Below are 141,590 nucleotides of genomic sequence, written 5' to 3'. Positions count from 1 at the left end.
CCAACCCCAGCCCTTCCCAGGGGAAAAGCAGCAGGTTCAAAGATGAAAGGAGGCAAAGTCAACCTGAAGCAAAAGAAACCCCGTGCTCCTGTGTCTGATACACCCTGAGGAACACTTTTGTGTCTATTCCTTGATGACATTTGAGTTTTGAAATGCTCAGCAAGATGCTCCAGTGCCAGCAATCCAGGGATCATGGCTGCCACGTCTTGCACCCCAGGCACACCTCTCCTTCCTCCCAAACCTGCCAGGTTTCATTAGCAGTTTCTCTTTCCCATCTTGGGAAACCTGAAGCCTGGCACTAAGCATGCCTGGCAAATGGCTGCCTATTTTACAGAGATGGCTCACACCAGCCTTAAAACTCTAATTATAGAAGAATAACAAGGCTCTAAAGCTCAGAAGCACTTAGATATTATTTCAAGCCAGCCAACGAGGAAGTTACAGCTGCTGTAATTAAACATGACACGGAGAAGTCAAGCATTAAACGCAGGTTCATTAAGAAAGCGCAGGGACTCGGTGATCCATAAAGGCAGGACCTTGTAGTTGTGGGCCAGCTGGGGAGAAATTCAGAGAGGGGAAGTCTCACTCATCTACCTCGAAAAGGCAGCAGCAGCAGAGCTGCTAATAGTGTTTGCATGATGATAACGAGCCGCTGGCAGGACTTTGTGGAGGACAGCTCAGTGGCTGGCTGTGGTTGGGTTGCCAGGCCACCAGCCCGTGCTGGGACATCAGCCAGGCACTGGGCAGGGTCAGCCCCGTCCCCACAGCACCCAGAGCTTTCCTCACACCTCTGTCAGTGAGCTCTTACATGGGAAGAGTGGGGAAGGTGGGATGCTGCCTTCTCCTTCCTGGTTCCCTCCCAGCTTCCATGCTCCAGGTACCCAGCCCAGAGCCCCCAGTCTGTCTCAGGAGCCTGCAAATGAACATGCACTAATTAAGCAGCTCTCTGGGCTGGTTCCTCAAGTCCTGCAGAAACTAAAGCGAAGCATCCCAGGCAGGGACCATCCTGGGGAGCTTCAGAGGAGCAGAGATGGGAAATTCTGTGATTCCAACTGCAGGATGCCACATCTGGTAGTTTTCAGTTTGCAGATCCAGCAGCCATCTGTGTTTATTACACAAAAATATCCTAAACCCAAGAAAATGCCCTCATTATTTAGGTGCTGCTCCACCTGCAGATTCCTCGTGCTCCCCAAGCTGCTCTCACTGGGTGCAGGGCAGGATGGGGCTGAGCCAGGTGGTCTGTAGGTGATGGCACGGGGCTGTTCACTCCAAATTTAGCTAAACCCAAAGCTCTTTCCACATGGGAATGGCAGTGGGATAGGGGAGCAGCCAGACACACTGGGACCCCACAACTCCCTCTGCAGCATCCTCGGGACAGGAGCCACAACCACTGAAACAGAACCATAACCCACCACCCCACTGAGACCCCCGAGGGGAGAAAAACCCACTGTGGGGGGGGGGGGTGAAAACATACCACAAAAAACAGACACTAATCCTCAACCACCCCCAGATGTGGGGGAAAAAAAAATTAAAATAAACCCCATCAAGATGCAGAAGAGGGGAGGAAGAATAGAAGAAAGGAGGATGAACAGCGCGACCCCCCCTGACCCGGAGCGTGCAGCCCCGGCTTTGTGCGAGCCCCTTCCCCCCTGCAATCAGGGCAGCTGCCTGGAACGGGGCCGGCTGCCGTGGAGGAGAGGGCAAGGGGGCAGAGAGTAATTTATTTACTCCTCACAATGTGCTGTTTGAACAGACTCCCAAAGAAAACCGAGGAGGAAGCAACACTCTGCCAGGCGGGAGGAGGAGGGGGATGTGGGGCTGGGGGAGATGGTCCTAAATGGATTAAAAATTTACCCTGCAACTGTGGGGCTTTAATTGATACAGGGGGAGGGGGGGGAGCGGTAAAATTTCCCTCTAATTGTATTAAAGATACACTAATTAGGTTGATTAAAAACAGAGAGGCTGTTTCTTTCTTTCCCCAGAAGGCCTAAGGGATGGTGATGGGGAGGGGGGAGAAGTGCAAACAGATTGGAGTTTAAAAAAAAGAATACAAGAGAGAGAAAAGTGCTCAGCCCCTGTGAGAGGTGCAGACCCATCAGCTGCCCGGGGCACCACGAGAGCAGGAGCAATCTCCCAGGAATGGTGGGATGGCCAAAGCTTCACCTCTCCCCAGAAAGGAGGTGCCAGGGTGGCAGAGTCACTCTCAGCAGCTCCAGTACCCCAAAATCCAGGGTTTGGTTCAGCTGCAATGCCCTAAAATTGGGGTTTGCGTTAATTTTGGCCCTGTTTTGTGAACTTTGGATCATCCTTATCTACATCCTTATCTACACAAATATCTATAAATCCTGTGGGTAAATAGAAATGCATGTACATAAACTTTAAAATACAAGCTGTACTTTTGCCCCGAAAAATAATGAGCCCAATGCAGTGGTTTAACTGCTTAGTCCCTACCTAGGGGATCCCAACCATTAGAGAACGAGCACACAGAAAGGGAGAGAGGATGGGCAGGTCCACTAAACCCTCCCACTGCGGGTGCTTTCCTCCTCTTTGCACTTTCTGATCTCATTTCTCACTCACCCTCAGCCCAGAGACCACTGAGCAGGGTGTTACAGCCCCTCTGAAACCCTCTGTGAACTTCTTACCTGGGAATTCCCGGTTTAAGGAGCCACCTGACCTTTCCTCTTTCTTAAGAAGGACAGAAAAGTACTTTTCAGCCTGGGGAAAAGTTTCCCTCTGAAAGGTTTTATTGCTCCTGTACAAGGCAGTTGCTAATTGATCTGTCAAGTGGCCAAGCTGTAAAACGGGAATGGCAAATAAAGAGCTGTGACTTTAAGGGAGATAAACAATATTGTGTTGGGCTTTTTTTTTCCTTCCTTCCTCTTCCAAATGACCATTTTATCCTTAGTCTGAAACCACGGGATGAAGGGCAAACTCAAATTGAGGAAGGAAGCTTGATGATTTCTGATGCTTCCATTACTGCATAATCAAGGACTAAAACTGCAATCAACAGAACCGCCTTTGCAACCCAGCAGCTTTCAAAAAACTCAAGTGAAAGGGAGATAATTTTCTTTGTGGGACTTTATGTTCCTGAACCACCACCTCCCTTCCGCCTTATTTTCTTAATGTTTGTTCAGGAAAGAGAAGTGGAGGGCTCCAAGGAGACAGGCGGGCTTGGATGAGCACAGTAAAGCGTGGTTGAGGTTGGAAGGGACCTTTGAAGGTCATTTCTGCAGAGGTCGAGTGCACAGCGATGCAGGACAAAGGCATTGCAGCCCTGAGAAGGCAACTAGTCACCAAAGAAATGCTGGAATGGTTTGGCTCGGGAGGAACCTTAAAGATGATCTCGATCCAAGCCCCCGCCAGGAGCAGGGACACTTTGCACCAGACCGGTGCAAAGCAAAAGTGACAAATTCCATCACCCCCACCTAGAACTTGGTGTGAGCCTCTCCTGTGGCAGGAGCTGGTGGTGGGACTCTGGTTTGGCTGCCAGCAGGTTCCTGACAAGAGGATCAGGGGTGAACCAGCTCAATTTCCCCTCAAGCAGCGACACCAGCCAAGGCAGCAGCGCTACCCTGAGCCTGTGCTGGCTGTGCCCCCAGCTCCTGGAGCTTTGAACCCACATGTAAAACCTTCACATTTTCTTCCATTTTCCCCTTTAATTTAGGCAGTGTTGAGGCTCTGGCAGGGAAAGGGTGTGCAATTGCTGGGGCTGCAGCAACAAGCAATGCAGCAGAGCTGGATCCTTTCATCTCCGAGTGAGATGTGCTCTCCTCTTGAAAGCATCTCTTGGCTTCAGAGGCTTCCCCAGCCACTTTGACAAACACCTCAAGCCTTTGTAGGTGACTATCACACTCTGCCACAAGTGACACGTCCTGCCAGCTCTTCCCTCCCCTGCACAAAAAGCATCACTTGAAAGGCAGCTTTTGATGGCGTTTGACTCGGCCCGTTTGTGAGCAGCCTCGGAGCAGCAGAGGTTGGCTCTGGCTGGAGGGGCCCTGTGCATGCCCAGGGTGTGCCAGGGGGTTGGAAGGGTGGTGGTGGCTGCTGTCAGGTGGGAAACACCCAGAAACAGCCCATCCTGTTGTGTTGCAGGGCTGTTTGCCCCCCCTCCACCTCCACACCTTCCCCTGGAAGAAGCACCAGGACAATTCCCTGCAGTCACTTCGGTGTTCCAAGGCTGCCACTGCTTGAACCAGTGGTGCCACAGGGGAGAAGGAGGAAGGGAAAGGGACATCAGCATCAACACCCAGCTCCCAACCTGCTCCAGCTCCTCTCCCCACCTTTAACATGTCAGGTATTCCTACCAGTCTGGCTCTCAAGGAATCAAAAGGGAATAAAGCTCTCACTGCACAATCCCATGATTACACAATCCTTGACAGCCCAGGTTGAAGACACTGGCAACCTCAGCTTGGCTGCCCAAGTTGCCCACTGCTCACAGCTTTCAGCATACACAAAGCTGCAATTCATTTTTTCAGTGCTACTATGTTTGCTGGGAAATTAAGTTTTACAAGGACTAAAAATATTAACAAATTTAGGCTGAGAAAATGGGAGGAGGAGGAGAGTGAATTTTAAAAATGTCAAAACACTCAGATGCAGCATTTTTAATGAAATGTTTCACTTCAGAAATGCCAAAACATTTTGTTTTGACATTTTCAAAGTGAAACTTAATGATTTTTTTTCTCCTTAGTAACATCATGGATTGCTTTGCAATAACCTGAGTTAAAGAAAAAGGAAGGAGGAGAAAACTTTTCACCATCCTTCCAGCAACACATTGACATAGAAAGAGCATTTTCTTCCCTCTTCCTGTCATTTTGCCAACAAATTTAGGCATTTTCTGTTTCACTTCACATTGCACTAATGAGTTTCCCTCCTTTCCTGCACTGAAAACAGGAAAGGATTTGGAGGATCTCCTTCCCACTGCTGCTCTTCTGGCCCAAAGAGGTTTCAGCACCAGCAGCTTCCTTGCAAGATGAGCTTCCTCCTCTGCTGTTCATGTGCTGAGCACCCTGCAGAATGAAACCTGTCTCTGTGCTATCCCCCAAGCCAGAAATCACCTTTTTACTTTGGCCCCAGCCACGCTTTGGATCTTCCTGGATCCCAGGCTGGAGGAACTGGTGCATGATCCAAATGATTCCATGACTTTACCTGAAGTGCCCAGGGAAGCCCCAGCATAAGGATGTGAACCTGTTGGAGTCCAGGCGAGGGCACGAAGATGCTACAGGAGCTGGAGCTGCTCTGCTCTGAGCTGGGAGAGCTGGGGGTGCTTGGCCTGGAAAAGGGAAGAATCTGGGGAGACCTTAGAGCCCCTTCCAGTGCCTAAGCAGGCTCCAAGAGAGATCAAGAGGGGCTTTGGACAAGGGCATGGCCAGGAGAAGAACGAATGGCTTCACATTGACAGAGATCAACATTAGATTGGATATTAGGAAGAAATTCTTCCCTGTGAGGATGGTGAGGCTCTGGCACAAACTGCCCAGAGAACCTGTGGCTGCCCCATCCCTGGAGGTGTTCAAGGCCAGGTTGGATGGGGCTTGGAGAAACCTGGAATAGTGGAAAGTGTCCCTGCCCATGGCAGGGGGATGGAATGAGGCGGAATTTTAAGGTCCCTTCCAACCCAAACAGTTCTGGGATTCGTGATTTGGTATCCCACCCAAACCCCTTGCAGGACAGAGAGGAGAGGGTTGGTCCACAGCCAGCAGCATCCTGAGCCCTCCTCCTCTGCACACACAGCGATAAAATGGACCATGAAAGTTTATCAGCCATGAACCAAATGGCTGTTTACATGTGTTTATTATGCACTTATTTGTGGTCTGCAACCCTCCTCCTAAAGCCTTGCTCACAACAGTCACTGTGCTGAGACCCTGCAGTGCAACACTGACCAGTGCAGGTCTGGGGATTGGGAAGGTGATTCTGGAATCAGCCTGCAGGGAAAGGACATAAAGAAGCAGCTCAGTTACACTGGAGCCCATGGCACCATGAAGTACCAGGCATCCCCCATTTGTTTTGAGGCATTGGGTGAGGACTCTTCAGCCTGGCAGGAGGAGCCCATCACATGGCATAAATCCAGGCCAAAGGGCCCCTCTGGATAAAAATAACCCTTGGAAAAGGGGAAACATAAACAGAAGAAGTTGCAAGCTGTGAGAAGAGTAAATAGAATCTCAAATCACCAAAATGAAGGGAATTGGGTACCTTTGCAGCCCCCTTGGGTGAGGTCCCAGCCCAGGGATGAGCGGCTGCAGCTGGGGAGCAGAGCTGGAGCAGTTTTGGCTCCTAGGAAAGGAGGATGGATGTTTCCTCCCCATAGGTAAAGAGAGGATTCCTTGCAGAGTATGGAAAGGGCTGATGTAGTTTTGGGCAAATAAGTAAATCCAAAATATGTCAAAAAGGAGTAAACCCATATGAGGAAACAAAGGCAGACTTTTGTCACTTCTTGCTGGAAAACACACACCCAAAGAGGCAGCTAGGACAGCTGGTGGCATCACTCCCTGGGAAGCCAAACCCAGCAAACCCTGGCAAATTGTCACTGGGGGAAGGAGTTAGACCCAGATAACCCTGGCCTGCTGCTGACCTGTGCTGGGCCAGGCTGGATCCGGGTCAAAGCTCAGGAGAAGGAGATCCAAGCCCTGAGCAGCCTTTTCTTTTCCAGGCTCAGACACATGTTCCACTGTGGGACACTGCTCAGTGCAGAAGAGATCAAAAATAATGAACTGCTTGCACACTCCCTGCATATGCAGATCAGTATTTACATATGGAAATCAAATCCTTGGGTAGGCAAAGCCAAGCACAGCCAGTGGATTTACACCAGGCTCCTTCCTGAGGCTTGCTTGGAAGTGTCCCCACAGTGCCAAGGCTCATGAGCTGAGCTCCAGTGTGTCCTCGAGTGGCTGATGGCAGGGGACAGGGAAGAGTTTGAGGATGCTCTTGACCACAGTGGCACTGTGGTTATCCCTGCAGCAAGGCCAGCTCCGTGCTCCTCAGAGTGGGGGTTGGACCCAAACCCCTCCATTTGCTAACGAGACTTCTGATTCCTGTTTAAAGAACAGCGCTGCCTATTAAGCAATTTACTCATTTCTAATTAAAATTATTCAGTATAGCAGGTTTTGCTCTTGCAGCTGAGTGCTCACAACTGGCCACAGGCTCAGCAGGAGGAAAAGAGCTTCAAACACCCATCCTCTGCAAGGAAAGGTGTTTTGTGGCAGTAAAAAACTACAGGGAGAAAGCGACAGACCCCAAAATGTGAACTGTCCCTTTAATTTCTGTCAAGGCTAAAACCCACAGACTACAAAAACAACATTTTAATTTAAATTCCGATTCCACATTCATTCATGGGAGCTGGCTCCGAGCGGGGATTTCATTAAAGGCTTTAATAGATTTTATAGGACTTGTCAGATCCGGAAAGGTTATGGAGCAAATGCATTTTCTCTGCTTCCAGAATTTCAACAACGGCTCGGTAAACAAATTTACCATGAAAATGCAAAGAGTCCAACCTTGTACAGACAAGGAGAAATGAACTTCATCTGAGTGACTTAAAGGCATCAAGATTCACTCTCTGTCCCTTCCCAACTCGCTTCCCTCCACTCTTTTCCCTTGGCATGCTGTGCAGGGCAGAACATGTTTCTTTCTTTTTTGGTGAAAAACCAGAAAAGGAGAAACATCTTTTTCCATGGATCACACTTGGATTCAGAGCCATTAATAAATAATGGCAGGTTTAGCAGCAGTGCAGGGATGATGGGCTTAGAGGGGCTGTTGAGAGAGCTCTCAGCTCAGACCTTGAACAACTGATTGACTCAGGACAGGGGGTTATGCCATGAGATACTGTTTTTCCAGAAATCCCAGGGTGTTGGAGTTCAGGTGTGCTTCAGGGGGTGAAGGTGGTGTGGCTGGGAGAGTGAGCAGACAGGAGAGTTTACAACAGCCACACATTTGCTCCTGGCCCATCAAGGGCTTCATGAGCCCTGCCTTGGGGTCTTCTCGACCAGCCCTTCCATCCAGCCAGAGAATTAAGCTGATTTTGGCTGAGCAGCCATAAATGCACAAGTTCTGACAAAATATTTTTCCAGAGTCTTTTCCACCTGCATTTTAGCCCTTGACAAATCAGGCTTGAAGGTCCTGATGTCAGGCCAAGGAAAGAGCCCCCAAGGGCAGATGTCCCACCTTGGGGACACGGCTGCAGGGTCTGTGCTGGGTGGCTGCACTCACCAGTCAGTGATGGAAGTGTGGGGCATCGCTGGTGAGAGCCAAACTGCAGGAATCAAAGGCTGATGCCTTGGCAACCGAGTCGTGGCAATGCTGAATAAAGTGAAGAAAAGGCCTCTTGTTTTTGGATGAGCTCTGTAAACAGAGATGAATGTCAGAGGAGATTTCGCCTGAGCATCGTTTAGAGGCTGTATAGTGGCATCACAGAGAGAAATCAGCTCAGAGAAAATTATAGCTAATGCAAACCTCCAACCAAAACCTTTTTTCTGTTAGAGGGTAAGACAAGTTGATGACTTTATTATTATTATTATTACGATGATTATTTTCCCTCCTTATGACTTTGCAATTTGAGATTGACAGGTCCTAACACAGCTGCTCTGGATGCTTTCCCAGCTCCACAAAGAGAGAGGCAGAGTGAAAAGCAGCCGGGCGGTTCAAGAGCGGGAGTGGGACCCAGCAGCTCCAGCACAGAGACCCCATCGATGTGGGACCCTGTGCCAGAGGTGTGGAACATCTGGGAGTCCCTTTCACTGGGAACAGGCACTGCAGGTGGCTGGGACGTGGCTGGTAGCTATGCTGTAATTAGAGGAAGCTGGGGAGAGAAGCAGATTTAAATCAAATGACTACTGAGTTAAAGCAGGAGAATTCCTGTGTAATTTATGGTGCATTAAATAGCCTAAATATTCTCTCCTCATGAGTTACTCTAATAGCTAATAGCTCTCATTTCAAAGCAGCGTTTTCTGTGATTCACCTTAATCTAGATTTTTCTTCCTAGCTGGCAAGTGTCACAGTGAAATTTCCTCCTCCAATGAGTGGTATTTTCTTCAAATGATCCAAATTCCTTAGGACATCAGCTTGCTAAACTCCAGTTGCATTGATCAAGAGTGAAACTTTAAAAAAATTCACCAAATAAAGTCTCAAAAGCAGCTCAGGAAGGTTTATGGCTGTACCTGGGAGACTGGATGGATGGAGGATGGATGGATGGATGGATGGATGGATGGATGGATGGATGGATGGATGGATGGATGGATGGATGGATGGATGGATGGATGGATGGATGTGGCCTCAGGGTCCTGCAGACACACCTGGGACACACTGACTGTTATTTGTGACGTGTCAAACAGCCTGGATGGAGTTTCTGAAGCCTCATCTATCCCAGCTCAAGAAGGGATCACAGATGATGCAGTCACATACAAGGCACTGAAAACCATGTTACATCAGCCCAGCTGAGTGTGATCAGCACAACGGGTCAGAAAGTCTGAGAGGAGACTGACAAGAAAACCTCTGGATACCCCTGATCCAACCTCCTTTCTGACCAGGGTTAGAAATTAACTCAGGGTCTTGGAGCCTTGCCCAGTCAGCCTTTGAAAACCTCCAAGGATGGAAATGGCAAAATCTGTCTGCCTGCACAACTCTTGTTTAAACCCTGTCTCTTTTACCAGGAGCCTCTTTGCCCTCTTGGCTGTGAGGCACCAGTTTGTACCACAATTTTTGGACTGCTCTGATGTGTGGTTTGCTGGGAGCTTCCCCCTTCACCTGCAGGAGTTTCCCATGCAGACTGCTGGAAGCAGGAGCATGCACAGAAAATTCTTTCAACCCATTCATCGAAGCCTTCAAAGTGACCTAAGTCCAGCCAGGGCTCTGAGCTGACCCAAAAACCCAGAGCCAGCAGGCTCCAAGAGCCAGCAGCAGGAAAATACTACCCAGAAGTCACAAAGAAATAGGAAAATGTTTTTCCTGCTGCCATCTACAGTTTGGAGTGCGGCAGGAGGCTGGGCTGAGAGCCAGGGGAAGGCAGGGAAGGGAAAGGCTGAACTCCAGAGTCTATCACAGCTCTTCCCAGCCAAGGCTCCTCCACCAGCTCCCGGGAAGCTGCTGCCATCTACTGATGTGAGGGTGGCCAGCACAGGCAGCAACAGGCAGGATGGAAATAACTCCATGGCACACGAGTGACACACAACCCAGAGACTGGAACGGGAGATTGAGTCCCCACTCGAAAAATCTTCTCCCTCAGAAGAGATCCAAAGCCAGCCTCAAGCTTGATGTGCTGCACAGCGTGTCCTGCTCAGGTGTTCCTCCCTGACTGAAGTGAGAGGACAAAGGCTGGAACTCCCTTAGGCAACTCCCTGGGGCTTCTTTGAGCTGGGTTTTCCAGCACTAATTTGTCACTGAAAAAAGCTCTTCCCTGCTGTGAGGAGCACCCTGAACCCCAGTGACCCTGATCCCCATCACTGCACTGTGCCACTCCAATGTGATTTTAGTGTCCCCAGGGATTTTCTCCAAAGTCCTGGTGGAATAGAGCTCTGCCATGCTAAAGCACTGGGAACAAGACATGCACATCCAGGGCTGCGTGTCCAGGAAGATGCCTGCCCTTCCCTTTCCTCCCAAAAACTCACCCAGAACCAAAAGCTCTTGCAGGTGTTTTTGAAGCAGGTTGGTCTTCACCTCCCTGCCCTGGTCTCCTGGTCAGATGTGATGCCATGAGGGAACAAGGTCCTCTCAGCGCCATCCCCTTCAACTCTGAAAACTGCTCTGCAATCTCCAGATGGGATCTCAGTCCTGTTCCTCCTCCAGGGGCACCGACATTTTTAGTCTCCTGCATATCTTCTTCCAGAAGCAGCTGATGGCAAATGGAAGCATCCCTATATCTGTGTCTCCCTGGGTGCCACGCAGAGCCTTTGCAGGAGGAAAGGAGAGAGGAGCAGAATGGCTGAGCAACTTCCTGGCTTAGAGTCAAAAAAATCCCGTTCTGTATCATCTTGGGCTTCCTCTGCATGATTAAGCTGCACATTCATCCTCTCCAGGCAGCTCTTGGATCTGCTGTTTTTCCTTCCCTGTGCAACCTGGGTGGTGGGTTGGATGGAGGGGGTCCCTTCTCAATTCAAGAGAGGGGAGAGAGGAAGGCAAACCACATCAAAAGGCCAGGACAGAGCTGTTCCAGCCAAGGAGCAATGACAAGGGGACACACAACCCTCAGGTGACCAAGGATTTGCAGCAGGAGCCAGAGCAAGCAGTGCCTTCCCAAAGGAGCTGCCACCCAGGCCAGAGCTGTCATAAAACTGGCAACAGCTCAAAGGGATCCAATCTAATGCAAGGGGGTTTGAAAAGAACAGTAATAAATGACTCTGGAGTTAGTTTTGTGGCGGTCTGGAAAGAGAGCAGGACAGGGCCCACCCAGGAAAGATGTGTGGGGATCTTGTTCAGATAAACAGGGGAGTGACAGAGCTTGTGGATTAATAAAGCAGGGGGGATGCACAGGGGTCTGTGCTCCAGGGGAAATGAGGTCAGGCTCTGTCAATGCATCCCTCAGCAAGCAAAGACAATTCCAAAGTGGCTCAGACTCACTCAGGAAGGTTTCCAAGGACTAAAAGGACCCTCTCAGTTCATCCCCCTCCTTCAATGCAGGCTTTGTAGTGCTCCCACTTCCAGGACAGGCAATATTCCTTCCTGCTCTGCCTTCCTCCAGCCTCAGGGCTGCAACAGAGCCAGGTTTGTTGGATGGCACAAAGGGACCACAGAGCATCTCCCCCAGGTGCTGGGCCAAGCACATCCCTCCTCCAGCTGCCCCCTCCTACAATCCTGTTCTGCCACACTCAGCATAAAACACCAATTTCACAGCCCCAGCCTAAACATCAGCTCAGTTTAGCCTGGCAGCCAGATCTGTGCTCTGCCCACACTGCTCTGAGCCCGCCCTGGAGCATGCCCTGTGCTGCACAGGGACTCTGCCACCCCAGTGTCACACTGCTGCTCCCACCACGGGACAGCACAGGGAGTGAGGCAGCAGAGGGGTGTGGACACTCATTTCCAGCAGTGCCAGAGGGATTTTGCAGAGTGAAATCACTTCCCTCCATGAAACAGCTGAGAAGGCACCAGGGCAGCATGGCTTTCCCAAGGAGTAAAAATTCAAAAAGCCACATTTTGAGAGGAAACTCAGTGTGGTGCAGAGCCTCAGCAGGCTTTCCCAGCACCATCCCAGCAGCAAACTAAATTATCATGTCTGACATTTCCCCTGCCCCCCAAAGGCCAAAATAATTCCTTTGCTCTGGATACAGATCAGTTGGCAAACAAGCTTTCAGACACAATTATTTTGCCCTGAGAGGATTCTGCAGCTGCTCCTCTTTTTCTTGAGATCAATACCTAAAGGATAATCCTGCAGATTATCCTACAGTTTGGTGCTGTTAGCTCAAGCTCCCTTGTTTGCTTTATTTCCTTTAAGAATTACAACTTCTTCTGGCTGGGGGAGGGAAGTGTTTTTATATTCTGCATTTCCACAAATGAGACCTGACATCATAAATTGTCTATAGTTGCTTGGAGATGAATTTTGTTGACTTTTGAGTTAAATTGAAACCTTTTCTGAGCACATACTGATTTCAGGTGGTGAGTCATTCCTTCCCAAAAGAGCAGAGCAAACAATAGCAACCGCTTAAACAAAAACAGAGCAGATTTACTTCCAAATCTAGCACCTATATTCTTTTAAAGCAAATCCAATCTGTGGGAGTTTATTCCCCTGCAAAGTCCCACAGGCCTCAGGCAGCAGAGATCAGAAATTTGTTCTGCACTTTGGAGGGTTATTTTTATTTGTTTTGAACAGTTCTGAACATCCAGAATAGCAACTCTTGACTATTTGTGGCTGAAAAGTTCCTCAGGTGTAAACTTGAAGAGATGGGAGAATTTCTCTGCTACTCCTAGGACAGATAGGATGTTCCTAAAATAAAGTTTTACCTGAGAATAACTGCTTTAGAGTGTTTGTTTTCTATCCAATAGATGAGATTCACAAAGCTCCACAGTATATCATCAAAACATCCCATCTGTGGGGTGAAGGAATCTTCAAAACCTGAGGGACTTCTGAGGGATTGCTGGAGCTCCCATAATGATGGGACAAGGGGCAACAGCTTCAAACTGAGTGAGAGTAGATTTAAATTAGATGTTAGGAAGAAATTCTTCCCTGTGAGGGTGGTGAGACCCTGGCACAAACTGCCCAGAGAAGCTGTGGCTGCCCCATCCTGGAAGGCCAGGCTGGACAGGGCTTGGAGCAACCTGGGACAGTGGAAGGTGTCCCTGCCCATGGCAGGGGATGGAACAAGATGAGTTTAAGGTCCCTTCCAACCCAAACCATTCCATGATTGAATCAATTTGAGGATTTCAAAAATCCCCCAGTGGCTGGGGTGGACACAGGGAGCTCCAGGTCCCTCTCCTGATCAGCCTCCCGAGGCAGAGGAAGGTGACATTCAGTATGTGAGCACAGGTCAGCCCCCAGTACCCCCGGGATGGCACAGCCCCACATCACTGGGGGGTTCAGCTGGCAGCAGGCACCTCCCAGAACCAGCAAACACCCTGAGGTGCCACTTACCCTCTGGTCCTGATCTGCAGAGCTCACCCTGCTCCTTCCACACCGAGATCCTGCCCAGAAACACCAGGAGCACCAAACCCCCACCAGGGCAGGGCACTGGAATGCAGTATTTGCAGGGGCCCCCATGGCAGGGAGAAATGATGAGGAGGACTCCACTGATATCAGAAGGCTAATTAATTACTTTATTATACTCTATTATTCTATAGTATATTACATTATATTATATTACATCTCAACTGAATCTGCCAAGCACTCAACCCTGCTCACAACTGCACTCATCTTGGGACTGCCAGCCAGCAGTCCCAACTCACACACACACACTTGGCCCTGATAGGGCAAGGAAACAAAACATCATCACTTTGGGTAAACAATCTCCATGTTGCATTCTACTTTCGCACAAACACAGGCACAGCAAATGAGATAAGAATTGTTTTTCCTCTCTCTGAGGTTCTGAGAATGTGAAACCCAGAAATATTCTTGGGAAGAATTGTGCCTTGCTCTTCTCTGTGAAATGTGGTGACACTGGAGTCAATGCAAACGTCACATTTCTCCCAAGATGTTGCACTGAAACCTCAACTTCAGCATCAGGTTTGACCCTTGAGACACCGAGGATTTCCAGCCACGTTCTCCAACGCCTCGCAAATTGGTTTTTGGAGCTCTCTGTAAGGCATAAATAAATAAAAGGGATCTCTGGGTATGAAACCCGCCAGGTAGATGAGGCGACAGCCCCACAAGGTGGCAGAGCTCCATCGCTCATTTGGAGGCACCAAACGCTGCCGGCTCCGGGATGCTCCAGCCGGGGGGACCCCGCGACACCGCTGATGATGAGCCTTCCCCAGCCTCCCCAAAACAGAATTAAATCAGGAAGAAATCTGCTCGGAAAACAGGAGCAACAGTTCTCGGGGGGGTGGGCACAGGTGTACAGAACACAAAAAGCTCAATTTTTTTTTTTCTTTTCTTTTTTTTTTTTTTTTTTGTCTGCACTGAGGTTTCTAAGTTTTGCTGGGTGCTATTAGGAAGTTCTTAACCTGCTCGAGGGAATTGTAAACTGGGAAAGAAAAAGCAAAGTCTCAAGCAGGGAAATGTTGTTTTTGTAAATTGTAACAGTGCTCTAGAAGTGAATGGGGGGGATAATTGGCATTTCAGGTTTTCAGATTTCATTCTAAGCTGTTCAGAAATGGGAAATTTCTTCCTGTCTTCTCTGTACTCACCCCACTCCATCTCAGTTAAACAACTGGCAATAAATTGGTCATAAATACATTTCAGCAGGAGACAAACACTAAGTTTCTAAGCTTCAGAACAATTATATTTTTAAAAAAGAAGAAAGAAAGGGGAAAGAACCAACAAGAAAAAAAAAATCAGCATTATCTTGTCATAGCTCTTGATCAGTTGAGGAAAAAGGATAAAATTACAACACAAAATACAACTTTCAGCCCTGCTGCCACCATCATTCCAGGCTGGGCAGAGGCAAATTTGGCTGAGTTTGGGTGGAGCAGAACCTTCCTGTGCTTTCCAGTGATGTCCTGGGGCTCAGAGCAGACTCGTGACTTTCCTCCCTGCAATCCACTTATTTTCCTTGGGGCTTGAGCCTCCGTCCCCACAGCTCAGCTTGGAGCTGACTCTGGTTCTAAATTACCAGCAGGACACAAACCCTGAGAGTGCTCTGCAGAGGAGAGAGGTGAGCCCCAGCCAGTCCAGCAAAGGGACAAATGGAAGGTTTCGTGCTCCGAGTGGAAATCAGAGAGATGTGATCTTTAAAGTGAATGCTCTCTGAAGTGAGGGCAAGCTTCAGGAGGGATTTTTCACCAGAGGAAATCGCTCTCAAAGAAAAGGGATAATTTGCTAAAGCAAAATGAAACCTTCTGTCACTCAAACACCCAAATCAGCAGCCTGACAAAACAGTTACTGTAGAAACAGGTGGGAAAAAATGCCACAGAAAACTCAGATATTCCCCTACCCCCCCATTAAAATGAGGAAAAACAGTTTTTAATTGCACTGAGCATCACACAGATGTGCAGTGGTTCAGCCACTGCGGGCTGGGGTTTGTGCTGGGATGCTGCAGAGCCAGGGCAGAGCTCAGTTTGTTACTGCAAACCCTTCCTCTTCATCAGCTTGAGAAATCTGGGAAGCCCTGGCTCATTTGTAAAGAACTTTCTTTTCCTGCTTTCTAGGAGGAGGAGGAAGCCCTCAAGGAAGCTGCAGTGTGAGTTCGCTGGGAAAGGGAAGGAAAAGTTTCCAAAAAATCAAATTTATAATAGACAGATTTGGCCCATGGGGCCAAAGAAGTCCAAGTGCATTTGCCCCCAGCCTCAGTGCAGTGCGTTTCCAAAGAGTTTTCCAAAAAATGGTGTTTCCAGCAGGATTGATGAGACCTTGAGCTGTGCACTCAGGTGCAAAGCAGCCAAAATCAAATGTGCTCCAGGAGCCATGAACAAAAATAACCTCAGCTTCCCTGGGCTGCCAGTGCCCCAGGGCTCCTCTCAGATCAGCCCACCAGCTACATGGTGAGAGAGCAGACACAAAACCCCCAAGTTTTACAACCACAGTGGTCCCTGCAATTCAGCTGAGTCCTGCCTTTCCTTTAATCACTTCTTCAGTTATTTGCAATAATTGTATTTATGTGGAGAAGAACCACCAGGCTGGGGGTATCTCGTGCCTGAGGGGGCTGTTGCTGTCAGGACAAGCACGAGGGGCTTTGCAGACCCCAAACGCTGCAGGTGCCCCCCAGCACCACAAGGACTTTGCCCCTGCACCTCTGTACCCTGCCCATCATCCTGAGCATCACCCCTCACTCTGGAGCTCCAAATCCCAAAAGATTCCAGCTGCAATAAGGGCATGTTTGCTGCTGGCCAGTGAAACTAAAACACAACAACCTCTGCAAACATCACACCTCCCCACAGAGACCCCAAACAAACCAAACTGAGCTCTGCCTTTTCAGAAAAGCAGCCTTTGAGTGGTCAGGAGGCAATTACTGCTTCCACAGATGCCTCTGTCCCCCCATTTGTGGGTATTTTTATCTTGCCAAGGAGCCAGAACTTTCCTGTGAGCCCCATTCTGTGCTGTCTGCTCTGGAGGGCTCATCCATCCCTCATTTGCCTTGTTTCATATATTGCTTTTATGCCTTTTCCTTAACAAAGCAGCTTTTAATTCTGATTCTGGTGCTTCCAGTTCTCAGTAACAGCACAAAAAGGACATTACAGTCCCCTCAGGTTTATTTAAACATGTTCTTTTTATTAACCTTCATCATGACTGTCTGAGCTGAAATGCTAACATTTGGCAAAAAAAAACCAGTAGAAATGGTTTGGGCAGCTCTCTTAGGCAGGGCAGTAGTAAGGCACTTAATTAAGGGAATAGTTGGCTGAAAATATCCTCTTTGGGGATTTGTTTTGTTCTTCCAGGTCTTTCTGCTTGCTCCAGCAATCCCCCTATAATCCTATGGACTGGCAAAGCCCCACCAGCCCCCATTAAATAGTGTTTCACTTCTGCCCTTCTCTGCACCACTTTATGGAATCATAAAAAAATTTTAAAAACCTCCCACCAAAAAAAAGATTTGGTTTTCTCTTTTTTCCAAAACTGTCACTTCCAGCCTGTGATTCTGGCTAATTTATAAAACCGCACTGCAAAACAACACTGAATTATAAAGAAAGACCATGGGAAGTTTTGCCACCATCAGTGTTTGGAGGAATTAATGGGAGCAGACTGTTAAATATGATTATTTTCCTCTGTCTTTCCTTAGGGTGCCGATCACTAGAGCACAAGTACCACGTGCATTAATTAATTGAAACAACACATTTACATGATTAGGGATTAACTCCTGTGCTTCTCCATTGACTAATTAGTGTATCTATAGATCTATTTAGAAAGAAAATACCTTGGGGAAGGCAGGAGCCTTCAGAGTTTATTCCATATAAACTGGCTGTCAAATTCGGGGATTAGAAAAATGTTCGCTTCTCCCTTCCCTCCCCTGGCACCTCATATTTGCTTCTTTCATTTCTCTTATTCTCATGTGGCATCTGCCACAAGTTTTACCAAGAAAACACTACTGAGGTTTTCTTCCCTCATTTTGGTCCCAAGTTTCCTGTTGGTTGTCATCCTCGGGCTGCTCACGGGCTCCAACTGTCAACACACTCTGGTGGAAAGGAATATTCAACACTGGGGATTTCAGCCTGATGGATTAATTAACTTTCCCTTCTCCTTCAGCTCTCTGTGCTCAGGGACGTTCACATTTCCCCCACCTCACATTTCATCACTGGATGGCCAGTCCCCATTCAATCTTCTTTTTGCTGTTGTAGGACACAAGAAAAGAAGAGGTAAAGGTGCCCAACTCAGGAAGCCGCACAGGCTTTGCAAGAGTCTGTAGCTACAGCTTCTAAAATGCTCCATCCCTGGCAGGAAACTGCACAGAATATTGACTTTTAACACTAACTAATCCTGATTGCACAATAACTTCCCACCACTGCTCAGAGAAGAGGCTTTGCTTTCCCTGTTCTCCCAGAGAGGCTTTTAGGGACCTTCCTGAATGCTCAAAGGCAGCACTTCAAGGTACAAGAAGGTGTAAAAAAAAAAAAAGTAACACCTTTCTGTCCCTACAGCCTCACTTGTATTCATTTAAGTGAATCTTGGCCAAAATCTTGACAAAATAACCATTTTCACCATCACCTCAACCCAGAAGCAGCTCTGCTCCTTCCCAGGGCTGCCTGGGCAGGAGGCTGAGGAGGGGCAGGGAGAGCAGAGTGAATTCATTAATTTCCTGTACCTGACCAGAGCTTATTTCTTTCCCCAGCTCCAACAGTGGAGCTCTCTCTGCCCAGGGCAGGCTGAGGAAGAGGAGAATGAGTTCCCTCCTCCTGCTGAGCTGTCCTGTGCCTGAACACAGCAAACTTTAGGAATAAATCTCCTCTCCTTTACCACTTTATGGGGCTTTTGGTTTGAAGTAGAGGGAAATCCTTGCTGGGGTTTTTCTGTGGCATAAATATACAATATATTCATGTTATCCCTGCAGATCTTCTCCATATCCTCATTAACACACTCACAAAAATAACACTGCATCCACACACTTTATTTACACTGCATTGCCATAAATCCAGTTTTAATATGCAGATGCAGATTTTACACCTTTGCTGCTCAGATGCAGAAAGGACCAGGACTGGTTTTCTGTATCTGATCCCAGGATCCCACCCCAGCTGGTCTGAGGAGCAAAACCACCTCCCATTGCTGAAATGTGAGAAATTCAAACAGAAACAGAAGCAGCAGCCCTGTCTTTGGTCAAGATGAGGTTGTTGGAAAACCTCCTGGAGGGGCTTGCATGGGAAATGTTGTGATGCTGCAGAGCTGGCACTGCAGCCACTGTCCCTCCAGCTCCCCCTCAGCACCAGGGAAAGGTCATTTCAGCACCAGGGAAATGTCATTTCAGCACCAGCATCAACCAAGGGGAGAAATGCTTTATTCCAACCGAAAAGAAATTCCACAATTATCACAAAATGAAATCCCAAAGGAGCTTTTTTCATTCACTCCTGCCCATCACCTTTAGATGTCTGAGTGTACAGCAGGCACCGACAATACCACGTTTACAACCCAAGGCAGACCAAAGCTCCCACACTGCAAATTGCCTTCAAGAGAAGCAATATCTGCCTCCACCACTCTAGAGCTGCTATAAAACAAGATATTACACTTTTTTTGTCATTTCTGTAATGTCTTGGGTTCCTTAAGTATCTGAAATAAAGAATTCCTGAAAAAATATACTGTGCCTACATAAGTACGTGTTGATTTTTAGGCTCAAATTCCAGTTTTCTGCTCTCCAACACCAAATGTATTATTCTATTTTATTCACACTAACTCCCACAAAGACAACGGGAATTAAAACAAGCCAAATGGTTCTTTATCTTTTCTTAAACTCATTTTGAATTTTAATCTCTGCTAAATAAGCTTTGATGGATGAAATAATTTAAAACAATGCTTTGACTCAAAGAGACAAAGAAATCATGCAATTGAACATCAAAATTATAATTCTTTCCTCTTGATTTTGACAGGTTTTTGAGCGAGTAACACATTAGCTTACAATTAGGAGGTTCAAGAAGCTCACTATTTTTTTCCCCCTGTATACAGGAAGAAAAAGGAGGATAAAAAAAGCCACTTGGCGCTCCATTAGCAGCCGGTCCTTGACTTTGTTTTAATGAGCAGAGCTGCTGGCTCTGGTGACTCACGCTGCTGAAAGTCTGTCCCCGCAAGCCCACAGCGACATCACCGATGGAGCTGCTGGTCCTTGGGGTGTGTGGAGAGGGCTCCCACACCGGCTAAGGGGAAATAAATATTTCCCTGCCAAAAAAAAATAGCGCTGACTCATGGGACTAAATTTAGGCAGGTGCCGCATCTGGCTGGAGGGCAGAGGCGGTCAAAAAGAGCAGCATTAATTTTAATTCACGGCAAGAAACACGGCACTGGGATTTATTCTGGAGAAGCTGGACACGGTTGGAAGGTGGGCAAGTCGCAGATGAAGTTGGAACTAAATTATCTTTGTGTCCCTCCCAAGGCAAACGCTTCCAGGATTGTATCAGCAGGGAGAAGCTCTGCTGAAGTGCAGCAGCCAAGGAGGTCCAGGCTGCTCTCTCAGCTCTGTGCTGCTCCTGTGAGGCTGGGAAAACACTGAGCTGGAAAGATGAAGATGGATGAGCAAGAGAAGCAAACCAGGAGGTGATGGGAGGAGGGCTGTGAGCAGGCTGTGGTCCCCCTGCAGCTCTCTCCTGATGCTGTTTCCTTCCCTGTGCCAGGGTTGCTGCAGGTTCCGAGCTGGGAGCCCATTTGACCCATCTGCCCATTTTTGTTAGCAAAAGGCTCTGTATAATTCACTAACTGCAGTCATTTGGGAGTTGTCTTCAAACGGAGAGTACGGAGAAACACTTCTGTCAGGTTTCTTCGAGGCTTTTTTTCTTTTTTGAAAACTAAAAGAAAAATGCAGCCACTTAAAGATTAAAAGAGACTCCATAATCCATAGTAAATGCTGGAGAGTCTCACAAAATTAGCCCACACATTTCTTAACCTAATCTAAAAGCACAGCTCCCACTTGACAGACTTGGAAATATTTCATAACATTTGCAATGTTCTCAGCTTCAGCTTTGAAGCTCTCCCCAAAGACTGGGTTTTCCCATCTCTGCATGGATTTATCATCACCTGCCAACATCTGTGCAGATCCTGAACTGTCTGGGGAGTTTGGTGCTTTGAAGTGACAATGCATCAAAGCCACAATGCAATCGATGCCACCCCCACATCTCCCCCAGCCAAATATTGATGTGCCAGGAGGTTCCACTTCCAGCCTGCTCTAGTGACACCCTGGTGCTGCACAGAGGAAGTTTTGTCTGCTCCCATTCCTTCCTGGGACTTGGTGGGATTAAGGATACTGCAAGAGTTATAAAATGCCACCTGCCCTTCTTGCAGGGTGTGGTGCCTCCGTGGGTTCTCCAGCCTGAGTTTTTCTGATACAGAAAATGTTCTCTCATATAAAACAAAGCTGGCACTGCTGGTAATCAAGTTTCCTCACCTAGGACAGACAATGAGACTCCCTTGGGAATCAACATCTTCCTCACCTGCTTCCCAGACACCAGCAGGTTTTCAGCACTGCCAGATTTTGGAAGGCAAAGCCTGGGCTGTTGTTTGCTCTCACCTTTCCTCCCACAGGGAAAGCCCAGCCTGGGCTTTGCTTGTTTTACCCCACCAACCCCAGCTCTCACCCCAGGGAGCCCCTCATCTCACCCCACTGCACCCACAGGGACACTAAATCCCCCTTCCCAGCACAGCCCTAAGACAGAACTTTTCCAGAACAACCAAGGAGAGACGCAGGGAATAACCCAAAGGGAAGCACGTGCATTTCTGCAGGACAGGTTTCCCAGCTGTTTGCACCTGGATGCATTCATGCACACACAGCAGCCAAGCAGTTGGAGAAAAGCACATCACAGCCAGGCTGGCACATGGAAACAGCAATTTTCCCAAGTGGAACAGCTCTGAGTAGCCAGCAAATAATGAAGAGCAAAATTGGAGGCTGGAGCTAAATAGCCTGGGCTGTGTTAGTGGGAAGAGGAAGCAGGTGGCTCTGAGCAGTGGCAGGGCTGCAATTTAGAGGATTTCAAAACAAAGATTAAAGTGCTTCACTTCTTTGGTCAGTTTATGTTATCCTTGTGCTTTTCAGCAAGGACTTTGTGTCTGTGGGGAGAGCACTGTATTTTATAGGAGCTTAGTTTGATTTACTGGGCACACAGGTGGAGCAGTGTTTGCTTCTGCAGCTGTAATTCATGATGACTTACAAAGAAAAATGATATTTCTCTGCTTCACAAGGAAGGGCTTAGTGTTGTTTTCACTCTTATTTGTACAAAAAGTTTAAAGTGATGCTGGGTTTGAACAGCTGAAAGTAGAAGCTGGTGTGAAGATCTAAGCACAGAGCCACACTCTCCCCTTGGCTCTCCCCAGGCAGTGAAATGGGCTCATATTAATTCTCAAATAAAACACCATCATTACATTCTTTCCTACCTAGCAAGTACCATTTTACAAATGAACATAACATTTCCTGATGGATTTTTACATCCCAGTCCCTGCATTAATTGAACTGTCAGGACCATCTCCCCCCTCATATTTAACCAGACTTTTGGGCTTCCCTTGTGTGGCAAGATGAGTTGTGGACATGATGCTGAACACTTTCCAGCGCCAGCAGCTCAGCTGCAGAACAAATCTGATAGAGGGGAAAGCTCTCAGGATTCTGGGGCAGATTTGGGGCCAGCTTGGGCTGATCTGAGTCCACACCACAGCCTGAAAGTGCCTGTTCCTCTTACACATCCATGGGATAATATCCAACAGAATCTTTCCCTGGGAATGAGCTTGGGCTGCATCCAGAAGCAAAGGTGAGGTGATGATGTCCTGGTGATGTCTCTCCATCCAGTCAGGTCTCACAAGGGGAGATGTGCAGTAAAATCAGTCCCTGCTACCCCTGCTCTGATCCCAGTTGTCACCACGCAAGACCAGGCAGTGCCAGTGCATCCCCAGTGCCCCTGGCAGAGGATGCTGCCTTGTTTACTGAGTGCTAATTAGCAATGCAGGGCCTGTGCCAGCATTTATCTCCTTGGAAAGCTTGGACAAGCAGAGCTCAGCCTCTGAGAGCTCAGCAAAGGCAAAGCTTGAGAGGGGCGGGAGGCCTGAGGAGGATGGGCTCTGACAGGGATCCAGGGGAGCACAGCCCATCCTTCCAGCAGGAGGGATGGAGCCCTGGGTTTTCCAGGGCTCTGGGTTCTCCAGGGCCACCAGCAGCTCTCCTGTGATGGACACCTTAGATGGAAAGCCCAGCCCTGATCTCGAGCACACCAACCCAGGGAAGTCACCAGCAATGGATGTTCCTAACTCACCCTCACCTCAAGAGTCTCCTCCTCTGACCAAAAAAGTCTGAAATGAAATCATGATCATCCAGATGATGTTTTTGCCACCTTTTTGCTGCAGCCTGAGGCTGGTGCAGTGGCACTGCTGGTCTGCAGAGAGCTCCACTCTGGGCACAGCCCAAGAGCAGCTGTTTGCCCTGGCAGAAGAAAGGGAGAGAAAAAATTAATGAGCTTCTTTTCAATTCAAACAATTGCTCTGACCAGTTTTTACAAATTATGGCTATAAATAACCAGTTCCCTTCCAAAAAGTCCATTCAAAATTATATTTTGCTCCCTAATGCCACAATTAGATGTGATAGTAGAGAAATCTTTTCTTCTTTACAAAAATAATTTTGTTTGAGACAATCCTGCCTTGCAAAACAGTTGAATGGTGATAGAAAAGGCATTTTCATTTACAAGTTCAGCTGTTCCACCCCACTATCCTGACAAGCTCTTATCAAATGGCATTCACAAGCATTCCCTGGGAGGAATTGTTTGTAGAATCCTCTCCCTGCATTTTCAAAGTCCTTGCAGCTGGATTTTTATCCTGGTTTCTAAAGGAGAAGAGGTTTCTGCAACTGTGCTGGTTATTTGCCTGTTTCTCATGTTCATGGCTGTTTCTCGTGCTCATTCTCATGGTAATGTTTAAACATTACCAATGTTTCAAATCACTCAGTTATCAGGGGAAGAGTGGGTGGGAGAAAGGCAGGAAGGGTCTGAAACAATTTTTGTGATAAGTATGGCTTGAGTAAAGTAAATGAAACAACCAAAAATTGTGTTTTCTGGTGGCAGTGTGCTGCTGGCCAGTCAGACCTTGCTGGTGGACCAGTCTGCATCCATGCAGCTGGAAAACATCCTTCCCTCTGCCCTGTCTCATCTGGACAGGATGGCCAAGGGGCAGGATACAGCATCAGGGTTACTGAAATCAAAGAGAACAGATATGAGATAAAGGATACAAACCCATGGGAGATAAAAACTCATCAGTCCTGCTGCTGCATGAGATGCTAGAGAACAAACCACGGAGAGCAGAGCTGGGTAATGGGAGCAGGATGCTGTAAAACATGAATCACAGCCTCCAAATGAGAGAGGGGAAGGCAGGACCACACTCTTCTAATATTCTTTCCTGACAGCAGCAGGAATACTTAGGGGAAAGATTCAAGGAGTTCTTGTACTTTGAGCTCTGCAAAACACTACAGAGCTCTTCAGGGGCAACGTTAAACAAAATTGCAGTCGTAAAAAAACCCCAGAATGTAAGTACAGGAGTTCTGATTGGAACCAGGTCTGATTGCAGAGCATGTGAGCTGGGGAACAAGGCAGAGGGGACAGGGGGTCCAGAGGTGCATCTCCCTCCCCTTGAACAGTCCTGGGCTCCTCCAAGAGCAGCTCTGTTTAAGCAGTGCTGTGCCACAGGTGAAAACAGGTGGGTTTAAAAATTTGGGGCTGATACATGAGAAGCCATCACCTTGCCCAACGGTGTGTTTTATAAAACAAAAATATTCCACTTGACCACCTTTCAAAAGACAGGCAAGGTTATCTGTACCCTGAACTCACCTCTGGAACTCCCCTAACCCACACTAGGTGGGAGTCAGGTTTTGGGAAGGCTTCCCCAAGGATAAGGGCAGTGCAGCCAGTTGTGTGGGGAAAAGCTGAGTCTCCCCAAGTCTATGAGATTCGTGTTAACAGGAATGGAAATGATAGATCAGATAAAGATGGATGGAGGAGCAGATTTCTGTGACATCCTGATGCCCTCTCCCACCCCCATTTTCCATGACTGGGACTGTTTTAATATGTGAGAGCAATAGGGGGATTTCAGGATAAAATCCCGGCCCTGTTAAGTGCAGGGTGTTTTGTGATTAATCCAAATGGCTTCATTTTGGTGACATTTTGCCAAGCCGTGCTTAGATTTGTCAAGTGGGGCTTCCATTTCAGGAGAACCCTTGATAGACAACATCCCCAGGGAGAGCTGGGCTGGGTTAGGAAGCAAAGGGAAGTGGGCTCTGATCCCATAGATTGATGTTTTCACCCAAGCAGTGCACAGAGAGCTGGAATCTGGTTATTCTTTCTTTCATTGCCTGCTTAGGTTTGCTCTTGTAGTCCTACAGAGTCCCTTTTTTCTCAAATTCCCTGCACTGCAGGAAACAAAGGGTAGAGCTGCTGCTCTCACTGTTTGGGGTCTTTCCTCCACTGCAGCCTCAGTGTCAGGATCAGATAAAAGACAAAGGCAGAAGAATTTATGGCAGCATTATCAGCTACATTTGAAAATAAATCAAAGGATGGGACTGTGGAAATTACATGTTTGATGACATGGAATTTTGGGAAGGGAGGTTTTTTAAGCCCAGTTGTTCAAATCCTCCATGAAATCCCCTAATGCATTGTTGTGCCTCAGCAATTGGTGGCAATTTAATTCCACTTATTCTTTCCCTCTCCTGCTCTGTCATCTCCTCAGATCCCTTTCTTCCCTCTCAGTCCACTGCTCTGTTTCCAGAGCTCACTGGGACATAACCAAGGCTCTGAGGCTGAACAAACAAAGCCTAAAATAGGACAGTGATTTAACAAAACCAAACACCTAAAGGCCACATCAAGGCCCTGCTATCTTCAACACCCTGCAAACAGCTGCCTAATGGCAGGCACAGAGCCCAGGAATTCACACTTTAGGTAGAAAGGGCCTGGTTTCCTCAAGAACTTGCTCAGCTCTGGGTATTGCTGGTGGCACCAAGTTCCTCAAGTTATTCATGTCCAAGAACAGCATCCAGAGCTGCACCTTCAACCCCCTGTTCTTAGCAAAGACAAGCAGGAGCTGGTGGGGCTCCAACAGAGTGAACAGCTCAGGTTTGCAGATCAGTTAATGTGCAGACAAGGATGAGCCATGGGCTCTCCTGACTACTGAACAAAAGGCATTTACCCTAACTGAGCACTGCCAGCTTCACCAGGCCAGCACTGAAATTCAAGTTCAAATTAGTTTTACCATCTTCAGCTCTGAAGGGTCCTTTCAGGCTCACACTCAAGCACTGACAGCAGCCAGAGTCTGGTTTAGAGGCTTTACAGGACATGTTCTCAGTCTGACACATCAGCCTCTGCACCTGTCCCTCCAAAGGCATCCCTGTTTCTCAGGGAGAGGAGACTCCTAAGCCATGCCGTGGGTTGTATTCTGAAAGGAATCTCTGCAAGAAGCTGGGAGGCCTGGCTGCACATCAGCTGCCCCTCAGCAGTGCTTGTTCAGGGCTGTTTGCAGTGAGGATGCTCTGGAGATGCTCCTCCAAGGAGCACAGCACCCTCTCCCCTTCCATAGCTTCCTCACAGGAATGCACAACAACAACATTTACCTTTTGCTTGCTCCAGAGAAATTTCATTTACTGAATTCACCCTCCCTGTTTTGTTCATTAAATTGTCTTTTCTTATTTCCAGTGATGAGGCTGTTAGGATGGCACTCATGGATGTGAGCAGAGATTTGAAATGTACCCACTTCAAACCCTGCTCATGAGAGGAGTGGGTAGGTAGGCTCAGACACAGTACGAAAAACAATATGCCAGGCCCAAATGTCAAATATAATCATGGGTGATATTAACCTCCCCAGTGAAAGGAATACATCCCTTTATGAAACAACCAGGCTTTAATGTTCAAGATTGCTACAACAGATTAAAAGGCAGCCCCTGGTAAGTTGCCTACACTAAAAGCATCATGGAAATTTATACCCCACTTAAGTGATTCACACTATTAATATATAGAGTTTTCTAAGCTACAGTTTCATCAAAGCTGAGCGATGAGAATAAGTGAGGAGTTTGTTTCATTTCTTTTCTGAATAAGAAAACAGATGCATTTATGTCCAGCAAAAAAAGAAGTAAAATACTTTCTGATAAATGGAAGTTGACACTTGAGGAAAACTCATTCTGTGCTGGGTAGGTGGAAAGGGAGAGCACTGCTGTTGTGCTCCCCTTTTCCTGAAGAAACCCCTAAACCTGGGTGACAGTATTTTAATATTGAGAAGCTGAACTGAACCTGTGGTGGTGCTTACCCAGGCCAGGCTTCAAATCTGGTAGGTGCTGATGGAGGGGAGACACTTCAGAGCCCAAATTCTGCAAGTGTGGGTGTAAAATCTGGTCAGATGCAGGCTGTAAGGACTTCTTGCATGAAATAAGAAAGAAATTAATGTGATCAAAACCCCAAACCAGACACACACTCATCCTTCTCCACACAGACATAATGGCAAAGGAAAGTAGATGTAACAAATAATTAATAATCTTATTCTAGGATTTGAAGCCAGCTAATTCCAAGTGCTAATTCCCGATGCAATGGTAATCAAGATGATCTGTGGATGTTCACAAGAGAAGTTAAGTGGTTCACTGGGAAGGAGATGCACCCTCCCACACCTGCACACCATCACCCACAGCTTCCAAACCCTATGAGGTTTAGAAACATCAGACTTCCTTTCAATTACAGCCTCTCCTAACCAATTCCAGTGGCAAGCCAGAGGCTGGCTCTAAGAGCTAAACCATCTTGTTTAATCTGCTTGCTGACATTCCAGATTTAGTGCTGCCAGAGCTGCACCTTCGGTCTACAAAAACATCGCGCAGCTGCTCCTGCTCCCTCAGAGGCTCTTTAATATCCAGGGCTGTTATCCCTTCAGAAATGTGAGCCCAGAAATCCCTTGCCAGTGCCTCTGCAAGCTGGGAATGCAGCTGCCTCAAAGCACCTTTCCAAATGGACACGGGCAGTGAGGATTTGATGGCTCTCGTGTCGTGCTCACAGCACCATCAAACACCTGTGTCCCAGCCCTCTTGGGACAGGAGAGGCCAAAAGCATTTTCTCTGTGCCAAAATGAGAAGGAAAAAAAGCAGCACTCCACTGTCAGGTTTCTCACTTCTTTGACAGGGCACAGCTTGCCCAGATGGGTTTGAATCTGGCTGTGGAGCATCACTTTTGCAGCCACTCCTGTTTCCAGTCTCCCATGGGAGCAGAAAAACTGGGGAAGAAGTGAAAGAAGAGAAAGGTTCTGGGAAGGACATCCCAGTATCCATACCTACATATGTACAAGCAGATACTGCAGGTCTAACCATGGAATGTTGGAATGGACATTAAAGATCAACGAGGGGATGCATGGAGCACTTGCTGGGTTTGTACTGAGAGGCAAGAAGATTTCATAAATTATCTCACTTCATCCCCCTGCCCAGGCTCCATCCAGCAGCTCCCTGCCATATGTGATGGGGTTCATACCACTGTTTCAAGGCTTTTCTAGAGCCTTGGGGAGAGAGGCTTGCTCTGTCACAGACTGAGAAAAATATTTGTTACATCAGAGAGTCCTTCCCATTTCTCCTGATTGCATTAATCCCTCAGCTACCAAAGAAATCTTGGTTACACAAATCCCAGTGATCCCTCCCCTACTGAGAGCCCAGCACATTCACAGTGGCAATGAGGAGGTTGCAGGGATGGAGACACAGAGCTGCCCCAGCCTCTCATCACAACTAATTCCACCCCAAGTAATAACCTCATCAGTCTTGTATTATAAATTTAACCAGGAAAAGAAAAATCTTCATCCAGTTCCCAACAGCTCCTCAGTCTGCATGGAAATTATTGCCTTTTGGAAGTGTGAGTTATGGAGGAGAGGGGCAAAGCAGTGCTGTGCATCCCCAAAGTGCCTGGTGAGGGACCCACTCTTTAAAACTTGATTCCGAGACAAATAAAGGTCAAGCCATTAAGGGATTTGTAGCCACAACACTTCATTTGTCTTTATTCCTCTGCTTTGCAGAAAGCTCTTGATATACCCAGAAAATAGGAGTCCCAGTGCACCAAAGTGATTTTGAGCAGCAATAGTCTGTGAAAAACCCTCATGAAACATTATCACTCATTAACATCACAGGCCAGAAAAGGCTGGGCTGGGGGAAAGAGCTGGAACCTCTTTGGTTCTTCTTTCCCTGAACTGGATGGATAAACCAGAAGCACCCAGGGTGAATCCACATATGAGCCATAATAAAAATTAAAAAAAATTTAAAAAATCCTGTCTTTGTATTTAAGTAGATAAACACAAAGGTCTGGGGGAGGCTCCTCCAAGCTGAAGATTTACTCGTCTCATCTCTCTGCCTGTAAATGCACCCAGAACATTTCAAGCAGAATTTCACCATTTCAGTTTCTGCAGGAAAGGCTTTAAAGCTATCAAACAACATGAGAGCTCTCAGCACCCTCTCTCCTTCCTGTCTGCAGCAAAAATCATATTTGCATTTTTTTTTATGGACTGTTGTTGTCAAATTGAAATTCGGGGATGGAAAATTGGATCCTGCTGAGTTCTGATGACTTTTTTTTTTCCTTGTATCTGAATTTCTGATAGTCAAAGGTATTGAGAAAAACTCACACTGACTTCTGCAATGAAAATTGGACCCTGCATTGGCATCCTGGGAAATGGATGGGAAGAGCTGCCAGTTCAACAGCTTACCAAAAACATTAACCCACTTTTCAGCCTGAAAAATGAAAAAAACCCAATTCCTGTGTACACGTATGTTTCTGCCTGTCATTTTGGGATCCATCCACTTTTCCATGCTTTTATTTATAAAGACAGTACATGTTGAGTCTTAACATGCACAATATGGGAGCTACATGTGGCTTTTTGACTGTTCAATATCATTAATAACCAGACATTACAAATTCAAAAGGAGCCGTATGGAGGCCTCCTCTTCTCTGTTTTTATTATATTTAAAAGTCTCTGGCATGTCTGCCCTGGGGACCACAAAACACAATAAAACATGTTCAGTAGCTAATTCATACTGTCATCATTAGGCATTTTACAGGCAATGTCAAGACAATGTCCATGCAGCTGGAAGTGCCTCCACTTGCTGTCTTTCCTAATCAAGAATTAACTCATCTTTATTCTTACAAAAGAGCATGAGCTCTCTCCTTTCCCACTTTCCAGGCCATTTGTCACCAAAGATTAGTCCAGATTTACGACACAGTTTTGCCAGGGCAGGCAGGGTTAGTGGGTTGTTTTTCCCAAAGAACAGTGCTGCTAGGTCCCAACCCTCTCTCAGCTCTTTGCAAATGCCCACATTTCCCTGGTTTGTATTGGTGGCTCTCAAGTGACCTGGTAAACACAGTCCTCCAAGCTGTGCAAGCACAAAAATGTGGGTCAGAGTGTGAAGCATTTATAGGAAAAATATGGAGATGACAGTTCCGACTTTCAAATTATTCACAAGAATAGGTCTGCTCCTGGCTTTCTCAGGAATTACTTTCCCTCCCACTCCTATAAGCATTCCTAGCCCACTCCTCAGAGCATTGACTAAACCAGTACTGGGTATTATATAAACAGGAATTATTGAATCAATGACTGGACTACAGTAAGGTGGAAAATTCCTCTACCAAGACAACCCATTGAAGTGATTGATTCCATTTTTCACCCTAAAGATCTCATGGGAAGGGTCATGAACACATTCATATTTGCTCCTCCCATTCTGAGCCAAGAAATACAGAAACATCTCCACGTGGGAGGGCAGCACTTCTGCAGAAAGCAAACCCAACTTCTTCCTGGTTCAGCTCTAGAGACTTGGGAAACACCGTGATCAAAGAGCCAAAAGGCAGAGAGCTGTTTGCACCTCCCTTTTGATCTGCACAAATGACAACAGATATTTTTTGTGGGTGGTTTGTGTCTTTCACTTTTTAGTTTCCAGGAGAGGAAGGAATCCTCTTGTTCAGGAATGTGCTGGAGTCATTTGGGGAGTGTGAAGAAGAGCAGGGTTCTCAGATCATGACAGCATTTTACTCTTGATCCAAAACACCTTAAGGAACAACATTAAATCCCTGTCTTGGGTCCACCCCTGTTATGGCTGGAGGGATCTTCCTATGGCTTTCCTTGACTTTTATTCTGAGTTCAGGGTAAGTCAAACCTCATGGTTGGCATGGAGGAGAAATCCGAATATAAGCAAAGGTGTGAACACTGATGGTGTTTCCTGCCTCCCTCCTCCCTCTGGGAAACTGAGGGCAAATTAATTCTTGACCTTAGGATGTCCAGAAGAGGGATTTGCCCCTTCTCCAGCACCATCCCAGTGAGCTTGTTGAACACATAAAAGCAATGATGTTGCTCCTCAGAAGTCAGTGATTTTATCAGTCCTCTCACTTAAGAAATGATCGATTTTCTCATATTACCAGGATAAAATCTAGTCTGTAATATGTAGGTCATGAACTCATCTTTCTCCACCTTCCTTGTCTCCAGGCACAGTACAACCAGAATTAATGGCAATAATAATAAACTCCTTCGGAGTTTAACGATTATTCATTAGCAGGAGTACATCAGTTCTGCAGTCTCCTCTCCCCTCAGATGCCTGACACTGGGCTGCTCTGCGTATATTTAAGAGAAACAATCAATGAGCACCGTGCAGGCCAGGCTTTCTGTGCTGTTAATCTCTCCATTACTCAGTTAGGCACAGTCCCCTTGGCTTCAGCTGAACCCCTGGGCCAAAAGAAAAGCCCACACCTTCAAACAGATCCTTAAAGGTGAGCACATCACCAGACTGCATCTCCTGGGACAGCAGGAAGGTGCTGGTGACAAGAGGGCACCTGGGGCATGTCCCTCACCACTTTCATCTTCCAGCACACAGATGAGGCTGAGAAGCCATGTCCATATCCCAAAACCTTCCTGGGACCCTGGGAGATCAGACTGGGGCAATAACAGGGCTCAGAAGTCACCACACCCCTGCAGGGTCCTTCCTCCACCACCCAGCAACTTGGGCAAGAAGCAAAGGGAGGGTTGAGAGCTCAGGAGGCAGCAGGAAGAGCTCCAGCAACTTCAGCAGGACTAATATTTCACTGGGAGGGACTTTAACAGCCCGTGGCCTGTGACTCAAGTGCTGCATCCAGGCCTGAAGCTCATCCTCTGAGCAGAGCATCTCACCTGGTCCCAAAGCTCTCCTGGCATTTCCACTGGGCTGCACACCAAAGCAGGGAGAGTGTCCTGCTGGTGGAGGGCTCCAAACTCTCTCTCTTCTCTCTTTTTGGCCTCTGAATATAATTCATCCAAGCTTTTATAAGGCAATTCACATCCAGATTTTATTAGAAGTGGAAGGTCCTTTTATTTCCTCAGTGTATTCAGCACATAAAGAACTGGTGCTCTGGTTAATTTTATTTCTTTGCTTTCTGTGTTTTAATAATGATCTCCCCAGTTCCATTCAGCTCTGAAAAGGTGGGGGAGATGGAGAAATGTGAGTTGGAATAATGTAATCACACACTGCAGACAGAGAAATACTGGTTAAAATGAAGTGTGATGAATATACGACTGAGGCAAAGACATAAAAGACTGCTTTAAGTACAAAATGTGATGTATTTGTTCACCTCTCAGGTATGGGAATGCACTCTCAAAAAAAAACCCAAACCACAAAAAAAATCCAAAAACCAAAACCAAAACCAGATATGATTTCAAGAAGAAAGTAAAATTATATAAAAACTTACTTTTATCAAAATACTGTCCAGATACAGCTCTGGGACCACACTCTATGTGGATTGTTTTATTTTTACTGGCTTCTTGAAACCAAACAAGACAAAGACTTACCAGAACAAAACAAAACAAAAAACGAAAAAAAAAGTTTTCCTGTGACACAGAGTATTTGTGTGTGGGTGACAGTAGGAAATGGCACACAACTCCAAGCTCACACAGGCCAAGGCTTGTCCTTCTGGTAATACTTTCATCCCCCAGCTGAGATCTCCCTGCTCCTGCAGCTGCGTGATGGAGGATGTCAAACCAAGACACTTCCACCACCCACTGCACCTCTCCTCCTGTGCAGAGGATCTTCCAAGTGTATCCAACCAGACTGGAACACCAGGCAGGCTCAGCAATGGCTGTCTGGGGCTCATGGAAAGGCAGCCAGGCTTTGTAAGCCTCGATTAAAACCCAGGGAGGGATTCAGCTCCATTTTAACATCATTCCTTTATCTGATACTCACAGTCTGCATGCCATTAAGTGAATGTGTTTTGGTTTCTGGGGGATGCACACGGTGCAGCCATTGAGAGACTCAGCAGTGAGTGTTTCCTACAGACCACGTAATAGGAAAATTAAAATCTGCCTGTACTGAACATGGAACCCCCCTGGCAGGGTCAAGGAAATTAATTTTAAATAAATGTGGTTAAACACCAAAGAATCTCCCTCTTGTTTGGGCTGGGTTTTTTTTCCCACAAAAAAGCATGCTGCTAGCAGCACCTCTACAACTGGATTTTTTTTTTAAACACTGGCACAGGTTTCCAGAGAAGCTGTTGATGAACCATTCCTGGAAACAGTCACAGTCAGGTTGGATGGGGCTTTAAACAACCTGATGTCCTGCTCATTGCAGGGGGTCGAAACTAGAAGCCCTTTAGTGATCCCTTCCAACTCAAACAATTCCATGATTTTTACGAAATTTTAGAAGCATCATGTTGGCCCAGCTGAAAATGGAAAGGTTGTTACAGAGCAGGCTGGAAAGGTTCCCATCTTTCCCTGAAAACCTGTGTATAGCTGCCAGTGACTAACATGCAGCTTTCAGCTGGTTCCTAAGGAAACAACAGAGGTGTACCCAGGTGGTGGGGTGTGGCAGGGCCCCATTGCAGTTTTGGGGTGCTGGGGACCAAGGGCCCTCAGAGAACCCCACAGCCCACTGAGGTCCCTGCACATCCCAGGGGAATCAAACCCGAGCTCAGCCCTGCTGCTCCAGCTCCTCCTGGAGGGAGAGAGGTCTGGATGCTCCATTCCCATCCTGCTTCTGCAAATGTTGACAGGCACCATGTCTCTTGCTTTTGAACCAAATGCAAAACCTCCTTGGAGACCTCCCCTGAGTTCTGACCCTCATTTTCACTGTCCACACCCTCCTGCACCCACCTCACCCAGAAGATGAGCAGGAAAACCATTTTTTAACAAGATGCTGCAGATTCAGCAGAGTAATTAATCTCAACAGCAAGTGCTGTCCACTTTTTCCTGGCAATTCATTTAAAGTGGGAAGTTAATTCCATTCAATGGAGCTGCCCTTCACCGCTTGACAGACACAGGCTTTGAACATCCCTGAGTGAATCGTTTCTGGCACAAACCTTCCTCCTCCTCCTCCATCTGCCCTGACCCCTGCATCCCCTGGGGAATGCCACATGCCAGTGCTGTGTGATCCTCCCTCTCGAGGCTGATTAGCCAGAGCTGGAGAGTTCAGGGAGGTGAGAGCATCGGCATCCTGGCGCTGGCGTTTGATCCGGCGGCTGCCCGTGCTCCCAATTAGCCTGCAAGCGCTGCCTCCGGCTCACAAATACTTTAAAAAATGAAATTTGACAAAAAAGCCGCCTGCGTTGCCGTTCTTCAACCCTCTCTGCCACATCAAAGCCTTTGAGAGTATCTGAGGACAACTTTCACAGCCGAGAAGGGCCCATTTGAGCGCTGGCTCATTAGTGCTGTGGCTGTGCTGCCCACGGAGGTGCAGAGCATCCATCAGCCCACTTACCACGAGCACTCCTGAACACCAGCAAGAGTGTTAGGCTGGGAAGTCACCCCTGAGGGAGCCACCAAAGGGTTTTTTAAGCAGAAAGGTCACCCAGCTCATCTGCTTCTAGAGGAGGTGATTAGAGCTGCGTGTTTTGGGAGCCGTGGCACCCCGCAGCGAGTCCATGCCCGGGCTCTTTTTTCTCCCTTTGCTCACAGTAATGATCTGCAGCTCCTCAGAGGGGGCTCAGCGGGGGAGGACAGCAGCAGCACTTCTCTTAATAAATAGCGTTCATGAGCTGGCTTTCCAGGCTGCAGCTTGGTGAGGGATATGATGAACATGGGGAGGAAAGACTGAGAGAGGCCCTGGCACAGGGTGTCCAGAGAAGCTGTGGCTGCTCCATCCCTGGAAGAGTCCAAGGCCAGGTTGGGCAGGGCTTGGAGCAGCCTGGGACAGGGGAAGGTGTCCCTGCCCATGGTAGGGTGTGGAACAAGATGAGCTTTAAGGTTCTGCAGGATAAGGCTGGTTGTGCCTCCTCAATCTTCTCTCTGTTAACACTAAAAACAGGCATTTTCCTGAGCAGTGATTCCAGCCTAAGGTCCCAGGTTTCTGGCAGGGCTGGTGGATTTCAAGGTGTGTTTCTGCACTGAGGAGGTTTTGGGGCAGTTCTGCTCAGTTTCAGTGGATTTTCCAGGGCTGGCTGCACTCTGGGCTCTAAGTGACCACAGCAGACTTGCTCCAGATGCTGCTCAGGCCAAGGTCCCTACAAAGGAGAAACCACCACCAATGTGTTTGCACAATAGTTAGGAAAAGCATTTGCACTGGGAAAACAGAAGGAATATCTTTAGTAGCTACTTCTGAAATTTAACATGACTGTTAGAAACATCTGATGAAAATAGTGCCAGAAACATTAGCAAGCCTATCTCCCTCCAAAACCAAAACACATCACAGCATTAACCCCACTTTAATGGATGAACTCAAAAGAAAAAAAGGCTGAAGGGAGAGGAAAATTCTGAGAATAACACCTTTCTTTTTTCCCCCCCTTTCAAAACAGCTCCTTGTTTCTCCAATACATTTATTTTGCATTATTATTTCTCATGTAACTGTGAAGAAATTAAATACTTGAAAACACAACAAAACATATAAATGAAACCAAATGTTTTGATTAATGCAAACCCACTGGCATTTCTCTTCCTGAATAATTTAAAAATTAAGCTGAGAAAACCAATTCCTTGTCTGAGAAGCCTCTGTAAAAGGGAATGTTTGGTATTTTGCAGCACTTCTGTTAAGTGCTGGACTGGTGTCAGCATCTCATTCTTTTAACGTTTAGAACAATTTTAACCCACCCACACTCCAGCTCTGAATTATTTAGGAAAAGATGTGTCTTTCTAGACCTTCAGCAAAGGGTCTGGTTGTACTTGGCACTTCTTATCTAGGATAAAAATACTGTATTTAAATAACAGTGACAGTGTCCACAAGATGTATATCTTTGAAGCAAAGTTGGGCCATATTTTGTCCTCCATCCCTCACTCTTGTGTCGTAGAAATGTAAGGGATTTCTCCTGTATGGAAATAATCTGATATTGGAAGGAAAATTCATGTAACTTCCATAGGTGACCCCTTCTCTTGTTCAGCAGGCTTTTGTTAGGGAAGACAACTCCTCCATATAATTACATTAAAATAAAGAGAAAAAAAATCAAGTTATCTTTTTCTGAATGTTTTAAGATGTCGTTTTAATGAGTCTGCCTTTCTGTTAGTGCTGGAAATAAAACATTCACTGTGAGCAAAGAGTAAATATTGTCCCACAGGCAGAACGAGGCAACCAAAGGCAGACAGAAAGAAGCCACATTGGGTGACAAAGTCTGTCTGCAGCTGGGTTCCCCATCCCAAAGCCAACATTTCTGCAGTCTGGAACAGAGCTACCTTCCTGAACCATTCTTGGACTCAGAAGGAGCCCTGAAGCCTCTGAGCACATTCATCAGAGTCAGAGAGGTGATTCCATGCACCCACAGTGAGGTCTGCACACAGACTGGATGGGAAGGAATTTGTGGAGTGCAAAAACTGAGCCAAGCTGAGCCCAGTTCCTGCTCGGTTAGTGGAGGCAGAGGTTTGGCAGTGTTTGAGCTGTGTTTAGCACATGGTTTACTTGGGCTGGCTCCCTGGGGAAAATCTACTAAGCAGCAGTACTCAGCTCATCTCTCCTGGGAAGGCTGCTCAGGGACACGCACGGGAATGGCAGGAGACACCAAATCCCCCATGCCTCAGAGACATTCTGTCTTAAACTTCTGCCTCAGGGCTTTCTGCACGTTCTGGATCTTCTCTGTGATCACGGTGTCACTGAGGTGATCCCCAAACTTCTGCTTCAGCAGCACCCTGATGATTTTGATGCAGCGCTCGTCCATCATGGGCTTCGCCTCCCGGAAGGTGTTGCCCCTGCGCCCCGTGATGGAGTGGCTCTGGATGTAGTCAGAGGTGAAGAGTTTGTAGAGCAGAGTCTTGCAGGCTGTGCTGATTTTCTGGTCAAACCTGATGGTCTCTTTGAGCTGCTCCTTGGTGTAGCCGTTGAAGAGCTCCACCACCTCACATGGCTGTCGGTGCGGCTCCTCCTGGAAGGACAGGGATTCCAGCCTCTGCACCTTCTTCTTCAGAGAGAGAACGTCCTGTTGGAGGTCCAACACCATCCTTTCAAGCTGCTCCATCTTCTCCACCCTGAAAAATTAAAGTTGCTTGTGTAAAGGCAAGAAGACATCATGTCATCACTGTGGATGTCGCTCCTCCACCCAAGCAGTGATTAGATGCCTTCTGCCAGCAGGGCAGGACAACTTCTCTGACAGAGTATCAACCTTTCCAACTATTCCTGGGTGAGGAGCAAGGCAGGAGAGAAAAATTACATGGTCTGGACTTTTCAGTGCTCAGGAATGTTCAGTTTAACCCTCAACTCCCCCTTGGCATGCATACATGGAGACTTTGATGCTCAATTTTCTTCACAGTTGTAAGGAAAGACATAAAGCCTGTCTTGCAACCCTCAGTACACACATATTTGTGGTATTAAACAACAGACTTGTGGGAAATGACAGTACAAGAACCATAACTTGGATTTTTTTGGCACCCATTTCTTTGCAAGAAAACTGTCCCTAGCGTCACTTTATCACTGGATACTGGCTATCAAAGTAATGAGCAATAAAACAAGGAACACACAACCATATTTTGATTGGTATAGACAAGAGCTATGTAGTTTCTGCACTGTTTTAGAGCCTTCTTGCATCTCTAAATCCAAGCCCTACAATCAGAAACATCTGGCTCAATTGTAAAGAGACTCAGCAACTTTGGAGTTTAAAATTGCCCCACTTTGTCACCCATCTGTGATCTCATTGCTCACTTTTGTAGTGAGGAGAAGAACACAGTTAGGAACAAGTGCCTCCTTTTGCTAATTACCTTTCCACCTCACCAGGACTGAAATTTTTGTGAACCCTCTCAAAGCCATCCATCTCTTGCAAAGCATCAATCTTTCGCTCCTCGCGGCTGGAAGAAACAAGCAAGCTACACAGCACTGCCACAAACAGCTTTGTGCTCATATTCAAATTCATTCCTGAGGAGAATTATCTGGAATTCAAAGCAGAGTAAATTCTGGTTTCATTTGCAACAAGAATAAAATAGACAAGAGGGAAGATGAGGGGTTCTTGATGTGAACAAAGTCCTGTGCATCCCCCTGGCACACAGATATGGGGCACCTCCCCCTGACCCACCACGGAATCAGGACTTCAGAGCACAGGCTCATTTCTATGCTGTATGTGCCCACACAAACTCCTATTCTCTTCTGTGCTTTGGGTTTAACCTCCATGAGCACCTACCTAAAGCAAGCACAGCCAAAGAATGGAGACAGAGTGGACAGAAATCAATATGTGTGCTGTGAAACATTCAGGCTCCTTACTGCGCTTTCAGGTGTTACCTGTTCAGACAGATCTGCTGCTGGCATGGGGACAAGATGCCATCTGACTTCCTCTTCATTGGAAGGGCAACGTAATCTGCAGCAGGGGTGGGAGACAAGCTGAAGAATCAGCTGTTGAAAAGGTCCTGAATCCCTCTGTCTCCAGAACAGATTATCTAAGCACCCATGCTAGACTGCATGGCAACACGTTATTCCATTTGCATAACAGTGATCCAGACAGGCTCTCCAGGACTGATCAATGGGGATTTGTTATTAGAAAAAGGTGCCATCTCAAGGGCTTCTGTTCCCAGTGCAAATGATATGGTGGGGGCAAGGCAAGCAGAGACAATTTGTCTCTGGATGCTGCTGTTAGTCAGCAGGTAAATAAGACACCAGCATATTTTCATAAATGCATTTAATGGGTGTAGAAGTGGGTGGAAAAATAGGGAAATAGGCAAATATGAGAAGGTTTGACTAATGGAGACGCAGAGCTTTTGGGAATTTCAGTTATTCAGGCAGGCATTCATTCAGATTGTCTTTTGGCTTGGGGGAGAGAACTGCTAGGCCAGGAGACAGAGCAGAGACACTGCATCTCCCATTAGACAGCCCCCCTGTAACAGATCTCCCAGGTGGAAAGGAGCAGGAAATGCCATGTCCAACCTCTGCAGCTCTGAGACAAAGCCCATGCAGCCCCAGAGCAAAGCAGACTTTCTCTGACTGGTCTGCAAGTCCCCATCCCACCCTGTCACTCAGGACCAGGCAGTAGAGCCAGAACCCAAGGTTACCTCTGGCAGCTGGACCAGCCCTGTCCTCTTCACTCTGGGAAGTCCCTGGCCCTGGCACGGCCATGGTGATGAAGGTGGATGGAGGTGTGAAGGCACTGGCTGGGTGGGGGGCAGCTGCCAGCGAGCGGGGGCTTCCTGCCACACTTCCCAGGACACGCCTGTCCTTGAGGATGGAGGAGCTGCTGGCATCGTGGGGCAGGCTGGCCTCAGCCACCCTCAGCAGGGGCTTTGCAGGATAGGTCCTGTCACTGGTGTATTTCTTGGATGCATTCCCTGGGGTGCATTTTGGAAAGGTTTTCCTGGATTTTTTTGGTGGGGACGGCATCATGCTGTGGACAGCTGGTTCTTCTTCTGAAAGGAAGGGAGATATTGAGGATGTGCAATGGGGCAGCAATGTGTGTATCTTCCATGTCCACTCAGTGCTTTGTACACTGATTGCAGTGATGTGAAATTTATAATGCCACTACAACATGCTCACCATCCTCCCACCCAAAAAGCCCCATGGAAGTAGAAAGGTGCAGTGTTCAAAAGCCCTCACTCACTTAACTTCTCCAGGAGCTGTCGATCTTCCAGCAGCTTCTTCTCCAAAACACCTTTATGCTCTGGAGGAAGAGAAGATCTTTCAGCACTGAACTCCTCCTTGGAAGCTTGCTCCTGAGCAGCCCCAAATTGCAAACCCAGGCCGGGGGGGTGTCACTTACCACTTATGCCTTCCACCACACCCCAGTAGAGCCCACTGAAGCCAGGGCAGCGGGCCAGGACCTGTTCCCCCACAGTGTAGAGGTGGAAGGGCTTGCGGGGCTCCTTGATGTTCTCCATGTTGATGACCCGGCTGCCATCAGGCCAGCTGATGAGCACGTAGAGCTTGGCTGACATCAGGGCTGCCCACCTGGAGCAGAGGGACACTATGGGAATGTCACCACAGGGGTTTGGGCTCTGCTGTGGGTGGGACTGTTCACAAGCTGTGCTTTACCCAGGCCAGCACAACCTGCAGATATAAAATACTGGCGCTGCATTTTCTCTACCAGTTATTTCTCTGTTCCCATTCCCACCCCTCTGAGCTGGCCTCATCCTAAAGCCCTTTGCTGGGAGGCTGTCTTGGGTCTGACTGAGTACAGCACCACATGCCTCCAGTGCATCCAAGTGTCCTTTGCAGTGACAGCCATGCCAGGTCTCACCGGGGATCAGGCAGCCCTCACAGCTGACACTTTGAGCAGATGCTGAACAAGCCACTGAGGAGACTCAGGCTGGTTCCTCTGCCCCGTGGACCAACACAGCCCAAATGACTTCAGTGGATCTACAGCAGTTTGCTCCAGTGCAGGGCAGTGTCTGTGTGATATCAAGGCAGTGCAGAGAACAGACTCAAAAATACCCAGGGGTATTCCCGGAAATGATCATTCCTCTGCCTGCATAATAATTTCCCCCAGTAAACATCAAAATGCTTTGATAAGAAGAACAGAAAATTCCCTTCATTTCACCCATGGGGAAACTGAGGCACAGGCCAGTGATAGATATGTCTAAGGCAGTCAAGCAACAAAGCTGCAAGGAGCTGGATCCTAAGTCCTGGCCCACTGCTCTGCCCACTGAGCTTTCTCTTTCTGCCCCTTGAGAAACTGGAGAGTCACACTGGTGGGGATTTCCAAAACCTCCTGTGCCAGAGGAGCAGCTGAGGAGCCGAGGGCTGCTGAGCTCAGGAGCAGTTTCTTTCCAGCTCCTAAGGGCCCTGGCAGCTTCACCCCAGTCTTGCCTGCTCTGCTCAGCAGCAGGATTTGGCAGAAAGGTTCTGGGGACAGGGCTGAGCCCACGTGCTGAGCACCAGGCGGAGAATGGCTACAGTGTCCAAAGAAGATGGGAGGGAGCTGGGGTAGGCAGAGGAGAGTTGGACCTGGCAGAAAAGGCAGCTAGGACCCAGTTTATTGCAGTTTCTTGTTTTGCCTCCAAACCCCCATTAAAGTCCTGCCTGGATGTGATTCCTCTCACTTGGAAGGTTCAAGTTCACCCTGGAGAACTTTCTCCTTCCCTATCTCAGCCACCATCAGCTGCAGCAAAGCTCTCTGCAGGAACCCCAAGACCTGCCAGTCTGCCCTGCTGGCACAGTCTCACACCTGCTTTTCTCCAACCCTTTTCTCCTGACTGATACACACCCTGGCACTGATTTTTCATCGGGAAGCACCATATACAAATGATCTGTGTGCCTGTCTCCCCACATCCCCTTCCCTGCAGCAGGCAGCTGCCCCCAGCCCTCTGCCAAACACAGGGAATGCTACAGAGCAGAAACTGGGATAAATGCATAGCTGAGCCCTCTCCCTCTCAGAAACAGAGCTCCACATTCCAGACAGCAAACAACCCCAGCCCAAACAGCTCTCTGGAGGGGTTTTCCTTTAACATTTAAAGAAAACACACTCATCTTCCTTCCCCAAACCAGTTGTTCATTTTACCCTTATGAATGCAACAAAACTACACAAAATCACAAACAGAGAGAGAAAAAAAGAGAGACATCACAATCCTGATAGCAACAGAGCTGCTCCTTGCCTGGTTAGCACTGCTCCAGGTGTTGAGTCGTGCAAGATGTCTCCTGTCTCTCCAGGTCCCTGCTGCCTGTTCCAGGAGAGGAGGTGACCGGACACTTCCTTGCCTTGGGCTTGTCCCTTCACCACAGGTCCTTGTCAGGTCTCCTTTGTCTGGCTTGGAAAGCTCCCACCTGCTGTCCCGACTGCAAAGAAAAAAAAGAGCTTTTGCTTTCTTTTTTCCTGGTTGTTTTGTTTCAGCATTATTATTCCTGTTCTTTTCCCATATACATATATTATTTTTTTTCCTTAGCTTGTTTCAGGTCTGTTTCTTACAGGGAGAGAGAGCAGAAGAGAAGAGAAAAAGCCTTGGGTTTTTTGGAGCATGAATAAACCTTGCATTTCCATGAGTTATTCATGAATAATTCATGAAAATGCATGATTAATTCAGGTTCATGAATTATTCAGGAATAATTCTCGAACATTCCTGGTTAATTCATGCTCACACAGCGAGTGAGTCAGGCTCTAGGGCTTGGAGAATTCCTTTCTCCCTGAGACAGGAGAAGAGAGGCTTAGAGAAGCTGCATTGTGCACTTGCTGTTTACTGCCTCTGAGAAGAGAACATATTTTGGGCCCTTTTTGAAACAAGGACTTGAAGAAAATTGAAATGCCTGCAGCCTCCTGCCCACGGAGGAATAACACAGCAACACAAGGAAAAAAAAAAAAAAAAAGAAAGAAAGAAAGAAAGAAATTGGACTTGCTCACAGAGGAAAGCCTGGCAGCAACTTTTATCCCCTTTCAAAGCATCTTTCTATCCCCACCTCTCTGGTTAGGATACATCTCACTGCTTCAGTTTTCACCTGCTGTGCAATAAAAAAGGACCATCCACTTGGGGTTCTACTTGAGGAGTCAAAGGGAATTCCCATTCCCATGCCCATCTGTCCCTGTGTGTGTGCACAGTGTCTTCTCCCAGGTAACAACCACCAGCACAAGAAGAAACAGCCCCAAATTACAACAGTGGAGGCTTAGAGTGGATATTAGGAGAATTTCCTCACCAAAAGGGTTGTCCAGCACTGGCACAGGCTGCCCAGGGCACTGGAGCCACCATCTCTGGGGGGATTTAAAAGAAGTGTGGATGTGGCACCTGGGGACATGGTTTAGTGGTGAGCTTGGCAGTGCTGGGGGACAGTTGGACTCCATGAACTTTGAGAGCTTTTCCAAGCTAAACAATTCTTGCAAAGCTCCTTGGCTCAGTGTCCCAGCCAGGGTGAGCACTGGTCGTGGCACTGGGCTCAGCACATCAGGCCTGGGGCTCTCACCAGTTCAGACATCAAGCTGGCCATGCACAGCTCTGAGTTTCTCCCAGAAATACCACTGCTGCAGCACCTGGGGTTCCCCAGTGCTGGGCTTTTTATCCCTGCTGCATGGAGGATCACATGCCATGGCAAAAGATGGATCCCATGGATCCAGCATGCCATGACCCAGGCTGGACACCAGCAGGGGAAGGTGCAGTGCATTGTCTGCACAACCCAACCAGCCATCCTACACCAGCCACTGGATGAGATGGAAAAACAGGTAGGGACTGACTCCGAACAGCACTGTCTGGTTTATCTTAGCCAAAAACAGCACTGGAGGTAGTTGGGAGAAAGGGAGAATTCAATGTTCAGTGACACACTGGAAAAGGACCTTGATCAGATTCACAGAGTAAAAAAAATTCTGCACCCCTGATTTGCAATATTTGCAGCTAAAAAGTACACCTGCCAGCCCAGGTAAAAGCAGATGTTCAATAGAGAGTTGGTTGGGATTAAGTAACAAGCAGATATGAATAAAAAAGCAGCAGTATGTGACTTCTGTGTAGCTCTGAATGATGTTTCTCAAGACTGAGAGCTGCATAGTAATAAGAAATGGAAAAGCAATGATGAGAAAAATAATAGAGGTACACAACAATGGAGAGGAGATTGGATTCTGGTTTGAAGCAGGACTTGGTTCCAATAAAATCTGCCTAGGAAGAGGGCTGGCTTAAACTAGCATTGTTTGCTTTCCTTTGAAGAACAACAATATCCAAAACATAACAGAAGAATATTCCTGGGGTAGAGGTTGGTAATTCAACTGCAAACCACAGGAGAGGAAGGATTGCAGGAACCACAAGAGGAAGACAAATTGTAGTCTCATCAAACAACAAAAAAGTCAAGTGCCTGTGTATAAATATACAGCATTTGTATTGAATTATTCCAGGAAAATGCGAGTCTGAAGTGAATCCCAGGTGTTTGACTTCATGAAAATTAGCAAGCCCTGATTAGATTTCCCTCCCAGTCAGTGAATATGAAAGCCCTGGGCAGATGCCTCAGTTCTGGGTGTAGGTAGAGTTACTGTATTCAGGAACCTCTCCTCTGCATCTCCCATTTTTTTAAAAACAAATCCCATGCAGCAGCCCCAGTGCCAGCACATGTCACCTTCTGAGCTGCACTCGCTGAGATTTAGATCTCAGCCAAGACTGAAGAATAACAAAGGCTCCTTTGTGATCCTTCTGTGGGATACAGCTAGGAACAGCTACAGCAGCTGTTTGAGCACTGCCCCGGTCTCTATCAGAACAATCTTAATTGATGTTGGAAGGGATTGAAAGTGCAAACACAGGTAGTTTTAATCCCTTTTTCACTTAACCTCGGCAATGTAGCTCTTCTTTTGGCTGGGTTCAGCAGTCATACAATTCTAGAATGGATTGAAGGAAGTTAATGACCATCTCATTCCATCCTCCCTGCCTTCCACTATCCCAGGTTGATCCAAGCCCTGTCCAAGTGTCCTGGAACACCTCCAGGGATGGGGCAGCCACAGCCTCTCTCTCTGGGCAGTCTGTACCAGGGCCTTACTGCCCTCACAGAAAAGAATTCCTTCCCAATATCCATCTAAACCTGTCCTTTGCCAGGCTGAACCCATTTCCCCTTGTTCTGTCACTCCATACCCTTGTCTCTTCGGGTCTTCTCAAGCACCTTCAGGCATTGGAAGGAGCTCAGAGGTCTCCCTGGAGCTCTCTCTCCTCCAAGCTGAACAGTCCCAGCTCTCAGCCTGTCTCCAGAGCAGAGCTGCTCCAGCCCTTTGAGCATCTTCACAGCCTCGCCCTGGACTGGCTCCAGCAGCTGCACATCCTTCACCAATTCCAGCAAGCAGCCAGAGTTCAATAATTGAGAGACAAGAACTACACGGTTCATAAATTGTTATCAACACGATGACATGACACAGGAACCCTCAAGCCCTGAGGCTCTCTGACACCAGCTCTGCATCCCTCCCACGCTGCCAGGAGAAGGGGAGGGCATCACCAGGAGGGATCAGCACTGCCAGGGCAAAGGGCGGACAGAGCCCTGCCCTGTCTGGGCTCCAGGGTGGCTGATGGAGTCATTAGGATGGATCAGGGGGACGGTTTGGCATTCCACGAGGACAAACGCTGGAGTGTAAGGCACTGTCTGTTCCCGGGAGCGACCACCCGGTGGCATTTTGCATTTGTAATGAAACAAGTACAAGTCCCACCTCTGCCTGTGTTACAGGGAACAGTGAAATACGATCCGGGCTAATGAAGCTGGAGTTAACTGCGTTTTAATTAAAGAATGTCTCTTTTCTAACAGCCTAGGGAGAAGCTCAGTTACACAGATATGGGGAGTAAAGCCACCACGAGGGTCAGCAGCCAGCTAGACCCTGCAAGTGCTACCTACCACAGTTCATTAAATGCTTTCCTGGGTTGGAGCTCTGCCCTGTTATTCCTCAAGTGAAAGAGACCAGAAAACAATGACAAAACCAGAGCCTAAACGCACCAGGCACAGCTTTGCACTGGGTTCTGCCCAGAGTCCACTGGCTGTAAGGGCTTCCCATTTACCTAATGCAAATTCTTATTCCTTCTTTATAATTGCCCTGAATAAATTAAGATATTTTTAGAGCACGAGGTATTTTATTTCTCTTCAGAAAAGGGTTTCCCCTTTGTAATCCCATCCCAAATCCCCTTTCTCCTAGCCTTAGCAAATTCCCACCATCTTGCAAACCCCTTTTTTTCCCAAGCTCTCTGTATTTATTAAACCTTTGTGCTCTACAATATCTGATTCCTTATCTGCTTGGCCGGATGATGTCTTGGGGTTCCTTTGTGAGCTTGGCAGTGAGATAGCAGCACCATAGTTAAAAAAAAAAAAAAGAAAAAAAGAAAAAGAGGGGTGGGGAAAGATCACCCTAAGAAAAAAAGGAAAGAAGCCTAATTAAGGGAGGGCAGGAATACATGATGATTTTCAAATATCCCCAAACCATTTTCTGATTCTGTCAAGTATTTAGCATTAGCCTCTTTTTAGTATTCAAGGGAACATGAAGGGGACTATCAGGAATTAACCAAACTAAGGAGGTACCAGAAATCAAATAATAGATCATTTCCATGAGAGTGAAAAGGAAGAAAGTATTTTACATTGCAATTACAGCTGAAGGTACCTGGGAAATATCAACCTGCTTAACTTCAGGTATCTGAGCAGCTCCTGAGAAAGTGGCAGGACTGACCACATTTTTCAATAAATCACAGGCTTCAGTGTCACAAAATCAGGGCCAAAAAGCAGAAAAAGTCCTTAATGTTTTACTTAGTAACAAGCCCTACGGAAAGGGATCCCAGCACGTCATCTCACCAGGGGAGGAGGTAACACAGCAAGAAAGGGCTGATGTGGAAAATTCATCTCATCACATCCTGGGGGCTTGCCACCCTTTCCCACACCATTCCTGGATGGAAAGCTGCTGCAGGGACGTGAGGTCCGTGCTTGGGAGCAGCAAATCCGAGTGCTGGGCTGGCAGGGTGCCAGCAGCTGCTCCTCTCCTCCTCTGAGTCACTGCCCCGTTACCTTGGCGAGCACAGCCACGAGCACCTGAGAGCAGCTCCAGCACCCAGAGAACGTCTTGTTTCCTGTTACTCCAGCAGCACAACTCTGATTACACATTCTCCCCCTGCTGCTAATTAATTAAATAAAATCTGGAGCACGTTAGCAGTTGCAGAAGGGACCCACCAGTTGGCACACACTGCCTCCAGCCCTCTCCACAGCGTCCCTGTGGAACAAGAGCTCTTTTTCCTCAGCATTTCAGGGCTGGTGTTCTCCCTCTACCAATTTTTGCCCTGTTTCTCACAGAAGGCACCAAAAATAAGTTATTTGCATTAGGAGGGATTGTGTTTTGGGCTGATTTTGGACAAGAAGCCGGGTGGGACCGCATCCCTCTCCCTCATGCCTTGGGCTGCCACACTCCGGGTGGGAGTTTGTGCAGCAGCACCTGATCCTCTGCCAAAAAGCATTAAACCCTCTGATTTCATCTCACAGCACTAATTACTTCTCACAGGGCCTTTGATGCTGCTGAATAACTCATTAAATTCCCTCTAACCTGTCACAGCCTTGGCTGAGGGCACAAAGCCCTTGCAGGCCCAGGTGCCTCATGCGAAGCCACCCCGGTGCCACCAGGCAGGCAGCGTGTGGCAGGATGGTCTCATCCAGGACACCATCCACAGGGATGTAAAGAGAATGGAAAGCTCTGTCAAACATGCTGTAAAATCAGGCAGAGAAATTGCCCTTGACCAGCTGTCTCTCCAGGCCCTGCTTCCAGGGCTGGCACCAGCAAACGGGCCCTTGTGTGCATAGATCTGTCAAAGCCCACGGGAGCAATTCCCAGCCCTGCCTACTCGAAGTGGCATCATTATTGTACCTGACTACTTCAAAGGTGAAAGCATATTCTCTCTAATTTGCTAAATTGACAAATTTACTCCTCTCAGGAGACAATCTCATTTCCATCTTCTACCTCTTTAGCTTTGTACACTCAGTGCGTAACATGAAAAGATTTTACCTTAATTTCTTCTCCAGGAAAGAAGTAATTGATCTTTTATTTGTGGCACTTTAAATTGGCGTGTTGACTACAAAAATCCACTGCTCATCACACCGAAGGCTGATCCAATAGTGCCAATTACTCCAGTAATGGAGATCTTTAGAGGGATGGGTGGAATGGACAGGAACAAAATGGATGGGTCTTCTCAGAGGAAGAAGCAGAATGTGGGAAGACAGCACAGCTTTAAATTAGGATATCTACTGGGCATGGAAAGACAAAACACAACCCATTCCTCATCCTGTCTCTGGATGGAATTCAACCCACTCGTCTCCAGCTCTGGAAGTGTGTGGTGCAGAGTCTGGTCCTCACTCTCCTGGCAAAGGACAGAGATGAGCTGATCTCAGCCTGGAACCTCTGTGGATTGACAGCAAGAACTCCTGCAAGACATAACTCGTGGGTTTGCAACAAACACAGCATCCACTGGCAGGGAATGATTTGCTCTTCATCCTTCCCACTCTCCAGGTATGTCTCTAGGAAAATCCACTCTCTAGTGTGGACAAGGCAGTAGAGATGGAAGGTTCTGTGTGCCCCAAAAAGCCATCAGCCTGTCCCACTCACAGCCCCCAGTTCTGCACAGAGCAGGCAGCAAAATGGTCACTACTGGCACTGCCTGTGGTCTGAACTGTGGATCACCATCAAGCTTCAACTGTTTTCTAGTGGGAAGTATTTTACACAGTTCCCTACAGATTCTGGTTCTGGGTCAGTCCCACAGCAGGTTTGGGGAGTGTTTAGGTCAACAGATTCTCCCCAGGCTGCAGCTGGAGCTTGGGGCCTCCTTCCAAACTACAGCACAGTAAAAAATATGTACTACGGTCACAATGAAAAATCCTCTGTTGAGCCTTCTTTAGTGTCTCTCAACTCCTAATTCTGATTGTAAAATGCTATTTAGGAAGATCAGACTGATCAAAATCAGGGCATTTTTGTGCATTTTTGTAAAAATGCTTTTTGAAGCTTTAAGATGGAGGTATTTTCACTGAAGTCATTATTCCTCTTACAAGTTTTTCAGCATTCTGTCATTTTGACTTTCAACTCTTATCTCCTGCCAACTTTTACCTGCCCAGAGCCAATTGTTTTGCTGACAGCTGCCATACCCATGTGCCATCACCTGCATGAGGCCTCAGGTGCTCACTAAGGAAAACTCACTTCTTCATATTCTTTGCAGAACCAGGGAAGATCTTGCTTGCCCAGTTGGGCAGTGGAAGAGTTTTCTATTCCAGCCTACTCTATGTGGCATCAATGATGTATTTTTGACTCAGAGAAATCTGTTTATTTTCTGCTCTTAAATAAGGAGTGAGCAACTCCATGAGCAACACCACGGCAGAGGAAACACAAACAGGCTGTTACTCAAACACCGTCTCTGAAGGGATTGTGCTCTGCTTTTCAGAGGAGATTAAGAGCTCAATTACAGTAGAGAAAGAGGCTTTCATTAAATCATACATACAACATAATAAGGACAAATTACAAAGCTCTTCAGAAGCAAATCTGTGTCAGACTGCTGGATAAGGAGGCCCTTTAGGGGAGGCCTTCAGAGGTTTCTCCTGACCCTCTGAAGAAATGAGTCCTACACACTTCATCCCACCTCGTTTTTGAGGAAAGCTCACAACAGGAATCCTATGGGGCATCCAGCTCTTTGAATGCCTCTCTTGCAGTGGCAAAGATGAGCAGTATAAGCAACTACCCCCCCATGTTTGTAATGAGGGGGGTGAAGCCTTGGGTTATCGCTGATGTGCACAGTTTAGAAGTGTGCTAACACAGGAAATCCCAGAATCTCAGTGTTGTCTCAGTCCTGTATTGGTAAGAGGAGAAGACATGTGGAGTTTAAAGAATTTTAAAGCTAAGAGATGAACCAACTACCTAAAGCCAGACCGTGGACATAACTGTTTAACTCCAGCATTCCTGCCATGCTCCCCTGTCTGCAAAAGCCTCCACCAAGAAACCTGCAGATAAGGAGATGTGGAAAGAACATATTCAAGCCTCACACAGAAGACAGAGCTCAGAGACCCTCAAGCCAGAGAGATCCCTCCCTGAGCAGCCAGGCTGCCCAAACTTTCAAAATCAAAGCTCCAGTGTGCAAATCCCAGGCACTTGAACCACAAACAGAAATACCCACTGGCCTCTGGATTTGCAGGTGACTGCAAGTGTGAACCTGGAGCTGAGGGATTGGATGCTTTTCCCTCCCCAGAAATCCAAGGCACTGCATGGCAGAGCTCAAAGTGGACAGCAAAGGGTTACAGGGCTGCTCAGAATCCTGCACCTGGGAAAGGGGAAGTCCAGGTTCAGTCACAGAGTTGTCACCACTTGATTTTGTTCCCTTGTTATTCTGCTCTCCTGGAATATATTATGGTTAATTAAAGGTAGTTAGTTAATTGGATTGTAAGCAGGTGCTGGTTAAAAAAAAACAAACCGCTGTTCCCCTTTGAAATGCCAGACAGGAGATTCATTGAAATTCTTTGAAAAGACATCCCCAAACCTCCTGTTGATGAAAACTGTCAAGGAAAAGTCAAGGAAAAAAGAACAATGGATGTTTTTCAGGAGGTTTCACAACCCAGGCAACTGCAACCCCCATCAAGCATTAGGATTAAGGATTGTCATTCCCACACCAGGAAACCTTTCAAAGACTCAAAAACTGTCATTGAAAAGCAGTGCCAGAATGCACAAAGTTGAACAACAATCCCATGAAGGCATAATATTTCCACCAAGGCCGGGATGAGATGAGTAGGAGAGGATGGCTGGGGCTCTTCAAAAGCCAGACCTCAGAGCTGAGACAAGATTTAATCCTGATATCCCTCTAGTTATCCAGAAAAGGATCAAGACATGTGAGGGAGCTCAGAAAGCCAGAGTGCTCAAAACAGCAGCACACACAGAGAAGGAAGAAGAGGATATACAGCTGGATACTCCCTAATGCTCTTCTTTGGACTGACTTGGTGTCTGGTGCAGTGAGTCACAGAAAACTTGCTCAAAACATGGGTGGCAGAACTGAAAATGCTTACTGGTAAGCAACAGAAAAAAATTAAGAGTATATAGGAGTGAGTGTAGTCACAAGGACCTGGAGAAGAAAGAGCCCCAAAAGGCCAGACGTGATGTAATATCATCCATAATGAAGGTAAAATACATGTTGTTATTCATCATGTAGCCAAGGAATTATAGAATGGTTTGGGTTGGAAGGGACCTTTAAAGGTCATCTGGAATGACAGAGTATTGAAACTAAGAGAAAAACAGTATCTTAAGTGCCAGGGAAAACTGCATTGAAAGCAACCTAAGATTAGAGTCAAAACAGCAACATCTTATCTTTGAACTAAAGATTTATCAATAACTAATGCTGTCTGCCACTGAGGGGCACACTGAACCAGAATCCCTCCACACCAGCTTTGCCATGCTGTGCTCTCAAAGCTCTCCACGCTCCCCAGCTCCTGCAGAAACTGGACTTTGTGATGTGACCCCAGCACGGCAGCAGCCCACGTGAAGCATCACCACTCCTACAAAATAGGGCAGTTTTTACCTGACCATCAAGCAACATTAAACTTTTCTGGGAAGCACTGGGTGCAGGATAATCAGGGACAGAAAAGGGATGTGTCTGTGGAGCAGAGGGCTGGTTAAAATTCTCATTAGGCTGTTAACAGCTGGTTTCATTAGTCTGCCTACAGACAACCATAATTATTTAGTGGCTACTGCAGGGTGAAAAGCCATTTCAGTTTATTAACGTTCTCAGAGCTGCAAACCTGGCAGTGAAATTATTTTTAAAGTGGCTTGTAAAGTTTGTCTCTTCTCAAAGAATGTGTCAGACTGATAGACCAGGGTGTGAAATTTATGCCCCAATAAAAGGGAGTTTGAACGCAGTTTAATAGCACTTGAAATGTTCTGCTCTGAGAAACTGTCCTCAAAGTCCAGGTGGACCTTTCTCCATTGGAACTCCTAGAAATTTGTTGAGGCTATAACTTTGGCATTAATTTTACAGGAGCATTTATAGCCCAAGGGTCAAGACCAAAGCCATAAAATGCTGCTCAAGCCTTGAGCTTTCTCAAACCAGAGGTAAACTTGTATCTAAAGGTCTATCTGGAGCCCAGGACTACTAGATTTGCTCTAGTAGAATTCTGTTATAAAACTCAGCCTGCAAGGAAGGTAGACTTTTTTCTTAGCTTAGTTAAATATTCCCCCTAAACCAGCATAAATTATAATTTCCCCACTATAATTCATTATTTGTCCACTCCTAATTACTCTTTCTTCTTGTCCTAAGCACGATCCTTACTCATACAATAGATTTGATGACTCCCATTAAATTTATTATTCTACATACATATGTTGGATTAAAGTTTACCTGAATGAAAGCTTTATCCAGCTCCTGACAGAGCTAATGGAGAATATATTTCAGTTCATTCAAAGCAGCTGTTATCTCAGAAAGAGGATCATGCTTAAATTAGAATAAAAGTTCCGTCGGAAACTGTACTCCTTTGTTTCCCCCAACCATTCACTAAAAGCCCTCAGTCACTTAAGAGCTTTTTAAATCATTTCTAGTATTCATTACATGGCCAATTATTAAAAGAGCTCTGACCCTGCAGTGCAGTTAATGACCATCTCTGACATATTTCTTACAAGTATTTTTTTCCCCACATTTTCTTCAACAGTAGCTAACCAGGTGCCTTGCCCTTTTTATCTCCTGTTTAATCAATTTACTCTCATCCTCCATGGCACAGCACACGATGTTTCCACAAAACCAGCCTGCACCAGCCACTATTTCACAACTCACCCATAAAATCCCAATCTTTTACACTTCCATCTCTTCATCTTCCCATCCAGGGAGGGCAGTCAAGGTCAGCCAGATGCAAATGAAGTGTTTGAAACTGAGGTGTGATGAGGCAGTGATTGCTTGATGAGCACAGGAGGAGGAAAGGTCTTGGCTGTGCCTGGGTTCTTAAATCATCCTCAGTTGTACAGGAAAATTAAGGACAGAGCAGTGATGCTCTTCTGCCCAGCTTCCCCATGGCATTGTTACTAGCAGGAAGTTAAAGACAGGCAGGTCACACATATTCTCTTACTCTGACTCCTGCTGGGATGACAACATCAAAAAATAGAAAAAATATATAATTATCAGGGATTTTCATTGTGTGAGCTCAGGATTCCCCAAGCTCTTACAAAGGGGGAATGTTCATCAGGCAAAGGATTTGAGAAGGAGCCTCAAATTGTCCAAAATCCGAATAAAAATATTATTTCCTATGGAAACTTTCACCAAAGCTGGTCACACTTCAGACCCTTTGTGCACCCATTCCCTGATGTGCATCTCCGAGTGGGGTGTTCCCACAGCCCCTAGAACCCAGCACAAACCTTATAGCCCCACACAAACAACCCCCAGGAGCTGCAGCCTTCCCTCCAAACCTGGGCACCTGCAACAGCCACCTCTGTGCTGAGCTGAGCCTGTTTCTCCCCAAACCAGGTGCTTGGTTTATCCTTGAAAAGATTGACAAAAGCATTCTTGTCTTCTCCAAAAGAGCCATCATTTCACAACTGTAATCTCCACACTGAGACTTTATTCCCTTAAAGTGTTCAAGTACACAGGCAGCATCAAGGAAGGTACTGAAGGGAGTCAAGTTTAACCCCAAAGAGCTCTCAGCTCCCTGTGAAAACTCAGACAAGCAGTAGAGAAAGAATTAATGCTCCCATAACTGGCACATAACAGGCACAGGGCAAGTGAGAAGTTGGTTTTGGAGAATGAAGAAAAAGCACTAAGTAATAAAAGGTGAGGAAAATCCATCACTCCAACAAGTAAATGAAGGGAAATCACTTGAAGAAACAGAAATAGATGAAGGGGAGAAAATCCACAATTAACAGCGTCCATGACACCCAGAGCCAAAAGAATCCCAGGGGATCAGGAAAGAGGTAAGCACATGCTCCAAACAACATCAGAAATGAAGTGAGAGCTCAGGAGGGAACAAAAGAAAGACGCAGCCTGAATAAAGGAAAAAACGTCTCCCCACAAGGTGTTTTGCTTTTTTTCATTGAGAGTCCCTTGTATCATGTGGTGGAAACACAGAAAATAAAGGTCAGGAGCTGCCCCCAAAGTTGCCATGTATCACTTTTTATTTTTCTCCTGTTGGGTATATTTTGGAGCAGCTGTTCTATGTGGCTTTTTATAGTGATCCTGTGGGAAGCAGCCATTTGCCTGCTGTGCTATCCTCACAACTAATACTAACTCTTCATTCCCTTTCGTTTTATTTGGCGTTTTTATCTATATGTTCGATTGGTTTGCATGGGTTTGTTTGTTTCTTTATTTGTTTGGGTTTTTGTCTGATTTGGTTTGAGTTTTTTGTTTGCTTTTTCATAAATGACTGGTGAAGTTGGCAAAGCCAAACTCAAGATAATGTAAACCAGGATCAGCTTTCCTGAAATTCCGTTTGGCTGGGTTTAGCTGCATCCCCCAGGCTCAGGATCACTAGTATATTTTCAGGTTTTGCTCTGCATATCAGCTTGCCCAGACTCCGCTTGGTGTTTCACAAATGGAGAAGAAAATGGACATTGTGCCAAGCTTCCTTTCAAACAGAAAAACCTGGGTCAGCATGACAGAAAAAAAGAAAAAAAAATCACCAGTTAGAACAGAACCAGTGTCCCACCATCTTCCTCTCCACTGTTATTAATTTTGTACATTTTGAGGCAAACCTGGGTCTAAGGCTTGCATCTCTCAGTTCCTGATGCTATTTGCTACCCTGCAGCCTTGACTGGCCCTGATGTGACTGACTGCTGGGCAAGTGGGGCTGGGGATGCTCAGCCTGGAGAGAGGAGACACTGGGAGGCCTCACTGTGGCTGTGCAGGACTGGAAGGCTGCCCCAGGAAAGAAGGGGACAGAGTGTTCAGCAGGGCCTGTGCTGACAGGACAAGGGGGATTGGCTTTCAACTGCAGCAGGTTGATTGAAGCTGCATCTAGGGAAGCTGCTCTTTTCCACTGGGGGTGGTGGGGCACTGGCCCAGGCTGTGCACAGAGGCTGTGCATGCCCCATCCTTGGCAACAGGGCTCTGAGCAGCACGCTCTGGGGGAAGACTGCTCAGCTGGGAACAAGATGTTGTTCTTCAGGTTCCCTTGCAAGCCCAACCGTTCAGGGACTCCATCATTCCATGGTCTCCACTGTCCACTTCAGATGGAGCCTGGGAACTGTGATGTCACAGCCCACGCTCCAGCTGGAACGTCCAGCGCCCAGCAAAGGGCACAACACAACCGTCGTTCGTTGTGTTGACACACTCTGCACCCTGCTCCTGCCCTCGCCTTTTACTCCTCTTATCCCCCTGATACCCCCATCATTCGTGACAGCTCCTGAGTGACAGGATTTCATCATCCAGCCCTGCAGGATGCTCCCCTTTGTTCTGACGATGGTATGGTGCCATTCCATAGAGGTGGACACCCCCCACCTGCCCGGGTGGGCTGGAGCTCTGTGGGGATGGAGTGGGACAGGGAGCCCACTCTGAGGTTTTGCTGCCTCTGCAGGCTGTCCCAGACAGAGAGGAAGAGATGGAGATAGATACTAAGATTGATGTGGAGGAGAAGATGGAAATAGATGGAGAAGACCCTGGAGAGGAAGAAATGGATGTGGATGTGGAGGAGGAAGAACAGATGGATGTGGATATGGAAGAGTCCATTGAGGACATGGACGTTGATTAAGAAGGTGAGGAAGAGGCCATGATCTTGGCATGAAGAGCAATGCCAGCAGCAGGACAGGCAGAGTGGGTCTCCTGCTGCCAGGCTGGGGCTGGGCTGGGTGCTCCCTGCTCAGGGACATTGTACCCAGGGCACTGCATTCTGGTGGCCATCCACAGCCTGTCCTGTGCCTGCTTTGCTCCACACAAGCTCCATGCCAGACCCAGCCAGGCTCAGTTCTGGTAGCAGAGTCCTGCTGCTGGGCCAGCATGTGCCAGCCTGGGGGCACATGCAAGAGCCCTCTGTGCCTGACTGGAGTGACCGTGGCATTTGCTTTTCTTCCAGGTGCGATGGACATCACAGAGTGGGACACCACCCTTTTGTATATATGTTCACAGTTCGTTGTTGTTCTTTAGAAGATAGATTTTAGGCCTGTTTTTGACTTCTGTAAATACGTTTCAGATAGTTTTGTTAGGTAGGTTTTTATGTATATATGTTCTATTGATTGTTGTTGTTACATTGTTCTTACAATGTAAATATGTTCTGTATTTTTGCTGTTCTTCTGTAATAAACAAATTTTATTTTTCACACCCCAGTTCTCCTTGTATTTGCTTGAGGCACAGGCAGCATTTTGCAAAGTTGTAGTTTCCACTTGCTCCAGGTTCCCAGGGCTCGATGTCCCTGGCACAGCCACCCCAGGAGTGGGGGTCCCTGTGCACAGAGGGGTCCCACTGACAGAGGTGACCCTCTCCTTGCAGTTTCTCTGGACACACTTGGGAGCTGTAGGGGCAAAGCCCAGCGTGCCCTGGCCCATGGATCCCATGTTGGAGCAGGGCTGAGCCTGTGTGCTCCTGCAGAGCCTCAGCCATGGCTCTTCCCTGGGCAGCCCCAGGGCTAAGGAGGGAGCACTGGGCTGTGGGCAAGCCCTGCTCCTGGGCACCCTGAGGGGCTGGAGCCAGCCTGGAGGGAGCCTCAGCCCTACATGGACCAAGATTTCCTTTGGAAAACCCCCTCTGTCCCCAGACTCTGGTGAGCACAAGAATTGATCCTCCTAGTTAAAGGTGTGACGTTAATTGGCACAAATTTGTCCCTTGCACTTTCTAGCACAGCAAATGTCAGTGCTTGTAATCCCTGTTCTGCACACTCTGCTCAGACAGAAAAACATCTGAACCTGAGGGAACATCTTTAATTAGCACCAACCTGCAGAGAGCTACAGGGGGAGAACCTACCCCCAAGCACCCAGAGAAATCCTTGACACTGATAGTCTGGGGCAGAGCTGAAACTAAAGTATTTTAATGCCAAGAGAGAGGAATTTTTATTGCTGAATTCATTCTGCAAGAGCAAGAATGGAAGCTTTTGGTCTCCTCACCTGCCACAGATGTGTATTGCCAAGGTTTCTTCTGGGTTATGACTGATTTTTATTAATCTGTTCAGAACTCTGATGCTGTTCCTGGCTAAGGTGCAGAGATGATATTTCAGAGCCAGATGAGCTCAGCACATCTTGGGCAATGCAGAATGTCCAGAGCCAGACATTCAGGCCATGCAAACTGATACTTTTTCATCTCTGTGCAAAGATCAGTATTAGGACATCCCTGATGTACCACACACTTCTCAGAGCTGTTCCTTTCATCCAGCTCTCCCCAGTCACTTCACAGACTTCACTCCAAGCAGTTTCTGATAGAGCTCAGTAGCACATGGGATTTAATCCTGGTTTTTCTTCATCTTCTCCAGAGCTACCTCCAGACAGGGTGTGTGGGCACTGTCTGACAGCAGCAGCATTAACGTGTCACCTCCCTGACACTGAGGTTCATGTCACAACTTTTCATCAAAAGCAGCAAATCAATGATTCCTACTGGGTCCCACAGAGTTCCATGGGGAGTTTGTGTGGCTGTAGTACCAGCAGCAGCTCTGGTGCTCAGGAATTTCAGGAGGACATATAGAAGGAATCAGCCATTCACAGGGAAAAACACTTACTTTTCCTCTCACTAAAGTCCTGCCAGTTTCCCTCCTGCTCAGGTTCCTAAGATAATTAAAAGCAGCTTTAGGAGCAGGGATAGATGATGGGAATTGTCCCAAGACTTGACAAAATTTCTCTTCTCAGGCCTCACAATTCCAGCCAAGGAGAGAGGAAAATCATGCATGAAAGAGGTGTGAAATCAAAGCAGTAATCAAATTTAGGTATAATGAGAGCAGCTGAAGAGGTTTTCAATGTTCAGAACAAGATTAGCCGCTCCAGGCACAGGAGGGATGCGACATTTTCCCCACTGTAACAACTCTGTGATGCAAATTGCATCTCAAATCCTCCTCCCCAGCTCTGGGACCTGTTCAGCCACAAACGTGGTGCTGAATTTTTAAAGCAAAGTGGAAGCTGGTCAGAGAGGTGGTTTGCAAATAAAAATCACAGAGGGCACTTTGGAAGCACCAGCTGGAGCAGAGAGAGGCAGAGCCTGGCCCCAGGGTGCAGCACAGCCACACAACACATGCCTGAAACTCTAAGAAATTAAAGAACTTGCCACTTTTTTCCCTCAGGAGCACAGAAGGTGCTTTATGGAATCCCTGCCTCCTTCACACTGCATCAGCATGCAGGAGAGCGCAAGGATGAAGATTACAGCACCTTCTGCTGCTGCTTCCATCTCCTGACTCAAATCACCAAAATCTGTCACCATTGGGCCTTCCCAAAGTCTCAGATTCAGTTGGTTCTTGCAGGATTTCAGTTCTGAGGAGCATGAAGGGAGAGAAAGGCACTTGCAGACACCAGAGATGCAAGTGGTGCCTGAGGTGCATTTCACAGCCCAGATTAGTGCCTCTAGAACCATCCAAATCAGCCCCTTGGACAGCACCAAGCCAAGGGCAGAACACCAGTGCCTGCACATGGCTGGAAATGCCATTGTTTAACATTCCTCTCCCAGTCTCTCATTTCATGGTGCCATTGCAGGGGTTAATCCCATCACTCAGCAGCAATTCTTGGCAATCAGCTTCAGATGGATTTTTAGTGCTGAGCAAATAAGAGGCAATTTTACTTTGTCTCCAATGAATGAAATTTCACCTAAATCAGACGAACTCTGTGTTCTGAGGCTGGCCAGGTACTAACCACTGCCAGGTCCCCAAGCCTGGATGGCAAACTGTTCTAATATTGAAAAGTTAAATTTATTTGGCTTTGTGTACAAGATTATTCTCTCTCAAAGGAATTGGGATCCATATAATTGTTAGAACAGAACCAGTGTCCCACCATCTTCCTCTCCACTGTTATTAATTTTGTACATTTTGAGGCAAACCTGGGTCTAAGGCTTGCATCTCTCAGTTCCTGATGCTATTTGCTACCCTGCAGCCTTGACTGGCCCTGATGTGACTGACTGCTGGGCAAGTGGGGCTGGGGATGCTCAGCCTGGAGAGAGGAGACACTGGGAGGCCTCACTGTGGCTGTGCAGGACTGGAAGGCTGCCCCAGGAAAGAAGGGGACAGAGTGTTCAGCAGGGCCTGTGCTGACAGGACAAGGGGGATTGGCTTTCAACTGCAGCAGGTTGATTGAAGCTGCATCTAGGGAAGCTGCTCTTTTCCACTGGGGGTGGTGGGGCACTGGCCCAGGCTGTGCACAGAGGCTGTGCATGCCCCATCCTTGGGAACAGGGCTCTGAGCAGCACGCTCTGGGGGAAGACTGCTCAGCTGGGAACAAGATGTTGTTCTTCAGGTTCCCTTGCAAGCCCAACCGTTCAGGGACTCCATCATTCCATGGTCTCCACTGTCCACTTCAGATGGAGCCTGGGAACTGTGATGTCACAGCCCACGCTCCAGCTGGAACGTCCAGCGCCCAGCAAAGGGCACAACACAACCGCTGGTCACTGTGTTGACACACTCTGCACCCTGCTCCTGCCCTCGCCTTTTACTCCTCTTATCCCCCTGATACCCCCATCATTCGTGACAGCTCCTGAGTGACAGGATTTCATCATCCAGCCCTGCAGGATGCTCCCCTTTGTTCTGACGATGGTATGGTGCCATTCCATGGAGGTGGACACCCCCCACCTGCCCGGGTGGGCTGGAGCTCTGTGGGGATGGAGTGGGACAGGGAGCCCACTCTGAGGTTTTGCTGCCTCTGCAGGCTGTCCCAGACAGAGAGGAAGAGATGGAGATAGATACTAAGATTGATGTGGAGGAGAAGATGGAAATAGATGGAGAAGACCCTGGAGAGGAAGAAATGGATGTGGATGTGGAGGAGGAAGAACAGATGGATGTGGATATGGAAGAGTCCATTGAGGACATGGACGTTGATTAAGAAGGTGAGGAAGAGGCCATGATCTTGGCATGAAGAGCAATGCCAGCAGCAGGACAGGCAGAGTGGGTCTCCTGCTGCCAGGCTGGGGCTGGGCTGGGTGCTCCCTGCTCAGGGACATTGTACCCAGGGCACTGCATTCTGGTGGCCATCCACAGCCTGTCCTGTGCCTGCTTTGCTCCACAGAAGCTCCATGCCAGACCCAGCCAGGCTCAGTTCTGGTAGCAGAGTCCTGCTGCTGGGCCAGCATGTGCCAGCCTGGGGGCACATGCAAGAGCCCTCTGTGCCTGACTGGAGTGACCGTGGCATTTGCTTTTCTTCCAGGTGCGATGGACAGCACAGAGTGGGACACCACCCTTTTGTATATATGTTCACAGTTCGTTGTTGTTCTTTAGAAGATAGATTTTAGGCCTGTTTTTGACTTCTGTAAATACGTTTCAGATAGTTTTGTTAGGTAGGTTTTTATGTATATATGTTCTATTGATTGTTGTTGTTACATTGTTCTTACAATGTAAATATGTTCTGTATTTTTGCTGTTCTTCTGTAATAAACAAATTTTATTTTTCACACCCCAGTTCTCCTTGTATTTGCTTGAGGCACAGGCAGCATTTTGCAAAGTTGTAGTTTCCACTTGCTCCAGGTTCCCAGGGCTCGATGTCCCTGGCACAGCCACCCCAGGAGTGGGGGTCCCTGTGCACAGAGGGGTTCCCCTGACAGAGGTGAGCCTCTCCTTGCAGTTTCTCTGGACACACTTGGGAGCTGTAGGGGCAAAGCCCAGCGTGCCCTGGCCCATGGATCCCATGCTGGAGCAGGGCTGAGCCTGTGTGCTCCTGCAGAGCCTCAGCCATGGCTCTTCCCTGGGCAGCCCCAGGGCTAAGGAGGGAGCACTGGGCTGTGGGCAAGCCCTGCTCCTGGGCACCCTGAGGGGCTGGAGCCAGCCTGGAGGGAGCCTCAGCCCTACATGGACCAAGATTTCCTTTGGAAAACCCCCTCTGTCCCCAGACTCTGGTGAGCACAAGAATTGACCCTCCTAGTTAAAGGTGTGACGTTAATTGGCACAAATTTGTCCCTTGCACTTTCTAGCACAGCAAATGTCAGTGCTTGTAATCCCTGTTCTGCACACTCTGCTCAGACAGAAAAACATCTGAACCTGAGGGAACATCTTTAATTAGCACCAACCTGCAGAGAGCTACAGGGGGAGAACCTACCCCCAAGCACCCAGAGAAATCCTTGACACTGATAGTCTGGGGCAGAGCTGAAACTAAAGTATTTTAATGCCAAGAGAGAGGAATTTTTATTGCTGAATTCATTCTGCAAGAGCAAGAATGGAAGCTTTTGGTCTCCTCACCTGCCACAGATGTGTATTGCCAAGGTTTCTTCTGGGTTATGACTGATTTTTATTAATCTGTTCAGAACTCTGATGCTGTTCCTGGCTAAGGTGCAGAGATGATATTTCAGAGCCAGATGAGCTCAGCACATTTTGTGCAATGCAGAATTTCCAGACCCAGACATTCAGACCATGCAAACTGATACTTTTTCATCTCTGTGCAAAGATCAGTATTAGGACATCCCTGATGTACCACACACTTCTCAGAGCTGTCCCTTTCACCCAGCTCTCCCCAGTCACTTCACAGACTTCACTCCAAGCAGTTTCTGATAGAGCTCAGTAGCACATGGGATTTAATCCTGGTTTTTCTTCATCTTCTCCAGAGCTACCTCCAGACAGGGTGTGTGGGCACTGTCTGACAGCAGCAGCATTAACGTGTCACCTCCCTGACACTGAGGTTCATGTCACAACTTTTCATCAAAAGCAGCAAATCAATGATTCCTACTGGGTCCCACAGAGTTCCATGGGGAGTTTGTGTGGCTGCAGTACCAGCAGCGGCTCTGGTGCTCAGGAATTTCAGGAGGACATATAGAAGGAATCAGCCATTCACAGGGAAAAACACTTACTTTTCCTCTCACTAAAGTCCTGCCAGTTTCCCTCCTGCTCAGGTTCCTAAGATAATTAAAAGCAGCTTTAGGAGCAGGGATAGATGATGGGAACTGTCCCAAGACTTGACAAAATTTCTCTTCTCAGGCCTCACAATTCCAGCCAAGGAGAGAGGAAAATCATGCATGAAAGAGGTGTGAAATCAAAGCAGTAATCAAATTTAGGTATAATGAGAGCAGCTGAAGAGGTTTTCAATGTTCAGAACAAGATTAGCCGCTCCAGGCACAGGAGGGATGTGACATTTTCCCCGCTGTAACAACTCTGTGATGCAAATTGCATCTCAAATCCTCCTCCCCAGCTCTGGGACCTGTTCAGCCACAAACGTGGTGCTGAATTTTTAAAGCAAAGTGGAAGCTGGTCAGAGAGCTGATTTGCAAATAAAAATCACAGAGGGCACTTTGGAAGCACCAGCTGGAGCAGAGAGAGGCAGAGCCTGGCCCCGAGGTGCAGCACAGCCAAACATGCCTGAAACTCTAAGAAATTAAAGAACTTGTCACTTGTTTTCACTCAGGAGTACAGAAGGTGCTTTATGGAATCCCTGCCTCCTTCACACTGCATCAGCATGCAGGAGAGCGCAAGGATGAAGATTACAGCACCTTCTGCTGTTGCTTCCATCTCCTGACTCAAATTTCACCAAAATCTATCACCATTGGGCCTTCCCAAAGTCTCAGATTCAGTTGGTTCTTGCAGGATTTCAGTTCTGAGGAGCATGAAGGGAGAGAAAGGCACTTGCAGACACCAGAGATGCAAGTGGTGCCTGAGGTGCATTTCACTGCCCAGATTAGTGCCTCTAAAACCATCCAAATCAGCCCCTTGGACAGCACCAAGCCAAGGGCAGAACACCAGGGCCTGCACATGGCTGGAAATGCCATTGTTTAATATTCCTCTCCCAGTCTCTCATTTCATGGTGCCATTGCAGGGGTTAATCCCATCACTCAGCAGCAATTCTTGGCAATCAGCTTCAGATGGATTTTTAGTGCTGAGCAAATAAGAGGCAATTTTACTTTGTCTCCAATGAATGAAATTTCACCTAAATCAGATGAACTCTGTGTTCTGAGGCTGGCCAGGCACTAACCACTGCCAGGTCCCCAAGCCTGGATGGCAAACTGTTCTAATATTGAAAAGTTAAATTTATTTGGCTTTGTGTACAAGATTATTCTCTCTCAAAGGAATTGGGATCCATATAATTGCATTTCCAAGCACTAAACTCAGACCAGCCACAAAGTGCACAAGAGACAAGAAAAGAAATAAAGATTTCTAAGGAGATGGAAATTGAATGCTGAGTTTTTCCCATTATAGAAAGTTTCATAAATTATCACCTGCCAGTTCCTTGCCTTCACTTGTGTGGCCACCACTGAATACATTCACAGATAAGAAAATGTTTGTCCTCCTGAAAACTGGGACTAGAAGTAGAAAAAGGCTCAGATATCTGAATTAAAGGACAACATAATGAAAAGAGCTGCCTTATAATAGCAAGATATGATGGACAGCAGGAATAACTGAAGCCAGCAGAGATAAGTCCATGAACTATTCATGCTACAAAGATTTCTGACAAAACCTCCAATAACCCAAAAGCAATGTTTTGTCTGGCAGAGCTGATAGAAACCCTGTGCATTTAATTCAGTCATTGACAGCAAATGGAGATCAGCTTGAAGCTCCTTTGGTCCACTACTAATTTTTTTTCACCCAGAAAATGAAATTACATCTACTCTTTGGGAAGAAATTACTGCTTTGAGTGGTTCAAGGCAAAGAGTTTCTTCCCAGACCCACTCATAATCAGTCACCAAGAGAAATATTTTCTAAAAAGATCTCTTCAAAATTTTGGAGTGACTTTCAACATAAATAACTTGGTTATTTTGCTCAAAATGATAAGGGAATTGAATTGGGCTCCCTCAGCTTAAAAAGAAGTGTTTCTTCCTAGTTCTTCACAAAGAGGAACAAAACACTTTGTTGCAGCAAACTGAAGGGAGGAAGAGGTTCCTTTCCCCCTGAGCTGCACAATAGGAGACAATTTTGTTGCCAAGAGGCAACAAAACCCAGCCAATTTCCAGGTTTTTTGTGTAAGGGAAAAGCTCTGAGGATCACAGCTGTGGGAGACACAGAGAGGGAGGAGCAGGGATCTGCTGGGGGTTTTTGGGGTGGGGGACAGATTAAAGAAGTGTTCAAGCAAAACCCGTGAGAGCTCAAGACTCCATCCCTCAGAGGAGAAACTCGATTTGACCCAAATGCCATTCAAATCCAGCAAACATTGAGGCATTTCCCCAAGCTCTGCTGGGCCATCAGGTACTACCCAAATCACTCGGTGGGAGCAGGGCAGCAGATCCCTGGCATGGGACAGAGATGCTCCCCTGGGAAGCCGCCTGCATTGCCCATGGGACTCACAACTTCTAAAGACCCCAACATCTAAAAACTCCACAGTAAAAGCCTTTAATTTGGGGTTTCACTTCTCCACTTGTCTGTTGTCACTAGGCAGCTGCTCCAGTTCAACACCCTTCTGATGGGTACAAATTTTCTCCTAATTTCCAGCCTAAACAGAAAATTATTTCCATTCATTCTTCTGTAAGTACTGGGAGCTTGTACCTGATTTGCTCTTCCTCTCCTAGTGTGCATTTGCACAGATAAAATGCCTAAGCCAGGAGCATTTCCTTGTTTAAATCATGTCATTTATTTCCTTCCCATATAGTTGCACAGAGTTAGCACTGGCTCAACACTCAGAATGTTGACAGCACAAAGTCCAGTTCTCACACCAACTTCTCCAATTTTGGACCAAGCCTGCAAAGGAAATACAGCAAAGAAATTCCAAACAGGGGCCCTAATAAAGGTAATAAAATGCCACATGCCTATGTTTGCTGCAGGGAAGAACAGTGCTATTTATTAAATCATTACAAACAATTAAAGCAGCAGAGGGGAGGAAGACAGCGCTATCGTTGGCAGCTCCACAGTCCTCTGCCCCTGGCACGAATTTCATAAAGCACAAATCTCCCAGCAGAAATCCCTCAGCAATTGATTTCCTCCTCGTGGAACACAGCAGGCACACACCCTGGCTTTCCTGGCCAGAAAAGAAGAATTTGCCTCGACGTTTTTCCCAGCCACGCAGCTGTGATGTCAAATCCCCCTCCCTGCCCTGCCAGGAGATTCCTGAAGTGACAACTTTCTGTAGGGTGACAACCCTCTGGAGAGGCACAGAGAGCTTTGTGTCAGTGTAAGGCACCCCCACAAGGGCACATCCCTCATTCAGGCTCCATCTTTGTTCACAAGCAGTTCCTAGCAGAAAATTCGCAGTGATTGCATTTCCCCAGAACAGGTAATTTCAAGCACATTTTTCTCTTGAGCTGTTCTGCCTTTCACAAAAGCAGCGTGCCAGGGATTGCTTTGGAGCATCAGGAAACATAGCAACACCCAACAGCAAAGACCATCCAAAGCCACTTATCAGCTCATCCCTCCATCTCCTGGACTCGCTTGAATGCCCGGGAGAGTCTGAAAAGCCAACTGTTTTCCAAGAAACTTGTTGTTTATTGTGCAATTGAAAGGTAAATGACAGGGACAACCAGCCCCACACAGGTGCCTCAGACAGGGGAAGGAGCAGGAGGGATCCATCCCTAACTGGCAGAGGTGCAGCTCAAGTGATGCTCACTCACTATTTGGGTTGCTTTTTGTTGCTTTTACATTAACAATGCATCTCCACACCACAACTGTTCTCCCTCCCTGCAGCCACATGAAGAAAATTCAGTGGTCTCTCACCTCTTTCTGGCCTCTCTCTGCCTGAAATAATTTTTTCCCTCATACAACCAGCAAAACAGGGGTTGTTTTCATGCTGGAAATAAGTCCACAAACTCGTGACTGATTTCAATATGGAGAACATCACTACAAACCACCCATTCCTCAGATGCCCCAGGGAAGCAGGGAGGGAAATTTGACAACAGAGGTGGGAACACCAGCCATGGGTAACAGCATCATATTCTGCCTCTCTCACGGATGCTTTTCTTCCCAGTCCAGAAAATTCCCTGTCCTTTTTAGGGCTGCAGAAGGCTGCTGTTTCCCCACAAAATGAGGAGCAAACCAAGCAGGAATGCTGCAGAACACCTCTGTTCCTGTGATATTATTCTGCCGAACCCATAAATCCGCAGAAGAATGGGCACTGCCAACTCCTGATTGCAGAGGAGGGAGTTCGTCACATCCTCCCTGTAAATTAGGATTTATCAGAGATGGAGAATTGATTGCCAAGTAACCTGCAGAGACACAAAACTGCTTTGCAGTTTTCTAGGACCCACTGAGCAGTACAAAAAGGTTATTGATGCAGTTGGGGACTGTTTCTGTACAGGATGTGCACCTCCTGACATCCCAGGCGGGGAAAAATTTACTTAACATTTGCAAGGAGAAAGCAATTCTTCTCATTAAAAAAAAAGGAAAAAATAAATAGAAAATCAACTTCATGGCAAAGAGCCTCAGTAAGAGTTTGCAGAATTTGGTGAAAACAGGTCATTTACAAGGAAATAATTTTCATCTGCCTTCAAGTGGAGCTGTGAAGCAGGTGGAGATGGAGATGTCTCAGGCACTGAGTGTGCTCCTTACTGACAAAATGACACTGATATTACCAAGTATTAGAAGTGAAAAACTTCAGTGATAACTCAGCCCTCCAACACAAAACACCTTCTCCCACGCAGTCAGCACTTGTCTGAAATCATTCCCCTTGGCAGGAGGCCCTGCATGGCCTGGCGAGTTCTGCACTTCAGAAATTATTCCCTGTGGAAAACACAGAGGTGTACCTTTATTTTTTTGCTTTTTCTGCTTCTCCTCCACAAGCATCCAAAACTTCTTTTTGGTGTGGTTATCTATAATTTGCATCAATATGATTTCTGATGGAGGCTTTATTTACCCAGCGTGCTGTGAAAGCCCCAGTCAAAGACCTCAGAGCTTCCCTCCCCAAGGAATTATATTTGGGGCATTGCTTTGGGGCTCAAATTAGATTTTAAAGAGAGAAGAGCCAAGATTTTCTGACTGTCACTGCCCTTTTGGCTGTTTCTGGGGTCCACACTGAATCCAGTCCCTCCTCCACTTGCTCAAGCATCCCCACTATGGCCACGAGCATGGGGGGCTGAGAGCACCAGCCATAAACCTCATCTTGCAGTAATCCCTTCCCTCTTCCTTTTATCTTTTGCATTTTAAATTATGAGTTTTATAGCACACAATTTCCTACTCAATTCACCTTAGTTATCCAACTTACATTTTTCTCCATCACACTGACATAACCAACACAGCTCATGCTCTTAGCACTGAATTTTCATGAGCACATACATGGCCACAAGAATTATGATGTCCTATTTAAGTAGGTCAGGCTGGTATTAATTGTAAAACAGAGCTGTAATAAATTACTGCAGCCCAAAGCCAGAAGCAAGTTTCACTAAGCTCAAACCAGGCCTTCTGCTTTTCCCTCTTTTCCTTACAATAGTTGATGGTATTGTAAACTTGGTACTCCACAATTTCTGCTGGCCAAAAGAGTGTGGAGAAAGGTGCCAGCTCTGTGTAATTGCAAGGGAAAACGTTGTTCCAGAAAACAGATTTCATCTGTTTTGTTGGTTTGGGGTTTTTTACAATGAACATTGTACAAAATATTAGACCATTTCTAAAACATGATATTAAGGTGAAGATGAGTCATTTCACTGTCATAACACAAAAGGGAGGGGAAAGCAGATTGAACAAAGCAGCAAATTCATTCAGCAGCAATTTGCACTCCATAACCCTCTGGTGCTGAGGCTTTTAGGCCAGAGGAGCTCTGCTATTTAAGCAGACAAGGCAGCACATTAAGCTGTTGCTTAGAGATATTGGAATATATTGCACAGAGCCTGCTCCCCGGTGAGATCCCTGAAGGGCTCCAGGCTGCTTTTCCAAGGATGCATTATGGCCCTGTTGCAGTGCTGCTGTTTGTACAGACTCTCAGCTTTTCCAAGCAGGTCAAGCAATGACAGAAAGGGTGACTTTGCACAAGTGAAAGTTCAGGTGGCGTTAAAAAAGTCAAAGTGAAAACTCATCTAACTTGGATGTGGCAAATACCAAGGGCTCTTAGCAGCTGTGTTACAACCAGCTTAATAGCAGCTAAATAATGTATATTCCTGCCAGGAATGCTGATGGATCACAGCACTGCAGGCACAGGAAGGACAGGGATCCAGGGAAGAGCTGGTTCCTACCTGCTGACTCACACTAACTTTGGGCTAAAAACATCCTTTTATTTTGGTTTTGCTCTCATCCTTTGAAACTAGGATTTCTCCTTATGTCTTAGTCTTCAGCTGTGCTGAGGAACCTCCTTGCACGCGCTCTGTGCACATCTGATCAAGGCAACCAGCAGGAAACAGAGCCCTGCTAACAATTCTGTGGTCAAGAGAACTCCAAAAGGAAGCAATCAGCTGTGCCCCAGAGTACTGCAGCACCAGGTCCCATCACATCCAGGGCTTTTTCCTCACAGGTCCCACAGGCAAATTACACAAAAGTTGTCACTCATATGGGCTGACGGAAGAACTCTGAGACAGAGAAGCAGAAAAGCTCCAAGTCCAGAGGACCAATCGACCCCATAGATTGATGCAGCAGATTAGCTTCTCCTGCTTCCAGAGTTAAGGAGGATGAGGCAGCAGCATCTCTGGCACAGTCAGAGCCATGGGACAGTTTATGCCCACTCCTTGTGGCAGCACTGACACAAGGGAAGCCTCAGGCCACTACTCTGAGCCTCTCACACGCCACCAAGGTGATGAGCAGCACTGGGAAAGGGGACAGTCCACTTCCAGAAACCTCCCTCTTCCAAAGGGCTCTGCTTTCAACAAACTGAGCTGGCTCAGGGCAGCAAACCAACCACAGCACACACTCACTTCCAGCCCTGGAGAAAAACAGGAAAAAATGCTGGAGAATAAAAGAATCCTGGAATGGAAGCAGATTTTAATTTCTCTCTGGAGCAAGGCTGCTTGAAGCCAGACCAGCAGGGAGTGGGAGAGAAAATGAGGGTTTTTAAAGCAGCATTCCCTCTGCACTCTAAATTCTCACAGATATGTATTAATTGTAGCAGGACTGGAACTGCGTCCTTGCTCCCACTGTCACGAGTATCTACCAGAGCTCCCTCAATTAACACATCTGACAGCTCAGCTCCTGCTGGGAGCCAGGCAGCCTCTTGCAATGCCCCTCATCCTCCACGGCTGGTGGCACCTCTGGGTGGCCCCAGCCAGCACCACGGGGCTGGGGAAGGTGTGGTAGAAGAGCGAGGGTCTCCAAGAAGTGCTGGGAATGTGGGCTGACCCATTGCAGGAGACTCCCAACCTCTTTCCTGGCTGGCAGGGAGCAAACAGCTTCAGCCAGCCACCCACCAGCTCCTGGTGCTACAGCTTTATTCCCCATCACAGCTGCTCTGAGGAAATTGCCAGCACGGCGTTTGTGTCGATTGCTCCCCTGCAGAGACAGACGGGGCAGTTATTGATATGTGCTTTCCCTGACAAAAACAGGCTGTTTATGGACTCGTTACTCCCATTTCCCTTAAATCACTTCCTGCACCCCTTTGCCTTCACTGCAGCTTTCTGGTGGGCAGGATGTGTCACCAGCCCCTGGATCCATGACAATTATCACCGTTCAAAAGCACTTTCTTTGCCCACGATTCACCAGTTTACGGATGGGGACATTTGCCCTGCAGTCACCCCTCAGCACCTGCAGCTCTTGCCTGGTTCCCTGAGGTGTCCTCCAAGGTGAGCAGCATCACCTGCCTAAGCCTGGCTCAATATGGTTGGGAAGGTTTTGGGGGGAAGCAGGAGGATGTCCCAGCTTGTGGGTGAGTGTTATCCTACAAATAGCCTGACCAGGCACACTTACCTTGCCAGAAGCAATTTCAGACATTTCTCAGGACAGCAGGTCCTGTTGTGGTAGGACAAGGAGCCAGGCATTGCAAGAGGCTGCCTGGCTCCCAGCAGCTTTAAACAGAAGGAGGGAGGATTTAAATTAGATATAAGAAGGAAGATATTTTACAGTGAGGATGGTGAGGCACTACCACAGGTTACCAGAGAGGTGGTAGATGGCCCATCCCTGGGAGCACTCGAGGTCAGGTGGGATGGTTCAGTTCTGAGCAATCTGATCTGGTTGATGATGTCCCTGCTCATTGCAGGGGGGTTGGACTAGATGACCTTTAAAGGTCCCTTCCAACCCAAACTACTCCCTGATTCTATTATTAACCTGCAATGCTTTTGAAAGCCTGAATGCTTCATACAAATAAATCACCTTAATAACCAGTGACTGCAAGACAGCCAGCCGAGAACATTTTGTTTTGGTAAACAGATTATTGATTGTATATCTGTGTCCTTGAGATGAACTTGACTCCTTGACAGCAGCAGGAGACCAACAAAACAGGTTCTCCATAACTCCACAATGGTGGATGGCCTTTGTCTGGAGCCAGCAGCACATCAGCTTTAGGAAGGCAATAAAGCACCACTGACTGAGCACTGGCAGGGATTTCCCCCTCCCTAAAATGCTGCCTTTTCTTTGTTTGCACAGCTGACCCAAGCTGCACAGTGTGCACATGGGCTTCAAGAGGCAAAGTCCATCTCCATGGCACAGATTTGCCAGGAATAAAGTCTTTGGCCCTGTGTCACTGTGCTGGTGATGGAGCTGTTGGCACAAAAGTAGGTCCAAGCAGCTCTGAGGGAAAGCACAGCTTGTGCCCTTTGTAGCAGCATCTCCAAACCAGTGCTGTATTTCCAGGGCTTTATGCCACTATAACATTTATAATCAAGGGATGCCCAGCCAGAGAAGACAAGAGTAAAACATTCTCTCCAATCACTCCCCATCACACCAATATACATGGATCTGTTTCCCCTGTGCACAGCCTCTGGCCCTGGTTGGGCCTAGAGACACACAGAAGAAATATTATCTCTGTTGGTAGAACAGTTCCTACTGCAAAGCAATTTCCTACATGAATTTAGATCTGTTGGCAATTGTTCTCCCCAAAGCAAACAAGTTTTATTGGAGAACCAGGCAAGACGCTCCAAAAGCAGGTGCCACTAATTTGTTTGGGGCATATAAGCAAAAGCCCCTCTCCCCACACCAGGCAATGAGCTTTAATTAGTCTCCATCTCATCTCTGACAGGTTATTTTAATCAAGCACATCCTAACCAAGGCACGGAGAGCATGTTCACTGTGGATAATGAGGAGTAAGGCACGAGGCAGAGGGTAAAGCACAGGGGAGCATCATCAGCACCACAGCTCCTGCAGCCCCCTCAGCTCCCAGCCCCTCAAACACACAGAACCCAGGCACACGACCCCTGGCCATGGCAGCATGATGCCAATTCCAAGATAATATAGTTTGGGAAGAGAGAGAACAGCTTTTAAGCTATCCCAGAGACATACTTTATGCTGAAAACCAGAAAGCCTCAAAGGATTGTGAATGAAAAATATTTTAAAACCCTTTTGTCCCAGGGAATAGTTACAGATCAGTAAATGTAGCATCACATTCTCCTGAATTTTTCTGCCTTCCTGTATGTTTTTCTCTGAAAAAAGACAACAGCAGTTCCTGGAAACTGCATTCCCCCTGCAGACCTACCAAAGCCTTGCTTCATTTATGACTCCTTAAAAACCACATCAGCTTTCCCAAAACAGGCAAGAGGAAAGCTCCAGGGGTGTTACGTCTGAAGAAGTATCATCCATATCATTCCTATGCAATATAATTGGACAATATAATTCCTGTTTCATTTTCCTTAAGTCCAGCGTCTGGTTAGATTTTGGCCACAGTACACAAAATATCTTGAAGGGTTGTACATTGGGCATAAAAAAAAAAATCCCATCTGCTGAAAAGTCAGTTATAGCCAGTGCAGTGAAATGTTATACTCCTACCCAGCTACTGGTGCACAATAATCTTGCCAGAAGAATATAAAAAAACTTCCAAAGAAGAGGAGCAAAGTCAAACACAGCTCTTGGCTACTGGCTCAGGTGTGTGAGCTGGCCCTCCTGGTTAAATGCACTCAGCCAGGCATGGCAGTGATGGATTCCTGTGTTTTCCCTTTCCTTGTCTTGAAACAAAGGTCAGGCAACATTTAAAAGACTAAAGGAGAATCAAAAGACTCTTGATTTCCTTTTTCTTTTTTTTTTCTTTAGGGACATGCTGGTCAAGTGATCTTGCATTGTTGCTCTGTAACCTGGGGTGCATTTCCAACAAGCTTCACAGGACTGCTGCACCTCCTGATGCACTGTGAATCTGAAGGATTTCACTGAATTTCCAAAGCCGGATCAGAGACCCAGCTGGAGAAACCCAGCCAAACTCCCTCAGAGCAGCCGAAAACAGCACAGTTCTTGCAAGGTACGTCTGTTTATTTGTTTATTTTGCACGCTGTAACGTGGCTCACCCTCCTCCTACACACTTTGTTAACACCAGCCAAGGTTCCCTGTTGAAGCAGTTTAACCCCCTGCTTCCCACAGTTTCACTCATCCCTCACTCAGCCAGTCCTGGTGCTGCCTGTGTCCCTCAGCATCTCCCTCCTTCCTGAAGGAAACATCCACCCTATTTGCTATTTTAATAACCCTGCAGAGATAAACCCCTTGTTTCCCCCCTTCCTGATCTGAACAAATGCTAATTGCTCAGACACGCAACGCGCACACACAGAAGCATCGTGTTGATCTGCCTGCAAATCCCGGAACGTCAGCAGCCCAGAGACCCTCCTCCAGCTCGGATTAGAGGGAAGAGGCTCAGCAGTGCGAGCAGCAGGTGCTGGAGGAGGCAGCGGAGCCGCTCCCAGGTAAGGGACACTTCAGCCCTCCGTCCCTAACGCCGGCAGTCCCACTCGCTTCATTGCTGTGACAACAAAGGGGAAGAGAAGTGAGGCACTTCTCTTTGCAGAGCCTGGAGCTTGCCAAACCTTTGATCTTCACAGAGAGGGTAGGGGTCGGTTGTTTGTTTATTCCCTGTGGAGGAATTCTTGGAAGTATAGGCAGTAGTGATGGATGTGGTAACTGCTACAGGTGGGATGATTCTTGCCGAGTCTCTAAAGTGGATTTGCTTTTTTAAAGGGTACTTTTCTCCCTCTTCCCTGATTAACCGTGAACTTCTGAGATGTACAGGTTTGTCTGTGCCAAATTCGGGGTGCTGCCAGTTGTTTGTACTGGGGATGGTTTTCAGAGTGAGTAAATTCATAGCCCACCCTTGCTTAAAGGTGTACTTTGATTGCAGGAAAATCCCTTTAACCATTAATTTCAGAAATAGTCCCTGAACTATTTCCCCCTCCTTCTTTTGCTAGGGGACCCTGGGAGTGGGGAGTAGCAGAAACTTCTTCATTGTTTGTGAAATCCCAGTCCGTGAAGAGCCTGAACTCCGACACAAAGACAGGTGCTAATTAACCAGTGGAACGCTTCTGCTCCGGCACCGACAGTGAGAGCTGTGCCAGAGAAACAGCAGCCATCCCTCCGGTCCTCCAAGGGCTGTGAACAGCCAGCCAGGCACGAAATTCCCACTTCTGCCTCCTTGTAACTGCCGAACTCTCACTGCAGACAGCTGAACAGGAGCCGCTCAGCTCCCCCAGCAAAGAAAAGCCAAAGCTCGTCGGAATGCTCTTGGAAAGAAGAGTTCCTTGACTTATTTAGAAAGTCATTCGTTTCTTGGTTCATGGAGCCTTATGTCTTCCAAACATTTTTTTCTCCCATCATCACTTCAAAATTTAACTTCTCCAACAGGGGGGAGAGGTAAGTTAGGTGGTCCATGAACCCTCAGAACTCACCTTTGAAAATAAGCTGCATCTAAATGAGGTAACAGCTGCTTCTCACAGGAGGGGGAAAAAACGCAACCAAACAAAAAACCTCTCACTTCTGCACTAGTGAGGCTTTCAGTGGTATCTGAGGGTGGTCTGTGATCAATAGGCATGGGAAACATCTCCTTTTGGGATGATCTGAACAGCTCCTGCAGCAACGCAGGCAACAGCTGCTACCTGGAAAACAGCATGAGGTTCAATTTCACCCTCCAAGAGCAGGCAGCTGATTTCTACGTTGTCCTGCCCGTGATCTACTCTGTGATCTGTGCTGTGGGGCTCACAGGCAACACTGCTGTCATCTATGTGATCCTCAAGGCCCCCAAGATGAAGACTGTGACCAACATGTTCATCCTGAACCTCGCTATCGCTGATGACTTGTTCACCCTTGTCTTGCCCATCAATATTGCAGAGCACCTCCTCCGCTACTGGCCCTTCGGAGAAATCCTCTGCAAGGTCATCTTGTCCATAGACCACTACAATATCTTCTCCAGCATTTATTTCCTGACAGTGATGAGCATAGACAGGTACCTGGTGGTACTGGCCACAGTCAGGTCCAAGAGGATGCCCCACCGCACGTACCGAGCAGCCAGGATTGTCAGCCTGTGCATCTGGATCCTGGTCACCATCATAGTCCTCCCTTTCATCATCTTTGCCAATGTCTACACCGACGACCTGGAGATCAAGAGTTGTGGTCTCAATTTCCCCAAGCCTGAGAGGTTCTGGTTCAAAGCCAGCAGGATCTACACCCTCATCCTTGGCTTTGCCATTCCGGTATCCACCATCTGCATCCTCTACACCATGATGCTCTACAAGCTGAGGAACATGCATTTGAACTCCAATGCCAGAGCCCTGGACAAAGCCAAGAAGAAAGTCACCATTATGGTCTTCATAGTCCTGGCTGTGTTCCTCTTCTGTTGGACCCCCTTCCACCTGGCCACCATCGTGGCTTTGACCACTGACTTACCCCAGACCTCCATGGTCATCGGGATATCCTACTTCATCACCAGCCTCAGCTATGCCAATTCATGCTTGAATCCCTTCTTGTACGCTTTCCTGGATGACAGTTTTCGGAAAAGTTTCCGGAAGTTGCTGGAATGCAGAACTTCTTGAACAGGGGGTTGGGGCTGGCAGGTCCCTGCCCTTCTAGGGATTTTCAGGGGCAACTTTGCAGACTGGAGAAGTGGCCAATGAATGCACAACGTCCTTTCTTTTGTTTACATGTCATGTGTGGTCTGTTTGTAACCTTCATCAGCAACAGGTTTTGTCGTGCCCACTTGCAACTCTTGTATTTCCCCTCTTTGCTCCTACCAACTTCTCAGAGTTGCATTTCTAGACCCTGATTTTTAATTTCACCCTCTGAATTATTAAGGACAGAACATTTCCTTTTCAGGGGTGTACTTGTGCCACAGAGTGGTCCTTTATTGCCATCTGCTGTACAGCATGGACAGGCTGGAGACCAATTTCCAGATGAGTGCAAAGCTCAGTTCTTTGTCACTAAGTTATTAGGGAGAATTGTTTAATGGAGCAGAGCTAATGAGCACTTTCAATGAAACATCAGTAAAACCGAGGATGAGTATTTGGAAGAGAAAAGAAACTATTTTCAATGTTCGTGTATGTTCCTGTGTGTTATGGCTTTCTTTTGATTTTGAAGGATGTTCATTTTCCACCACACCACAAATTTCCTCTTTTCTGACTTGTTAAATTTAGACCAAAAGGAAGATTTGAGTCTCAAAAATAGTGCTAAACAGCACACCATACAAATACTATAACAACTGTGAGAACTTGTATTAGAAATCATATTGAACTAGTTGTTCCTGTTAAGTGTCAAATACATATTTATTTAAGAGTGAGTAATGAAATAAACTTCATGGGGGAAAAAAGTGACTGGTCCTTCTTTCACAAGAGAAAATTTTTGCTACTTGTGCCATATCTTTGCTATATATATTGCATTTTGCCTATTATAAAATAAAACACAGTAGTTTTGCAAGAAAATTAAGGTGTTTTGTAAATCATAAGAGAAACTCTAGTGAGCACTGCAGATATAAAGTTTCTTCTTTCACAGATAAATAGTCAAAATACTTGAACAAAACCAGGACTTGACTGGGAGAGTGTGGAGATCAAAAACTCCATATTAAAAGCTTGGAAAACTTATTCTCACACCCTGTAGCCCTGCGAAGTTTGTATGTTACTGGTTTTAGGAAGGCTGTCCCCCGACCCCAGGTACCAAGCTCGGCTCTTACCTGTCTAAATTCCCCCAGGAAAGTGCAGGACAGGGAACACAAAAGGAAAGGAGACTGCAGTTCTCAGCTGAAATGGGCTCTCAGAGCCAGGGGTGGGTGTGGGTGGAGACCCCGGGTGAGACTGCTCAGGAAAATTCAGTGTCCTGAGCACCCCAACACCAAAACTGACAACCCTCAACACCTCGGGATGGAAATTTCATTTACAGGAAACTAAAAACAGATGTGTGGATACAAGATCGCTCTGTTGCCTTCTTCATATTAAAGGTGCTAACTGTGGTAGAACAGTGAAGGAGAACACATTCTTCCAGGCAAAACTTCTCCAGGAATTTTGCTTTGGCGTGGTTGCCACCTGCAGGTGGAAAAACCTCTCTGAGTGAGAAAACTGACTCAAATTATGTCACCTCTCACACAAGCTGCCCAATCAGCTGAAACATCGCTGTTCATTGGCATTGGGGCTCTAGGAAAGGCAATATATTTTATGAAGTATAAAAACTACTGTATTTTTTTAGATGGAAAGGACCTTTTCAGCATGAGTTACCCACTTCGGACATGACAATGATGTTGCTGGAGCTTTTTCTGTTAAATCACAAGACATGACAGTCACAGAAGTACAGCATGGCTCAAGCAGGGTTAAATTTCCCAGCACCGTGTCCGCTTGGGTTTGAATATCTCCAAGGATGGAGATGCCACAGCTACTGTGGACAGCCTGTTCCTGTACTTCACCACTCTGGCAGTGAATTTCCTTCCTATGATTTAATGGAATTTTCCATGTTTCAGTTCGTGTCTCCTGTCCTCTCACTGGCCATCACTGAGGACAGTCTGGTTCCCTCTCTCTGAACCCTCCACAGGCACTTCCAGACATTTCTTGCATGCCCTGACCCTTCCCCTTCTGGGCACGAGCAGCCCCATCTCAGCATCTCCCCACGGCAGCATCCTGCTGCATCCACGATTTTCGCCATGTCAAACGCCTGGCACGAGCCTTGTCCCCTCGTGTGGGTTCCAGGCTTCTAGGAGAGAAGGATTTGCATTGGCCAGGTCTCCTCCCGTGGCCAGGAGAGGCTGCGGCTCCCGCGGAGCCCCGGGGCCGGTGCGGTTCAGCCCGGCGGCACTAAGCGGCACTCGCAGCTTTCGGCTCAGCATCGCTGCATCCCCGCAGCATCCTCGGCCTCACACACAGCCTGGCACCCTGCTGCTGCCGGGAGCCAGAAAATTCGGCCTTCCCGTGCCTGGGTGGACACTCAGAGCACAGCATCCGAAGCCAGGCTGCTTCGGCTTCTTCTGGGAGAGCAGAGAACACCTCCAAGGAGACGCTTGCCCACTCCCAGCAGCAGATCTCCCCAGGGAAACCCCACACGCCAGCTCGTTCCTTTGAATTTCCTCCCACTGCTGGGGCTGGCTTGTCACAGCAGCCCACATCAGCTGCATCTTGAACACTGGAAGCAGGGAAATAACCCCATTAGCTATTCACTGCATAAATCCCCTCCAAAAGCAAGCATCCCGTGTGAGGTCTGCAGGGCCGCAGGAGGCTGAATTAGGAACCTCAGGGCTCCGTCCTCCTCCTAAACCCTTCCCAGCCAAGAGCAGGGAAGGGAGCTCAGCCTCAAACCGAGGAGATTTCCTCCTGGCACAGAGTGTGCTGTGTTAATGTGTGACAAGGAGCGGTGCAGCCGCGCAGCTCCCTGGACACGGCAGGAGCTGGAGCCTTTCTGCTGCAGCAGCAGCAGGTTCCTGCTGCGGGGGGGAATCACCTCCCTTCTGTCACACCCGTGAGGACACAGCCCTGGAGGACTCTGCTCCATCATCCCTGGCAGCCATTTCCTGCCCTGGAACAGGAATTGGGGCTCGTATTCCCACTGCAGGCATCGGAGCCAGGGCGGGGGATCGGAAGCAGTTGTTGCTTTTTAAGTCTTCGTGCTGCAGCAATATTGGCTGCTTGGATCAATTGTCCTCATCCGAGCCGTGCTGCAGCTTGTTCTCCCGGGAAGCTCTAATCCCGCGGGTCTTAGACAGTCTCACACTGCCTCCCTAAGGCTGGTCACGATTTTTGGGGGAGAAAAGAAATAATGCCCCACTGAGAGTTGAAGGCCTGGCTCTCAGAAGCATCTTGATGTGAGAAAAATATGAAAATAAAAATTAAACATGGATAAGTAAAAACTTGGACTGTAAAAGATGAGAAGCAGAAGGGTATCCAGAAGATAGTGTTCAAATCAAACCAAGAAAGAGAGTTTGTCCCTTCCCTGTACAACCTGACACGTGTAGCACTCACCTTGTTTCCTTGGGACTGCTGGAAGCCCCTGGGTGCTGGTGAGCCACTGATGGTCCCACCATGAACCCAAGGAAATGGTGACCCTCCAGCTTTACTGCCAATTTTGGGAGAAACAAACCCAGTTTCGTGCCTTCAGAGGGTCTCAGCACATCAAGGTTTGACATTTCCACCTGCTGCTGAAGGGAAGGGGGACTTCCCAGGCTGGATTCCTCTCACAGTGAGTCAGGAGGTCACCTGAGGATCCTCTGTGGGCTGTGGGACACAGCCCTGGCAGCTCCCTGTCCCTGCCCAGGGCAGAGTGTGTGGGTGTTGCCCCATCCACACCACCACTGCAGCTGAGGTTGTGCCTGGAGCAGTTTTGGGGTGATAAACTTGTTCTGTGGCAGCTCTGAGGCCTCCAGAGGAGCTCCAGGATTGTCATCATGGAGTGACAGGATGAGAGGAAACGGCCTCAGGTTGTGCCAGGGGAGGTTTGATTAACATATTAGGAAATATTTTTTCACCAAAAGGGTGGTCAAGCCCTGGAAAAGGCTTCCAGGACAGTGGTGGAGTCACCATCCCTGGAAGTGTTCAAAAAACCTGTGTGTGACATTTCATGGTTTAGTGGTGCACGTGGTGGTGTGGCTGAGTTGACAGCTGGACTCATTGAGCTTCTCTAAATTTAATGATTCTATGATTCCATTATATAGGCATCCTCAAGAAAATCTTTCTAAAGAAACACCTGTTGAAAAACCACAAACCCCATTTCCCTCCCTCCTCCTCCTTTTGACTGGAAGTGAGCAAGAGGAGTTAATTTAAAGGCAAGGGCCAAGAATAGCGACTGTAAATATTGCCATGAGTCCTTGTTGGCATTTGTGTTTGGTAAGTGAAGATGCAGAGGGAAGGATCAAAGCTGCCTGAATGGCTTTTAATTACAAGCCTTGATTGTTCTATTTTCTCTCAGAAAAATACTGCAATTATCTAACAAAGCTCTTCAAGTGGAATTAGACACTAGCCCCAAGCTTCAAGGGCTGTTCAGTGGCTATTTTCTCTTTAAAAAAGAAAGTAAATTTGATGTGTAGATAAAAGCCAGGCGCTCTGCTTACTGCCTACAGCCAAGTCTGGTGCTTCCTGGGTAAACAGAGGATGGGAAGCTTTCCCCACGAGGAAGTGAACAGCCTGGGGGGCACCAAAGGCTGGTGGCACTCTTCTAAAGCCCCCCACCACAATGTTCCCTGGCTGGCTAAAGTGGGGCTCTTCAGCATCCCATGTGGGAAGGGGGAGTTCCCTTTGAGGGTAAAATGAGCTATAATTTGGCAGCAAGACCTTTGTCCTCATTTTCAGTTTTCCTGATATGTTTTCTTTCTCTGTCTTTCACCAAGAGTTCTGCACATCTCCATCACCTCCCCTTGCTCCCATGCTTCTCCTGCACAGCTCATGCCAGAAGTGTGAGACACCTTGGGAGTTTCTAAGGTCCAAACCATCCCCCGTACAAGACTCAATAAACCAGCTGGATAAGGAAATCAGAGAAATGAGGATTCCGTTTCATAAACTTAACCCTCAAATGAGATCAGAGAGTGGTAATTAACAAAAATTCAATGCAATGAAAAATCTCTCGAGACCCAGGCTGCTGCTGCTCAGCATTGATGGAAATCCTACGGATGTAATTAAATTTCCCTTATCCGTGTGATGAGTTCAGTAGGATCCTTCATGCCGTGGGTTCAGCAGGATCTTTCATGCCAGCTGAGCTCCTTCATCCACGCTGACCAGGAGCTGGGGTGTGAGGCTGATGGCCACCACTTCATGATGGATGGGGCAGGTCAGAGCCACCAGCTCACAGAATCACAGAATCACGGAACCACAGAATCATACAATCATAGAATCACAGAATCAGACTCACAGAATCATAGAATCACAGAATCACAGAATCACAGAATCATAGAATCACAGACTCACAGAATCACAGAATCATAGAATCACAGAATCACAGACTCACAGAATCATAGAATCACAGACTCACAGAATCACAGAATCATAGAATCACAGAATCATAGAATCACAGAATGGTTTGGGTTGAAAAGGACCTTAAAGATCATCCAGTGTCAACCCCCTGCTGTGGGCAGGGACACCTTCCACTAACCAGGATACTCAGAGCCCCATCCAGCCTGGTCTTGAACTCACCCTCCACAATTCCTGGGGATAGCCCCAGGCAGAAGGGCTCGGTGGCATTGCTGACACTCACCAGAAGATGAAGCAGTTTTCCAGCCAAACACATGCAAATTAAACCCCGGTGCAGATGCCAAAGCAAAACACAGGGAGAGCCCTGGTTGGCTTTCCACTGCCACCTCCCAGTCCCCTCTGGAATGCAGGGACAAGGGTAAACACCAGCACCAGGGGCTGGGCTCATTTTCTGCTCCTTTACACTGGGTCCCTGGAGGCCGGTGATTATCTCCAGAAATTTTAATGTCACGAAGGTTGGATAGATGACATTTAAGGTCCCTTCCAGCAGAATCCATCCTGTGATCTATGATTTCCTCTGTGGTTAAACAAAGCAAGAGCAGTGCAAGGATGAGATCAGGGAAACTCCAAAATATGTGAGCAAATGACCTGTGCATGTGGAGAAGTTGCTATTAATGACTAACACTGAGCAAACATTAAGTAGCCAAATCGCAATATGGGGTTTGTTTCACACAGAGGAAATCAACCTGAAAAGCCATTAATCTTAATTTCATGTTGACTACAGAGCTTCTGTTTTTATTCCTCGTCACTGAATGAAATCAGCATGACATGAGCTGTTCTTGGAGCATTCACTGCACATGCCAGGCTGGAAACACACAGAGAAACTGATGTTTATTGAATGGACAGAGCCAGCCCAGGCTCTGCCTGGGCTCCTCTCTGTGGCCAGGAAAATGGTGATCTAATGCAGCCAAAACCAGTCTACAGGAAGATGCTGATTTTTTCAATGGTTTCCTTGGAAAAATCAAGTTTCCTGCTTGGTCTCTTGAAGGATCATTCTTCGTTTCACTACACTGAAAATGAGCTGTTTGGCAGTGCTGGTGCTGCTCCAGGCTCCAGCCCTCCCTGCCTGGCTTCAGGCCCAGAGGGGAGGGAAGCAGCCGTGCTCTCCCTGACCACTGCTGGCAGCAGGAGACTCCATCAGCACTGCAGCTACATCCTCCCTCAGAAATAACACAGACTGGAGGAAAAACCCCTTTTGCTGCAGGAGTGGGCTGGTTGAACAGGATATGATTTCCTCTCAGAGGCCCTTCCAGCAGTTCAGCCACAGGAAGACCAAATTCCCAAGAATCCTGCTTATGGCAAAGGGTTGGAACTAGACGATCTTTGGGGTCTCTTCCAACCCAAACCATTCCAGGACTGTGAGATTCTGTGAATCTGAACATGGGAGATGTTGTACTGTGGGGTGAAGGTGATCCCAGCTGGGGTAGGATATTATTGTGCATTTTCTAACCCAAGGACAGTGCAGGAGTTGCTGAAGCACAAACCTTGAGATGGGAGAAGGGGCTGTCTGTGTCCCCCAGCACAGTGGAGAGCTGGCATCACTCCTTCCCTGCAGCCAGACAGGATCTCTGCACTGAGGGAGAGAGAGCAAAGTCAGTTTACATGGTTCAGCAGCATCATTGTTGCCAAGATACAAAACCATGTTGCTTTATTTATTGATTATTTCATTCTGTCATGCAATCTATCCAGGCTTCAGAGTGCTGAAAGCAGGAACAAAGGGAGTTTGTGAGCCATGGGCCTCTTTGATTTAACAGCACCCACTCTAATAGCAATCCCTTTGCTTGAAATAATCCTAAAACTCCCTCTTTCAAAGGGAGCTGTGACCTTGGTACTTCTGCTGCCACATTTTGAGCAAGGGTGTCATGAATCTGAATCCCCAGTCTAAATAGGCAACAGGGCAAGTGCCTGCAGCCACTCAAAATAGGCATGCAGCAGCTCAGACATGACAAGAAGGAGTCAAAAAAAAACCCTGTGCCAAACATCCATCAGCATCACACAGCACATGCTCTACTTTCTTATAGTCCATCTCTGTTCCTCACACAGCACCAGGACTTTTGGCTTATGGGCTACTCTTCCCACATTCCATTTCCTAGAACCACAGAATCACAGATTGGTTTGGATGGGACAGAATCTTAAAGGATGTTTCATTCCAGCCTCCTGAGCTCCTGGGCAGGGACACCTTCCACTAAACCAGGTTTTTTCAACCTGGCCCTGAACATTTCCAGGGATGGGGCAGCCACAGCTTCTCTCAGCAACCTGTGCCTCACCACCCTCACAGGGAAGAATTTCTTCCCACTATCCAATCTAACCTGACCTCTGGCAGGTTGAAGCCATTGCCCCTTGTCCTGTCACTCCAGACCTTTGTCCAAAGCCCCTCTCCAGCCCTCTGGAGCTCCTTTAGGCACTGGAAGGGGCTCTGAGCTCTCCCCAGAGCCTTCTCCAGGCTGAACATCCCCTGCTCTCTCAGCCTGTCTCTGTAGCTGAGATGCTCCAGCCCTTTTTGTGATCTCTGTGGCCTCCTCTGGACTTGCTCCATCAGGTTCCCTTTGTCCCGTTCTCTCCCTTCTTCATCCTCCCCACCTCACAAGCAGTCCTCACCACTGAGATGGGACAGCTTTCCCTCCTACATGTGCTGCTGCTGGATTCTACCCTCCATCCCTCCCCTCTCAGCTCCGTGGCTCTCCTCAGCAGAGGAGAAGGCTGGTGGGTGAGATCTGTTCCTTCAGACTGCCCTGGGCAGGGGCTGGGGGTGAGGATCAGGGGTGGGAATAACCAACAGATTCTGCAGAGTCACAGCAGTGAGCTCAGCTGGCACAGAGATCCACAGGGCAAACACAGCGTGAGCCATGAATGCACAATCAGGGCTGCAGCCTGGGATGTGTCCGAAGGAGATTCTCCTGTTGAAGGAAGGAGAAATTGGCTTTTGCATAAATAGCCACAAAAATAGCTGAGGGGAAGCACAGCAAAATGAGTGGGCTAGCAAGCTGGAGTTTTTCTGGCAGAGCCTGCTTTGCTGCCAGTCTCAGTCTCTCTTTTGAGCAGATATCAAAGGCTGCACCCACACCAGCTGCTGCTGGAGATCCTTTTCATTTAAAAAAAGGAGCTCTAACTATAGAGAGTAGCCACCTTCCCTATAAAGCATTTCAGAGTGAGAGGCATCCTTCTCTGGACATGCATTGTTGTACCCTGCAATGATATTCCAGAGTTTCCAGAGAGAGATTGGAGCCCAGTGACAGCTCTTTAAGTAGTTAACAAACCTCCCTGGAGAAAAAAAAAAAAGGAGAAGATAATTTTAAAAAAGAAAGACATATTTACAGTCTAACTTCTCATGAAAAACTTGTGAAAACAGACGTGGCAACTGCTCAGCCTCAGGCAGAGTCTTCATCAGGCCAAGTCTGGAGCTTTGGAGCAGGGGCAGCACAAGGGCCCAACACAGCTTTGTTCTTTCTGCAGTTGGGGTTTCTCCCACCTGCTGCAGTTGTCCCCAGCCCTGGGGCCAGAGGCATTTGGAGCAGGGGAAAGGCTTTGTGGCTCCTTTGGCTGTGGGCTTGGGGAGAGGGACTTCAGCTGAATACTCACCCAAAACCAGTGACCTCCCCAACCTGCAGCTCAATAAAGGGTAACCCAGCATATCCCCAGCTCAGCTCTTCCCACAGCATAAAACCATAAACCACAGAACATCCAGAGCTGGAAGGGACCCACGGGGATCAGAGATGAACTCCTGGCCTTGCAGAGAACAACACCAAGAACCCCACCATGTGCCTGAGGGTTTTCCATCCAAACCTCGGTGAAAGTGTAAATTCTGCTCCTTATTTTTGCTGTTAGAAGTTGTACTTGATGGATGAATTGATGGAGGGGGGAGTGTTGTTGGCTGAGGGAGAGGAAGGGAGATCTGGTCCTTGCAAAGCCAGATCTCTGCCCAGATTTACCCAGAGCCAAGGAGCTGCTTGGGGCAGAGCTCATCCATCCAGAGGTCATCCATTCCTCAGCCTTTTCCAGCACTTGATTTCAGCCAGCAGCAGCAGAGAGAATACTTGGTATGTTAATAAATCCCAAAATACTGAATAAAGCACTTTGGTTTATGGTTTTGCTGTTAGAACTCACCCCTGGATACTTATAATTAACTGAACTAGTAGAAAAATAAGGATTTCCATTTTTTTTTCTCACCAATTTACTTTTTTCTTTTTTAAGAAGAAAATCACCACTGCTAATAAAAAACCCTCTCCTGATATTTACCTGCTTGGGTAGGAATATTGATCTCTGCAGAGAGAAAGCACTTTCTTTATTGCACATCTCACTGTCCAGTCCATCTTTCCTACAGAATATGACCTTGGCTTTATTTTCAGAGCAGTTCTGCAATTTATTGTTCTCCGAGGTCACACCTAACCCCATAACTCCTGGGAATTGTGGGGAGAGGAGGTGGGAAGAGCTTTTTTCATCCTGCAGCAGACTTCACCTCTAACAGCAGGCAGCTGCCTGCACTGTGCCCTGCTACACATCACAGCTGCCCTTTGCATGAGCCAGGGCCCCAATTTTCCAACATTTTCACATCTTCTCTTCCTACAGACATTAGGAACACATCTTCTGTGTTATCTACAGACCAAGATGTCTGTGTAACAAAAGTTGCCGCAGATCTCACTTCAAAGGGATGGGCTGAGACATTCCAAATCCACCCAGTGAACACTTCCAGATTATCATCCAAACCACAGGGGGGTTTACTTTCCTTTATTAAAGCACACAAGTAGCCACCTAAATGTCATTTACACTGCGGCAGTTGTAAAAATCGCACCAACACAACCACTTCCACAGGGAACTACAGAGCCAGCACTAAAGCCATCCAGCTGACCGTGAGCCTGTAACTCCAGAGGCACACTACAATAAAGTTTTGCTTTCAGGTGTTTGCTGCTCTTCTTATAACAAACTTCACTGAGCATTGAACAGAATGCCTAAACACATTCACTGCAAGGGCTGTGGAAATACCCAAAAGCTTGGTAAACATACATTTATTGAGTACTTGATTATGTAAGATTGTTGCAGCATAGTCATTATAACAAAATCCATATTTAAAAAATGCCTAACACTGGTATATTTCTTTTCAGAGGACATAAATCTATTTAAAAACCCAGCCAAGAACGACAAAGGGACTGTGGCTGTTCCTTGGCCAGCCACTAATGAATGTTCTCCTGCTTCCTAAAGGTAAGAACAGCCTGGCAGTCAGTTCCCAGCTTCAGCCCCAGCCATTCCAGACCCCATCAGACCATCCCACAGCTGAGGGCTGAGCAGACCCAAGGTCTCTCACTGCCCAGTGCTGTTACCACCCACAAACATCCCACCTAACCCAGTTTTCCAAAGGCATGGATGCAGCTTGCCAGCAGCACAGTTCTCAAGGAGCTGTTCTTCACATGCCTGGGGTTTATAAGGGATTTCCTGGTGAGGGCTCAGGGATTAACATCCACTACAAAGTGCTTAAAGTGCCCAGATTTCCTCCTCCCTCCAGATTGGTATGGGGAAGTGCTAATTGCAAAGTTTGCTCTGGTATACATCCAGATTCCCAATCAAATGTTAATCAGCATCAAAATCCTCCCAGCTCGAGCAGTTTACAATGGATCTGGGTCCTACACATGGGACACTGTAATTGCATCTATATTTTAAGCCCAACCATGAGAGAAACACTCTACATAGAAATATAACATTCAATTCCTTTGTACAGCATATAGAAAGAACATGACAGCATTAAAATATTGGCAAATTGATACATTAAAAATACAGAATCTCATAGATCAGAGCACAAGAAATATATTCACATTGGAATCTGTACAGTCCAGATGACACTGCTGGTTCTCATGTTGGAATTGACCCCCCCATCTCCAGGTGGAGGTTGGTGCTTTGCTCCCCCATCAGCACCACTGGCCACCACTGCCCAGATTTCCTGGGGCTGTTGTGCTACAGGGACAACCCCAGGCTGCTGCTCTCCCCAGCACAGAGGGCACTCAAGTGGTGAAACTCTTTGGGGAAGCTTTTGTTATCAAGTGAAATGACAGGACATTTCATTCTCCACAAAGCTCTGGCCTGCTTTGGGAGAGGAAAATCATTCCATGGTTGGCAGGAGGGGTGGTACCCAGGCAGCATTTCCCACATGCTTTCAGCATTGTGGGTCTCATTTCAGTTAAAAACATAAAACAAACCACAGAACCCCAGGTTTTGTATGGTTTGTGCCCCACTTATCCCATGTGAAGTGGGTGGGACTGTTTTAGGCTGCCTCCTCCCACCAGGAATGTCCATGTCTTCTGGAAGAGCTGCCATTCTGACTTCTCCAAAATGGCTTTTCCTATACATAAATACATGTGTCTATAGGCCACTTCATTCCTTCCTCCTCTCACCGAGGAAGATGCCCAAGGCATGCTTGGTAAGGTGAAATCCTACGGTGTATCTGCACCTATTCCACCACAGACATGTATATACAGACACATTCTGTCCATTATTACACTGGAAATACAGAGTTTAAAAAAAAAAAAAAAAAAGAAAAAAAGTAATAGCAGCATATAAATGAGAAATTGTGTTAATTTCCTCAGTCTTTTTTCTTCCTCCTCTTCAGAGCTACACCATCAGTTCTGACAGTCCCTTCTCCCCACCCTGCTCCCCTCTGAGAGCGGGGGTTTCACTGCAGATCCCATCTGCAGGAGCTGGCGCTGTCCTTCCAAGGCAGTTTGAATTTCTCTTCCCGTCAGCTCCCTCCTCTCCCTCCCTGCATCCTTTCCTGCGCGATGACTCATCCTGGAGATGATCTTGGGTTTTGTCTGATGGCTCCTGCCCACTTTGGCTGCAGCAGAGTCTGATTTCAGAGCGATGGCACAGGAGGAAAACCCGCACACGAGCGCCTGGCGAGCCAGGCGAGCTGTTAACATCTCCACCCAGGGAGGAAAAAAGCGATGCAAGAGTTCACATTCTGTCTGTCTCCCAGCAGCAGCAGCAGAAGTGTAAGCCCCAGGAGCGATGCCTATTTTAAACCCCTAATTCCCAAACTCTCAATAATGTTGCAAACCCCCAGGGTTTTGCAGGAATCAGCGGGCTGATTTCAAACACGTTCCTTAGTGCAGGATGCACTGGAATTAAAAATGCATCAAATGGGCTCACTTTCTCTGCGTGCTCTCGCAGTATCCGGTTTTCCCAACCCCCAAAATTGTTTCCTTGGTTTCTCACCTCTCAGTTTTGGGGTCCTGCTAAAGGGCCGTTATCTGAGTCAGTTCTGACGTGGGGGTGGTCGGACTCTGCTGGGCGACAGCCACCATGGGGATTTCCATGCCTAGTCAGGCCGGATTGTTAGTCCCCTCCGAGTTCTTGCAGGCGTAGGCCACATCCTTGGCGATGCTGCACATCCTGTTGGACATCTGGAGCTCGGTCCTGAAGGCGGTGGGGAAGCAGAACTTCTTGAAGCACGCCTTGAAGTTCTCATCCAGGAAGGCGTAGAGCACGGGGTTCAGGCTGCTGTTGGCGTACCCCAGCGCGGTGCAGAAGCAGGAGATGGCCAGCTCCAGCTCGCTCTCTGCCTTGGCACCCAGGCACTGCACCAGCACGAAAATCTGGATGGGAGTCCAGCAGACGATGAAGACTGCCACCACCACCAGCACCATGCGGGTGATGCGCCTCAGGTTCCGGTCCTTCTCCTTGGAGCCCGAGAGGACACGGACGTTCTTGAGCCGCCTGATCATCAGGCTGTAGCAAATGGTGATGATCAGCACAGGGATCATAAAGGAGAAGAGAAAGACGCAGATGCCAAACACTGGATCCCAGTAGTCCACGGGAGAAGGGAGCTTAATTAGACAATCGATCTCTGCAAGAGTGAAAAAATAAAATGGGAAGGAAGATCAGCAAATGCAGATCAAGCAGAAAAGCATCTGCACATTCAGATTAGTTTAGGTTAGTTAGGTTAATTGTTGGACTTGATCTCAGAGGGCTTTCCCAACCTAACATAACAATCCTATGTTTAATATTCAATTCCTCACATAACAATTCCATGTTTAACACTAGAAAAGCAGCAGCAGTGATGCAGAGAGGCAGGGGCAGAGTTAAGATGATTTTACAGCAGGGGCCTCACCCCACAGATGAAACTGCCCCCCTCTCCCTGGGCTCTCCTGTCCCTCCCACTGGTGCAGCTTTACTGACCATTGTTCTCGTTCTCTGCAGATCCCATCACCATGGCTGGGATGCCGAAGACAGAAGCCAGAGCCCAGATGCAAACATTGACCACCTTGGCCTTGTGGGGCGTGCGGATGTCCAGGGCTTTGATGGGGTGGCAGATGGCGATGTAGCGGTCCACACTCATCATCGTCAGTGTGAAGGTGCTGGTGAACATGTTGTAGTAGTCAATGGAGATGGCAATCTTGCACAGGACATTGCCAAAGGGCCAGAAGCCCAGGAATGTGTCTGTTCCCTGGAAGGGCAGGGTCATCAGGCACAGGGTGTCAGCCAGGGCGAGGTTAAAGATGTAAATGTTGGTGGCTGTCTTCATCTTGGTGAATCTGAAATGTAGGAATGAGCAATGGTTAGAGTTCCCACTGGCCATGATGGGTCAGACACTGAACTTTACTGAAGCAGATTTTGCTGATTTCGAAAGGAGATACCATACTTTCTTATGTAATGAGATTGGCCATCCTCACCTTTCTACCTCCCACATATTTACCAACACACGGTTCAGCCCATCTCCTAAAACACCACAAATGGTCCCTCCACAGTCAGTTCCACGGGCAGGAGAATCATTCCCTCAGGCTGCCAGTGAGCACCATCAAAGCCTGAGGCTGTCACCTCAGATGGTGTTTCTTGAAAAGTTACTTCAATAAGGCCAACTTAGGGTTTCACTACCTGTGGCTTCATTTATTGGTGAAGCTTTAGCCAGTAAGATGATGTGAAAGGCGCAGGGCAAGCTCATGAGCCATTTGACATGGGCTCATAGCCAGAGATCATGGCTGATGTGAGCTGTCAAATCAGAGCAGGCAAAATGGCCAGCCCTGGCCAGCCAAAAACTGGTGAGGTTTGTGTAGAACATAAACTAGGTTTGAATCAGAAATCAGAATATCAAATGGATCTTTCTAGAGAAAGGAGTAAAGTCACACATCAAACCCTAAAGATTTTTTTTTTTGTCATTTCAATATTACTTTTACCACACGAACTGACTGCCCCAAAGGAAGAGTCACCTTGCTCTAATGGCAATCATCTCCTTTTCACACTTGGGAAATGATGCAGAGCCAGCTGTGATCACCTATCTGGGGGGACGTGCAGTGTCTGCAGAAATGGAAGCTCAACAGTGACTCCGTGACAGTCTAACATTTCAGCTCCAGGATATTCCTCTCATGGGCAGAATAAGAACTCAAATAGGTATAATTTTCAAACTACAGCTCATCCATCATTTACTCTACTAATGGTCTTAGCAGAAACATGGCCAAAAATGGCAGACAATGATGTTATTAACAGAGTGCAAGTTCATTTGAGGGTAACACTTCTACCCATAAACTGCTGCACTATTTTCAGCCTGATACGTGTTAAAATATTACAGGGTCTGATTTGACTTAAAAAGCTCTTTTTGCCAATTTGATCCAGAACAGTCAACCCCCAGCTTCCCTTCTCTGTGCTGTGCCCTCCCCTGAGCTTCTTCAGCTCTTGATAAATGATTTGAATGCTTGGCAGAACATTATCACTGGTGTAGTCTGAACTCTGCTGGGACACATGGTGACCTGGCCAGGTCTGCAAGGGAAGCAGACAGGGAGCCAGGATCCAGACTATAAAGTCTATATTTTTACCTGCCTTGGAGCTCTAAACTGTGCTTGTATCAGAAGTCTGAAAGCAGCTTCAGAAAGCCAAACTAAATGATCCTATTTTTGACCCTGAAAACCAAGGGAAGCTTTTGGAGGTGGGCACTGATGGAAACGTGGTTGGAAATACTTTGAGGTCCCCACACAAGCCTGAGTGAGGCTTTACCTGGCCCAGAAATCAATCACAAGTTCTTAGAAAGCCAGCCCAGACAAACTTACATAACCAAAAGCAGTAGAAGGAAAATACTGGTGCCTTTCCTTTTGTGATGGGATCAATGAGCAAAAGCACTTTGCAAATCCAACACAACCAGGCAGCTTAAAGCCAGGGCTTTAAGCTCTGGGATTTCCTAAGGAGAATTACTGCAGCCTCCAGTGTCCTGAACTCCAGAGCAGCATCTCAGGGTGGCCAAGTTTTCCTTTCCTGAATTCTTGTACTTGGGATAAATGTGGCAAAGCACAGGGGGTGAGGTGGGTCTGTGAGTGGATCCACTCTCCCCTCCAGGTCAGTAGAGGGGGATTAAAATGAAGTGAAATCACTTTTATCAGCTCTCGCAAAAATAAGCATTGTCACCTCAGGCTTTAGGAAATTATTCAGTCACCCAAGATTGTGGTGGCAAAGGTCTCCTGGGAGCTGCAATTTCCCCTGAACACCACAGACCTGGCTGGGCTGGCTCAAGCTTCCCAAAGGTCAAGTTTGTTGCAGACCAGTGTTGCCAGAGGCAATTCATCAACACACCTCTAACCCTTTTTACTGGCATTATAACTCAAGGGAATAACAATTCTGAGCAATGGCGAGCAACTTTACTGCAAAACAGTAAAAATTAAAGGTTGTTCCTGTTTTATTTTTTGTCATTGACCAGTGAGAGAAGCAAGCAACAATTCACCCACCTCCAAGCCCCATCCAGCATCCCGGGAGGACAAAGCTGCCTCCCTGCACACTCCTGTGTCCCCAGCACTCAGAAGTTTGGAGCATCTCAGCCAGCCCTGAACTCTGGGTGTGCAGAGCAAGTCTTCAGCTCCTTCCCACATCCCTCCAGCCCCACTGGCCCCACTCCTCCCAGACACGTCTTAGCAGGAATTCAGGTGCAATTGCTCTGCCTGGCCCTGCAAAATCCTTCAGTGCACAGATCCCTGTCCTCTGCCTCCTTCCTCACCCCTCCTGGAAGTGATGGCAGAGCCACCTTCCCCTGCTCCAACACAGGACACACTGAGGTGGCTGTCCCAGCACTTCCTTCAACCCATCTTCCAACAGAATTTAAAGCTGATGTTGCATTCTTGAAAGGGGGTGAAATTAATTTGCACCCAGTTAATTACTTCTACACCTCTTTGTCTACATGCTGAGAGCCAACAGCCATCGTCCCAACCAACCAATGTTCCCAAACATTTCCAGAATGTTCAGTTCACACAAAAATCAATCAATCACTTCTCTGTGGATTAACCTCTCTTTCTTTTCCTCCAGAACTGAGAGTGTTCTTTCTCTTAATCTGCACCAAAAACAAAAGGAAAAACTAAACTCTCTGGTTTTAGGAGGCACCCCAGTCTCCTCCCCCACAGCACAAATCTGCTGCAGAAAAACCTGTGGATTCCGTGGAGGACATTAGCTCCCTGCTGGGCCACTTTCTTGCACTCTGCCACAGAGGTAATTTCCTAATGGAGCATCTCCCACAGGGTAGTGCTCAGCTCTGCATCCAGCTCCCCCTTTGTCACCACAGTAATTGCTTTGCTCTGCTCTCCTGTTCCCTGGGATGCCGAGGAAGAACACCTGGATATCAGCTCAGCACTTATCTTCCCTCTCCTTTGGGCTGCGTGGACCCTCTGGCAAGGGGAATGCACGGGCTGGGAGAGGAGATTAAGGGGAGGTCATTAAGGGTTGGCAGACACACCCTCGGGGCTTTAAGGACCTGCTCCTCACAAGAACAGATTCTACCCCTGGCTGAGCTTCGGGGTGAGCTGCAGACCTGTTGGTTTTGCACCTTTCCCTTTTCCACCCAGCCACAGCAAGGCTGCAGGGCAAGGCTGGGGCTCAGGACCAGCCCTGCAGCAAACCCAGAACCCAAAGTGGAGCTGCAGACACCGGGGGCAGAGGGACCAGAGCAAAGCCTGCAGCCCTGAAAAACCCTGAGCATTGTTTCCAGGAGCTCTCTGCCTCTTGGAGCCTCCTGATTCTGATATGTGTAGCTGCAGCTAATTAGGATGCAGACAGTGTTGTTCACCTTGAGCAGCTCCCTCCATCCCCACCTCACACCCTGGCAGCAGTGCCAGCCTTTGCCCCCATGCCTGGACATGCTCCAGGGAGCAAAACAGAGCAGGAAAGGCTCAAAGAGGATTTTCACTGAGCTGCTCTCCCCCTGTGATGGTGGCAGTCAGCCCCAGTTCTCTCCCATCTCTGCTCCCATCTCTGCTCTCAGCCCTCAGGTTGTGTGAAGCTGATATTTGATCTGGCACGTTCTGTCATGATTTGTGTCCCCTCAGCTGTCCACCCACACTGTGCTCTCTGCATCCCTGCTGCTCTCATCACCATCCCAGAGCCCCCTCAGCCTGGAACTTCTGACCAGTGACAGATGATTTATTCTCAATGGTTCATCAGGCCCTGAAAAAACCGCACAGAGTTTGAGAAGGACAAATTTAAATTAGTCTGGACTCTGAGGCCAGACACTACAGCAAAGGCAGCCACCAGCACAGCACCTAAAAGCCCATAAATTACCCAGCAAGACAGGGACTGACTAGCAGGGGCTAGTAAGGGATCCTGCAGCCAGCCAGGAGGAGCACACACCTTGGGACAGATGATCTTTTTGTCCTTGAGTCTCACCTCTGTGTCTGGGGGACAGCTATGGAAAACCAGCCCTGCCCTGCCCTGCAGGTGCTCCCGGGGGATCTCTGTGCATGTGCTGCCAGGCCAAGGGAGGAGGCTCTGTGGCTGCTGCTGCTGCAAGGCTTCAGCAGCTCACCCCGGGGCTCTCAGGCATGATCCCACATCCCTGAGCAGGGGCTTGGCCACCAGGAATGGTGCTCTGGTCTAAGGAGGGCATTCATCAGCATCCACCCTGCAGCAGGACGCTCTTATCTGGCTCATGGGCCAGATCTGCCTCTGCTGACACCCAGAATGCTTCTGGGAATTGCCCAGTCTCTGAAAAACACTGGGAACCAAGTCCCATGTTAAAGATCACAGAGTTACTGCTGCACAGGGGCAACTCCCGTTCACCCAACTCACAAAGAGCCCTTCAGCACACACTGGAGCTGCAGAACCTGTGTCAGCAGGGGCCAGATGTGGCCACTGTGGGTCATGTGGCTGACCCAGCTCACCTGGGCTCATGGGGATGCAGGAATCAGGGAGCTGCAGACCTGTCCTGTGCAGCCATTGTCCCAGCAGGATCCCCTGCTGCTCACCTCACCATCCTCACCCAGCTCCACTCACTCTCCAGGGCAGAGAGTCCTTGGTTTGGGTTCCATTTCTCCATAAATTGCAATAATTGATGTCTATTTGTTTTGTTTTTCAAGTAAAAACTAAGAGGCAGATCTGGAGACAGCAAAGGTCTCAGATGGCCCCACTCATGTCTGCTGGGTCCCCCTGCACGAAGCACTCACTTCATTTCAGCTCTGAGACACACAGCTGGTCCAGGCTTTTCCCTGAGAAAGCTTTCTATTAAGAAATCAGCATCTCTGAAATGTCATAATTAACTTAATTTCCCCCGTCTCATCACAGCTAGCTGCCCTCACCCCTGTTCTCAGGGGCTGAGGCACTTTTCAAGCAGAACAACAGCTGGCACAGCATCCCCAGGCAGGCTCATGGTTCAGGCACCTCCCCATCACATTTTTCCTCCTAAACCTTCACCTGGAGGCAACAGATGAAAATGTAGGGGCTTGACAGCCCTAAACTGCCCAAAACATTGCTTCAAATGCTCTGAAAGGAGTTCTGCCATAGGAGAGCTGAGCACTCCCAGCATTTTGCCAGGCTCCCAACAGAGAGCTGCCATGGCAATGAGGAGTGCCCCAGAAATGAGGCAGCATTCCCAGGGGGGTTTGCACTGGAGGAATGGAGTCCTGCAGACCCCCAGTGCTGAGCATCACAGCAGCACGGTGGAGCTGGGGACAGCTTGTCCCTTCCCTGGGTCACCAATGGCTGGCAGAGATTTGGGGCCTCTGTCACACCCCCATAAGGACACCTGGGTCAGCCCTACCCCCAGAGCCAAAAAAACAAAAATATACCCTCCTTCCACTTTGCTTTCCTTCCTAAATGCAAAGATCTTTGGCAAGCAGCCTTGCAGACTTCAGTTAATAGCTAGGAGGGATCTCAGCAGCCTGGTTTTCCCCAAACCCTCTGTTCAGCTCCTTGTTTCGCGTTCATTAAGAAGCAGAACAGGAAATATATGCAGAAGAGAGCAAACAGCAGAAGGAGGAGGGAGGGGAGGCCTCGTCTCTGCTGGCAAGGAGCTCCAGGATGAGCCAGCAGAACAAAGCCACAGACGAGGCAGGTTCCCACAAAAGGCCCTTTACTGTCCAGGAAATCGTGTTCCTGACAAGAGCCCTTCTCCATCTTACCCAATTAGTGCTGCTCAGCACTGGAAGGGATTGACAGTCACATGATGACTGTCTCTATAAATTAATCGTTCCAAATGTTAAATCATTCCAAATACAATAGAGATGTAGGCTGGGTTCTACATCAGAGGGGAAAACCTAGAGGAGGCTTTGAATTTGTGCTTCTGTGTGAAATACCGGGAGATTTAAAACTTTCCCCTTGGTGCTGCAGAAAACTCATTCAGGAGGAACAAAAAAAATGAGCTTTTCTGACGCCTCCAATTTCCTTGAGTGCTGGTATTAGAGTATTTTTATTTCCCAGCTCCCTCAAAAATGGGAAACAATTACTGTCTATAACACCACCAGTCTTTTTCTGGAAGGTAGTACATCATTTTCCTATGGGCTGTGTAATATTATCATTGCCAAAGCATAGAAAGAAAAAAATTTGTTGGGGTGCACATTACCTACAGTGATACGGGTGCAGCACAGAGGGTTTGATCATTTTTCCATTAATTTATCATTAAGAGCCCCTAAACCCTGTGTTGACTTACCAGAAACCAACTTCCAACCTGCTGAAAACCAGGTGCTACTCAAGGCATGAAGCATCAAAGCTCTAATCTGAGGAGAAGAGCGTGTGTTTGAGAAGCCCATCAGCATTCTCCTTGTATGGACACAATTTGGCAGCTCTTCACCAATCTGTGCACGTGGCCGGGGTCAAGAGTTTGATATTGAGTCCAATCCATCCTCACATTCTCCTGACCTGAACAGACAGGGCAAGGAGAGAAGAATCCTGGGCAGAGATCACCAGAAGCTGCTACTCATCAACTCAAGGGTCATTGCCTTGGCTCTAACTCAGTGTTGGTCCCAGCTCAGTGCTGAGCTCCCAGGGAGCATGAGTGGGGAACAGCAGCTCCTGCACGTGCTCTAGCTCAGTTATAACCTCCCCAGCAGACAATTTCCATTTCTGAGTAAAGGGAAATAGAGAAATGGAAAAACCTGAGGGAGATTGGGGTGGCACCTGTCTCCAGTTTTCAGTTGCTTAAAAGCTGTAAAATGAGAGGACACACACAAAAAGTTACATTCCATGGGAAATCCTAGTGCTAAATCCCACTTTCTTTTCTGAGTGCCATTTATCCAGCTGGAAGGTAACAAAGTCAAAGTCAAAAAGGAGTGGAGCAGAAGCCAGTATTTTTCATGGTTAGCTATGGCACAGGTCCACCCTGCCTGGGACCCCAGTTTGGGACACTCATTTTACTGGTGATGCTCCAGTCCCAGCCCTGGTCAGGGCCAGCAGGATCCTGCTGTGCACATCCCACCAGACCTGTGCAGACAGGGAGAAGATTTCTGCCAAGGCTTCTCCTTACACACACCAAGGCTCATGCACGGGGTAAGGACTCCCTTCCTCTGCTGCGCAGGGGCTGGCATTGCCATGCAGCCACATCAAGGGCTTCCAGCTCCAGAGCCCCCCTACTCACATACACACACACAAACTACTCCAACAATTGCTACTACACTGAAGCTGTCCAGATATGGCACCAGAGTGCTGCAAACCTCCTCTCTGCACCTGCAGACTCCGTGGGGCTGATGGGATCCCCTCTCAGTGCCATGAACTCCTCAGCTAAAAGAGCACAGGCAGGCAGCCTGATGAACAGTCACATCACTTTGCCCTTGGAGCAGAGATTCAACAACTCTTCAGCAACCTCTGGTACCAAAGACCTAATTTTACAGCATCTCCCCAGCCAAGTTGTAGTTATTCAGGGGAAAGGTGCTTTGGAAGCAGCTGGGCTCCTGGCAGGAGCAAGACAATCTCATCAGTGTCTGAATACCTGCTAAATACTTTCCTCTTCTGTTGGAGGATTCAGCCTGTCTTTTCTGTGCTGGCAGCATCCACCTGCACCAGGAATCTGCTCCAAGATAAAATGGAAGCTCCCTCCTTAACATGCAGGGTGCAGAGATCAGAAGGGGGATGCTGGGTTTAACATAATCTCAGCCCAAAGAGCTGCACAAACTTAATCTGTACTTACAGGGGGAACAAGATTTCTGATTCCCAGGACCAGAAGGGTTGGAACCACAGCAGAAGCAGACAGGGACACTCAAAATGCCAACAATGGGCAGGGAGGATGGAGTGGTGCACCCTCTGTGCTGTCCCTCTACAAAGGTCTCCCCCACCCTCCTGACTTCAGCACAAAGAGCCAGACAAGTTGCCCTCAACTCTGCAGCATCCTCTCACATCTTATTTAAGTCTGCGGGCTCCAAAGGGTTGGAAGACTTACATTTGTGATTTTTTTTTTTTCTCCTGTAAAAGTAAAAGGAAGCTTCCCAGCAGGCTCTTTCCTTTGCAACAAGGTTCTGCTTTGGAAAGAGCCAGCTCCCAGATGGAGCAGCACCTGCAAACACAGCTGGGGTGCCGGACACAGCACAGGAAGGAGAGGTCCCATGAAGGAGCCAGCACACCCTGGCAGTGGAATGCTCCCAGCACACTGCCCTCCCCAGGGACACACAGATCCCTAAAAAGAAAAAGAAAAAGAAAAAAAAGACCCATTTTTTGAGCAGATCTGCTCACTGTTCCATTCTCTGGGTTAAACTTTAGGAGGCACCAGAGGGCAGCTGAAAACTGGCAGAAACCTTCATCACAGCCTAGGAAGGGGAAAAAAAAAACAAAAAACAAAACCAAAACAATAAAACAAATGCCACATCATTACCTCTAAAGCACGTCTCTAACCCCAGGGAAGCGCCTGCTGCTTCTCCCGCATCAGGGATCGAGGGAGGGAAGGTCTGCCCCGCTCCCAGCCTTCCCGGGAGCCTGCCCGGTGTCCTACCTGACGATGACATACATGACGGAGCAGTTGCCCACCAGCCCCACGATGCACACGATGGAGTAGACGACCACGATGGTGATCTTGATGCTGAGCGGCAGGAAACCGTCCCCGGTGCTGTTGTTGAACCAGTTGCTGGGCAGAAAGCTCAGGTTGAGCATGGAGGAGTCGTTCAGCAGCTTCCTCAGGTCGGGGTCTTCAAAAATATGGGCAGAGAAGAGCGGGTCCATCCTGAAGCAGCAGCCTGCGCCAAGGACCTGGGGCAGCAAGAGGCAGCTTTAAAATCTGCTGATCAAACGGGTGGCAGGGCACTGTAGCAAGGCGAGTGCACGAGAAACGCTGGGGAAGGGTGATTTATTACCGGGGAGAAGGGATGATTTACCGGCACGGAACACAGCCCCCCTCCCCGGGAGCATTTTAATGGGATGCAACCCTGCGAGCCTGGCGCATCCCGGGCACACAGCGACCGCGCATTGCTCCACACGGCCGGCGCGGGCTGCGCACCCCATCCCCTCTCCACGGGCTGCCTGTCCCCACCTGCCTCTCCCATCCCTGCGGGCCGGTGAGTCCTCCACACGCGGCTCTGTGCCCCCAGACCTTCCACTGCCACCGGGGCTCCGGCACGACCCCAGCCGAGCTAAAACAGCGAGGAAAAGCCCGAAGTTGGCAGTGAAGCCCAGCGGGCTGCTTACCTGCGGCAGGTCCCCTCTAGCGCAGCTCCGCACCTGGCTCCGCTGCCCGCGGCCGCATCCAGCACCCCCGGCCGGGGGATGGGGGCACACGGACAAAGCCGGGGCTCCGCGGGTGGAGGAGGGGAAAGGGCTGCTCTCCAAGCAGGGCTGCTGCTGCCAGCGCAGGGGGCTGCACCCCGGAGCCCACGTTTTTAAGGAAAAGGGAGGGATGAGGGAGAGGGAGGGAGGGAGGACGGAGGGCGGCTGGGCAGAGCCAGGCTGCCGGGCTGCTCCCACTGCGTAAGAGAAAAGCGGGAGGGGGAAGGAGGAAAAGAGGGGGGGGGATGATAAATAACCGAACGCGGCAAAGGGAAGGCGAGCCCACACCTGCGAGATGCGGGCAGCGTCCTCCCCCCTCCCCGTCCCACCCCCGGCGTGGCTTTGGGGACCAGCATCCCCCGAGGTCCCCAAAGCCGCCCTGCCGCAGCCCCCCGACCCCCAGCCTACCTGGGGTGGGCTCCCAGCAGGAGATGCTGGGGAAGAAGGGAAGGATCGGGCCAGGCTGCTGGGGAGATCGGGATTCAGGAAGCAGATTCCTGCCTCCTCTGCAATTGTGCAACCTGAGCGCTGTTCTAGCGCAGGAGCAGCGGAATGGGGAATCTGACCTAGAAACTGGCAAAAATATATATATACATATATATGGAGGAATGAGAGCTACGGGGAGAAAATTGTTATTATTTAGTATTCTTCTAGCAGCATTAACTAAAGGTCATTTTGGTAACCCAAACCATCCTGCACTTCTCATCGGAGTTAGGTATTTCAGAGGCTGCAGTGGTAAATTCCTTACCTCAAGGTGGGGTGATTCACACAGAGCCCACAGGTACCTGCAGTTCCCAGACTGCCTGTGGGACACTGACCCTGATAAACTCGTTTCCCAGGAGCTGCAGAGTCCCCAGGTAGGGCAGCCCCCAGAGAGGGTGCACAGAGGACTTTGGGACCCACTCCCAAAGTGGTTTCACTGCTGAGTACCGGAGCCCCCTGCTCTGTGCCTCTGGCCATCTGCAGTGTTTCCCCAAAGAAGCCATTTCCCAGCATTTTGGGGAAATTTCTCAGTGTTGGGAACAAAAGCAGAGGCACACACTGATCAGAGCAAATTCAGGGCACTCTTGCCCAAGAGGTGGAGGAAAAGAACATGAGCTCATGGGCATCAAATGTTTTTTCTCTTCCCAACCCATAGCCAGCCCAACACAGAGCTCCTGCCCCAGCAGGCAGCCAGGGCTACCCCTTTGTGCTCCAGCTCTCCTTTAATGGATATTTGGGGACATTTAGCACAAAAGCTGCACCTTGTTCACCAGGAACACAATGCTAAGGTATGGTGCTGCGTGGCAATTTTCTTGAAAGCTTCAACAAGAGATCTCAGCTGTAACAGGGACAAGGGAAAAAAAGCATGACCCAGAGTTCCAGCCCTCCTGCAGAACAGAACAGTCTCACTGCTTCAAAAAGTGGGGTTTTGTCAGTCCATTAATGAGAGTGTGAAATAAATATTAGACCAGACATTACCTTAATTGTCAGTGGATTGATTTCCAAAGGCTGAAGCAAGGACAGCAGTAAATCAGTGCAAGAGCTCCCAGCTGGACAGCCCAGGAGCTGACGGGAAGAGTGTTTGCAAATTCAGCTCTGCTCCTCTCTGCTGGCTCTCACCCCAACAAGTGCTCTCAGCCCTTCCCACACTCCTTTATGTTAATGCAGAGCAGCAAACACAGCAGCTTCACCTATTTATCTTGTGGTTTTCTTTCTGGCCTGAGAGATGTGTTTCTGAAAGGCTGCTGGAAGAGGGATCAGGAATGCACTTTGAACTACTGACAGCCAAGATATGTGTCTGGGACAAATATCCTTCCAAAAATTCCCCTCATCCATCCCTCTAGCTGTTCCTCAGTGTTCATCCCTGTTTCCCCTCTTTGCATGGGGGAAAAAAGCCCAGGGTGCTCATGCTGCACCTTCAGTCCCAATCCTACTGTTTCACATAATTTCACTCCAATTATAATTCAATAATGGTGAGCTCTGTCCTTCCAGAATATCTCATGGATCTTAGCACATGCTCTTCTCAGGCTCCCTGGGGTGAGAGGAGCACAATCATCTTGACAGCATGATTGACAGATTTCTTCTTCATCAGAAGCCTCCTGTCCATTGGGGTCTATGCACCAAGCCTGGGAATGAAGACAACCTAAATTTTGTCAACATTACCCAGAAAGGATTTATCCCAGCCTATTTCTCTGAAAAACAGATCAGCTCTTCAGCTTGAAGATTTCTCAGCAGACAGCAAGATAACAAAAGCCAAGAAAAGAACAAGACAAAAAGCCACCCTTCTTCCAGGTGATGCCCAGGGAGCTTTTGGGGAGGCAGCAGATCTCACACACCATTAGGAATGCTGAATTTACAACAGAGAGTCCAGGGCATCAACATGGAAATGAAAACCAGAGCAGATTGCTCCAAGCCCCAGCCAACCTGGCGCTGAACACTTCCAGGGATGGGGCAGCCACACACACCTTTGCCATTTCTGCCTCCAATCTCCTGGAGCATCAGCACAGTCTGCATCAGTTGTGGATGAAAAATCCTTAATTACTTCAAGTTAATCCAGTTCAAGTGCCAGTAATTGCATCTTCTGCCATTTCAACCAGTTTAACTTTACAGACATTGTTCCTAAATGTGGAGAACCTTTGCTGATTCTGCAGAAAACACCTCTCAGCCACCTGCATCTCATAATAGCAACAGCCCACGGGAATTTATTTTTTTTCCTTTCAGGGGGTGAAGACATCTGCATGTCAGAGCTGTTTTGTCACCTTTAGCATGGTTTGTCAATCTGTTTAATCAAGGCCATCATGAGCAGAGAATTAATTTTTCAAGATGTAAAATCATTTTTTCATGCAGGGAATGAGCACCTGGGCTGGAGAAAAGCAGGGGAAAGGCTGGGGGGATGTGGAGTGTGCTGGAAAGCAAAGGTTCAAAAATGCAACCGTCACTCCTGGAATGATGGCCACATGATTAATGGCTTGCCAAAGGCTAATTAGCTAAATTTGGACCACAACCACTGGTAATGGGTGATATTAGAACATTAATGATGACAAAAATTTAGCAATGATGTATCCCTTCCTAAGGCAGGGGAGTTATAACTGAATGATCCTTACGGATTTATGGTCAACAGAGCATCAGGGAAACTAGAAAAAAAAAAAAGAGATAAAAATATGGAAACATCTTGTCTTGAACCCTAAACCCCACTTTTCCAGAGCAGCCTTTACAAGGGGATTCAGTGGTACTTCACTGAGACAGTGGAGATAAATTCTCTTCCTTGCATGGTGCTATAAATCATGAAACAACACAAGACAAGAAAGATTCCACAACTGGATTATCTGCCCTCCATGGCCAGCAGACTCATTCAAAGAATGAGAAATAACATCTATTAAAAAGAAGAGGACATTGGCTTCTTCAATATTTCCAGTAATACATATTCATTGTAGCTTTTGTACTTCCTCAAATCAGACTCATTTCAGAGATGACAGAAACCTCTGCAGGCTCTTTTCTGCTTTGCTGAGCATCAGAATGGAAAGAAAACCAGAAAAACTGTTCCCAAGGAGCAGTGATGGGCCTGGGGACAAACACACTGTGGGAAAGGAATCCCACTGACTGCAGCGTGTGTTGAGGTGTTGCCTAAGTCCCAGTCCCAGCAAGGGGAATGGGGTCAGTGGGATGTCACAGGCCATGTCCTGCCTTGTTCACAGTCCCCATCTCCCTTCCATGATCACTGAACTTCTCGGGAAGAGCAGATCTGGGACAAGATCTCAGGATGCAAATGGCAGGGTGATGGTCCAGCCCCTGTCAGAGGTGGCTGATCCCAATGCATCCCATACATCTCAGACCCAGTCACAAGCACAAGCTGAGACATTCACACACAGATTTTAGGTCCAGCCCAGCAGAGAAAGGCAGCTGAGCTCATCCATCCCCGCATTCCTGAGGGGCAGCTTCACCTGCCCAGTGCTGACACTTCTGTACCCTGACAACACACCTTAATGCTGGCTGGGGACCTCCCTGCCAATTCTTGAGGCTGCATGGAACTGATTTATGGGAACAGGCATATTATACAATAAAACAATTTCCTGAAGGATCAGCTGGTTCCCAGGGCCACCAGGCTAACAAAGCTGGAGTCAATGGGTTCCTCTTTGTAAAACAGCAGGACAGCAGAACAAGTGTAATTCATGCCCATTTCAAGCACAAATACTGAGGAAATCTCTCTATTTCTCTTCTACCCATCTACAGGGTCCATGGTAAGGAGAATTACCAGGATTAGTGCCGTTTTAAGAAAACTCTCTGTGCTGCTAGACCTGATCCTCGTTACTTGCAAATAATTAGAGCAGACCTTGCTTTCACCAAAAATTAATTTAGAGCAAAATCCCCCAAGCTCCAGAAGGAGAAAGAACATACAGTGGTACCAAATTCACTGATATTTTATTATCTGCCATCACTATTTGCAATTTTCAAGGGACTGATCTTTTCAGGTGACTGCAGATGATGCCATAAATCTTCACTGCAGCATTAAATTGTGTTTTACTGTCTTCCTCCTCTTTGCATCTCAAACTCACGAACCTGGAAACAAGCAAGTCCCTCTACTCTTACAAGACAGAAGCTCTCCTCGCCCCCATTATTCCTTGCCTAGTACACTGATTTTTTTCACCATTCTGAGAATGGTCACCCATAATCCAAGGCTCACTGTTTGGGTGTCCCAGAGGCTGAGAGAGTAAGGATCTCTGATTTGAAGAAAGGCAGTGATGGTTGCAGGATTTGCAGAGGTACTCAGTAAGAAACAGCAGCAGATGATTAATTTAGATCCTCTGAACACCATCCCAGCATTTTAACCTCTTATCCCTAAGGGAGGAAAACATCTCTGTGCTCAGATGGTGAATTTCACAGGAGCCTTTCAAAGTAAAGATCTGCTTATCACCTTTGTGCTGCAGTCCTTTTATACAGCCAACAGCTTGGAGAGCAACAAAATCACTGCAAAAAAAAGTCTGACACCAAGATACCCAGAAACCATTTGCTGTTTGCTTCCCCCTGAACTTGCTCTCCCCAAAGAGATGTCACTCAAGTTCTCACTGTTGTGTGGATCAATAGCAGCTGATGCCTGATAAACCACCCCAAAGCAAGATGTTTTCACAGCTTTAACCCACCTGAACTCAGCCCCAGAAGCCTTCCCTCATTCTGTTCTCCAGCAAGAGGAAACAATAGATGTTTACCAAAAATTTCAAGCAACCGTAGAGGGAAATGTATTCCCAGCAAAGGCCTGAATATCTGCCTTGAAAAGGCTGCAGCCTTAACAAATCTGTAACTGGGGAGAAAGAACCACGGGTTAGGTAGAGGAGATGTATGCAAATAAGATGCACCAAGGAGCAGATCTGTGCTGTCTCCTCACATATGCTATTTATGTGGCTGTCATGCTCTGGAGATGTCACACAGAGAGCAGTGGCAGCAGCAAATCCCCCTGATTTTGGGTGGGATTGAGAGTCAACAGCCTTGCTGGGACAAGCTGGTTCCAGCAAAGCTGTGCTGAGTCACAGAAGCCAAAAAACTGGGTCTGAGTGTTTGACAGGATAAAAGAACACTTCTAAATGTATGTCACAGATGTCAGTGGCTGCACCCAGCCATGCCTGCCCACAGGACCACAAGCACTGGTGGCCATGAGAGGCTATCCAGCACCCTGGGCTGCTCAGAGCTCACTCCCAACTGAGGAAATTTTGTATTATTCCCCTACAAAAGTGATATTTAACCTCCACCAGAAGCCTTTCTGTCCTTGCCGAAAACCACAGCCTTACCTAAGAACTTGCCTCACCCCACAAGCTGATCCATTTCCACATATCCCTCACCCTCCACAGAATCAAACCCCTTTTCCACCCCTACATTGCCCTTTGTCCCTCACCCACCCAGCCCACATCCCCTGCATTCACCATGGAATGAAATTGTGTCACCAGAGGCTGCTCCTCTCCATGGGCTGCTCCAGCCTCAGCAAAGCTGGTGGCACAGAGGCTGCAGTGGCACTTTGGGAACTTTTTCCAGCTCAGAAAAGCCACTGATGCTGAGACTGAGTGTTTGTGATTGAGCCAGGCTTCTGAATGCAAAAAACTGTGTGAAAAGACCCTGAGCAACATATATCCTATTACAATTCCCTCATCTGGATGTGAAGACTTGTGTGAAAGGTCTTCAGGAAATTAAAGTAATGTCTGGTCTAATATTTACTTCACACTCTCATTAATGGACTGACAAAACCCCACATCTTCCACTCTCTCAGGAATACCAAGGTAACACATTTGGGGCTGTTATTTAAGTGTTTTCCAGCCAGGAGCACAAAGCAGGGCACAGCTGCACTTCGGCATCCTCTCCTTCAGACACAGGGATGTGCTCCTCCAAGCCTGACCCCAGCTCTGTCCCAGTTTCTGAACCTCTTATTCCTTCCTCAAATTGCCCTCAAGACCATTTTGCTCCGTGTTTTGTGCCTTTTCCAGCCCTCAGCCTCCATCCCCTCGGAGGGGCTCTGCAGCAGCGTGAGCTCGGGGCCAGAGCAGGATCTGCCAGCTGCTCTCATCACAGCCACAGGAATGGACTTTTCACACCCTGCTTCTCCTGCAGGCACAGAGAGGGCTGCAAACTCTGCAGACTCCTCCGGGAGATGGATGGAGGGGCAGAGACAGCAGGGGCAGCCCCGAGAGGTGGAAATGCTCAGCCCTGCAGTGGATTAGGTCCTTTTCTGGCCCAGAGATGGCACAACTGAGAGGTGTTTTAAAAGCTTTTATTCCATTTTCAGTCTGATGTGAAGGGTGGGACAATGCAGATGTTATATTGCATGCCATCACAATCAGAAGCCAACTATTTCTTAATTACAATACATGATAAGCGTTTCTTGGCCTATCAGCTTTTGCCACACCATGCTGTAAGTGCCTTAAAGCCAATAATCTAAAATTATCCCTCGTGGGTCCTACTACAATGCATCTCGACAACAATAAATCATTAAATAAAATAATAAATAATGATCATCAATAATTAAATGAAATAATGAATATAAATTTTTGTACAAATCCATTTCCCACAGTGAGGGACATCCAGACTGAGGGCACCATCATGTGAAAGAAACATCCCAGCAGGGAGCAGGGTCCCAGAGGGAGTGGGGCCACCCACCCCTGATGGTTTCCAACCCCTTCCCACCAGTGCAGCCATGAGGATCCCCAGCCCCTTCCCACCAACCTCCTCCCAGCTCAGTTCTCATCCCAACCTCGGAACTTACATTTACTTTTGTGAATTTTTTCTGCTAATTTAGGTTGGGTTGGGGGTTTTTTTGTTTGTTTGTTTTGTTTGGTTGGTTTTTTGTTTTAGGATTTTGAGGGGTTTTCTTTAGGTTGGTTGGTGGTTGTTGTTGTTGTTGTTGGGGTTTTTTTACTGGAAGAGTCTCAGATTCATTCCAGTAATTAAGGAATGTTTTATTACACATACTATATAGGACAGGACACATATTCCTTCCCCAGGCCTCATTTTGACATCTGAGCAGCAAACCTCCAGATTTTGTGCTGAGAAAGTAGTGACTGAGCTGCCTTGGAGAATGAAGAAACAGCCTTAGAGATCTAACTCCTTTAGGATTCCACTGAATTAATTTCTGAGGAAACTCTGGGAGACCATTGCCACATGTCTCTACTTTTTATTATTAAATGTATGCTGAAGGCTTCCAGTTACCATCTTTATGTGTGACTGGAGCTTTCTAGATCTCACACAATAAAAATCTGCAGCGGTCAGGGAAAATCCTGGAAACAATTTTTCCTCCCTGCCCTGACCCCCTCTGTCTCATGACCTCTGGATCAGGTGTTTCCACAAGTTCTTCCCAAGGTTTCCCTGTGGCTGGAGTTTGGTGCAGGTGGATTAGGTCCCCATCCTGCACTGAGGGTCAATCCTGCTGAGAAAACAGACCCAAGAGCAAAAAAAAAAAATCTTCTCCCAGAGTTCTCAAAAACTCTGTTATTCAAATAAGAATTTTAAAATTTAAAAAAATTATAAACCTCCCTTGAGATTTTAGCTGTGTATGAGGTCACCCTACAAGCTGGGGCATCATCTCATGCTATCCATTGGTCTCAAGAACACCTGCATGAGGACTGAGGAAAGGAAAGAAGAAGGGAAATGGCATTTTTAATAATTCTGAGGGGAAATTATGTTTTTGGAGGTTTAATTTGTGCTTTCCTGCAGGCTTTGATCTTTCAGACAAAGTGAATTAGATTTTGCAATATGCTTGGCGTTGCTTTCTACTAACTTTGAAGTAGAAATTAAAGCAGTTCAGGGCCACAGTCACCAAGGGTGGTTGGTAAATTTTGCCCAAGGATGCCTTTTATTGTCTCCTCATTGTGAAGCTCAGAACATGACAGTAAAATTTAATGATTTAACAAGCTGCTTTCTTACTGCCCTCTCTGCCCTTGTTTTCTTCACTGAAGCTTTCAGGTTGTGAACCATTCCAGAGGAACACCCTTGCATCCCACTTCAAATCCCAAAGCCTGCAAAATGGGCTGGTTGGCACCTCCTGCCCAACACCTCCCAGCTCTTCCACGGGTTTGTAAATTCCCATTGGAACCAGCAGGTGATGCTGAAGCAGAAAACATGGAGTTCATTCTGCCTTCTATTAGGCTTTTCTTTTCCTCCCATAAAATTCACAAGTGAGAAAAATCCTGTGATCCTGGTGGGGTATTTAGAAACATAAGATAGAAATGCTGGCAGGCAGCATATGGCTTTGTTCTCACTGTCTGCTCAGCTCCTCAATCCCAGGGAAAACACTCTGGGCTTTTTCACACCTGGGACAGAGCGAGGACACCTGAACTCACAGGAACTTGTCTTGAGGGGAAAGTTGGTGGGGTCTGAGCTCTCCTTGAGTGGGTCTTGCCAGCACCTGCAAAGCCCCAGAGCTGCTCTCCAGTGACATTCCCAGTCCGTGGCAGACACCACGTGCTCCCTTGCAGGCCTGCAGGTGTTGGAGTGAGCGTTGAGGAAGCAGCTGTGGTGGGAGAGGACACTCAGCATCCTGCTCATCCTGCTGTGCTGCTCTGCCAGCGTGGTCAGTGACCCTGTCCAGAGCAAGGACATGCTGCTCCTTTTCCAAGGATCCCCCCCTTCATCATCAGCAGGTTCTGGGAGTCACACTGGGCTGTGAGTCTGCCTGGAAAATCACCCTGATGGTCTTCACTTGAAGCTGGAACATTGCAAGGGTTAGCAGTGCCACAGATGTGCCTCTCTGGGCTGGATTTTGCTTTTAGTCCTTGACTTAAATCTGCATCTTAATGTTTTGGCTGAGGCATCTGCCTGTGGGAGAGATGGCATTTATTAGATAAAGGAAGAAGGAGAAATGGGGATGTCATCAGCAAATACCAGCAGAAAAGGATCTCTTTTTGGTGCCAGTGTTCCCTGAGAGATTCAAACTCCCACCAGCCTCCTCCAGCACCAGCATGGCAGGAGGGCCCCAGGTGCCTCCCCTGCCCCCTCTCCCCCAGCCATGGCACACACAGGGTCAGTCCCAGCCCCACACAGAAGTGCAGCCACCACCTCGTCTGCTCCATTTCCACAGCAGCTGATGCTCTCCAGCTCCACCAAGGACAGGGACAGCCAGCCCAGTGACACCCTTACCCTGCAAAAATTCACTCCTAACTGGGGCAGAACCCATCCCAACGTCCTGCTCATCATCACCTCTGTCACTGGCATCTCTGTGATGTGCAGAGAAGGATCACATGGACTTTTACCATCTGGGCTTTGTCTGCTGGTATAGCCCCAGGAGGGATAACTTCTTTCATTCCCCTGGCCATTCCTTGGCTCTTGCCTCAACTGGCAGCTCCAATGTGTGATATGTGCTAATTCTGCTCAGACAAAATCTAAAAATCAAATTAGTAGCTTTACCAGAAACATTAAACTGCGGTGAAGAGACACTTGATAGGCAGCCTCCACTCCAGGGGATGGGAAATGCAAAAGATCTTCCTGACAGGCACTGACAAGTGCAAGTGTTGCCAAATTTTCAGGGAAAAACAATCTTCAATATGTCAACAGAAGAGTTTGATACCTTCAGTCCTTCCCCACTCACCACTGTGACCAGGACCCAAATATTCTGTTTGGATGATTGGACCTGTGAAAAGAGTTCAGAGAAAGCCACAAGGATGCTCAGAGTGCTGGAGCCCCCCTGCTCTGGAGGCAGGCTGAGAGCTGGGGTGTTCAGCCTGGGAAGAGAAGGCTCTGGAAGAGCTCACAGCCCCTGCCAGAGCCTAAAGGGGCTCCAGGAGAGCTGGAGAGGGACTGGGGACAGGGACATGGAGTGACAGATCCAGGGAATGGCTTCACACTGCCAGGGACAGGGTTGGATGGGGTATTGGGAAGAAATTCTTCCCTGTGAGGAGGGGGAGGCCCTGGCACAGGTTTTCCCTGCACAAATCCTTTACTTATTTTCTAAGGAGCTTCATCACTGTAGCTAGGTGCTTCCACATAAAGCTGCAGTAAACCTTGGTGGTTTGGGGGTCTGTAGGAGGCATTTATTTCCAGGATGGAAATGTACTAGGCTTAAAAGTTTTGTTTGATGGATATTTTTTGCAAAAAGCTTTTAGTTTCTTTTCCTCTCCTTCCCCAGAGGATTTAGTTCAGTTATGTGCACTGATTTCCCTGAAGGCACACACAGCACAAGGATCCAAACAGAACAAACAAAGATCACAAGTTCAGAGCAAACTTTCATATCCCTTTTTAATTCCTAGCACAATCGTAGATGAATTTCATCCACATTTGCAGGCAGTTTCAGTTGTCTTTGTACAGCATTTTTCCCAGAAAGTAAAGATGCAACTAACATTTTCTTGAAAGCTAACTAACATTTTCTTGAAAGCTAAATTCAGAGCCAAACCCTGCCTAAGAGACATGGTGACCTTGATGGAAAATAAACAGAAGAAACGTGAAACAGAAACACTCAGAGTCCTCCACAGCCTCCTCCCATGACATCAGGCACCTCAGCTGCAGAAAATGTCACCTCTGGCAACCAGATGACGTGGAGGAAAATTTCTAGGAAAAGGGAAGAAAGAAAGAAAAAATATTTGCTTTTATTCTAAGAAACATCATGTGCAGCTGCCATCCTCAAGGAAAAGATTGAAAATCATTTCCTGGTTAGCCAGGGGCTGTTGGGTTTTTTGTTCCTTAACAAGGAGATATGGCCAAACCTAATGAAGGAGGATGAAGCACGTGCAGCCCCTGAAGCTGGGGGAAATTGCTGTTCCTTCAGTCCCAGGGACATGGATGCCTGCACTTGGAGCACATCTCTAGCCATGCCATGCACAGGGCTCTGGAGAGCCAGCCCGAATTTGGGAGAGCTGAAAATGTTTATGGCAGCATCAGAATCCAGCAGTAAATTCGTGCTGCCATAAATGTGAGCCCTGCTGGCACTGCCATAAACATCCACAGCAGAGAATTCCAGTTTCTCTCCCTTGCCAGACTATCCACCTTCTCCAAACCTGTTTGCAGTTCATCATCTGCTTTGGGCAGGAACGTTCACCCCTCCTCTGTGCAGGTCTGCCAGCACCATCCTCTTCCTCCCAGCCCAGGAATGACACAGGGACCTTTTCCATCCCCAGAATTCATTCTGCCACTGCTGAGCCTACACAGGGGGTACATTAAAGCACCAGCCAGATCTCTGCTTCATCTCAGCCTCAGATGATGGGCTATGTCTTAAAAGCATGGGAAAGCTTTTAGAAGGTCATTTAGGAAATTGTTTGTTAGTTCTCAGGTCATCCCTCAGGCTGTGGCTCTGCCAGGAGCAGGAGCTGTGTCCTCCCCAGCCCTGAGCAGCATCTCCAGAGGTGCAGATGCCAAAGGAAGCCTGTTCCCTGCTGCTGGGGTGAGACACGACCACTTAAACAAACCTGCAGGAGCAGAAAAGCCTCAGGGGCATCAGAGTCCAGATACAGCCTGTCCCCCCGAGCCAAACCATTCTGGGATTGCCCCAGATGCAGTTTGGGACCCAGAATGGACCCACAGGTGGCTCTGGCCCATCTCTGAGGGCTGGCTGAGCTGGGAGCCCCCCTGCACTGGGCAAGAGCAGAGCTGTGGCACTGATTTACCTGGGACTCCACCAAGGGGCTCAGGCAGGGTGAAGGTTTCCAAGGTTTCCTCCTGGGACCACTTGTCACTCTGAGCCCTGCTGAGGGACGTGTCTGAGCTTTTCCCAGCCAGGCAGAGCAGTGGCTGCTCCTGCCCCATTTTTCATCCAGCTCCTCAAGGGCACCATGAACTGGAAATTTGCTCATGGGTTTTTTCCTGGCTAACCCCTGGTTTTGTCCTTTATGTGTGAAGTGAATCTCACCCAGACCTCGATCACAGACTCAAGCTTCCCTTCCCAAATCCTTGTCTCTGAGCAAGGCTAGCACTCCTGTCTTAAGGTTGCACTTCATATCCTGAATTTATGTGGCTTTGGGCTGAATACTTAAAAGAGTTGTTTGGTGATTTCACCCTTGCATGTTGAGATGCAGCTGCTTAAATACAGCTCCTAAATTTTCTTATTTTTTTAATGTGAAAACATTAATGTCCAAGGACAGCTGCTGTCCAAGGACTGACCCATTTTGAGAGTACAGCTGTATTTTTCTGGCCCATCTTCTTTTTGCTTCCTTGTGCAGTATTCGTTTCCTGAGAGAAAACAACAGATCAATTTTGCTTCATTATGTTCACGGCACATTTTTAGAGATTCCTTACACAATTCTCTGTACTGTTCCACCCTGTTTATCTGAAAGGTTGCAGGAACTTGAAGCATCGTTAGATCCTTGGCAGAAATTATTTCTGCCTACAATTTACAATCCCTGCTTGGAGAAAAGCCTCAAATCAAAGGCAGGAGAGCTGCCCTGGAGCTCATTATCTGTGTGAGGCTATGCTCTCTGTGCAGATCACATCAGCAGCTCACCCTGGGCTTCCAAAACTTCCTGATGTTTTGTGGAAGAAACCCTGACCCCCAAACAGGACTTTGCTTCTTATATCATGCTCCCAGACCACAATCCCCAGCTCTCCTGCAGCAGCTTTTTTCAACACCAAAACCCTAGTGGAAAAAAAATCCTCCACCTCCTAATCTGTGTTTACTCCAAATTCTACATAAAAGCTTCTCAAACCCAATGGGATAAGAGCATGTTCAATAGCACTGATGAAAATAATGGCTCTTATTTGGCCTCTGGCTCCTCATACTCTCCCACTCTTCTCCCTTTAATGCAAGCTTTGAGGCATGTCCTGATGTCCAGTTTGTGCCTGTGGAGCATCTGCCACAGACTGGGAATGGGCATCTGGATGTGCTGCTGTGAAAGTGCTGGGAGCTGTGTCCTCACACTTTGGTTGCAACCACTTCAGTCCTTCAATGCCAAAAATTAGGGGGAACAGCTTGAAAACACAACGATTTATGATATTTTCCACTTGGCCAGAGAAATTCACTAAACCAAGTTTCCTTTTACTTTGCAATATGTTCTTGAGAGAGAGCACTGAGGCATTAAAAACATGGGCTTCCATGGATTAAAATATCTTGAGAGAGAGCACTGAGGCATTAAAAACATGGCTTCCATGGATTAAAATATCCCTTGTTTGTCCTCCTGGAAGAGGTGACTTTAAAACACTTGTGCATCAATTCACCCCTAATATCACCAGGCCACTGCAAAAACAGCTTTTAACCTGAAATCACATCTCACATGTGAAACCAGGGGGAAGATAAGCCAAACAACAACTTTGTGTTAGCCTAGAACTGTCTTTAACTTGAAAAATTAAACAAAAACATTGGAAGTGCACGGAAATGTCACAAGCATTTGTTTGCACACCCGGAGGTGTCAAAGCCTTCACCCCGGTCCTGGTGTGACCTTCCTCCCTTTATCTTGCTCTCCCCATCTCTACACTTGGGATGTCTCTGGGACAGTCAGAAAAAACCCCAGACAATGTTTTTGACTGTCACCAAAGCACAGCAGGCACACCTTTACTGCCCGTGTACCATGGGATGCTGGAGTGGTTGGATGCTCCCTGTGGACAACCCCAGCCCAGTGGGAGAGGTTTGCCCCAGGGGCTGAGCACCCTCAGCATGGCAGAGGCCACCCACCAAGTCCAGCAGGAACGACTCAGCCTGGGAGACCCAAGTGGCAGTGCTGGAGGCAGATGGAGATGAATTCCTCACCCTGGAGGGGTGGCTCAGGCTGTGCCCTGGGGGCAGCAGCCCCTGAGCAGCTCCTGGCTGATTCTCACAGCAGCTGGGGCTGTTCCAGTCCACGCTAGAAACCTGAAACACGAGAAGAATGGACAGCTTGGGTGCTGTTTGGGGGAGAATTTGTGTTTCTCCCAGGGTTTCATGGCTTGCTGGGGGTCTTGGCTAACAGGGAGGAAGAGCCAGGCTTGGGCAGCATCGCTCCCTGCTTGCAGTCACCCACAGCTGGGAGCAGTCCCTAAGGAGGGGCATGGCACAGGGAGGCACAGCTCAAAATCAGGATCCTTTTGGTCCTGTGGAACCCTCAGCATCCTGGGGAAGACAAAAAGGTCCCATGCCTTGGCTTTGAAGACACTGTTGCTGTAAGCACTGTAAGGAAGTACCTCTGGACACAGCCCCTGTGGCATCTGGGCTAAGTCAAATGGGGAGAATTTATCCAAGTGCCTTCTTGGATGGAGTACAGCTACTTGGGTAGATTCTATCACTATTTTTAAATTATTTTTTTCATTTTAAAATGTTATTTTCTATTGGATTGCATCCTCACCCATAATTATTACATTGCAATGGGAAAAAAGCTACATCAGGGACGGTATAGGTTGGATATTAGGAAAACATTTTTCACCGAAAGAAGAATAAAATACTGGAATGTTCTTCCCAGGGAGGTGGTAGAATCACCATCTCTGGATGTGTTTAAAAAAAGACTGGACATGGCACTTGGTGCTATGGTCTAGCTGAGGTGTTAGGGCATAGGTTGGATCTTAGAGGTCTCCTCCAACCTCATTATCCTGTGATTCTGTGAAATAGCACAGCAAGAGGTTTTCTGTCCTGAAAAGGCCAGTGCTGGAGCTGGTGGAGGCTGAGCCTCATCAGTGCCACTCCCCCAGCAAAGCCCCCACCGTGGGGAAAGGATCCCCATCCCTGCAGCTCCCTGCTCCCACCAGTGTTTCTCTGTGCCCCCTCGGGTGGCTTAATCCAAATTCCATGTGAAACGATGTCAAACACTTTGCAAAACCCCGGGAATATTACAGCTACCTAATAACCATGACTAAGCTAATGAATTCAGATGTCTGTGGATCTGTGTTTCATAAATCCATTAGTTTTATCCCCAGCCTTTAATTCTTCCTCATTTGAATTCCCTTTCACCTATATCATTATTTTGCCCAGGATTACTGGCTTGTAGTTATCTGGGACATGAGGACAGCCTCTTGAAAATACAAACCAGCTCTTTTCCCAACTTTTCTGGTATTGATTAAAAACAAACATCTGCAGACCTCAATCTTCTGAGCCACTCAGACACGAGTGATATGGACACTGATTTCTAAGTGCACCCCCTGACAAGGCAGATATCATTTACTACATGTTGATTAGAGATGGAACAGGAACGATTTGATCTCCCATTACAGAGATAAAGCACATCATTCTGTCTTTCTAAATGCCACAAAGAAATACTGACCAGATCTTACTGTGCTGATTGAACTGTGTCACCCAGTGATGAACACACCAGCTGGCACTATTTTTTTTCCTGTTTAATGATATTTAAATTTTTTGTGCTTGCTCTTGATAGCCACAGATTAAAGCTTTTGTCCCTCATCAGCAGGCTGAGCTTCATAATTCCTGATACACATCATTGGCTAATCAGCTTCTTTTACAAACTACTCCTTTTTGGAGTTTTTTGGAATATCTTCTGTGACCTGGCTCCTGGATCTGGATGTCCCTCAAGGCAAAGCCAACCTCTCTTTATAACAAATTCCAGGAGCTTTTCCACATGGCAATCTCTACATAAAAATTTTCAAGTTTGTTCACCCTTTTCTGTTCATATTTTAGCTTTCCAAGCATTCCAAGCTGGAGAGGCAGCCTTATGGGAGCTGCCGTGGGGCCGTATGGCTGTAAATAATGATGATATTGATGAAAATGCCCTTTGTCAGCCCATATTGGACACAATCAAGCGTTGATCGCCAGTTCCTAAGCAACCACAAAACTCCTGTCCAGCAACCAAGTCCAGAACAGGCTCCAGGTTTCCTTTGGTCAAAATACCTTCCGTGTTAGAAAATTATTAGCTCATTATGAGAAAGCCTTGCAGTGTTTTAATTACTGGCTGCACGAGACTTCCAGCAAAAGTCACCCTTGGGAATGATAGCAGGCTTTTTTTTTTCTTGCAGATTGTCAGCAGGAGCAGCAGAGCCCACCCTGCTGCAAGATGCAGCATCTCCTTGGGAGAAGGATCCCTCTCCCACATCCCCAGGGTTCATTAGGAAACACATCCGCACACATTTTCACTCCTCCAGTGTGAAGCAAGAGGTTTTACAGGGCTACAGATAAAAGCACTCCCTGCTCCTGAAGATGGAAATCTCCCTTCCCAGCCAGGTGATTCCCAAATTTTCAGCTTCCCAGCATTTCTGGTCACATTTCTGAGCAAGGAGTTATTTGCTGGAGCAGAATCTCTTCAGGTTTCTGCTCCTATCTGCTTGTATTAAGCCACTTCAAATTTCCCTCTGGGCAGAAATTAAATCTGAATCAGGAAAATCTTGATGGAAAATAACGTTCTCTCTCCAAAGGATATATTATTTTTCTTCAGTTAATTAAAAAGTGAATTAGACTTATCCTTTTCCAAAGTTTCTTGAGTGTCTGGATGTTTTGGGCAACCAAGAAGCAGCAAAGACAAAAGAGCATGAGATAGCCCTTTGCAGCAGGAGATGAAAGAGTCAGCACAAGAAAAACCCAACTTCTTGGCATCCTTCAAAGGACCTGAGTGTCAGCAGCCAGCCAGCAGGAGGGCAGGGCTGAAACAGGGATCACAGGGAGGGCTGATCACCTGGACCTGCTCTCACATCTTAGCAGGGCCTGGGAGAATGATGTCCCAAAATGTTCAAAAATAGAAATGCTGCAGACACTGGGTAAATGAAAAACTGCTTAGAGCCACTGTGCCAGGTGTCCTCCCTGCCCTCTGCAGTGCAGGTCACCAGCAGGCAGGGTCTGCAGCACCAGACCAAACCAGACCCAACCAACCTCCCTCTCCCTCCATCCTCGAGTTTTCCCAGGCTCAGCTGCAGGGCAGGAACCCCCTCTGCAGTCTGAGCTCCCTCCTGACCTTCAGGACCTCTAATGGTCTCCCCAGATCTCCCTGTCCCTCCTCCATCCCCCCTCTCGTGTATCAGACATCTCCCAGAGCTGCTGGACTCGGAGCATCATTCCTGGTGAGCAGCACGTTGGAAAGCTCAGCTCGTGTTTGCCTCTCTCTGTTGCTTCATTCTGGGGACAAGGAGAACTGTCCTGCAACAACTTTCATACCACAGGGATACCTCTGCTGTCAGAGCAGCTGTGCTTTGAGCTGTGTGAAACCCCTAGACTCTCTCTGTCCAGTGAATCTGAGATTGAACACATATTTCCTTCAGAAAAGGGTTTTTTCTCCATTTTTCCCCTTTTTTCCCTGCAGGCAAAAAACCAAGACAAAGTGTCTCTGTTAAAACTGAGTCAAAACTCAGCTTTTTCTGTTGTATTCCAGGTAGGTGACAATTCCCGGAGTTACTCTCATCCAAAACACCCAGTAGCTTTGCTTGGATATTAAAGGATCCACCTTCAAAAGTGTGGGTTTAAAGATTTCTCTGCAACACTTCTGAGCTCTTCCCACCTGTCAGAGGCATGCTTCCCCAGAGCTGTGCCTCTGGCAGGCAAAAGCCAGGATGCAATTCCCTGAATTCAGCAGAACATTATTTATCTGAGCAGGGAGCAACAATAGCACAGCAGAGATTTCATTTCCTTTCAGCACATAAGAAATCCTGCGAGCGAAGGTGAGATTCAATAATGCAGCAGACAGAAAGAGAGCAAAGAAAGGGAAGGTTTTCAGGTCCTTTTTCTCTGCAAGGAGGAATAAAAACCTTACAGGAGGCTTCACATCTGCATCTCCCTGGTTATCTTAGCAAAGGAGCCTCCAATACTCCCCACACAGACTCACCACAAGCTTTCCTGGGTGGCTGCAGGAGGACCCAACTTCTCAGCTAACAGAGCTTAATGTGGACTGGCTTGGGGTTTGCCACTCAAACCATTGATCCAGCTCCTTCATTTTATCAAAATTTTATTATTTTTTCATAGGGAAAAGGTTCTGCTTGATTCTGGAGGACAATGAGCAGTACAAAGGAATCTAAATTACTGACATTTTTGTTTCCCAGCAAAACGTGTCAGGCAGGAGCTTTGCAGACACAGCACTGCAATGAAAACAGCTCAGTGAAACACTTGGACAGGTGTTGAAGTCCGTCCTCACCCAGGGAAAAAATATTTCAAATTAAAATTTAGGAATTATATATACATATATTAGAGATTTAAGCATGTGCTTAAGCATGTACAGGCAAACTCTGACAGGAAGGGTGGGCAGCTGAGCCCACCCAGAGCTGACAAACTGTGAAGCAACTGATGCTCACAGGAGTGGAAAGAATACACAAGCAAGATGCACAGAAGGAGGAGTGACATCTTGGCACTTCATTGTAATCAGAAACCCAGGTTTTGGCAGTGCCTCCCGGCTTTACTTTCAGCCAATACAACAGAAAATGTTGTGCCTCCTGTGCGAGTGGTTGCAAGAATTCATCAGTCTCATTTGAAGCCAGAATAATCCTTTATCACCAAAGACTTCTCGAGATCTGACTGTGAGCCAAGGACTGCAATGAAATGTAGGACTTAATTATGTTTGACAAAAGCAAGTCAATTAAAGGCTGTTTCACATCTGTGCCATTTGACTGGGGCTTCTACTTTATCATCTCTTCTCTGGTCCCTTGCAGAAATTTAATATTTATGGCCAGGAATTAGGTCAAAGCTTGGGAATGAATAAATGTTCGTAGCTCTTTGCAGAAGATGGGGGAAAATTCAGATTGCTAAATGAAGCAAACCCCACTTTAATGACCCAAACAGCCAGACAAAGCCATCAGTAAAGAAGGAGCTTCACCTGAGGCTGTGTTACACCTGGGCAGCCTGGGCTGCAGTGGTGGTGGGGCTGCACAGGAGGTGCTCAGGGTAAAGCTGTCCAACCCACAGAGCCATTGCCCATATCTGGGTGTTTTATTTCTCTGACATCCCTTAGATTTGCTTTTAAAATTGAAGGGTAGAAATTACCCTTACAGGAGAACTCAGGAACTCTGCAGTTCACTGGCTTTTAAGTGCCTGGCTTTAGATTTCAGGGATCTGAGCCTCAAGTGCTTCTTTGGGAAGTAATGTTCCTCCAGTGAAGCCCTTCCCAAATGTAGGGCTTGCATGCAACCAACTCCCCTGACTCCACCCCTCTCCTGGGACTCTCTTCTTCCACTTCAGGATCTTTGACCCCCATCAGCTGCTCAAAGACGCAGGGCTCTGCACAGTTTAACTTTTTACTACACGCTCCAAAGCAGCCAGGCTGAGTTTGAAAGTACAGGGAGGGGAAAATGTGTGTGTTTGGTGCAGCAGCCGAGCCCCAACAGCATCACCACACCCCCAAACCCACCTGCCTCTCCCCCGTGTTCAGCAGCCAGTAAAGCAAACTGGATAAAAGCAACTCCCAAGTCACTTCTGAAAACTCAGGAGCAAAAAGGGAAAAAACAACTATTTTATTTATGCTGACTGGGAGCAATTATTTCCTCATATAGCTAGATGTAAGGTCTAAATTAAATTTGGCAGAATCTTTTAAGTGAATTTATTGAAAAGTGAATTTATTCCTTCTTATACCATTCAGGGATTGTTTTTCTCATGCACTTGCCCCTGACAGTTTAATATTTACACCTATATTAAACTACTCACACTGTTTTCAACACATTGTCTGACATCATTCAATCTTTAATAACTTGCCTGCAACAAGATTGTTTCCAATATACCTTTAAATCCTGCAGCAAGATTTTGGTGCCAGGTACTAAAAGCTGACACGAATGGCAGAAGGTTTGGACCCAAAATTCCAGCAGAAAGGTTTATCATGCTCCAGAGGAACTTGAAGACACAACATAAATATGGAGCAAAAATCCCAAATCACATTCTGTCTTCTGGCTTTTACCTTCTGTGAGGAGATGACACAAAACCTCTAAGTTATGTTCCTGCCAAAGCATTCTGTGAGTGCAGGGCTTGGCTTTCCAGAACTTTGGAGGAAAAGGTGCTGAACCAGCTCAGGAATGCTGGTGGTTTCCCCAAAGAGGGGAGAGCAGAGTCCTGCAAAACCCCACCCAGTGCAGGAATTGAGAAAGAGTAGGTTTAGACTGGATATTAGGGAGAAATTCTTCCCTGTGAGGCTGGTCAGGCACAGGGTGCCCAGAGAAGCTGAATTGCTCCATCCCTGGAAGTGTTCAGGATCACATTGGATGTGGCTTGGAGCAGCCTGGGCCAGTGGAAGTTGTCCCTGCCTGTGGCAGGGGTGGAATGAGATGAGCTTTCCTTTCCAACCCAAAATATTCCAGGATCCTATGATCCATTAAACTCACCTTCAAGAAAGTAAGTATTACAATAAAACAGCATTCTCCCAGCAAGTGTCCCAAACACCCTGCCAAAATCAGATGTACATTTCTGCATCCACAGGGTTTATAATGGACACGAGGCTGTGGCTTTTTGAAGCCATTGCCTTGCTGGCATTACTGTTTCATATTACAGCAGAAAAAAACCCAACCTAAACTTAACAAAAAATATCATTGTAAATTAAGCCCAAATTAAATTAGTACTTGATTCTCCTGGAGCCACCCACAAAGGCAGAAAAACAATCTATTATTCACCTGGCTTTAATTCCAACTTCTCTGGAGAGCTGAGGTCACCCTCTATTAATCACAAGGGTATTACACAATGGGCAAAGAGGTAAAAGCTTTGTTGCCTGGTATTTATTCTGTCTTCCTTTTGAAATAACAAACCCAAGATAAACAGAAACCTTTTACCCTGCTCCAGCACTAACCACAGCCTGTCCTGAGGAGCTGGGAGCCAGCAGGGAAATGCACCAGAGGGAAATGTGCTGCAGGCACTCAGGGAAGGGCACTTCAGGGCTGCTGCTCACATCTGCCCCCACCCGCTTTAAAGCACATCCATCCTGCTGTATTTTTAAACATCCCATTTATTTTCTTTGTAAACAACTTATCTCACTGCAAAAGGCAAAAGCAAAGTGTTGGGGAGTCAAATAAAAATGCCCTCGGTGCTGGAGGCACTGGGGTGAAGCAGAATCCTCCTGAGCTGGTGCATGGTGACTGATGGGACTCACTGCTGGGGTTGGCTTTTATTTTTTTAGTGTTTTAAGGAGTTTCCTTTCCCACCTGACTCTTCATTCCTGATGCCTCTGGGGGGAAGGGATCCTATGGGACAGATCATCCCGGTGTTTCCCATCTCCACTGAGGTTTTGCTGCCCCAAGAGGGGTCACCAGCCCCCAGGGACAGCTTGTGATGGAAAGGCTGGAAATGGCAAGGCATGAGCCACAACTGTGCAGTTCCTGCAGGAAAGAATAGTAAGGACCCTTTTTGCACTGCTTTTTTTTCTTCCCATGCATGGAAAAGAGCAGCAAAGCCTTTTCAGACCTGCAATGTGAACACTGGCAGTGAGGCTGGATTGGACCAAGGTTTAACTCACATTCCAGGTAAGTGAGCAGCAAAACAGGGCATTGAGAGAGAGGGCACATTCATGAATATTTGATGTTTCTAAGACCAGATTAGATGTCTTACAAAACAAATACCCTGTGTCTACAAAAGCAAGGGAACTTTTCTGTAAGTGATGTCCAAGCTTCATCCACTCCCTTCCAAAGCTTTTTCCTTCTCCAAACCATAACTCAGGGTTGTCACAAGCCTGGGAATAATCTCACCTGGAACTGGGGCAGGAAAGGCTTCAGAGGACCAAACATTTGCTTCCACCCCCACAGCATCCCAAGCCTGGGATATTTCTGCTGCAGAAAGTCCTCAGGTACCCATCTTTCCAGCTGGGCTTCCATCAGAGGCTGTTCTTGGGCCAAAAGGCACTGGAATAGTTCAGACTTCACTTCAAAGCTCACTCCTTCAGTGTTTTGAGGCTCATTAACACAATGGGCTGTCCCTCACCTTCACACTCTTGGGCCTTCCCCTCTCCCCACAGTCTTTGCATCAGGGAAATTTCAGCTTTGCAAAGCGATCATCCTGCTGGAATAATTATATCTGTGCTGAGCTAATTCCTCTCCTAAAGAGCCTGGCAAGCTTTAAGCAAAGGCAACCCAGCTCTGTCCCCTCAGTGCACTGAGAGGGTTCAGCTAACACAAACCAGTGCTGACAGCCTCACTCTCTGCTTCACAGGTGTTTTCCCCTTCCTTTCTGTTCCAAAGTGCCAAGTGGAGCGGGATTTTATTTGCAGGCAGGAGCATTTCTGACTCCCTGCCAGGCAGAGCGAGCCAGCCTGGAGCTGGGGAGGCACAGAGACACGAGTGAGCAGTGGCTGATTGCCAGCCCCAGGTACAAAGGCACTTCCCTGATCCAGCCATGGGGGCAGAGGCATCTCCCAGTCTGATCCTGAAAACCAGGGCACCTTCCAAATAGAAGGTGCTAAAATCCCCCTCCAGATGGGAGCTCTACCCTGTAGCAGACAAGGGGGATGCTGCAAACCCCCCAGACATGGCAGGAAAGGCTGGGAGTCCCTGGCAGGTGCTGGCATGGCAGATGATGTCCCCTGTGCCCTGCTGTCTCCTGACATGTTTTCCAGCCATCCTGGTTCTCCTTGAGGCTTCCTGTGAATAACCTACAGGAAGGGCAGCAGTGGCTGATTAATGAACTCATCCCAGAGTCAGGAGAGATACCTACATCAGGAAGGAATTGGAAATATGAAAATAAAGGCTTTCCTTTATTTTTTCCTCCTTTCTCACATGTTTATAAATGGTGAGTGATGGCTACTTCGTGTCAACAGCAATAAAACCCTCACAAAATACAAGATGCTTGGTCCTCTTCTAGCTCAAAACCAAGTCTCTTTCATATCAAGAAATATTTCAAGGGAAGAAAACAATTTTTCCCTCTATTCATCTCTTTATTGTGGCCTTTTCCACCCTCTGTAATTCACAGCTTTCTCCATCCCAGCGGGGTTGAAAATTAGCTCTGCCACCTTGGCCACCAAAAGCACTGTACAGCTGGCAGCACCACCAATTGCCCAATTTTCTTCAGCAGTTAACTCCTCTGCCAAGAGGAACAGAATGATTTGCAGCCACGCTGCCCATGTATTTCCTCGCTTCATGTGATTTTCTCTCCTTGTCTTAGGCTGTCCCAAACAAATAATTGCTAAATAAGAGCTGTTCCTAACCAGTGGTGCTGTCTCCTGCAAGAAGTGCTGCACAGCCCTGCCATGGAAATATATGGAAAGGAAACATCCCCTCTGGGGAGGGAAACATGGTGATGTTAAGGCTGAAAAAGTCCTCTAGGATGATGAGGATCCACTCCTCAAGGGCCATCTGGGACAGCCCAGGGTGAGCTGGGATTGTTATTCTTGATATTGTTAGATATCCAGGGGGAAGAATTGCCCAGGTGGACTCAGATAACCCCTGGTGCCAGATTGCTTCTGTTGGGGCTCCTCCTGCCCCCCAGCATCAGAGCCCCTGGAGCCAGAGGCACTGCACCCAGGGGACTGTCATCAGCTCACACACAGCAAAGCCATTCCAGCTAATGAATCCCCTCCAGAGTCTGAATTAGCATCTCTGGTAACAGCAAATCACTCCTGATTTCTGATTGCTTATAAATAACCTACCAGTGACCTCAGGAGCTTTCAGACACAGCTCAGGAGCCCCGGTGCTGCTGAATTCCCCTTCACCCCATGGGACTCCCTGGACACAACCCAGTCAGGCTGGATTCTCAACTCCCTTGCTGTTTTTGCAAGAGCAGAACCAGGACCTTTCTAATCCCCAGGAGGTGGTGGGAATATTTATGGCACTACCTAATAATTAAACTGTTTAGCATTTATCCCAGCTTCCTCTCCCGTACAGTTGACAGTTCTCCATAGGCTGACAAGTTAAATGGATGTAACAGATCCAGAGCTCTGCTGCATTTACATCTTCTGAGCATCTTCTGGCTGGGCAGCAAAGGGCAAAGAGCATCATCCAGGACTGGCCTCCCACACAACTTCCTCCCTCTTCACAGATAATTAGCCTTGTTGCCAGAACCTTTTAATTTCTCTGTCCTGTTCCTTGATTTCAATCCTTAATTTAATTCTAAAAAACCTGCTTTTGGAAGCCTTTGCATGTAAAAAGTGAAGTTAAATTCTGTTCTGTTCAGTGACATGTTTCCCAATGCAAAAGTAATTAATCCTTTTATTTAGAGGGACTGAGGGGCACTGCCTCAAGAAAGGCTGGGAGGTGACAAGGGTGTCCAGAAAGTCAATTTTAATTCTTGTATTTAGTAGTCCCTGGCACTGCAACACAATCTGTCACCTAAAGGTAGGGAATTGTTTCATCGATGTGCATTAATGAGGCTCCACGTCCTGCTGGGACCCCCAGTTTCTACACCATAAACCAGGGCTGGACTTCACTTGGCTTTCTCTGCTTACCCAATATCACCAGTGTTTTTTTTTTAGTAAACCAGTCTTTGCAACTGGATTCCTTTTGTTTTATAAAAGGCAGTAAACAGTACCACAAAACCTCACTCTGTAATTACGGGAACACTCAACTGTTAATCACAGCTTAATTGTTTTGTACCTTTTGTCAAGTCCTGAACTACTCAGACTGTGATAATTCTTGTCATTAGTGTCTGAACCTTGGGGCAATCTTACTCTAACATCTTAACATTTGCACTCTGTCACCAGAGAACAGCATCAAATATGCAGAACAGGAGCCAGGGTGGAAATGAAAGGCCTTGTTGGAATTGCAAGTGCTCTAATCAGAGTTAATGACCTCCCTCCCACCGCAGTGGAGGACTCCAGAGCTGGGGTTGGCATCACTTTGCACAGGCATCACTTTGTCAGAATAGCACCTGGCCTTTTTCTCCCCCAAAAATATTGTATTCTCTGTCTGCCAGCACCAGCCCATGCACAGGAGGGTGAAAAGGGGCACCCCACAGGCAGCTGCACCCCAAAACAACAACATTCCAATTGTGCTGGCCCGGGGTGCACCCAGACCAAGGTGAGCACTGAGTGCCCAGGACACGCAGGTGGCTCTTGGTGGCTCATTTCCAGAGCCACAGAGTCAAATGCCAAGTAATTCCAGCTCCCTAGGAAGGCCTGCTATCTATCTGATTCCACTTCTTTTGATGTAGTGCCTTTCATACGCTGTTGATCAGAACAATTTACAGCCAGAGAGGAAAATAACAACTTCAGGCTCCGGTGAATTGCATCCAGCAGCCCTGTGGAAGAGCAGCAGAGCTTTTCATCCAGCCCTTGCTACGTTTTTGCCATAGCTGGGTAATGCATCTCAGCCGTGTGGCTGCACAGATCACTGCATCCACAGACCCCAGCTCCAGGCAAGGCAGGATTCCTGCCTGTTCAACAGTGCAAATGGAAATACTCTGGAACTAAAGCTGGCAGCAGCTGGGCTAAACACCCAGCTCTGGGCTGACAAGGGCTCTGCATCTGGTTGGAAAACTGCTGTCAGTGCTCACAGGCTCCCTGCACAGAGCCCAGAGACACAGGGAGGGCACTGCCCAGGCACGGAGCAGCCCAGTCACACAGCCTGGCAGCTGAGCTCCAGGCCTGTCCTGCCCAGCAGTGGTCCAGCACCTCCTTCCAGGGCAGGACAGCAGCGAGCAGCAGCTTATTCAGCTGCCCATAACCATCACAAACCTCAGGCTGGGCATGTTCTAGGAGGAGAGAAGCTTCCTGAGAGCCAGCAGAGAGGTGGGAATGGCACAGCTCTGCAGATTCCCTCCTGCCAGGCCACAGCATCACACCTTCTCTCCTCTGAGGATGATAACAGGAAATATTCAGGTGAGAGTCAGGCACTCTTTCACCCCTCATCTAGCCACAGCCACTTTCACCACCCTGCTCACCCTGCTGGCCTCAGCCACAGCCCCTCGTCCACAGCAGCTCTCCCCTTTATCTCCCTTTTCCAGGTCCAAACCCCACCCGACCCCTCCCAGCTCAGCGCATGCATCCAGCTACTCAGGAAGCTTTAAGGTCACAATGTTCTCGTCTAATTCCACTTTCTGTAGACAAGAGCCATCTATAACCCCCAGAGGAGCCCGGTGTCCTCACAGACCCCGAGCCATCGTGTCACCACAAAGGACGTCACTGCTGGCTGAAGGTCTTTGCAGCCTCACCCACTCTGCCCAGGAACATGTTTGCCATCTCCCTGTATTTAATCATCCTTTCTCTAAAGCAACAGGCAGTGGCTCTTATCGGAGAAATCTGCAGGGCACCTATGGTCAATGGCTTCTTAATAACGTTTTTAGCAGTGTGCTCCCAAAGGCTCATGTAACAGAAAAAAATTAAACAAAATAAAAAGGGTGGAAAAAAACGGAGCAAAACAAACGGCTTTGTGCGTGGTTCTCCTGGAATTGTTTAATAATCCACCGAGTAAAAAGCACTGCAGGGGAGAGGCAGGAGCAGCACTCCAAATTACACCCTCTGCAGCCTAATAAACCAGAAAAATGTGGTGATTGCTGGCAGTTGCCAAAACCTAATGCTCCTTAACTACCTGTATTTACTGTGTTTGGTTATTATTGTGGTGTGAGTGCAAGCCCCTGCCTCACAAAACTGAGGTGAAAGCACCTGGGAAAGTTAATCCCTCCTATCCCACAATTCCCATATGGCCTTTCTGTTCCTGACAGGAGCAGTTCACACAAATACAGGGCTGAGCTCAAGCTCCTGAGATTTTGCCAAAAGAAAATCCTAATCTTTCCCATATTGGTGACATTTGGAGCTTGACCTGTGCTGTCTCAGCCCACAAACACATCAATGAGGACAGGGTTATGGTAGGATGAGATGTTTGCAGCAAATCCCCAAAAAAATGAAATTGCCCAACACTGGAAAAGAGCCACTGGGACAGGTGTGGTTCCCAGCACAGGGGCTCCAATCCAGCTCCAAAATGACCCCACTTTGTGGCAGGAGCATTGCTACAGCCACAACTGCTCAGCAAGAGCAGGGCTCTTTGCAGCCCAGGACAGAGAGACCCAAAGCTTTTTGCTGTCATTTTACAGAGCCTGGAGAGAACATTGAAATTTTCATTGCTCCTTTGATTCATAGCACAGCTTCCATGGGAAGGCCATGCAGCAATGCACCAATAAAGTTTATTTCAGTTGATTTCTCCCCCGATTACCATGAAACTCCTGCAGACACACACAACTGTCCACACCCCATGTCCTGGGACCACTTCTGCCCACATCCTGCAACTTTTAATGTTTCAAATATTTCAAGTTTAGCATCCCTTAGCCTGGAATCAGAGATAAGAGTCTAAGGAATAATGAAGAAAAAAGTCAATTTGTTGGAGAACAACTTTAAGCTTTCCTTGGCAAGGAGTTATCTGTGGCTCTTACTGAGAGAACCAGGCACAGTGTTACGTGGACCTTTTAGGAAAATTAAAATGCTATTGCTACTCCAACACCATTATTCACTAATAAGCTTAAGGGAGTTCACAATTTCATTGCAATTCCCTCAGAACCTGGATATTACCCCAGTCTCAGTCACAGGTACATGTCAGAGTCCCTTCACACAACTGAGAACAGTAAAATTAATTTGCAAATTGAATGAAAGCCCAGAAACACGTCAGGAATATCTCCCCCAGGCCAGGCTGCTGGTGGTGCTCAGCAGAGGAGCCTCCTCTGTCCCTGTTTCCCACTCTGCTCACTTTGTCAGCTCTCAAGCACTGTGTGCAGACATCTCATGACAAATGGCTCCTATTTGTTCCAGTCTGCTCTGGCTTTGCACCTCTCCCCACGTGAGACCATCAGGATGATGTCTTGCTTTCCTCCCCAGAGCCACTGTGGATGGGAAAAGGACACAGGAAAACTGATTTTCCACAGAACATAACTTGGTTTTACGGTGTATTTTACAGTCACCCTGGAGAGGGAGGAAACCACTTTCTTCAGTGAAAAGAAATTAGAAAAGAAGGCATCTATATTACAACCAGAAAATTTTGTTCTATACAGACACGAACAGGAGCAATTCCCCATCACCAGCTGGATTTAGGAAAGAAGACAGCACAGAGGGACACAGATCCATTTTTACCAGCAAAATCCCATGACAACCCCCAGGGCTGCCCTGTGGTCCAGCACCACACCAAGGGATGCAGTCCTGCTCAGGCAAAATCCATCCCACACTCATTTCTGAGCTAGGAGTGAGTCCTGACAGTCCAGACCAGCACCTCATTTGTCCACAGGAAATTTTTCTCCATCTTTCTCCACAGAGCCACCCCACACAGCACAACAGTGCTCCCAACACTGTCTCCTTCACCAAAGGAGAGCAGAACAAACATGAGGATAATCCCTTCCCTGCCTGTTGCTGAGGAAGCAAATCTCCTTTCTTGGGAGTTTTACCAGCTTGTTTTCCAGCTGTTACCAAAATTATAATGCTGATAAATTTCCTGGGCTTGATGAGGTTTGCAGGGAGTTCCACCAGCCCCATCCAGGCTGCAGCACAGCCTTGCTCATTCAGGGGCAAAGGAGGTTTCACGTCCTGTTTGTGGATAAGCAGGAAACAGGAGGAGTTGCTCCTTAAATCTCTGAGATTTGAGGGCTTCCTTGTCCTTGCAGAAAGTCCCTCAGAGGGACTTTCCTTGTCCCTTGATGGTCTCACAGGTAAACTGCCTCCATGAAAGATAAGAGCTTCGGTGAGTCCCACCTTTCTGTGCTCCCCTCGAGCTTTGTTTCCACCCTGATCACAAACACTGCTCTGCCCCAGCTCCCCACGGATCTGAGCAGGGCAATGGCTTTCCATAAACAGCCCCTAATTGGAACCTCTGCAGCCTGGGGCTCTCATTAGAGGCTGGGAGCTGCCAGCACAGAGCCAGACTGGCATGAGTTCCACCCCAGGGGCAGTGGATGGTGCAGAGGAAACCCCTGCAGGGAGGTGAGACACTGGATTCCCTGCACAGCCCCCTCCCTCTGCAGTGCTGGGGAGCCCAGCAGCACGGAGCTGCTGTGGGCCACCCTCCTCCTCCGCTTCTCAGCCTTCCTTCTCTACTTTTCCACCCTCCTCCTCTGCTTTTCCGCCCTCCTCTTCCACTCTTCTGCCTTCCTCTTCCACTTCTCCACCTTCCTTCTCTACTTTTCCACCCTCCTCCTCTGCTTTTCCGCCCTCCTCTTCCACTCTTCTGCCTTCCTCTTCTACTTTTCCACCGTCTTCCTCCACTTTTCTGCCCTCCTCCTCCACTTTTCCACCCTTCTCTTCCACTCTTCCGCCTTCCTCTTCGACTTTTCGATCCTCTCCCTCCACTTTTCCGCCCTCCTCCTCCACTTTTCCGCCCTCCTCCTCCACTTTTCCGCCCTCCTCCTCCACTTTTCCGCCCTCCTCCTCCACTTTTCCGCCCTCCTTCTCCACTTTTCCGCCCTCCTTCTCCTCCTCAGCGCTGTCCCCAGGCTCACACAAGGCTCAGGGCTCCCCTTGGAGCAGGCACAGCCATTCCCAAGGGAGCAATGTCAGGTTTGGATGTGGCAGGAGATGCCCTGTGGGTTGAAGCCTCCAGCTCAAGCTGTGCTGTGTCTCAGACGTGGCTCCCACAGACACTCAGCTGGTGCCTTCTGTTTGTTCCTGCCATCACCAAACACCCCAAAACGCTTCTCTGCCATCAGCTCAGATGATATCACCTCCATCCCAGCTCAAGGCTGCCTCATGGGGGTTTTTGTGGGGTTTTTTTTCAGTCTTTCTGCTTTTAGGCTGACCTAAGTCGGTGGCACACAGGGAGGTGGGGCAGGCCCAGGAGGCTCCTCCAGGCTCACCCTGTCCGTGCTGGACAGCTCTGCCTTCCTCCACAGGGCCACCACAGGCTCCCAGTGCCCTTCACCCCTCCCAGAGGAGTCCCCAGCCCCAGCACGAGCTCAGCAAGGCTCAGGTCTGTCTGCAGCTCGCAGCCAGGAGCCCAACACGATGGCTTTTACCATTTCCCAGCTTCTGGCAATTTGCCTGTGAGGTGCAGGATGAGTTATCAGCACTCACAGATGACCAGGCAATTGCAGATAATTGCTCAGAGGGATCAGAACCTTAATTGAATATCTGCTCTTCTCCAGGCAGGTGTAAACCAGGGGGAGTTGGGGTTGTTTTGCCTTTTTTAAATAAGGGCTCCTCGTGAGCTGACAGACATTAAAGTCTGATGAGCATCTCCTGTCACTTCCAAGACCCCTCTGGACTCAGGGCAGGACAAATCCTGCAGGATGCTCCCAGCCACCACTGCCTGGGGCTGCAAATTGCAGGACAGAGCAGAGAGCCTGCCTAATTAGCTAATTATGCTAATTTAAAACATCTCAGCAAGGCATACGATAACATGCAATTTGACCTGCCCCCACTTCAGTGAGTCGTTTTGTGGATTCTTTCGTTGGTTTTTCAGGATAATATTGAATAAGACTGATTGGAAACAACCAGGAGACACATTCCCTTTGGAAAGGGGATTCCCCAAAAGGGAACACCCTCAGCTTGGGGTGTGGGGCACCCCAGGACCCTCTCAGGGACTCCCAGGATCCTGCTGATTTCAGCAAAATACACTTGGCTGTTGCCTTTAACACCAATGAGATTTGAGATTTTAGAGAAATGACTGAACATTGAGAAAAATCTCTTTTTTGATGTTTTCTAGTGACTTGTGACATCCTTATTTCCATTTTGGACACACGTTCTGGCACTGCATTAAGTGGCAATCGTTCCACATGGTCCCTGCAGCATGCAGGTATCCCAGCAGGAAGGATCCCACAGGGATGGGAGACATGGTTAATGCTGGTCAGACTGCTGGACTTCAGACAGAACTGCTGCAAACCAGCCACGAGAGGCTTTTCCTGTTGTTATCTGTCTTTTCTATCTCCAGTTTCCTCAAGAGCCATGTGGATAAGCTCTGGCTATTTATTTAGTGAAAGCAGCAATAAATAAATGCATTCATGTAGCAGCAGCAGCTGAGATGATGAAGCACATCTGCACATGCTGAAGCTCCTGCCAGGAGCTGAGTCCCTCTGGCAGCAGCTGGAGGAGGAAAAGGGAGGTTGGGGAGCAAACACAGAGCTGGGGTGCAGAGCTGGAACATGGGCAAATCACCCAAATCACCAACTGCCCTTTGGAGGAGGTGAAGGGTGAAATAAGCAGAAAAAGCCAAACAGAACATGCTAATTGGTTTATCACTAATTATCTACAAATCATGTTTCAAGTCTAAGTTATTTCTTGCAGGATGAGCACTGGACATGGGGGTAATTGTTCACAAAACATCCCCTGATGAGGCTTTTCCTTTCTGCTTCAGAGCAGAGCTAACCAGCCTCATATCCCATCCATTTTTCTGGCTCTCTCCTGCCCGTGGGCACCTGAGGAACTGACCTCCATGTACCTTTGTTAGCTGTCACATTGGACATTTGCCCAAGAGTAAAACACACATTTCATCTACCAGGCTTTCCCTCACCCAGAGGCAGCACTTGATGCTTTTTAACTGCAGTTAAGCAGCAGAAAGACTGAAAAAAAACCCACAAAAACCCCCACGAGGCAGCCTTGAGCTGGGATGGAGGTGATATCATCCAGCCAAGGAGCAAACCCGAGATCCTGCACTGATAGCAGAGGAGCCGGCAGCCATCCAAGCCTGCTTTCATCTGTCTCACAGTGGGTTTGGAATTTAAATCAGGTGTTCCAGCCCGCTCCAGCTCCAGAGCTGTAATTGCATCAAAGAGCATCTCACGCCTGCTGCATCAAACACCGAGCATGAAGAATTGCCAAAGGAAAATTAAGGTGGAATTAGAGTCGTAAACCAGTGCACATAAAAATAGCTGAGGCAAGGGCAGCTTTTCCACGCTCACTCTTGTCACACCTCATACCTGTGTGGTGAGCAACGTCTCCAGGGAGGAAATGTTCCCTCAGGCCACCAGCCCATCTCCTTCCCAGCACCAGCTTTTCACATTTACTAGAATTATTTCCAGCTTCACCAACTCAGGAGAGCAACAAGAATCTGTCGCAGGTGGGACCAGCTGAACCCCTCTCCCTCTTGATTTTCCAAATGGTTCCACACAACTGAACATTTTTTTCACTCCCTTTTTTCCTTAACATTTCAGGTGTTTCAAATTCTGTTCAAGAAATACCCAGTGACTCTCTTACTGTCTGAATAGGAACATGAGATTCATGTTGGGTTGTTATTTATTGTTGTAGTTTTACAGAAATGTTATTTTATTCACAGATCCATGTTAAGAAAATCCTCTCAGAGGGTCAGACCTCACTTGAATGTGTGAAAATATTCGCACTGCAGGCTGTTTATCAGCCCATGTGAAGAAAACACTTTTCTTGTGATGAATCCATCCCTCCCATATCAGCCAGGACAACTCAGTGCCATTTCACCTAAATTCTTACTGGCTTTAGAAGAAAATCCCTTTTAAAACAAATTTCATTAATTAATTCTTATTTCAATTTGAAGAATAAACAACTGAAAGCTAAGAAAACAGCCAGAACATCTCCTCAGGGCCCAGCATCATGAGCAGGATCTGATTTATCCCATTGATTTATCCCATTGGAAGCTCCCTGCCTGGGAACACGGCTAGCCTGAAACAACATTTCCACACAGCAGCCATGGAGGAGATAAAACATTAATGACAGTCAACAAATTCCATCATTTTTAAAGTGTTTTCCATTCCCAACTGCTGCTGCTGGCAGAGGGGAGCATTTGGGGGTGTTTCGAGCTTGTTCATAGTAAATAAATCCCTTTTCTCTCCATCTGCCATGCTGGAGGTGGCATGGTGGGTTCCCCTCTTCCCTGGAGAGCTGGAAACCCCTGAAACACCATCAAAAGCAAGGACGTGATTCAGGCTGGCTGATATAAATATTCCTACCCCAGGACCAGACACATTAGAGGAAAGCTCAACCACATCCCCCTCAGTGGAGCCATAAATCTGCCCTTCACCCCAGAGCCGTGCCAGGAGCAATGTGGCAGCCTTAGAAATGCAAATATACAAAGAAATAATTGCAGAAGCCAGGGACAGGGCAGTCATTCCCACCTCCCTGAGGAGAAATCTTGAGTATCCTGGTGAAAAAACACTCTGAGAAGACATTAGAGCATGGTCCAGCACCTAAAGGTGCTCCTGCTTGGGGAGGGAATTTGTACAAGGGCGTGGGGTGGCTGTGCCACCAGCAGAAATGGCTTTGACACTCCCAGTAGCATGGATCCTGCTGTCCTTGCCTCTGGACAGGCTCAAGACTGCAGGTTTGGCTGGAGCACCACCATTTCCACAGGTTCTTCCTTCAGAAGAGCCTCCTTCCATCGCCACACCACTCCTCTGATGCAAAGGGCACTGCTGGGTTCCCCACAGCCCCCAGCATCTGATCTGAGCTGCTGATGGGTTGAGGCAATTAATGCCTCCATGTGAGAGCAACTCTCGCTGCTAAGTGCTCTCAGAGAGGAATAATTTCATTAAAAATTCCAGTGCAAGAAGATTTAAGCAGAAAATCTTTGAAGAACAAGGCAGAAGACCTTTATCCACCAGGATACACAGTGTTTGTGCAGGAACTGCAGGCTTCTGCATGGAAATTAAATGTCATTCTTTTTTATGGTCTCTTACAGAGGCTCAGCCGAAATAAAAAATTTTGAGGACATAGGGCTGATTAAAAACAACCAACTTTGAGACCTGCAAAGTTCAAACCTCATTTTTTCTCTTGCTATTATTCACGCAATTAAAAAAAAGAATAGGTAAAAAAAGGAGAGCTCATGCAAAGGGTGGAAAGAGTCCTGGTGCTGTGCACCAGGAGCTTCATCCCAGAAGCCTTGGGGACCACAAGGACTTTCTGACAGAGCAGGAAGAGGACATCCAGACCTCCTGAAAGAGCCAGCAGAGGGGCAGGACCCCAAACCCCGTGCCAAGCTCCCAGCCTGGGGCAGCAGGGCAGAGGTGCCAGCTCCATCCTGGCTGTGCTGCACAAAGGCACTTCTCCATCCCACAGTGCTCAAACAAACATCTTTTTCTTTCTTTCCAGTGATCCTACACGGCCCAATCCTCACCCCACTCCCTCTAAAGTCCAAGGAAAAGCAGCAGAGAGGGTTTTCCAGAGGCTGGAGGGAGCAGGGCCCTATAGCTCACTCGTGCCCGTCCCGTCTCCCTTCCTCCCCCCCAGCTCCCACCTGCGACGTGTTTGCAGGGAACTATTTTCTGCAATCTGTCTGCCACTCCAGAGCCATTAACATCCTCCCACAATTTGGGCTGTCATTTTCCCTAATGATATATTTAAAGAAAATGATACCACAGGCAAAGCATTTCTCGGTGATTATCACACATGGCAAGTAACAGCACCGGGCGTGAGTCAGCCCACCCTGGCTGTGTTTGTGCTCAGTGCTCCAGCTGCTGTCTGCTCCTCCCAGCAGGCACTGCCAGGAGCCACAGCAGCAGCAGGAGACTCCAGCCCCACTTCCCAAGGAGAGATGCTCCCCCAAAACCCCACCAAGCTGGGGTTTCTGCCCCATACGAGGCTCTGCCTGCTCCTGCAGGTGTAAGCAGTGTATCACTGAAGGGATGATGCTGTAGGATGCAGCTCCAGGCCAGTGGGATGCAGGGAATTCCTGTGTCTGAGCCAGGGCAGGGCTGATCTAGAGGTTTTTACACAGAGCTGTGACTGGGGCACTTACTGGTCAGACAGTGTTTAGTGGTGCTGTGCAGGCACAGGTTGGACTTGATGCTCTTGGAGGTTCTATTCTATGATTCTGTATATTTTTTTTTCCTCCCTTTAAGGCTGAGCCACCTTGACAGCAAAGTTCAGGGATGTGCAAAACTCCCAACTCCCCCAGCCTCAGAGCTGCAGGGCAAACAGGCTATTTTAAAAGTCTGATCACCAAAAATAGAGAGAACCACGGCTACCCAAGCAGATCCTAAGCACAGGGACGTCCCAAATACACCATTAAGACCTCCTGGGAGTTCATTTATTGCCATTAAGTTGATGAGCAGCTGTCTCACACCCAGAAACAGGCAGCTGTCATGTGCACATCTTGTTCCAAACTGGGTTTTCTCAAAGGCAGGGTCTCTTGAGACACTTGGAAACAGTTCCAGATTTGGCTTGTGCATCCCAAATAAAGCTACACTAGGTGAGAAAAATGCTAAATCTCATTTTAATAGCAATGGCTGAGGTGGGTTGATGTGGAAAGCCCAGCACCTCCTGTGCCCCTGACCACCCAGCCTTCAGGTCTGGTTCACCACCTGCAGCCCCACATGCATCTGCAGCTCCTTCACAGCATGTTCCTTCCTCTTGCAGGTCTCTCCTGGTGCCATTCCTGCTGAAATCAGGACCTTGGGCTTGTCCAGGCAGGTTTTTTATTGCACTGCCATGAGCAGACTGCCAGCCTCCAGCTGTTTGCCCACTGATGGCACTGAACAGCCAAACTCTGGAGCACTAAGCCAGAAAGTGATGAAATAAAATTTTAAAAAAAATCAGGGGTGACATTCCAGTGACATTCCAGTGCAAATAAATAAGTTAAAAAAAGGAAATGTCTTTTTCTTGGCCTGTTTTCCGTTGATGTCATGAGGTTTCAGCAGTTCCAGCAAGGTGGATCACTGCACCAAGCACTCCCCAGCATCTGCTGAGCACCGAGTCATTCTGGAGCTTCTCATAACTCCAGATGACAGGCACATGTTTGGGTGAAAACCCCTCAACTTTGATTGGAAAAGAGGAGAAACACTTCCATCTCCTCCTGGCATTTTTTCACTGAAAGGCACATTTAAGCTGCTGAGCTGTGAGGAGCAGCTTGAGGAGGTGACAAAGTATGTCAGGAGCAAATCTGGCTGCAGCCAGGCTGCAGGAGTCACCACAGGGTGCAGGAGCTGCAAGCTGGAGCTATCAATGCAATTTCCCACATGGGAACAGCAAAGGAGATAACTTCCTTTAGACCCAAAAACCTGCCAGCAATTTGGGCTGCCGTGTCTTCCACGATGGGAAAGTGTGGATGAGGACATGTTCATCACCACCCATCAGCAGGGATTTTTCCCTCTCCCTCAGGTGCTTCCCTGGCCAGGAGGGCAGCAGGGGAGACCCAGGGGGACACAGAAGTGCCTGGAAGCAAAGGCACTTTCCCAAGCAGGGACAAAGACAAATGTCCCTTTGCAAACACCCACAGCAGCTCTCAGAGCTGACTGCCACAGGAGGGCTGGTTGCAAAGAAAGCAGCAGCTAAGGAGGGGAAAAGGTGGGAATTAGAAACTTCCAGCTGCTTCCAGAGGGAATCCTGCTCAGCAGAGGTGGGGACACCGGACAGGCTGCCATCCCTGCCTCGGGGCAGATCTGCCTCCGGAGAGAGAAAAGTAATGGAAGTGGTTAAAATTCAATTTAGATCATTGTAGCAATGAAAGCAACACAGCGAGTCACTTCTGCCTGTTTTCCAGCACAGCTCCAAGCAGCCTTCCCTATGATTAATTTTCCCTTCTGTTGCCTTGGCAAGTTTGGGGAGACACATTGTCAGCAAAATCTGGGAAGAGAACCCCCCCGGCTGCCATCCAGCACAGATGGAGGAGGGCTCTGCACCACCTCTGTGCCCACCTGCCACCCACACTGCAGAAATCACCGCGGCCAGATGATCCAAAAAGTGGTTTTTATTTCCTTGTGCACGCTCCCCTGTCCCCTCACAGCATCAGGGAGGGCAACACCTCACTCAAGGCTTTCCTGCACTCCCCTTCCCACGGACCTGCCAAATTCATAATTACTGGAGGGGTGGCAGTGAACCCTCAGGCTGTCAGCACGCTGAGTGTTTGCCCTTCTTTAGGATTAATCTCTAACAGGCAAGTAATTTAGAAATACCAGAAGTAGGGGGTGTGCAATTGGGAGCAGTGTGTCACTAAATAACCAGCTCGTCACCAGGTGGATTCCGATCGAATTGCAGCAATTTAACTTGCAAAACACAGGTTGTGCTTCTGGAAGGAAAGGAAATGTCTCCTTTTGTCTGAAACACCGCATTTGTGTCTCTCACCGGGAGATGCTGTTGTCAGTCACTCCCATTGCAGAGGGAATTATTATTGCTAAACACTCTCTTCGCTATTTTGGGAAGAAAAAACAGGATTGCCATAGGGCTCTGCAGTCGACCATAACTCTTCACTGCCTTGTTTAGGAATATCAGCAAACTGGGGCTGGGGTGGGCACTGTGGATGTGGTTTGCACCAGGAAATCTGCTTAGGGTCTCCAAAAACCAGGAGGTTGGGTCCCCAGGGGCTTGGAAGGGGAAGAAGTGGGAAGGGAGCTGCAGGTGCCCCAAAGAGAGATCAAAACACAGAGAGCTTGAAGGAGTATTTCCCTCCTTTTCCATATTATTTTCAGGGAAAATAATTTTCAGGGGAAATAACAAGAAAGAATACACTGGAAGCCAGCAGAGAGGAGCACAGCACTGAGTGGTCAGCTCTGCCCTCCCGATGAGATCCTTCTCAGGGCATTGCTGGAGGAAGGAGAAGGTCTTTTTTTGGGCAGGAATTCCACAGACACACAGTTACACCTTTTCTGAATTCAGACCCAGCACAGCTCCACTGAAAAATAAAATAGTGGCCAGAATCTAAGCTTCACCCCAAAACAAGCCCTGGAGCTTTATCTCCTGCCAGGATGGCAGCACCACACATCCCCCAGGGGAGCCAGGGGCCGTGCTGCTGCTGCTGAGAGCAGCACAGGCAGGTTTGGAGCATGCTAATGAGGCATGAGACAGCTGATCTGCATCTCTGCAGCCTTGTTTGGATCAACATAAATTACATACACGGATTTTATGCTGATAAGTGTGTGCCTGCACCTCCATGGCTCTGTGCAGCTCTGTCTCCCCTCAGATCCTTCAGTGCAGCTGGCTGGGACACAAAGCCAAGCTCCCAATGACCTGCAGATTTTGCAGAGCCCACTTTTTTAGGGGGTAGGAAAAGCACCTGCCATGGAGATGAATGGCAGCAGTCAAGGGCTCCCAGTGCCTGCTGAGGGACCTCAGGGACCTCAGAGCCACTTCTTCAGCAGGTCCTGGTATCTTGCACAGCAGCACACACAGGGTCACAGCCACCTCCACGGGGAAAGATTCCACGGGCTTTCACCTTCCATGGGTGCTCACTTCTTCTTGTCTTGTGGAAAGGATGGAAAGAAAAAAGATAGATAATGGAAAACAGATCTGGAAAGATTTTCTAATCAACATTCCAAGGCAGCCACAATGTTTCTATAAAGACTGTACAGCATCCTGGAGTAAGAATTCTGTAAACCCTCCTCTTCAGTATCTCTTATTTCTCTCTCCAGGTGGACAGGTTTAAGGCTGGCATAGTCCAAGCAGCACCTTTTCCCATCTGCTGGGAAGAGCTACAAATCCAGAGCACTCTTTATTGCAGGAGATCCTCTTCAGAGCTAATAAATCCCTTCCTCCTTGACCCCACTGTGAATATTTTCCTGCCACTTAAATCCTTTCTTAGCCCTGATTCTGCTGCTGGGACGGGGTTTAGCCAGCTTTGGATAATCACCAGGCAAGTGACACGTCCTGTTCTCCCTTTTGTTTGGGAGGTTGACTACAGCAGTGGAGCTGTGCTGCTGTCATGCCTGCTGCAGACAGGTTTCCTACAAGTGCTTCCCCACAGAGCTCTGCCAGGCCAGCTCATTTCCAATGCTTCCCATCCTCGCTGCTCCCTGGGGATGCAGGGCAGCTTTCAGAGCCGACACGGCTGGCAGGCTGGAATTAAATCCCTGCCTCCAGGAGCCCCTTCCCTGCTATGCCAGAATCAAGTGGAATAATATCTTTTGACTTTGATACCCTTGGCTTTGAGGGTAGCCATCACCAGAGCCATCTGCCTGCTGCGATCTCTGTTGCTGTGCAGAGCTGGGCACCTTGACCTCACCTCCAACACCCCCTCCTGACCTCTGAGCTCACACTCCACTGCCAGAGCCACTTTTCCACCAAATATGCCATTACAGCCACGAAGATCAGATGGCAAGGAGGGAAAAAAAAAGAAAGCTTCAATTCCCCTGAATATTTAATATTAATTGAGGAAGTGGATGGGAAAGTCGGGTACACTCTGAGCAAACACTTAATATGCCAGATGGGCTGGAGTAATTCTAAGCAGTGGTTTAGTAAATGTCTTAAGAAGAAAATGAACACAGGCACAGAGCTGCATAAGTGACATCCAATAAATACTTCAATCACTGTGCATTAAAGACCAGAATAAAGGCTATTTACAAAATTTCAGTAGGTAAAAAAAAACCCACTATGATTTTAATGAGATACGAGGGCTAATTAGTAACTGGTACTTCACAAGACAGCAACAGCTGATGAAAAAAGTAGAAAGCACCCATTTGAAAGCATCACTTCTGTGCAACTGCATTTTTTTTTTCAGAGCATTTTTCCTGAACAGTTTCCACCAGAAAACTGGCAGGCAGATGGTGTTTACTAACTGCAATGGTGGCAAGGAAAACGCAAAATTTAGGCCTTCCATCCATGCCCATCCTCAGCATCCTCCCGCCCAGCAGGGACAGGCAGGGACAAAGAGAGAAGTTCCTAAAACCTCCTGGGCAAACTCATCCTTTCCACAGCAAAAAGCAAACACGGACTGACATCTCTAATCTAGAGACACATTTCTTCTTCCCGTGGTAGACAACCTGCTTTTCACAGCCTTCACTTCCTTTGAGGCTCAGAGGAAGAAATGTCATGTGTCAGAGGGCTTAAGTGGGTGCTAAGAAACCTGTGTTTCCAGACAAATGGGTTTCTTGCCATTTCACATCACTTTCTACATTCATCTGTGCAAACAACAGTTGTATCCTCATTACTATTTTGAACCATGCTGTTGCCAGGCTGAAATGTCACTCCATGGCAGTGGCAGTGCTCCTTGCTAAAGAGAAGCCACCCTTGGCACCAGGAGATGATGCTTATCCTGCTCTTACTTTACAACAAGCCTCTGAGAGGGGAAAATAATTCCAGAGGACTACCATCCATCAGCATCTCTTTCCCAGGTATTTCCTGAAGCAAACACGTGAGCATTCTCTTTTCAGGGGTTCCTGTCCTCACCATACTGAACACAGGGAAAAACTCGTGTTCTTCCCTCACTGTGGGTCACCCGAGGCTGCTCCAGCATTGCAGAATAACCACGGAGGTGTCACTGAGAAACCCCCAGGGAAACAGCAGGAGGCAGAATCCCCGAAAAACCCTCTGGGAACAAAACGAGCTACCTAAATTAGTGGAACAAAACCTGCAAAAGCTGTCACTTAGGCAAATCTGTGATCCAACCCCCTGAGTCACGGCAGCAGAGCCTGGAAAGCAGAGCTGGCTCTGCCTTGGCATCTCTTCCCTTCTGTCCCATTGACTTCCCAATATCCTGACAAAGCCCTGGGAGATTCACACCCATCCCTCCTACCCTTCTCCCCAGAAATGGGCACTGGCAGCAGGCAAGGCGTGTTTTCACAGGCTGAATCACTACCTGCATCCTTCCCACACACCCACTGATACCCAGCACATCACCCAGCCTTCCCCTATTGCTGTGACATGATGCTACAGGAGAGATGTTCCCCCAGCGAGAGCAGCTGCCCACCCACATCATCCCTCTTTGAATAATGCAGCTTCCAGCTGACAGATGCCTATTATTAATTATTAATTCCAGCACACAGCAAAGTTATTCAGTGAGCCCCAGGATTTGTGTTGGCGCCATTAGGAAGAGGTAACAAGGCAGAACTGCAAAGACAAGGGAAAGTTTGAAGGGAGAAAAACATTCGGTTCCAGGGAATGCCCATGGGGTGTCAGCATTTCTGGGAGTTAAGCGGGGTGGAACAAAATCCTTCAAGAAAAGGTTAAAATTAACATCCTGATTAAGTTGCAGCTCACAGAAACCAGCTTATAGGAACAGGGCAAACAGGAGGGTTTGAGTATGAAGGACCCCCAGGGAGGGTTTGGGTGTAAAGGTTACACGTCTCTAATCTTCAGCCTCTTCCTTGAAAAGAAATACAGCAGCACCCAGCTGACAGCAGGCCTGGATCCCCAGCCAGCTGGCAGCACCCAAGCTGGAAAATACAGAGGGGAAAATGCTCTAGAGCAGATGGGAGCAGAGGAACATGAAACATGATGTTACTCCACTTCTGGAGGCTTTGCTCTTCAGAAGCCTTTTACATTCACTTATAATGGGATGGTTTTTGAGTCAGGCTCTACAGCAAATCTGTCCTGGATTGTGTCAGTCATACTTTAGGACTGCAAATTCCCTGAAATGGGGACAGTCCTGGCCTTGCTCTTTGTCCATTTGGGTCAAAGCATCTCACCTTGCCTGAGAGTAGGGCTCCAAGGGTCTGCTCAAAGCCTCCCTCAAGCATCAGCCTGCCTTGCACGTGGGGATGAGCTCAACACAGGATGATACATCAGTGCCATTAAAGTCTCATCTCCTTGGATTAATTGGCCTCATGAACTTTGGGAGATTTGTAGAAAACAAATATGACTTCAGCAGAATTAAATCACCTCCTTCGGTGGGACGTCAGTTATGGAAAATGCCATCCCAGAGTCTGCAGAGATCCCCCAGCACAAACCCCAGCAAGGACCCATTGCAGATTTTGAGCAGGGATCACTATGGGATGTGTAACACACACTACTGCTTTACAAACAATTTACTTGGGATATTCTAGCAAGGGGCAATTCTCCAGTGGCATTCATGAGCAGAACACAAAATAGGAATGCTGCCCAGGAGGGAGGAGGAACAGGGGAAGACAGAAAGGAATAAAGAGAAGGAGAAATGCTTCAGAGCCAAGCACAGCGACCTATGATGGAAAAGTAATTAGCACAGGGTTATGATTATCATAGTGAACACATCAGTGGGATCCTTCCACAAAAGCACTCAAGGGTGCACAGTGAAATTTAATGGCAAATTGCAGTGTGGAGAAAAAACCCAGCAAAGCCTATAGGCCAGGGAAAAACTGCTACAGACCTGAGATATTAAATAAGCCTGTGGAAACAGCATGAAGAGCTCTGTGTAGTAAATCCTGCAGCAAAACACACAGCAAGAATGAAAAATAAGATCAAGAAAATGTTTCAGTGTACTTTTTCTCAACCAAAAGGACAGGCACTTGAAAAAAAAAAAGCCAAGTGGGTTTTTTTGCATCACCTCAAAGCTTCTGCCACATTTCCCCTTGTCTGGGCATCTGCACTCTGCATGCAAAGCAGGAGCAGTGCTTCTGGCAGAGAGATCCGAGTGGCATTTCCCACCTCTGTTTGCAGGGATAGAGCTGAGGATGCACTCTGTACCTGGGGGGAGGCTCAGGGCTGGCTGCACAGGCACACTCTGGAACCACTGCAGTGTTACAGGAACTTCTGTGCATCTCCAGGTAAAGCCTTGCTCAGCAGTGAGAGGTCCTGAGCCCTTTGGTCTTGGCTCTGGCTCTGCCATGACAAACAGGGAGAGGAATCAGCACCGTAGCTGGGGAATAACACAAAGCATCCCCAAGGATACTTCCTCCCCCTGCTAGCTGGGCTACAGAGGTGGATGGTGCCAAGAAGTCTGGGAGGTTAATGGGTCACTGGTGGCTCCCAGAGTTGGCTTGGCCCAAACTATACATCCTCTGGGCTCCAAGTGTCCCTGGCCAGGCCTGAGAGCAGCCAGAGCACATCATCACCTCCTCTCAGGGCAGTGTCAGTGCATGTCCAACTCGCTTTTCCCAATTCATCCCACTCCTAGCAGTCAGAATTAATTGACTCCATCAAGCAGCCTCCACAAAGGAGGTTTCCTCTTCCATTCACTGTTTTTAAGAGCAATGAAAGTTGCCATTTATTCGATGGGAAAATAAGTTGGTTTAGCTTCTTCCCTTGTCATTAGTGGGCATCACATTAAGACCACAGCAAATCACTGAGGAGAAGAAGAAACACTTGTGCTAATCAGATTTAAAGAGTTGACAGCACAGCCTCAAATTGAGTTAGAGCAGCGAGTAACGGATGGCACTCGCTGCCTGATGCAAAACACCAGCATTCCTCTGGCTATGCAATTTCCTCACCACCCAAATGCAAATTCCCCTCAACAGCACCACAAATTTCTGCAGACATCCATGAGAGCTTGGGTTAAATAAGAGTTAGCACCAAAGTATGAGCTGGCAGCAAACACAGGTCACCCTAGAGGGACAGGAGGGGTCTGCAGTGCTGCCAGAGCTTGTGTCCTGCAAGCACAGCCAGGGAGAGGAGGGGCAACAGAGCAGGGAGTGAAAACATTCCATGAGGGTCCCACATGGGTTCAAATTTCCCCACAAATTTAGCACTATGCTTTCCCCACACCTCAGAATCTGTGCTCCTCATGGCTCCTTGTAATCAGCAGGTGGGAGACAGGAGAGCATCACCTCTGATCTCAGCAATGCCCCATCCTTGAGGCTCCCCAGCATCCCAGCCACGCTGCTCTGCCCTCGGGAAGCAAATGAGGGAGTGGCAAAGCACCATCCCGGGCAGTGACAGTGACAGCAGCATCCTCAGTTCCTCCCAGTGACCAAAGACCAGGGATAAACCAAGGCACTGCTTATCCACCCATGTAACAACGCAAACGAGGTGGGGCAAATGCAGATGGAGAAGCAAAGCAGTCTTAAGAACAAGAGCTGGCTGAGCCTTTGGACAAATCCAGCATCAAATTGATGAACTGAGGTCTGTGAAATAAGCAGAAAGCTCCCGCCTCAGGCCTTTGTTATTTCATACTCTCCCTCATCATCCATTCCTGCCTGTCCCCTTCCAAAGCAGCTATGAATCCCAGTGAGGGATCCTCACCCAGGCCATCCAGCCATCTCCCTTCAGTCCCTCAGGGACAGCCCTGCCTGGTGCTGCCCAATAACATCTTTTAATGCAGCAGGGAAAGCCATAACCACCCCCTGGCACTGGAAACTGGAGTGGAATAAAGTAGGAGCTAGAAACAAGACAGCTTTTAATTGCCAATGCAATTTCCAAATTTAACTTTTAACAAGGGGTTTGCTATCATGTGTCAGTCTTGAAGTTAAGATGCAGCATGTGCAGGAGCCCAGTCAGAGCTATGGGCTTGCAAAA

General features: G+C 47.8%; 3 protein-coding genes and 4 long non-coding RNA genes across 19 annotated transcripts; 4 read left to right on the top strand and 3 right to left on the bottom strand.

Moving 5' to 3' along the window:
• Positions 1 to 33,449: 33,449 nt before the first annotated feature.
• On the bottom strand, positions 33,450 to 52,712 carry LOC135282066 (uncharacterized). 11 transcript variants are annotated; one of them, XM_064391568.1, is made up of 8 exons: positions 41,890 to 42,051; positions 41,579 to 41,759; positions 39,748 to 39,935; positions 39,589 to 39,648; positions 39,047 to 39,394; positions 38,283 to 38,358; positions 37,769 to 37,855; positions 33,450 to 37,042 (listed from the first exon to the last, which is right to left on the bottom strand). In XM_064391568.1, the coding sequence occupies exons 3-8, from the start codon at positions 39,920 to 39,922 to the stop codon at positions 36,595 to 36,597; spliced, it is 1,194 nt and encodes a 397-aa protein (XP_064247638.1). In that variant the 5' UTR covers positions 39,923 to 39,935; positions 41,579 to 41,759; positions 41,890 to 42,051; the 3' UTR covers positions 33,450 to 36,594. The 11 variants fall into 11 exon arrangements, with proteins under 11 accessions (XP_064247638.1, XP_064247637.1, XP_064247630.1 ...); XM_064391567.1 differs by having other exon boundaries at positions 33,451 to 37,042; positions 39,047 to 39,397; positions 39,748 to 39,951; XM_064391560.1 differs by lacking the exon at positions 41,890 to 42,051 and adding an exon at positions 52,178 to 52,712 and having other exon boundaries at positions 33,452 to 37,042; positions 39,047 to 39,397.
• Positions 52,713 to 54,621: 1,909 nt separating this feature from the next.
• LOC135282272 (uncharacterized) lies at positions 54,622 to 55,642 on the top strand. The gene is made up of 3 exons (XR_010348543.1): positions 54,622 to 54,790; positions 54,903 to 55,080; positions 55,398 to 55,642. It is a non-coding gene; the product is annotated as an uncharacterized LOC135282272 (long non-coding RNA).
• A 3,227-nt stretch (positions 55,643 to 58,869) lies between these two features.
• On the top strand, positions 58,870 to 59,888 carry LOC135282274 (uncharacterized). Its single transcript, XR_010348545.1, has 3 exons — positions 58,870 to 59,036; positions 59,149 to 59,326; positions 59,644 to 59,888. It is a non-coding gene; the product is annotated as an uncharacterized LOC135282274 (long non-coding RNA).
• An 11,339-nt stretch (positions 59,889 to 71,227) lies between these two features.
• On the top strand, positions 71,228 to 74,985 carry NPBWR2 (neuropeptides B and W receptor 2). Of its 3 annotated transcripts, XM_064391694.1 has the most exons (4): positions 71,228 to 71,260; positions 71,426 to 71,627; positions 71,910 to 72,063; positions 72,562 to 74,985. In XM_064391694.1, the coding sequence occupies exon 4, from the start codon at positions 73,180 to 73,182 to the stop codon at positions 74,176 to 74,178; it is 999 nt and encodes a 332-aa protein (XP_064247764.1). In that variant the 5' UTR covers positions 71,228 to 71,260; positions 71,426 to 71,627; positions 71,910 to 72,063; positions 72,562 to 73,179; the 3' UTR covers positions 74,179 to 74,985. The 3 variants fall into 3 exon arrangements, with proteins under 3 accessions (XP_064247764.1, XP_064247765.1, XP_064247766.1); XM_064391695.1 differs by lacking the exons at positions 71,228 to 71,260; positions 71,426 to 71,627; positions 71,910 to 72,063 and adding an exon at positions 72,094 to 72,203; XM_064391696.1 differs by lacking the exons at positions 71,228 to 71,260; positions 71,426 to 71,627; positions 71,910 to 72,063 and adding an exon at positions 72,226 to 72,286.
• A 2,907-nt stretch (positions 74,986 to 77,892) lies between these two features.
• LOC135282094 (uncharacterized) lies at positions 77,893 to 79,043 on the top strand. The gene is made up of 3 exons (XR_010348427.1): positions 77,893 to 78,029; positions 78,264 to 78,435; positions 78,936 to 79,043. It is a non-coding gene; the product is annotated as an uncharacterized LOC135282094 (long non-coding RNA).
• Positions 79,044 to 80,454: 1,411 nt separating this feature from the next.
• LOC135282238 (uncharacterized) lies at positions 80,455 to 82,356 on the bottom strand. The gene is made up of 3 exons (XR_010348517.1): positions 82,171 to 82,356; positions 81,057 to 81,145; positions 80,455 to 80,946 (listed from the first exon to the last, which is right to left on the bottom strand). It is a non-coding gene; the product is annotated as an uncharacterized LOC135282238 (long non-coding RNA).
• Positions 82,357 to 84,281: 1,925 nt separating this feature from the next.
• Positions 84,282 to 98,061, bottom strand: OPRL1 (opioid related nociceptin receptor 1). Its single transcript, XM_064391465.1, has 5 exons — positions 97,888 to 98,061; positions 97,402 to 97,676; positions 96,713 to 96,966; positions 87,736 to 88,091; positions 84,282 to 87,403 (listed from the first exon to the last, which is right to left on the bottom strand). The coding sequence occupies exons 3-5, from the start codon at positions 96,937 to 96,939 to the stop codon at positions 86,880 to 86,882; spliced, it is 1,107 nt and encodes a 368-aa protein (XP_064247535.1). The 5' UTR covers positions 96,940 to 96,966; positions 97,402 to 97,676; positions 97,888 to 98,061; the 3' UTR covers positions 84,282 to 86,879.
• Positions 98,062 to 141,590: the final 43,529 nt, after the last annotated feature.

The sequence above is a fragment of the Passer domesticus genome, chromosome 16 (assembly GCF_036417665.1).
Source record: "Passer domesticus isolate bPasDom1 chromosome 16, bPasDom1.hap1, whole genome shotgun sequence".
In the NCBI taxonomy this organism is placed as follows: domain Eukaryota; kingdom Metazoa; phylum Chordata; class Aves; order Passeriformes; family Passeridae; genus Passer; species Passer domesticus.
This window is presented reverse-complemented; position numbering and strand designations above follow the sequence as displayed.

Coding starts and splice junctions, on each gene's coding strand:
- LOC135282066 (XM_064391560.1), bottom strand. CDS start 39,922: ATGTCAGCCAAGCTCTACGTGCTCATCAGCTGGCCTGATGGCAGCCGG. Junction 39,398..39,588: donor ACAGCTCCTGGAGAAGTTAA/GTGAGTGAGGGC, acceptor CCTTCCTTTCAG/AAGAAGAACCAGCTGTCCAC. Junction 37,043..37,768: donor AGTCCTGGTGAGGTGGAAAG/GTAATTAGCAAA, acceptor TTAATTTTTCAG/GGTGGAGAAGATGGAGCAGC.
- NPBWR2 (XM_064391694.1), top strand. CDS start 73,180: ATGGGAAACATCTCCTTTTGGGATGATCTGAACAGCTCCTGCAGCAAC.
- OPRL1 (XM_064391465.1), bottom strand. CDS start 96,939: ATGGACCCGCTCTTCTCTGCCCATATTTTTGAAGACCCCGACCTGAGG. Junction 88,092..96,712: donor GTCATGTATGTCATCGTCAG/GTAGGACACCGG, acceptor CCTACATTTCAG/ATTCACCAAGATGAAGACAG. Junction 87,404..87,735: donor TGCAGAGAACGAGAACAATG/GTCAGTAAAGCT, acceptor TCACTCTTGCAG/AGATCGATTGTCTAATTAAG.